We start from the raw sequence: 144,179 nt of genomic DNA, 5'->3' as shown, positions 1-144,179 counted from the left end.
TTGGAAAAAAAAACTCCACAATAGATTATTCTTGCATTCATCATAACCAATGAAAAGCACTACACAATGTAGTCAAAGACCACAGGGATGATTGATGAGCAAGTTGCAGAAAGGCCAAAGTTTGGCAGACGCTAGACATAGTGTTCATGTATTGTGATAAAACATATTGGTCCAAGGAGGATCTCCTAGGCTTCAAGAAGGCCCTCGACAAATTCAAAACCTCCATGAAGACATCCTAGGGAGCATATAATCTCACCCACTATATAGTAAGGAATATCATATTTAGTTTCTATGCCTTAAACTTAATGCTTAGCTCTTAACTAACCCTGCCTTTTATTTTTTATGAAACACATGTTATTTATTGAGTCATGATTCTTGGTTTGTGTGACAGTATGGGAGTTTGTTGATTTGGTCTACCCAACAAAAAGTTCCATCACCAAGCAAGGATTAGGTACTTAAGACATACAAGATACAATGGCTTTATAAAGTAATTTGGCATAGAACAAGAGTAGAATATGTAAAAATAATGTGCCAAAACTCAAATGTAGCCCTTGCATTACAAATGGTGAAACAAAAGAGAAGAAGCTTACGATGTGTGAATGAGAAGTTTTTACAATGGTTATCCTCTATGATGGTTTAATCTTCTTTGCCTGCATTTTATTGTCTTCATCATCCTCATTCTTTGAGGTTGTAGTTGTATACATGGTCCTGACACTATTGGAGACAATGACTCCACATGAACCCTGCCTTTATCTGTTGCAAAATCCTCTTTTTGAGTATTGATGCAAAAATCCTCTTTTTGAGTAAGGATCCCTTGTGCCATGGCATGAGCAACATATGATATGTAGTAAGGAGCCCTTAAAAGATTGGCATCCATACATGATGCTAAACACCCACAATGCAAATCTCTTGTCACTCAAAATTATTTTCTCTACATTTGCTCGAAGGGGATAGCCTCCATAAAACCTAGAAGAAACCTTCAATGCAAAAAGAGGGAGCCTTGCATCATTGGGGAAATACTTATTATGAAAAATTATAATCGATAATGACAAATATAATGTTTATCATTTACTTAAATTAATGTAATCTTTCTTTACAATAAATTGTAGGATGTAGTTGTTGGTGTTTGTATGTCATCTACCTTTGCATGATCCAATTTGCCAATGTCTTATGAAAGAGCCACATCTTTTCTATGCCATGTTGACTTGTCAGCGGCCAATGTTCTTGAGTCCCCTACATAAGTAAGAAAGTTGTCATTGTACACCAAGACTTGGTTGCAAGGATCCATTCTTAGAAAAGAAAACTAAGAACTATCATGAACCAAAAACAAGGAGAGCATCAACTAAATACTAATTGATTTTCATCATCTTCAAGCAAATATGACATCTACAACATGATTGTGCTACTTTCATCCTCATGTGCAATTGAAGCCTCATACTTTTCCACATTGACTAGGTCAAGTTTTCAATTAATGCAACTCCTTCTTCTTCAGTAGGCAATCGCCAGTCCTCATAAGCCTTGGCCTCCCTTTCAATGCTTTCGAGTATCTGCTCACTTGTAACAATGTGTCTTCAACCATAGAAGTAGCCAAGAGATACTAATATATCTTGTCCATTGTCCACCTTGATTTAGCCTCACGAAACTGCACTAGAGTAATGAGACTTTAGTCCTCAATATCTAGTGAATCCATTATATTGGCCAACCTTCTAGGTTATCAAAGGCAACTAGGGCCTAATTAAAACTCTATAGAGCAACCTCTACTCTCTCCTTCTCTACATTAAAGGGTATCATGTCATTAGTCTCTTCCACCTCTCTAATTTTAATGTTAGCTTGTCTTTTGTCCTCATCACATAATCTTTGCAAAGTTCCCTCCAAGGCATCGTCACCCCCTAGGAGATGAAAATAGCAAAGGAATGCATAGGGGGATTGCAAAAGACAACATCTCTTTGAGTTTATTGGGCAGTTATCTGTGTCCTTGTGTGCATTTTTATGTAATTTATCTAGCATCCTAGCTAGCTTTCTCTTCACAACTTTGTTGGTCCCAAAGTCATGAGAGTGTGAACATATTCATGTGCCTCTATGTTTATTGCACCACCTGAAGTCATTATTTGGTATTCCTCCATGTACACACATAGCACATTCATATAGAAATGCAAAACATTCTTAATAGACAATGGTGAAATAAACATACGGGATAACTCATGAGCATGGGAATGAGTGTGTATATTGTGGAGGAATATAAAAAGCTTCTCATTTGGGGGTCCACGTCATCCTCAAACTCAAGCTTGTACTTCATCTTGTTTCCTATTCATAAAAGAGAGAATAAGAAAAAATAGTCACTGCCAAGTGGTAAGAATTCTCTTCGTAAGAGTGAAGGGCTTCCCTTGCTTGGCAGTGACCTATGCAAGCTTCACAATACATGAATAAGCAAAAAGGGTCACTATCAAGCGATACAATCTCTCTTCGCAAAACAGAGGGGCCTTCCGTGCTTGACGGTAACCCATGTGGGTTTCACAACACATGAGAGTCGCCATCAAGCAATACAGGCTCTCTCTAGAAGTAGGGGCCATCCTTCACTTGGTGCCTAGGGGTCCACCTTATAGAATATGTAAGATATCATGTGAGTTCAAAAGAAAGGATATTATATTTAGTAAATTTTACATAATTATATTTACAAAAGGGGGTTTTAAATTACAAATTGAAAAAATTTCGTAAGCTTAGTAAAGTAAAAGGGGTCATTTTAAGATCTTATAGCATGTAAAGAAAGGGTATTTCTTAATATCCTTTGAATGCATGTTATATATATCATTTCTTATAGGTGGACTCCTCGGGACTTGGTGGTGACCATGCAGACTTCATAGCACACGAGGGTCACTTCCAAGCGGTACATGCTCTCTTTGTAAGAGGAAGGGCCCTCCCTTGCTTGTTAGTGACTTGTGCAGGCTTCACTGTACATAAGGGTCGCTACCCAACTATAAGGGCTCGCTCCACAACAGCAAGAGGCCTTCCTCGCTTGGTGGTAAACCCTGTGGGGGGGCTTCACAACACATGAGAGCTGCTACCAAGTTATACATGCTCTCTCCGTAAGTGGGGGGGGGGGTGTCCTCTCTCACTTGGTGGTATCCATGTAGGCTTCACAATACATAAGGATTGCTACCAAGCACAATATGGACTCCCTTTGCAAGAGGGGGGATCTCCCTTGTTTGTTGGTGATCTGTATAGACTTCACAATGCATGAGGGTTGCTACCAAGTGATTCTGGCTCTCTCCATAAGAGGGAGGTGCCTCCCTCACTTGGTGGTGACATGTGGAAGCTTCACAACACACGAGGGTATTTACCAAGGAATACAAGCTCTGTCTGCAAGAGAAAGGGGCCTTCCTCACTTGGTAGTGACCTTCATGGGCTTCATTACATAGGAGGGTTGCCCCATCAAGTGATATAGGGGACTATGCATGCCCTCCACAACTAGGAGGGGCTTCCTTGACTTCATAGTGGCGTTGAACCCACACCATGGTCATCATCAAAGAGCGATATGATGACTCTCTGCTTATTGGAGGCACCTCTCACTTGGTGGTGACCCATTCTAGATTTACACTACACAAGGATTAGGAACAAGCCTATCTAATGAAAAAAAGGAAGAGGCTTAACCCCAATCAATTGTGGGGAGAAAATAATCAATTTTATAACTAAAATGCCAAAAAATAGTCGATTTTCATCAAGGTGAGCCTCAATGTCAACCAATTGTGGAGCGAAGCAAGAGCTAGATAAGAGTAGACGCAAGAGAGATCAAGAGAGCCAATATGATCAAAGGAGATCGAGAGAGCACAAGTATAGTAGGAGAGAGCATCGTGCTAAAGTTCTGAACCCTAAACCCTTTTTGAGCGATCCTTGGTGGTGCAAAATACACTTGTATAGTCAGTGGTTTCTCCACGAAGTTAATGTGATTATCCCTTTTAGTCACATTGCTAGTTTGTAGGTTTTGAGATTTGGAATTAATGAAAGGGACACTTTTCTAGGCTTCTCTCTTTTTTTGTTTGTGTGTGTGGGGGGGGGGCTTGGGATTATCAACCTACAATAATTTTTATTACATTTTATTTCATGCCATGTGGCCAATCCACATGGTCTCCTACTCCTATCACATCACCATATCCTTGAAGCTCTTGGCCCTGCCTTGTGAAGACCAAGGCTTAATGTTGACTGTTATTTTTTCTATTTTTGGTATCTTTGGTATTTCTATAAACATAGCTATTAATGACATGTCTTGTTGGAGATAATGCCTATCATTTTTCACAAGTGTCATGTACACTTACATTAGATTTGTAGACATCATGAGACACCCTATACCCCCCAACAATCTCTCATGTTTATCATTTACCAGTAGGGGGTGATATTTCTCTCACCTTGACAAGGATTATTGTTTGGATCTAAGGTTCTAGATGGAGGTTTGCTACATGATGGCTTTCTCAAGTCTCCTCTATAAATTGATACCTCGGTGGCTCTAGTCTCTTAACCCCCTTTACATTTGGGACTTTTAGCAATGGATACCTTGCCTATCGCTTGCATGGAAGCCATCTAATTGCGTTGACAGTGCAAAACTCCAACCCTAGACATGTCAACCAATAGAGCAAAAGGGAGAGATGCAAAACATTATGTAGGTTTTGACAAGATAAACTCGCCAAACATTGTACAAATGATAACTTTAGATGGGATGGTGTACCTATTTCTCTTGCCTCTCAACTTTAGGCCATCTCCAAATCCAATAGGCTTGGGATGCCAATACGAGTGCAATTGATGTGCACCCCCTTAGCCCAAGCATCTCGAATTCCCCCATATGCATCCCCAATTCCCTCATCTTAGATTCCCCCATATGCATCTCAGATTTTTCCATATGTATCTTAGATTTCCCTATCCTTGATTCCCCCATAGGCACCTCGGGTTCCCTCGTATACATCTCAAATTCACCCATATATACAAGTCTAACTAATGTTATGATATGGAATGGCCATTATACTAATACCAATATCTTTTATATTTTTCAATACAAATTACTATTCACATAATTAAGAATACTTGAATTCAATAACCCCATGGGAGGAGCACTTTAAGAAATACTTTAATAATTTGGAAATAACTCATATTACTACAAAAGTGCTCGGTACTTGATCCCCAAGCCTTGAATCCATTGATGCAAAAGCACTTAATACTCGATCCCCACTTTGGGCGCATTTGGTTGTTTTCTTACTTTCACATTTGCTTGGTCCTCTATTGTAACTCGCATCCAACCAATCATCTGTTGAGCCTTCATGCCCTCCATTGGGCCCACCAAAACTACTAACATTGTGATGCATCTAGTCATCTATTGAATATTTTATACCCTCCGTTGGGAGTGTTGACACTATGAGACCACCTCCAAAAGAAGTGACTCTTTGATGGCAATACCGATTCATTTGTGACCTATTTGACTAGTAAAGCATTGTTTTGTTTTGTCATGACCTATTCACTACATGTTTGATATTCTTATCTTTGAGGTTACCCTTTGCCCAAGGGTAGTCTCTATCACTCGATGGTGACCCTCGTCCAGTGTGTCCTTGTCTTCTATGGTCACCACCAAGTGGCTCATGGCTACCCTTTGCCCAAGAGCAGTCTCTATTGCTCAATAGGGTGACCCTCGTCTAGCATCCTTGTCTTGTATGGTCACCACCACAAGTAGCTCATGGCAACTCTTTGCACAGGTGCCACCTCTTTTGCTTTCTTGGTGACCCTTGTCCAATATATGTCTTCTGTGGTCACCACCGAGCAATTTGTGGCTATCCTTTCCCCAAGGGTGGACTTTATTGCTTGGTGGTGACCCTCATCCAATGTTCTTTCCATCAAGAGTCACCATCAAGTGGCTTATGGTTACCCTTTGCCTAGGAGCAACCTCTATTGCTCAATGGTGACCCTTGTCCAATGTTGTTGTCTTCTATCGTCACCACTAAGTGGCTCATGGCAACCCTTTGCATAGGGGTAGCCTCTATTGCTCTATGGGGACCCTCGTCTAGTATCCTTGCAAGTGAGTCTACAAGGCAAAGGTATCTCCATCCAATACATTGCTCAAGTATAAGGTAAGACTCTTGGCCAAAGGATTGAAGCATGAGAAATGAATTAACTTTGATGAGATAGTCTCACTAGTATAGTCAAGATGACCGCTCTTCATATGGCTCTTACTTTGATGGCTAGATAAGATATGGAGCTAATTTAGATAGATGTAAAGACCGCCTTTTTGCATGGGGAATTACATGAGGGTATTTACATGTAGCAACCTAAGGGGTTTATTATGGAAGACAATGAGAAGTTGTTGTCTGAGTTGCATAAGAGCTTATATGGTTTGAAACAAGCTCCTAAGAAATAATATATTAAGTTCGATGCCTTTATATGGTCTAAGGGATACACTAGAAGTGAGACTAATTTCTACCTATATACGAGAAAGACTAGGGATGATAGCCTTATGGTCTTGATTCTTTATGCAAATAGTATGTTGATTACTAGGAAGTCAATCATGGATGTGGACACATTAAAGAAAAGCTTGTATGAAATCATTAACATGAAGGACTTGGGAAATGTCAGATGTTGGTAACATTCTTGATATGCACATTATGTTAGATCAAGACCAAAAGATACTCTACTCGTCTCAAAAGGAATACTTTGGGAAGGTATTGGAGATTTTAATATGGATAGACGGAAGGCTATTAGTGTTCCATTGCCTCCATATTTGAAACATAGTCAAGAAAATAGCCCCAAATTAGATGAGTAGAAGGTTGAAATGGCCAAGATTATGCCATGGTTGCTACATGTCCAAACATTGCCTATGCAGTGGATGTTGTTAGTAGGTATATGACAAACCATGGAAGAAGATTTGGGGGTTAGTTACTTGAATGGCATTAAATCTATGTGCATATACTTCAAAAGGAAGGATGCATCTATTCTTAAATATGTAGATAATGATTTCATAGGGAGTGTAAACTCTAAGAGGTCTTCTATAGCTTTTGCTTTCACATTCATAAGTGGTGCAGTCTCTTCAGTCTCTTGATTGCAACCATGTACAACTTCATCTACCACAAAGGCAGAGTATGTTACAACCACTAAGGTTTACAAGGAAGCTAATATCTTACTTATCTAGTGGGGAGACTTGGGCATTACATGAGAGGTGGCTACATTACATTGTGATAGTCAGAGTGTCATTCAGTTCTTGTAGAACCTTGTCCTTCATACAAAGACAAAGCACATTGTGGTGAAGTATCACTTCATCATGTAGGTGCTTAAGAAGAAGTGCATTGAGCTTTTCAAGTCTCTTATGAATGATAACTCTACATATTTTCTCAGGAAGAGTTTACCTTTTGAGTGCTTTGCATAGACTATAGAGTGCTGATGGGAATTGGATAATATCTTCGCTTTCTTCTTATATTTCCATAAAGGCACATTGGCCTTTAAGTGGGAGGTTGTAGGGGTAAACGGCAATGGCCTATAGCTGACATGTGAGTGCCCCTTATATAAGTACACACTGTATAGTCATGTATAAGTGAAGATAACAAAGAATAAGTGTATCATTCATTTTGTATTCTATTGTGTTCTTCTCTCTCTCAATTCTCTTGCACTCCATAACTTCTACTTGCATCCCACCATTACTTCCCCTCTCATTACACGCATCTTAACTCTTAGGAACTTACTCAAAGAGAAAAAAAAGGATAATTCAATAGGTAAAAGCTCAAGTAATATTGGTTATCTAAACCATGAAAAAAGGGACGATAGCTTAAATTCCAAGAGGACGATGCTAAAATATATTGAGTTATGAAGAAAATGATTAAATAATTTATTATGACTAATTGTTTTCTCTTAAAAGTTCATTATAAGATATTATCTTCAAAGGATCATATTCAAGGATCCTTGTTAGTATTGATTGCCACTTGTTCTTAATTATTGAAACATTTGCTAATGGATGTTCATGCATTCCAATCATGCAAGCAAATTGAGGAGTATCCAATGTTGTGCCTTCCCAAGGCCATCACAATTCCACCAATACTTTTGTGAAGTTGCAAGGAATAACTACTTAGAGCATTAGCCAAGGCCTTGATGAAGGACCAATTCACTCTTATGTCAACTAGGGAGCTAATGGGGTTTTGGTCTTAATGCCCTTGTTGCTCCTACGATGGAGATTGAAGCCTTCATGAACCCAACGCTACAATGTCAAAGGATTCCATTCTAGATAGGCATGTGAGTTCCACAGAAATAGTGTATTCTAATGATTGGGATTTTACTTTGAAGGAAGACAATTGTACAAAATTGCTTTCAATAAAATGTTTTTTGGCTTGCTATTATCTGCATGAGTAAAGGAACATGCTAAAGAACTCCATTTAAAGGATTAATTGAGAAAGTTGTTTTTATGTGTTAAACAACATGGTAGTATGCTTTGCTTAAAAAATAAATAATGCCTTAGGTGAATGCATGAAAAGTGGATGGATGCTCCCTTGATTGGAGTACCTATGGCTAGGATGAAATTGATTAGTTGCATCACGCGATAGACTAAAGTTTGGGTTACAACAATAGAACCTTGGGTCAACTTGTTCCAGGAGAAAGGAATGGTAGAGTATTAGTTCTTGAGTTAGTGGAAGTAACTCTCCAAGTGCAAGTTAATTCACATCCCAAGTTAGCACATTGGCCCCAAGGGATAGCATTTCTAAAAGTAATTTTCCTAGCATGACCTTCATAATAGGTAAACTAGATCCTAGCCATGCTTGCCATGGCACAATAGTTTGAGAAGATGATTGGTTACTTTAAGACTATCAAGGGATCTATTCTCTAGTTTGAATGGGTCCATCCCACATGATGTAAGAGAGAATTTAAAATGTTAGGTATTTATTGTTATATTGCTACACCACGTTCTAATTTTGAAGCTGATTGGTTACTTTAGGACTATCCACAGACTTGTTCTCTGGTTTGAATGGGTTCGCATCCCATGTGATGTAAGAACGAGTGCAAAAAGTTAGGAATCGAATCCTATATTGTTGAATGTGTTCTTTATCAAGAAAATATCATTTCACTCCATTTTCGTGCCTATATGTGTTTGCGAACCTTTGATTGAGGGCTGAGGCAGATGCCCGCATGGTCTAGAAAGTCCCTAAGGGGACTTTTTGTGGACATGGTTGCCAAAGTGGCTCTAAGGGGACTTTTTGTGGACATGGTTACCAAAGTGGCTCCAACTTCCACCTCCAAAGGGTAAATAGGTCACAAAACTCGCTTGAAATTTCTAAAGAAGAAGGACACACACGTTGAGAAGAGTCTTTAAATTCCCAAGGAAGAAATAGGGCACTGCAGTTTAGAACACTCTTCTAATTTGAATTGAATTGGATCGAATGGAATGTACAGCGCTGCACTAGGAGCTCAGCCTCCGCATGCCATGCCATGGAAGATGCACAAATGAGTACGAATGGTGATGGAGGGGCCGGCAAAGAGCAAGAGGGTTCGGCAAAAATGGAGGTGCAAAACAGATTTCGCTTTCCAATCTGGAAAGCGCACAGACGCAAGCTCCCTCCCGACAGTCCTTTCTTTGCGACGGGCAACCTCGAGAGAGAGTTGCTTGCTAAACAGGTGATCTACTTTCAAGCAAAAGAACATGAAAATACATGAAAATGGTGTTCTGATCCTCCGAGTCTTTATTATAGGTAATACTCGACATCAGTGAGGAAGAAAAGGTCCAAATTAAGATCCTCGAGGAGAACCAGCGCTGGTAACGTAAAGTTTCATGCTTTTTTTTTTGGGTGGCAAAGTATCTCCATTTTTGATGAAGGATTATAGTGCTGTCTGTATCCCGTGCGAACTGCATTTTATTACTCTTCGCATATTTATGAAGTTGCCACAACGTTTATGATGATGCATACAGGCTAATTTCCTGTGACTGATGGAAAACACAAGATTCTGTCCAGGCCCATATATGTTTTAATATTACATGCCTGGCTATTATGTGTGATCATTGCATAAACAGCAACATCCTCTCCTTCCATTCCCATAAGAAACTTACGTGTGGTCCAATGATCATGTGCCACTAGAAAGCCCTTCGTCCTGACCTTCCAAACAGTGTACCAAGTACCATTCTACGTAACTAAGGATTGAGAGAGAGAGAGAGAGAGAGAGAGAGAGAGAGAGAGAGAGAGAGAGAGAATGATATTTTGAACGTTCAATTGGGGATAGATTATACCAAAGCTTTTGTGTCAAGAGGTTAATCTATTCCAAAGCTTTTGGTCAGGAGGTTGTTATGATACAGCTGGTTATGGAATGAGCTTTTGATTATGTTAACTCGTCCTTTCCTTTCGTCTTCCATGACTTTTGGCTCTCAAATGACTTCTCTTATTGATACAATTAGCTCTAATGGAGTGGCACACATAATGCTTAATGGGGGGATAACTAAAGAGGTTGTTTACACTCATTCCCTTCATTAGGGATAACTAAAGAGGTTGCTTACACTTATTCCCTTCATTAGGGATGCCCCCTTATGTTAAAATATCCAGGATCTAGAACATGACTATGGGAGCTTGAAAGCATAGACTAAACTCATGATGACATTGACTAAAGACCACAACTGTTACATAAGTGAATTAGGTTTCAAGATGGAAGCTTGGACTCATAAACACAATCTTGTGTAGGACTGACAAAGACAAGACACTTAACTGAAAGTCCAAAGCATCATGACATTGTATTCATTCTATATGAAAAGTGATAGTCAAGTACAATGTTTTATAGTTGTTGGATGGCTATAGTTTTCCTCTTTGTGTATATGGAATTTAGTCTGGTTGCATGTCCTAAGCCCAAAACTGCCTTATACAAAGAGGCTACAATAGGTGTGATTGCAAATATCTCAACACCCCTCTTCAATCACAACCAGAAAGTATAAAGTGTGTAGAGGCTTTAGTGAAAGTAACATTTGTAAAGTGTGGGCACACTATGAACATGACAAAACACCAAAGGCTGTTGCAGAAAAGGCTAAGTGTGGGTACCACAAACATGATGGATATTCAGAGGTTGTAACAGGGGCCTTACAGAAGTTGTAGTACAAGGCTACATGAGGAGTTTTACAAGCTTATGATAAAAACATTTGGACTAGACATTACAAGGCTAAAAAAGTTAGTAAAAAATAGGATCAAGGATCATGAGGCCCTTGCGATTTTTAGCATTTCTTTTGACATAGATCTTTGATTCATTGTAGTTCTTCTTGTCTAGCTTCTTGTACTTGTACTTCACTTTGTTTGCCACTTCAAAGTCTTCATGATTTTTCTAATTCTTCTTTTTATTCTTGTTCTTTTGGTCCTCTTGATCTGCTTCTTTATTGACTTTGCTTGCAATAGTTATATCAGTCTTTATGTCCATGTTCCCCTCAAGCAAAGGTGTCATCGTCTTTGAGGTAGCAAAAATGTTTTCAAAATCTTCAAATAAATTCATCGATTGCTCTTCGAAACAAGTAAATTCATCCATCCTTGCAAGCGGAATAAACAAGTCTTCCATGTAGTTGAATTGAGCAACAAGAGTAATGTTACTCTTTATGAGAAGCATCTTCATAAAAGACTTGATGGTTATTCCCATGATGGAAATCAATTTCAAATAACTGAGAATAACCAGCAATGAGTTGATCTTTGTGTGTGTCAAAAGACACAAGCAATGGCAGTGAAGTATCAAAAGATACTAGTTTGAAATTTGATGTTTGTTGCTTGAGTTTGACTTGATGATCTTCAAAAACTCTTCATAGCTTTTCCTCCTTGTTGGTTTGATGGTTGAACACTTGCTGAAAACTTAAGATTAGAGTGGCCTTGGCTTGGTTTAAGTGATAGGAGAGAGAAAATGGAGGAAATATGAGCTTGGTGAAGTTTGGCTATGGCTGTCTTGTCAAAACAGGGACCAACGACTGGTAAATGAGCTCCCACAAGCTCCACAGATCAAATCTGCTTAAACCCTTTGAGATGGAGGACCCTCACTAATGGGTCTAACTCCCCCTATGAGGGTTTGTACTTGTTTTGCCCGAGTTGAGAGATCTAAGCCTTCAAACTGGTCGCTGTCAAAACTACGCCCAGATTTGGAAAAATGCAAATGCCGGGCATGGTGTGCATCAATCTCCTTGATTTTTGTGCCAAGAAGTTGCGCCTTGATCTGAAAAACAACTCTCGAGAAGAAAGCTCGAAGAGATATGGTTTGGTTGATGAGATATGGCTGCTCTAACAGAGGTAGGTAGGTGTTGTCCACAGACATAGTTATGGCAGCGACTTTGAAAAGAGGCAATGCTGAAGCTATAGTTGCCCAATCTCAATGATTGAAGTGCCAGGGAGGAGCTCTGGAAGTAGAGAAACACTTCTCTAGAAGGAATTTCAGAGAGATTTGGCCTGTGAAGAGAGATATGAAAGCTTGAAGTTGATAGGGTGCTGCTGGCTATGGCTGCCATGGAAGCTTCATCGAAGGTAGGAATGCAAATGAAGTTGGAGATAGGGTCCAGTACTCAAACTGAGCTGAGCAGAGATGGAAAGGAGCTGAGAGGAGTGAAAGGAGAGTTGGGCCATGCTCAGCTGAGCTTTGATACCATGTTAAAATACGCGAGATCTAGAGTATGGCTGTGGTGACTTGTAAGTATAGACTATACTCATGATGACATTGACTGAAGACCACAACTATTACACGAGTGAATTAGGTTCCAAGATGGAAGCTTGGACTCATAAACACAATCTTGTGTAGGACTGACAAAGACAAGACACTTAATTGAAAGTACAAAGCATTATGACATTTTATTCATTCTATATGAAAAGTGGTAGTCAAGTACAATGCTTTATAGTTGTTGGATGGCTACAGTTTTCCTCTCTGTGCATATGGGATTCAGTTTGCTTGCATGTCCTAAGCCCAGAACTGCCTCATACAAAGAGGCTACAATAGGTGTGATTGCAAATAATATCTCAACACCTTAGTCCTTTGTTGTTTGTCTTGGTGACTCATCCAATACTCTTTCTATTGGATTAAGTTGGTGAGTAATGGGGAAATCATTGTTTGGCTCTTCCTAGTGGGCTAAGCTTTTGGAACAATCTCTTACAAACGATTCATTTATGTTTCTCAAGGTTGAGAAGTCTAATTTGGTGTGTTTGGTTTGGTCTTGAGTCTCAACATCAATACATGAAGTCCATTCTCATCAATTGTATTGGCAATTCAACGGTCCATAAGTTTGCATATAGGGTCTGCTACTTCTTCCCAAGTAGCATGGCTTACACTTGAGCAAATGTTTGCTGGAAAAATGAGACACATATTTCTTTCTTGAAAAAGGAGCTTGAAAATGTGAAGATAGATGAAGGAGATGTTATGCAGGATCATCTTAACAAAATTTAAGACTTATGTGAGTAGCTGATAAATGTAAATGAGTATTATTTTGATGCTCAGATGGACTCTACTACTTTGAATTGCTTGCCACCATCTTATTTGGCCTTTCGCATGGCCTTGAATCTCACAATGAGAATTTCCTCGCGGTCACTTATCTTTCTCCAAGAATATATGTCTTCTTTGTTGAATAAAAATTTCAAGCAAAAAGGCATTGCACATCAGTATACGATTGCACATACTCCACAGCAGAATGGGGTTGCAGAAAGGAAGCATTAGTCACTCATGGAGATGGCTAGATGTATGCTGAAAGCTAAAGATTTGCCACATGGTTTTTGGGTGGAAGCAATTATGTGTGCTTGTCATGTTTTGAACAGGTGTCCTACCAAGGCATTGAAATATGTTACGCCTTTTGAGGCTTGGAACAAGCGTAAACCTTTAGCCGGCCATTGTTGTACTTTTGGGTGTCTTGCATATTCTCATATTCTCAAAATATTGAGAAAGAAGTTGGACAATAAGGTTGCATATTTGTGGGGTACAACAATGAGAGCAAAGTGTAGAGATTGCAATGATCTTGTTTCCAAGAAAGTCTTTGTCAGTAGGGATGTGATTTTTGATGAAAAATCAGAATTATCTCTTGTTGGTTTTGACACATATCAGGTTGCAAATGATGTGTTTGAAGGGTTGCTGCCTATTTCTTTCGGTGATATAGCTGGAGCTTCATTAAATGAACAAAATATTCAGCTAGCTGCTCCATTAAACAATGCAGAAATGCAGTCTATGGCTGATCTGAATATTTAGCAAGATGCTGAATTTGAGGGTCATCAAGAGCATGTACATAATTGGGAGGCTAGACAAATGCCTAGATGGTACTTGTAAACTTTTAAAAGATAGTCATTTGGATGCTCCTCTTGTTGGTCGTACTAGAAGACAAGCACGTTTGCATGATCATGCTAATGCAATGGAGTTTAATATGGCAGTATACACACTTGATGATGAGGAGCTTGATTGTTTTGAGGATGCACAATAGAGTGTGCATTGGATGGCAACAATGCAAGCTAAATTTGATTTTATCTTGAAGAATTAGATATGCAATTTAGTGACGTTGCCTGTTGAAAAGAAAGCCTTGGTACTAAATGGGTCTATAAGTTGAAAAGAAAAGCGGATGGATCTATTGATAAGTACAAAGCCAGGCTTGTGGCAAAAGGCTATGTGCAAAAGCAGGGTATTGATTATGAGGAGACATTTGCTCTTACATCTTGTATGACCACCATTAGGGTATGGTTGCTATGGCTGCTCATCATGGTTGAATTGTGCACCCGCTTGATACTAAAACTGCATTTTTACATGGGGAACCTTAGGAAGAAGTGTATGTTCAACAGTCCATGGATTTTGTAGTTGAAGGATTTGAACACTTAGTATGCAAGTTGAAAAAGGCTTTGTATGGTTTGAAGCAAGTTCCATAAGCTTGGTATTCAAAAATTGATGCCTTTTTACTCAACCAAGTATTGATTAACAACCCATCAGAGTCTACTCTTTACGTATGCAAAGAGGGGAGATCCGTGTTGGTCATTTGTCTTTATGTAGATGAATTTTGCTTAGAGGGACAGATGATGATCAGATTTCAACACTCAAGAAAAATTCGTAACAAACTTTTGAAATGTCAAATTTGGGGCCTTTGCATTACCATTTGGGCATTCAGTTTATTTATAATGCTAAAGGCATTGGATTGTCACAGTCTAGATATATTGGTAGACTCCTTGAGAGATTTGGCTTTCAGGATTGCTAGTCAGCTAGCACACTGATGGAGATTGAACTCAAGCTATCTCTGCTTGATGATAGTGATCTGTTTGACATTCATACATATGCTCCAGCAGTTGGATGTCTCATTTATTTATGCAACACAAGGCCAAATATTCAATTTGCAGTTTTAGCCTTGAGCAGATATATATACAGCCTATGCATGTCACATTGGCAAGTTGTGAAGTATGTTTTTCATTACTTGTAGGGTTCTAGGACTCTTGGATTGCCTTATGCCAAGAGGGGAATGTTGCAATTACATGCTTACACTGATTTAGCTTGGGCTGGTGATATTGATTCATGTCACTCTACAAGTGGACATTGTTTCTTTCTTGGCTGGTCTTGCATTTCTTAGCTTAATAAGAAACAATCCACTATTGCCACATTGTCGTGTAAAGCTAAATATAAGGGAGCTTTTACTACTACTGAATGTGTATAGCTGAGACGTTTGTTGGATGATCTTGATGTATTTGTCATGGAGCCTACTCCTTTGTTTACTGATAGTCAAAGTGCCATTGTAGTGGCACGGAACCCAATGTTTCATACCTGCACGAAACACATAGAGATCCACTATCACTTTGTCAATGCAAGGGATATTAGCCTTGTCTATTGTTCTACCAACAGCAATGTGGTAGAAATCTCCACCAAAGCTCTTTCTTACGACAAATTTGAAGCATTTTGCAATGCTTTGCATCACCAAACATCCTAGGTTCTTTGTAACCTGTCACATTAGCCATATATGTATAATAGCGGGCTGAATAACCAGTGTATGTAAACCTGTCAACTGGTTTTTTGACTCTCTCAGATCTCCGTTAACTGTGGCTCACTCTGAGCTTGCCTCTCATGAGGCGGTACATAATGACTCTGTCTTGCTCTAGGCGTCATAACAGATGGAGTACCCAACTTACTATCCAAACTGTTGTTGTTGGATGACTCATAACTTGCTGTAAGTGGACCTGTCACGTCCTCAAGCATATTTTTTTTTTCCTTATCCAATCTTCCCCTCACTGACATATCCATGTCAGTGGATGTAGGAGTACGACTCCGCAAGCATCCTAACCAAGGACTTATTGTAGGTGACCCATCACCTATAGGACCACTCATAGATGTACTCACTGTAGGTGTATTTTCAGCATTACGAGTGCTAGCTGATCCATGAGTAGCCACTGCAACAGGATTACCATACCACGATGCCAGCTCATCAAAAATATATTTGCTAATCAATGTCTTATGTGTAGACGGTATATAACACTTGTAAGCTTTCTGCTCTTGTGCATAACCAAGGAACACACTCTTGACAGCTTTAGGATCCAAATTTTTTCTCTTTTCATCAGGAACATGCACATATGCAATGCTGCCAAATATCTTCAAGTGTGAAATGTCAGGCTTATGACCATACAACCTCTCATATGGAGTTACATCATGAATTCCTGTTGTAGGAGTTCTATTCAGCACATAGACAGCAGTTACTACTGCTTCAGTCCAATAACCATTTGGCAAACTCTTCTCATTTAGCATAGCTCTTGCCGATTCCATTAGTATCCTATTTTTCCTTTTTGCTACACCATTTTGCTACGGTGTATAGCTGCAAGTTAACTGTCTTCTGATCCCATGTTTAGCAAGGTACTTGTCAAAGTAATTAGAGATATATTCTCCATCTCCATCTGATCTAAGACATGAAATTTTACAGCTCAACTCATTTTCAGCATGTTTCTTGAAGACCTTGAATGCATCAAACACATCATCCTTATGTTTCAGTATGTAAAGCTAAGTATACCTGTTGAAATCATCAATGAAGGATACATAGTAACGAGCACCATCAAACGAAGCATGATGAGACGGATCCCATACATCTGAATGTACCAATTGCAAGGGTCGTGAGCTATTCCATACATGTCTTATAAATGGAAACCGTGCTTGCTTTCCAAATTGACATACGTCACATACATGTTCAAAGTCATGATACTTAAACTTAGGTAGTCCAACCACAATCTCCTTCTGCTTTATAGATTTTAGCTTTTGTACATTCACATGGTCAATCCGCTTATGCCATATCTCAACATCCTGTATAGCTCCATCATCATGTGCAAACATGACTGCTTTTAATTCTAGAATTGACACATCAAGAGTAAACATTCTGTCATCTCTTTGGCCTCTAGCAATCAATTTGTAGCCATTATCATATTCTTCAACAAAGCATCCATCTTTATTAAATCTCATCTGCAGATTTTGTTTTGCCATTTGTCCTAACAAAAGATTCTTGGTTATTGTAGGTACATGTAGTACATCATGCATGCTATTTTTCTTGCTATCAGGCATCAACAACGAAACAATTCTTGTATGTTGAATGTCATGTTGGGTGTCATCCCCGGTACACACATAACCATGTGAACCTGCAACCATCTCATCAAATCATTCTCCATGGGGTATCATATGATTTGAAGCCCCTGAATCAATGTATCATCTCTCATCTCTATTCTGTCTAGATGCATTCTTAGACACATGCTGCATGGCAAATAACTTGTCACCTTGATCATTAGGAACTCCGTTAGATGAAGCATAATTTCCATGCTGTCTACCCTTGGCTTTCATGTTAGCTTGCTTCTTATGACAATATTTGGCTATATGTCCATATCTATTGCAATAATGACAATCCTTGTCTCTGTTTGATTGATCATTCGACTGCCATGAACCAGATCCACCACCTCTACCATGGGGTGATCTCCCCCTGCCTCTAAAGCCATCAACCCTGTGTATTTGTGTCATGCTAGGCATTTTGCTGATGCTGTCCATAAGTGTTTCGAGTGTCTTCTCGACCTCGAAAAGAGCCACGACCTCTGTCGCCTCTGCCACGCTGGCTAGAGTAAAGAACAGTGTCTCTGCTTTGAGACGTACTAGAACCGGTGTACTCAACCCAAGCTTAACTTCCTCATGCAGCAGTAAAGCAATTAGCTCATTCTAATCAGGGGATTTAGCTCTCACAGAAACAGATGTATCAAATGCTTTATACTCTTTGCCAAGTCCATTCAATGTCACCGCAATCATATCATCCTCAGACACTAAAGATCCAATGGTGATAAGCTTATCCGCTATGTTTTCGATCTTTGTAGTGTAGACCTGAATGCTTCTGCCATTTCTAAACATGTTATTGAATTGTTGCTTTAGCTGAATCTTTCTTGCACGTGTTACATTTTCATAATTCTTCATGAGTATGTCCCATGCATTCTTTAGAGAACTGCATCCAGTAATTTGTATAACCATAGCATCTGATATACATAAGGAAACCAATGTAACACCTTGTATGCTCTCTCAGTCCAGCAGTTTTCCTGACAATTTGCTTGTTGTAAACTGTATTCCAACAATGAAAAAACACAGTCAACTGAGCATAAACCAAGCTCAAAGCAGTTCAAAATATTCTATGGTAGTGGCAAAACATCCCAGCAACAAACTATATCCATGCAAGTATCAATGTTTGTACTGTATGCAAGTAGTAGTACCAAATACAGCTAGCCCACTGCTATAACCAGCAGTATTTTCTCTGTTAAAACAAGAATATTCAGACCTCAAAACAACCCCAAAACATCACATTGAGTTGTCACTCTATGTAGAAGTTGATACATGTGCAACCGGTCAGAATATATTGTATGTATGTCAAGTGAAGATGATAGGTATCCTTCGTGCAGATAATAACCAGTCAATACCTTGGTATAACCAGCAACAAATCAGTCGAAACTTTGGACTTTCAGCACACACAATATTCCAAAAAGCATCTACTACTCAAGTGGTCTAATCCAAGCATTTGTCAGTAGCTAATAAGCATACTTCAACCCTTTAGGTATATTGTTTCTAAATTCAGGACAGCAACCAGTTCACTGTTTCCAGCCTGCAAATAAGCTCCAAAACTGAGTACTTAACACTTCGATATCATGCTCAAATGCATGATAATAAGGGCATATACATTGTTAGGATGAAAGCCACTAGTGCCCTGGAATCACCTGCTGTTTATTGTAGTAAGCAACCAGTCTGCACAGGTCTGTGCTAAATATCTCAAAATCTGTGAGGAATTTGAAAAAACTTTCTTCTGCAAAGTTGTAGACCACGTCGAAATGGTTTGGAGTTGAAGGCCGTTTCTCCAAAAACCATTTCTGTAACAAGATATAGCTTTTGCAAAAAAACGGGCTGCAAGTATAGTCTCCTTTGATGACATTTTCTTCAGATTTGATGTCCTGATGTCAAATGGCCACTGCCAAGCCTTCAGGCTTCAGGCGTTCAAGCTCTGATACCATGTTGGAAGAGAGGGAGAGAGACAGAGTGGAGCGGAAAATGAGCCTCAGCTCATTGTTGTTGTTCTTCCATTATTTTTCCATCATACTAATTGAAAGAGACTTATACACATAGGTATGACTAACTAAGACTAACTGTGGTTGAGTCACTGACTACACTGACTTATTGAATGTTACACACGTGTACAACTGTATCTAGCTAATGTCGGTCACACACATAAAGATAGACTGACTGAAGAGTAATGGGAGCTTGATAATCTAACAAGTTTGTCTATTTCTATTCAGGGATGGGATAACATACATCTTATTCCAGATGGACGTGGTGGTGCCTATGCATCTAAGGTACTTTATGTGTAAGCTTTGGGGTATCATATTCTCTCGGTGCACAAGATTTGTGCCTTCGCCTTTTGGTTGAATTCGATGTGGATTCTTTTCGAGTTCTTGATCAAGGATCGAGACATATTTTTCTTTAGGTTATGAGAAGAATGGAGTCTACAAGTTGTGGTCTTCTTTTGCCTCGACTTCTCTTTTTCTTACCTCTCAAACTTAGTCCAAGCTTTGGCATGCTTGGTTTGGCTACCTCAATTATGATTACCTTTCGGAAGGCGTCTGAGGGCCAGTTTGTTTGAGGTTTGCCGGATATTGTGGTGAGCTAGCAGCCTTGTGTATCTTGCATCTGTGGGAAGTAGACTCGTGATGTTGTTCCCAACAAGGCTTCGAGGCGTTTTTCAGCACCCTTGGAGCTTGTTTCTACCGATCTTTGTGGACCAATGTTGACGGAGTCCCTTAGAGGGAGCTTGTATTTCATGCTAATTGTGGATGATTACAGCAGGATGACATGGGCCTATTTCTTGAAGCTGAAGTCAGAGGCTTTCTCCATATTTAAGGATTGGTTGTTCTTTGAAGAGAACCGATTGGGGTGGAAGCTGAAGACCTTATGATTAGATAAGAGCGGAGCATTTGTTTTTAATGAGTTTACTCGTTTTTGTGCAGATCATGGTATTCACCAAGAGTTTGCCAATATAAACACCTCTCAAGAGAATGGCATCTTGGAGTAGAAGAATCGCAGTGTGATCGAGATGGCCCGTACCATGATGGAGCATTGTTAGAGATGGCTGGTCTTTCAGTTGGATGTGAAGTTGGCCTTCTTGAACGGTGATTTGAAGGAGGAGATCGAGATGGCCCGTACTATGATGGAGCATCGTCAGAGATGGCGCTTGGAACGAGAAGATAGATTTGTTTCTCCGGAAGTAAAATTGGGATATCGGCGCAGTAGGGCCAATCTGCAACTTTATGTGCACACTTCCAAGGGTGGTGGTGTGTTGTTTGTTTTGTATGTTGATGACTTAATTGTTATAGGTGACTATGCCCAGAAGGTTGAAGAGATGAAGGTAACCTTATATCAGAAGTTCAAGATGATGGATTTAGGACATCTCCATTTCTTTTTGGGCCATAAGATTTATCAGACTTAGAAGGGGATTTTCATCTCTTAGTAGAGATATGTATAGGAGCTCTTGGTAACTTTTGAGATGGAGGTGAAGTGAGTGATGCGCTGCGGAGATGCAATGTCCGGCGATGAAATGTCAGGTAAAGAGCAAACACGTGAGCAACAGCAGCGAGTGAGAGCGAGAGATGCAAGATGTTCTTGGGTACAATTGGAGTGTGTACCACTTTAGGTTTTTAGATAGATATATATGAAAGTACAAGTGTGCTAAGGGTGCGTTCACACCCGTGCACATATAAAAGGCACGATGGCCCTTTATTCCTAACAACCTCCCACCTAAAGGCAATGTGCCTTAAGAGGAGAAAAGAATCAGCTAAGCCTAAGTATGTACAAAGCTGAAATACATATATCTATTCAACTCCCATCATCTGTCGGCAATGAGCAAACCGCTCTGCTGGAAGACCCTTCGTGAGAAGATCTGCAGGATTATCATCTGTATGCACTTTGACAAGCTCAATGCTCTTGCTGTCAAGTACATCTCTGATGAAGTGATACTTCACCTGTATGTGCTTCGTCTTTGCATGAAAGACGGGATTCCGTGCTAGCATGATAGCACTCTGACTATCACAATGAAGAACGGGTAACTCTGTAATGCCAAGATCTCCCACCAGACGTGAAAGCCATAAAGCCTCCTTGCGTGCCTCAGTAGCAGCCACATACTCTGCCTCTGTAGTAGACAATGCAACACACTTCTGTAGCCTGGAGATCCAAGAGACTGCTCCTCCTGTGAAGGTAAACACATACCCAGAAGTGGACTTTCTACAGTCCGCATGACCAGCATAGTCTGCATCCGTAAAGCCAACGACAAACGCCTTCTGCTTTCCAAAGCAGATGCACAAATCACTTGTGCCTTTGAGGTATCTCATAATACCTTTCACTGCTTTCCAATGCTTTTTGCCAGGGTTTGCCATATATCTGCTAACCACTCCCACTGCAAAGGCAATGTCAGGACGTGTAGCAACCATAGCATACATCAAGCTGCCAACAGCTGAAGCATATGGAATCTTGGCCATTTCAGCCTTCTCATCATCAGATGTAGGGCTGTCCTCTGCACTGAGTTTCACATATGGAGGCAATGGAACACCAATTGCTTTCCCCCCCTCCATATTGAAACGCTGCAAAACCTTAGAGACATACTCCTGTTGAGATAGAAAGAGTAATCCTTTGGACCTATCTTTGAGTATTCGCATGCCAAGAATGTGATTTGCATCACCAAGATCCTTCATGTCAAAGCTGCCATGAAGACTTTGCTTCAACGAATCCAAGGCATGAGTATCCCTGTCAGCAATCAGCATGTCATCAACATACAGAACCAAGATAATTAGGCTGCCATCTGCGGCCTTCTTGGTGTACAAGCAGTGATCCACTTGACTTCTTTGAAAACCTTGAGACTGCATAAATGTATCAAACTTATGATACCATTCTCTTGGTGCTTGCTTCAGCCCATACAAACTCTGTTTGAGCTTACATACCATCTTCTCTTTGCCTTTAGCCACAAACCCTTCAGGCTGCTGCATATATATGTCTTCATGCAGATCACCATGTAAAAATGCAGTCTTTACATCCATCTGTGTGAGCTCCATATCTTCAGGTGTAACCAAGCCCAAAATGGTTCTCAATGTAGTCATTTTGACTACAGGAGAGAAGATCTCATCAAAATCAACTCCATGTTCCTGCTTGTATCCCTTAGCAACCAATCTGGCTTTGTACTTTGGCGAGGAACCAGAAGTGACCTTCATCTTATAAACCCATTTGCATGGAAGCGTTTTCTGCCCTTTAGGCAACTGCACCAAGTCCCAAGTGCCGTTTTTCTCAAGAGATTCCATCTCTGACAGCATGGCTTTATACCATTTCTTGCTGTCCTGTCTGTCCATTGCTTCCTTGAAGCATGACGGCTCACCACAGTCAGTGATCATGACATAATCGGCCACATTATTTGCACCAGGAACGAATCTGTCGGGCTGTCTAGTAGCCCTAGACGATCTCCTAACCCAATGATCATTGTTTGCTGGCTGTTCAGCTTGCATATTATCATTTACAGCTTGCTGTCCTGGCATTTCAGCCTGCAAATCAACATTTACAGCTTGCTGTCCTGGCATTTCAGCCTGCAAATCAACATTAACAGCTTGCTGTCCTGGCTGTTCCTGCACATTTAGTGGCTCATCATTATGGGCAATGGCTGGCTGATCATTTCCAGCATCATTTTTTGCATTCGCAGGTTCATTTACAGCAGGTATTTGCTGCTGTACAGCGGGCACATTTTGCTGTCCAAAAGGTACTTCTTCCCGGAATACACAACCCTACGAACCTCCTCAGTCTTTTCGGGCTGTTTATGCATGCGACCTTCCCGGAAGATAACATCATTGCTGCGCACTGTTTTCCTTTTCACGGGATCCCACAATCTATACCCCATTTCACCCTCGTCACCATATCCTAGGAATATGCATTTACAGGACTTTGGCTCAAGTTTGCTGCGGTCTTCCTTACGAATGTGCACAAAAGCCTCGCAGCCAAACACTCGTAAATGAGCATAAGAAGGTGGCTTGCCTGACCACGCTTCCTGAGGGACCCCCCCCCCCCCCCCCCCCCCCCAAAGACCTGTTTGGTGATCGATTGATCAAGTGAACGGCTGTCATAACAGCCTCTGCCCAGAAACCATGGGGTAATGCAGCATGAGACAGCATAGTACGGACTTTATCCTGTATAGTCCTGTTCATACGCTCTGCAACTCCATTCTGGGGTGGATTATGAGGGGCAATGAGCTCCCTTTTTATCCCTTTGCTGTCACAAAATGCCTGAAAGGCCTTGGACACATATTCCCCACCATTGTCAGAGCGAAGACACTTAAGTGTCTTATTAGTCTGATTTTCAACCAATGCCAAGAAGTTTTTAAACTTGTCAAGTACTTCATCCTTGCTACGAATGGGGTAAACCCATACCTTCCGTGTAGCATCATTGACAAAGGTGACAAAGTACTTCTTCCCCCCCAAAGACAATCCTGGCATCTGACATACATCTGAATGTACTAACTCTAGAGGTGAAGATTTCAAAGAAAGAGATTTCTTATGAGATGACTGCGCATGCTTACCATAGACACAATGATCACAATGCTCAAAATTAGCATAACGGAGACAAGGCAAGTAACCCAAACGAGAAAGAACTTTCATTCCTGTTTGACTCATGTGTCCTAACCGGCCATGCCACAAAGAAACACTTGGCTGCTCGGTTACTGCGACAACATGGTCACGCACACTAGATACATGAAGAGGATACAGAGTATCACTCTTTGAACCCCTGGCAATGACTCTAGATCCTGTACTGATCTTCCATTTTCCATCGCCAAATGTGGTATGATAACCATCATTATCTAGCTGCCCAGTACTGATTAAGCTCTTCTTGAGCTCAGTGAGGTACATGACGAACATTCTGAAGAGTAAAGACAGAACCATGCTGAAACTGAAGCTGCACACTGCCAATGCCTGCAATATCACATGCTGAGTTGTCCCCGAGATGGACAACACCATGTCGACCGCCTGTATAATCGGAAAACCAATCTCTGTAAGGGGTGACATGAAAGGAGGCACCCGAATCTAAAATCCAGGTATGCATGTCATCAGCCGAATCGGCAACCAATGCATGGGCATCAAAACATGAAGACACGAAGAGTACATCGTTTCCACTGTCACTGTCCTGAGTGACTACATTCACCTCTTCGATCTTGACGCTGCTCTTCTTGGGCTGGCTCTCTTTCTTCTCTTCCTTGCTGTCCTCTGTCTTCTTGCCTTTCCCTTTCTCTTTCTTCCACTTGTAACAGTCACGTTTGAAGTGACCCTTCTTGCCACAGTGGTGGCATTCCACATTCTTGCCGCGAGACATGCTGCGACCCTTGCCATCAGATTTTCCTTTCTGCTGTGATCTGCCCCTGGTATGCAAGGCATTAGACGACTTACTTGATGCATTATTTTGCCTATTCATCTCTTCCATAAGCAAAGAGCTTTCCACGTCAGAATACATAAGCATAGCATTCGAGTTACTCAAGGCAGTCCTGAATGTATCCCAACTCTCTGGTAGAGTGCAAAGCAGAAAGGTAGCTTTAAACTCGTCATCAATGACAAACTTCAAAGCAACCAGCTGGCTGAAAATTGAGTTGAATTCACTCAGATGATTTGACATAGCAGTTCCTTCTTTCATCCGCAAATCCATAAGCTTTTTTAGCCAATACACCTTACTAGCTACACTCTTCTGAGCATACAATTCCTCCAGTCTAGTCCAAATGGCATAGGCAGTGTCCAAACCCTCTATGTTAAACAGCAGAGCATCAGAGACAGATAGCTCAATGGTCGAGCGTGCAAGCTCGTTCAACTCATCCCAGTCATCTTGTTCCACATCTGCGGGCTTTACCCCTTTGGCCTTGATCGGCTTAGCCTGCTTCTTCTGCAACAGGATATTGTAGCAGTGCTTTTGCCACACTGCAAAATTATGTGCACCCTCAAGTTTCTTGATGTGCATAAGATGGCTGCTATCGCTGCTGCCAGCCATGATTTTCAGTCCAAAATATGACCACAAATTCAGCAAATGCAGGCCCAAACTGTCAAACAAGTGACCAAGGTACAAACAAGTACCAACCAGCAATAAGTACCAGTTAAAAGCAGAAATTTCAGATCTGCAAATCAATTTTCAGAAGCACCAAATGTTGTGCTACAGCACTCCACAACTGATGACAGCTGTTCCAAGGACAAATACATCACATTACATGAGAAGCCCCAAATTTTAGCTGCAATTTCTGCTGTACATGCACCCACGGGCATAAAATTTGACCCACACGGTCAAAAGCCCCAAAGTTTTGTGCTCAAAACATCAACCATACATCTGCACTGTCTCTGACATGCATAGAGTAGACCAATTTTGCCAAAATGAAGCAATTTCAGCAAAACCCCCAAATTTTTCAAGTGTCGGGCGTCCAAATTGCATGAAATTAAACCCGCATGTACATAAAATGACCAATTTGCGCACAAATTTTGCTCAAACAGCAAAAGCCCCAAATTGCACGGGGTCCAATGTGCATCAATGTCAAGAAATTGGGTCAATTTCAGCCCAATTTTTAACATGTACATGAAAAGCCCCAAATTTCGGAGGCAAAATGTCACAAATTCCTGCAATTTCTAAGACAGAATCTCACTGTGTGTCTTGCTCGTGTCAAATCCGGACAAATCCTCAAATTTGTGGCTCAAATCTGCCCAAAACATAGAACTGTGCTTACACGCGCGAACTCCCGTCAGTGGGCAAAGGGGGCAGCTTGCAGCAAACCTTTGAAAATTAAAAAATTTTGCAAGAGAAATTTGACGAAAACTGTCCCGTAACGTGATGACTGCTGCGTTTTGACCTGCCGTCAGCTGCATGTGGCTTGGAAAGTCACGAACTGACCTGGCGTGACCTGCGTGCTGCCTGGAACTGCACGCCTGACTGCACATTGTCCAAGAACAGTGAACGAGCTGACCAGAAAATGACTGACTGACCTGCGCGCAACCTGGGAAATGTCGCCTGGCTGAAAAATGTGACTTGTGGACTGCGAGAAGCACGAACACCTTAACCGAAGCTCTGCACGGACTGCGAGAAGCGCGAACACCTTAGCCGAAGCTCTGATACCAGTTTGAAGTGAGTGATGCGCTGCGGAGATGCAATGTCCGGTGATGAAATGTCAGGTAAAGAGCAAACACGTGAGCAACAGCAGCGAGTGAGAGCGAGAGATGCAAGATGTTCTTGGGTACAATTGGAGTGTGTACCACTTTAGGTTTTTAGATAGATATATATGAAAGTACAAGTGTGCTAAGGGTGCGTTCACACCCGTGCACATATAAAAGGCACGATGGCCCTTTATTCCCAACAGGAGGATTGTCGGTTCATTTCTACTCCTATGGATTTGAACTGGAAGGCCACTTCACATCAGACTCTCCTTTGGCGGATGCTACCTGCTATTGTTAGTTGATTGGATCGTTGATTTGGCTCCTCCACACACGGGTTGATTTATGTTTTGCTGTACGTCTCTCAGCTGGGTTCATGAGTGCATCTCAAAAGGTGCATTGGCAGGCTGCTCAGATGATATTACAATTTTTGAGGGGGACCTTCGACCTCGGGATTTATTATCCAACAGGTACAGGTGCTTTCGATCTTGTCCTTACAAGTTGGAGTGATTCTGATTGGGCTGGTGATGTGGACCATAGGCGGTCTACTACAGGCTATTGTTTTACCTTGGGTGCAGGTGTTATCTCTTGGAGTAGTAAGAAGCAACCCACGGAAGCCTTATCTTTGACTGAGGCAGAGTATCGGGCCGCGTCTTCTATGACACTGTGTGGCTTCGGTGATTGTTGGAAGAGCTTGGCTGCCCCAAACTTGTCCTATCATTCTACGGTGCGACAATGAGAGTTGCATTGCTTTGGCATGGAATCCCATATTCCATGCTCAGATGAAGCACATGGAGATCTAGTACCACTTCATCAGGAAGAAGCTTTTGGATGGGACCATAGATGTGGAGTACTGTAAGACAAGGACAATCTTGCAGATTTGTTTACGAAGGTGCTTCCCTAGGTTCTACTTTCCTGACATTCTAGATCCCTCAGCCTTATACCTCGTCTAGGATTTGAGAGGGGGTGTTAGAGATTGTTATCCCCTAAACATGCATTTTCCTCAGTTAGGCTGTGTACATATGCAGTTTTTCTAGCCAAGTAGTCATTGGAGAGTGGTTCGGTGTGCGAAGCAGTGTTTCCATCTGTTAGTGCCACGTCAGCAGCTAGACACACAGGTTGCAATCGGACTGTCACATGGCAGTCCAGTCAGCCAGATTTCAGCATAGTCGGCTGCATTTAATGCAGTCAACCTAACAGTTTTTATTTTTTTTGTTTGGGCTTTTTCTTCAGGCTATAAATAGCTTGCCACTAGCACACTCTCATTCTTACAGTTGCAGATTTTAGGGCAGAGATCAGGTAGATTGTAGTAGACTTCAAGGTGTCCAGCAGGGAGACATTGTTGAGGTCAAGATACGCAGATATGTGGACTGCGCCTGTGTACATATTTGCATTCCTTTGTATTTAGTATACTTTATACAACAGATCTTCTTGTTCTTCTATCTCTTTCTCTCTCTCTTTTCTCTCCGTTTTCACCCTACTCTCTCAGTCTTGGTCCCATACTTTTGCATTGTTACACTCTGACAATTATATCATAATCCATTGTAAAGGGTAAGTCAAAAGTAAGTTAGTGCCTGGTAAGATCCTCTCCCTATTCATTTTGCCAATTTCAATCTTATTGCATTTCATAAAATGAGCTGAATGAAAATTTCAGTAGTGCACATCATATTGATTGATTAGAGTAGCATATCACTTTTATATTGATACCCCCAGTGAGAAAAAATGTGGATGCCGAGGGTCTCGATGATTCGAAGTCCATGTAGGGAGCTTGTCCTGCTGTTTTATCCCTCACACAGGTACTGCGAGTGGAGAATTGAAGATTCAAGCACTCTCAAAGACTCAAGTATCTTGAAGATCAAAATAGGGTGAAAAAGGGTTTTTTTATGACATTATAGGGAATAAATAGGTCACTATAGGTACCATTTTCATCATTGGAGTACGTGTGCAAATACTATAGGTTACCCACAGGTCCTGGTGAGCTCCCTAGAGGGTTTGGAAGCCCTTAGGCACCATCATTTTTCTCTCTAGAAATAGGATACTTACAAGTTAAAATAGGGTACAGGCTTGGAGAGTTCGGTCTTAGAGATTGGGTTACATAATTTTCTATTCTAAACCTATTATAACATATTATAGCTCATCCTAAGAGGGCATCGTTGGCTCCGTTTTGAAACAAAAAGTTGGGAAATCGGAGTTTTCTAGCTCAAGTTATAGCCAATTTTTTGATAGGGGGTATTGTAGGAATGCACTACTATGGCAGCTTATAAAGGAAAGATTAAGGCCTAGGATGAATATGTTCAGCAAATCAGAGATACCTTGCTGGAAAATACATCTCAAGAGAGTCTTCAAGAGCCTCAAATGCAAGGAGAACTTAACATGCTTAATAATACAATGTGTGAACATGAGAATAGGCATGCTCAAAGGCATATGGAGCTACTATCCAGAGTTGAACATATGTTGTTGTCTAATCATAAAGCAAAGTCTTCTATTGAGAAGTTGGGGAATTCCACTATCCAAACAAAGGCTTTGATTGACAATAGAATCCAATGTCCAAATAATGGCTTAATTTGCTCAATGGACGCATATGCAAATAGAAACTAAGGATGCTAGGGAAAAAGAACAATCAAACAATGATCCGTTAGTCCCACTTCAGCCACCCAATCAAATGGTCAAAGTCAAGAAATCATTGGATGAAGGGGCATTTCCTATAGCCAATATGAAGTAGGTGAGATTTCACAAAGGCATGATGACTATTTGGGTAATATGAACGGTGCTAATCCCTAAGCTTATGGGCTGAATCCTCAAGTGTCTAGAGGTCCTCTATCATTGAGAAGGTTCCACACTAACTCTTAGTCACCTTTTGAAAGAGTACCATCTTATTTTGGAGGTTGAATGCCTATTAATCATGATCAACCTATTTTTGGGACAACAACCTTTTTATGACAGGGAATTGAAAGACAATTATTTTGGCAAAGTACAATGGGCAATCATCTTTACCATGTGATCTAGAGGAACGGATTTTAAAATTAGAATCATATTTTGATATATTCCTTAGAACTAATGATATGAAGATCTATTTTGTCTCATTACATTTACAAGGATTTGTGCATACTTGGTGGAGATACTAAGAAAGAGAACATACTAATAGAGAGTCGGGATGCATTCAAGACACCTATGGTTGAGGTCTTTGTCTCTCTTGAAAAAGAAAAATTTGGCACGAAGATGGTATGGATTAGAGCAAAGAGGCCTAAGTGTACGGAAGTATATAAACCAATTCCTCAATCTCACCATGTATATAGAGAGTATAAGTGATGAAACTAAACTCCACAAGTATATGTATGGTTTAGAATCTTCTTTATCAGCTGATGTCATGGTGCAAAACCCCATCACTCTTTTCAAAGCCATTGAGCTTGTGGAATGTTATGGAAGAAAGTATAGAAGAGAGTTTTCATTTCAGCCTTGTTATGGATAGCCAAGGACAGTTTTAAAACAAGGACAAGTTGGGAATGTTTATGGCAGTAATCATGCACCAAGTGGAAGCTTTAAAGTGCCAACTTATCAATTATTCAATGTTTCAAGACTTCAAGGCAATTTTAGGACAGCAAACAGTCCAAGAGTGGATTTTAAACAAGGGGACAATAAGTTTAGATCTACTTTAGTCAATATTAATCCAAAGTCTATTCCTATGGACCTCTACAAAGAAAGGAAAGAAAAAGGCTGAGGTTTCAAATGTAGAGAAAAGTATACAGTTGATCATGAAACAAAGTGTTTATACAAGAATGCAAAAGCCAAGGTCCTTAGTATGTTAATCTTTGAAGAATCAGAGGATGATAATGATGAGGTAAATGTATTTGTGATCACCACTTAAAATGGAGATATTGAGAAAAAAGTTGGGTAAGAATAGTTTTATAATCTTGTTGACACATTTTCTTTTGATCCAGGTGGTAGTATTCCTTTTGATTCGGGAGGAATTCTTGATGAGCCACATGCTACCACTAATTGTTCCATCTCCATGGATGCTTGAATAGGTTCTAAGAGTCTTAATACACTTCGTATGAAGGGTAATATTTATGGAAAGGATATGTTCATCGTGATAGACAATGGTGGTACCATATAGTTTTGTGAATAAGTTAGTTGTAGATAGATTGGATTGTCTTCCCATTGATTTACAGTAGCCCATAAGATTTCAAGTAGCAAATGGTGAAGAAAAAATCAACACTCAAGGTTTCTTTATAGTTGGTTGAAAATTACGAAGCAAAAGTAAACTTGATTACTTTGGAAATGGGATCCATAGTTGTTGTACTTGGATGTGATTGGTTGATGACCTTAAGAAAGATTATTGTGAATTTCTCACATGTGTATATGGAGTTTATCTTTGATGGACAGCCTATCCATTTACAGGGAATCTCTTGTAAATTTGATTTTCAGCTTATCACCATTCAATAACTCAAGGAGTACAAGAGGCGCTCACGGGTTTTTGTCTTACACTTGAATAAAGAGGTTGAAGATTAGTCCAAAAATTCAGCAGATTACCCAGTCTTGCAAGCTCTTCTTGAGGAGTATATGGATTTGTTTGAAGTACCTACTTTATTACCTTCTAAGAGAGCAGTAGATCACCCTATGAACTTGGAGTCAAACTCAAAGCCAATTAGTAAGCCACCCTATAGATTGTCTAAGTGTGAGCATGAAAAAGTGACCAAGTAAATCAAGGAGCTTCTAGAGATAGGGTTCGTTGAACCTAGTTCTTTACATTATGCATCTCTGGTCTTGTTATTGAAGAAGAAAGATAGATCATTCAAGATGTATATTGAATACAAGGATCTAAACAAGGTCATAATGAATAACATGTATCCAATACCTAGAGTAGATGATTTGCTTGATGAGCTCAAGGGGGTTAGATTCTTTACATAGATTGATTTGAGGCCAAGGTATTATGAGATCCATATGCGAGAGGGTGATGCAATTAAGACTGCCTTTAGGATTGATCGTGGGCTATGCCATTTGCTAGTGATACCATTTGGGCTTACTAATGCTCTAGCTACTTTTCAGAGTTTGATGAATAAGATTTTGTAGCCTTTTCTCTTTTAGTTTGTCTTAGTTTTTTTTGATGACGTATTGATTTACAACAAGACTCTACCGGATTATTTATTATATATGAGAAATATTTTTGAACTCTTTGTTGAGGAGAAGTGTTTTTCCATGTAGACTTAGATGGAGTACTTGGGCCATATTGTCAGTGAAAAAGGGATATAAGTTGACCCTAAGAAGGTGCAGTGTGTTAAAGATTGGTTAATATCTACTATCACTACTTTACTTAGAGGGTTTCGTGGTTTATCGTCATTTTATCGCCGATTCATTAAGCATTATGCGACTATTGCATCTTCTTTTGTTGACATGTTGAAGAAGGAAGCTTTTTTTTGAGATGCACTTGCAGATAGTAGCTTCAACTAGTTAAAGGAACTCCTTACCTTGCTCCTATTCTAGTATGCTGAGATTTTTTGAAAGAGTTTATCATATAGTGTAATGCTAGTGGCTGCAACATAGAGGTTGTTTTGTTATAGGAGTATGGAGTTATTACCTTTGAAAGTCGCAAGCTTATTGATAAAGAAATGTTATAAATGTCTATAACCAAGAGATATCAACTATCTTATATGCGATAAACAAGTGACACCATTACTTGTGGTAGTTGATTTAGAGTTTAGGGTGATCACAGGGTACTAAAGTATTTTCTCACTTAGTCCAATTTCATTCCTAAGCAATGTAGATGGATAGCTACTTTACAAAATTATGATTTTGACATCACTCATACGAGGGGCAAAGACAATGTGATAGCTAGTTCTTTTTTCCGCATGTGGACATGTAAAATTTAAGCTATGAGTGAGCTACATAATGATTGGATTTAAGAATTACAAGAAGCCTATCTTTTAGATGATAAGCTCAACTATGTTTTTCAGAAATTACAGCAAGGTCTCATGGAGAAAAACTCACATTAAATAGCCTAATGTGGTTAAATGGCAAGATTGTTATTCCCTCTACTTCTTTTTTTATATGGAAAATTATAGAGGAGTTGCATTCTTCGCCTTTAGTTGGACATTTTGGAGTTTTTAAAACCTATGATAAGATCAACAAAAGCTTTTATTGGAAACGTTTATGGAAAGATGTTAAGGATTTTGTTATTAAGTGTATGCCTTGCCAACAGAATAAGAACAATACCCAAGCTTGGTGGTTTGTTGCAGCCACTGCCTATTCTTGAGGGCAAGTGGATGTACATTACAATGGACTTTAGTATTGATTTATCTACTACCAAAAGGGGATGGAATAGTATCTATGTGGTAGTGGATCGACTCATCAAGGTAGCCCACTTTATTCCTACAAAGTCACAACTCATTGCTTCATAGGTGGCTAATCAGTTTATGGAGCAGATCTTTAGATTACATGGATTACCATACGTGATGGTACATGACAGGGATTCAAATTTCATGAGTAACTTTTGGTAGGTAATATTCAACTCCATGGGCACTAAATTGGCTTTTTCTACAGCTTATTATTCACAAACTGATGGCTAGACAGAAAGAGTAAATAAATGGTTGGAGACATATTTTTGCTATTTTCATCATGATGTGCAACATGTTGGGATTCTTAGTTGCACTTGGTTGAGTTTGCCTATAGTAACTCCACTCATGCTAGTATTGGAGTTTTGTTCTTTGAGGCCTTGTATAGTTATAATGTGCCATTACCCATAGTCATTTTCAATGAGAAAATCAATCCTCATGGAAAATAAGAATTAAAAAGAATGCAGACCCTTGCCATGACTCACAATTATTTTCAATGAGAAAATCAATCCTCATGGAAAATAAGATTAAAAAGAATGTAGATCCTTCTTCAGATGAATCCTAGGGAGGCCCGAGTTCAGATGTAGATGTATGTAGAAGAGAAGAGGCGACCTTTAGAGTTCCAAGAAGGAGAATTAGTTTTGTTGAAAGTGTTGAAGTCTTATTACTCTACCTTGAAGGATGAATCTAGTAACAAGCTTGCTCACATGTTTGATAGACCTTATAGGAACTTGAAGCGCATTGGAGATTTGTTATATAGATTGGAACTCTTCTCTTTTACTAAGATTCATAATGTATTCCATGTTAGTCAGCTCATGCCCTTCTATGGTACTCTTGTGGATAGAGTTGATGAGCTGTCATCTATATATGAAGGTCTTATTTAGTACATCCTTGAGGCGATCATAGATCAGCGTGAGAAGAAGCTTCACTCTAGTTTTATCATTGAATATTTGATTAGATGGAAAGGTTTACCACTTGAAGAAGCTTCTTGGAGGTTTGAATTTATATTAGATGAGTTTCCCTATCTACGGGATGCATTGGTAGCTAAAGCATAACTACATTAGAGCCAGTCTTGAAGCAGATAGGGTCATGATAGTAGTCTGTTTCAAAACAGTTTTTATTTTACCAAATTTTTAGAAATATGCGACTTACATAGGGCAAAGTACTCTTCAAAAGCTACGTTTTGACACATGGTACACTTTATTTTGATACTTATACTAGAAGTTATGGCAGATTTTGTTCAACAGGGTTTGTTTTTACAACAAGCTGTCCTCTCAATTTTGAGTTTATCTCTTGAAGATTTAAAGGCTCCAAACCCTTTTGAAGACATCGGGATTGTATTTACAGCTGAGGCTTACCTTCATGTCTTCATTTCAGTCGATATATCTTCAATCTTTTATTCATTTTCATACTTTGTATAACTGAAAATAGAGTAGTACTTTGTTTCATCTATCCTTTCCGACTCTTGTAAGTTTGTTTTTGTGGGCAAAAACCTTTAGGAAGGGATGGATTGTAAGAAGTTGGGAAGAAGATATATTTTAGTGTGGAATTATTAATAATACCTTGTCACATTGACATAGGTATACAAGGGATGAGACATGTAAATTTTCACATATTTGAATATTAATACAATTACTGTCTCTTACCTCACTTTCTTGTTCACAACTTCTATGGCTTCTCTCTCTTTTTTCTTAACTTTCTAGTTTTCCTCTCTCCACATCACTATTTTCTCTTTCCTCTGCTCTTCTTTCTCTCACCTCTCAGTTCTCTCCTTGACAGTATCCTAGCCGGGGGAAGGTGTTAACATGTGAGACGATTTAACCTTGCCAACCTTAAGTTGGGAGATCTTGCTCAATGCAGTTGATCAAGGTCAACTTTTGGATATTAACAAGCAAACCTGCCGCAGGAGCAAATAAAGACTAGGTGTCCATTGCCGTTGCAGATTTTTTTGGTCAACCGTTAAGAACACGAAAGAGTCTTCAGAAACTGCTTGGCCCACAAGTTGTTATCCCAATGGCAATGTGAGACCACTGATTTCTCTATGTATAGACAAGTGCAAGAGTATGGTCAAAGTTGGATGTGGCAATAGTAGAGAGTAATGAACTTAACTGTTTTACCAAATGAGGCTGCGAGAACCACATAGTCCCCCCTTCCCCCCCTCGGCTGCTGCTCCTTTTTCTCTGACCCAATTCATCATAATGGAGGATTCAGTACCATAACTAATTGTGTAGATTAATCACTTCATTCGAGGCCCAAATCCATTACATGCATGAGTTCTACCAAATATGAGTAGTAACTAGTTGAGATGAGCAAATGCTTTTTTGACGTCAAGCTAGACCATGAATGCTTCTTAATTGGATGCCGTATCATGATTATCATGTCAGAGTGGAGCGGTGCGGAAGCGTAGGACTGAGAGAGAGAGAACGCAGAGAGAGAAGGGAGAGAAAGAGACAGTGTACACTGAAGATCTGCTGTATAAAGAATGCTGAATACAAAGATATACACGGGCGCAGTGCGCTGGACTGCGTGTCTCCACCTCGACGATGCGACCTGTTGTCCACCTCGAAGTCTGATGGGGCGGACTGTAAAGCCTCCTTCACGGAGGTGGGCTCTCGATCCTGCATAACTCGGGACATCAAACAATAATTGGAGCACACAAGCTTCGAAGAATGCGCCTGGTGCCTCTGTGACCGCCGCGGACCATCCTGCGGTCCCCACTCCTCAGGAACCCCCTCGATCCCTGAATCACGGAGTGTGTCACGGGCCCAGCGAGGAGGAGGCCGAACCTCCCCTCGTCGTTCTCCATCAGTAGAAGACTCTGGAATGTCCACCGGTGGTAACTCCTCAGAAGGATCCGGTGGAACAGTAGACTCTGTGTCAGAAACAGAATCATAATCAAACGGCACAGGCTCCAGTGGAACTGTAGAAGGAGCCAAACTCTCCCCTGGATCTCCAAGAACGGGATGCTCCTCACCCGTTGAAGAAGCCGGAACCTCCACAAACCGCACATCACGGCTAGTATATACATCCCGCTTGACGGGATCATAGAGTCGGTAGCCTTGGGACTGGGAGCTGTAGCCAACAAATACCTGTTTGCGGGAAGCCGCTTCGAATTTGTCACGGTGAGCTTTGGGAATGTGAACATAGGCATCACACCCAAAGACCCGAAAGTAAGAAACATCTGGCTTCGACCCAAAATACGCCTCAAATGGAGTCATCCCTTCCACGGCCGAAGTAGGAGATCGATTAAGAATGTGGACTGCAGTAGCCACAGCCTCGGCCCACAGAACCTGGGGGGTCTGTCGGTGCTCCATCATGGTGCGCGCCATCTCGATCACATTGCGGTTCTTCCGTTCGAGAATACCATTTTCTTGTGGAGTATTCGTATTGGCAAACTCCTGGTGAATTCCTCTATCTGCACAAAACCGAGCAAATTCATTAGAGACAAATTCACCTCCCTTATCGGATCGCAAGGTCTTTAACTTCCGGCCTGATCGGTTCTCCTCAAAGAGAAGCCAATCCTTGAAGTGCGAGAAAGCTTCTGATTTTAGTGCCAAAAAGTAGGCCCATGTCATCCTGCTATAGTCATCCACGATCAGCATGAAGTACGAGCTCGCACGCAGGGACTCATTCCTCATAGGGCCACATAGATCCGTAGATACTAACTCCATCGGTGAAGTAGACCGCCGCGAAGCGGTGTGGGGAATGGCATACCTATGCTGCTTCCCCCTTATGCAGGAGACACATGGCTGCTGGCTCACCACTATATCTGGCAACCCTCGAACAAGCTGTCCCCGTGACGCCTTCCGAAGATAGTCATAGTTCAGGTGACCAAACCTAGCATGCCATAATTCAGACTGTGACTGTGAGGTAAGAAGAAGAGTAGAGAGGGCAGTGGAAGACTTCAGTTTATAAATGCCGTTCTCCTCATATCCAGATGATAGAACCTTCCTTGATTCACGATCAAGGACTCGCACTGTAGAACTGTCAAACTCCACCAGAAGACCAAGAGAGCAAATCTTATGGACTGAAAGGAGATGGTACCCCAATCCTGGTACATGCAAAACCTCTGAGGTATGGGTGCCACCTCGTCCATCCGGAATAAGCTGCATCTTACCCCGACCTGCAATAGAAACGGAAGAGCTGTCTCCAATGAGAACCTGCCCACGCGATGGTCGCAGCTGGGCAACACCATCTGATGAAGGAGTCATGTGCCGTGAGGCACCACTATCAATAATCCACTCTCGAGATTGGGAAGCCGCCATCGCAGCATCAGAAGCATTCGGTGAAGCGTCCTCAATGACAACTAAGTGTAGAAATGCAGCTGATGAGGGTGCAGCCACCGCTCCAGAATCCTTAGTATCCTTCTTCTTGGTGTCCTTCGAGTCTTTGTCAGGGCAATCCTTCTTCCAATGGCCAGTCTTTCCACAAATATGGCATGTGGAGTCTTTGTCCTTGTCCTTGTCCTTGTCCTTCTTGGACTTGTTATCCCCCTTCTTCTTCTTTTGGTCCTTCCCCTTCTTCTGAGAGGCTTGACCTGTCAACGCCTCCGTCTTGGAAGTATTCTGTCCCTTTAACTGTTCCTCTTGGTCCAAGACCATAGGAACCAACTCTTCCCACCGAAGAGTAGACTCTCGCCCCGAAGCAATAAGGGCAGAGTAAAATGTACCGAATCGTGGCGGCAACTGGGACAAGAGTGTAATCGCCATGTCTTCGGAGGAGATCGGCTTCCCCGCATTCTGAACCTGCATCTGTAGCTGCCTTAGCTTGTTAATGTGTTCCCTTAGCGAAGAAGACTTATTGACGGACAAGGTCCGCATCTGTACCTCCAAAGAAACCCTCTTCATTAGGGTCATCCGATTGTACATTTGATCAAGCTCCAGCCATATCTCACGAGCCACCGTCAAGTGCTCGATGTGAGCGATCACGGCTGTAGTGCATGATAGAAAGAGAAAGGATCGAATCCTGGCATTCAGTTTGTCCCAATGAGACTGGGCCCTGGCCAACTCCGCACGAGCATCGGAAGAGAGTTTGGACTCATCTCTTACCGAAGGCCGGTCAATATCTTCCTGTACCAACTCCGCCAAATCATAGCACTCCAGAATGGCCAACATCATAACGCGCCAAATGCGGTAGTTGTCGTCGTCGAGCTTCTGATCTGTAGGAAGAGCCGGTAGGACAGGCACCTTCTGGTCCATAATCGCCTGGAACTCCAAGTCCATCTCTGTAGACATCTTCACCTGCAATGCCTTCTCAAACGCAAAAGCAGCCCCCTCTGACTGGGTAAACTCAGCCTGCTAAGGCTCTTCCGCGTCCCGAAGCTTCTTCACCCGCCGGAGGCGATGAAAAAGCAAAACCTGCACTTTTAGGTTGAAAACTCAAACTTTCTCCGCGTCAAACAGCAGTAAACAGCAGCAAATCCACCACCTGTACTCCTTTCCTGTGCGCCCACACTCGTTTCAGCCTTGTTTCAAGGCGCAGCCCTCCTGTCTGCCCTTAAACGCAAAAAACGCAAATTTGTGTCGCGATGGAAACTCCTCTTCAGGTTGATTCTGCGCTCAGTCAGCCCTCAAACACTGCTCTGATACCATGTCAGAGTGCAGCGGTGCGGAAGCGTAGGACTGAGAGAGACAGAACGCAGAGAGAGAAGAGAGAGAAAGAGACAGTGTACACTGAAGATCTGCTGTATAAAGAATGCTGAATACAAAGATATACACGGGCGCAGTGCGCTGGACTGCGTGTCTCCACCTCGACGATGCGACCTGCTGTCCACCTCGAAGTCTGCTGCAGTCTGCACTGTCTGCTGTTTGAAATCTGCGAACAGAGATAGAGATCTGCACGGCACCGGTTTGTAATCTGCGACAGAGAATGATCGGAGGACTGCTGAAAAACGTCAGCAATAAATAGGCGAAAAACTGCCTGGAATGGGGCTCAAAACTGGGGCGCAGCCTGGTAAAAGTGGCTGCAGGCAGTCGGACTGCCACGTGGCAGTCCGACTGCACAGTCCGACTGTGCAGCAGTGCTGCTGGTCCGACTGCTGCAGCTGGACAGGCTATGATCTCTGACATATCACCCATCTGGGCATTAAATATATTGTGTAGAATATGTCAACCTTGGGTTCTAGAAAACTGGTAGTGAATGCCGTGAACTGAGCTCATAAATTTCAAGTACTTTACTCAAGGCATTGGATACAATAACGTAGCAACCCTTTCTAGATCTTATCTGAAAATTGAGCTCTGGAAGCATTTCATCCCTTCTGCTTTTCTTCCTTTTAATTCAGCTTGACTTGATAGCCATGTGATAGTGTCTTTATAAGGGATTATCTTAAACTTTGCACTGTAAAAATAGTCACTACTTCCGTAATTCATAAGTGAGAGCACAGTTCCTTCTTATAGGTTTGATGCTTTTGTTCCACACTAACTGTTTTATTTCAAAGAGCAGCATTTATGGCAACAGTATTGGCATGTCTCTACTGTATTCATTGGGATTTGCTAACTTGAAGGACTAGAGTTGTTGCCATAGTGATTTTCAGCTTATCAAAGCTTATCTATTGGACTAATCAAGTCATACCTTTTCTTTAAAGCCTATGTGTCATTAGAACAACTCTCTTTGTTTATGCTCATATAAACTTTAAAAAAATCTTGATAGTGCTAGGAACGTTTGTGAACTCTAGATTATTTGGAGTTGGCCTATGTAAAATTGATTGAGCTTCCTTTGGATCCGTACGAATCCTTTCAATGGCAACTATATGCCATAATAAGTAATGACTTTCACTCATTAGAATTCACATTTTGGTTCATTATCTTAGACTGAATGCTTGCCTTGAGTGTTTCAATGTTTCTTTTTACTTTTAGAGTAGATTAAGATGTCATCTAGGAAATTGAGAACAAATTTTCCTACAAAAAATGTCTAAGGACATTCCCAGCAGCATCTGATCTACAAGGTACTAGAGTTGGGGATGATGTTCGTGCGTGTGTAGGTGGTTCCAGCTGCAACATGTTCTCATGGATCGGTTGGCTCCTATGTCATAAATAGTTCTAGATTTTGACATTCTTGAGTTCTCATGACTTCCTGCAAGGTGTTTAACCAAGTAGACAGTTTATTTTGTTGCAGTTCCTTGTTATTAATTAGAGTGCCATGCTGGCAGGGAAATGATATGCCCAGTTGTGGGCTGTAAAGCAAAGTTAAATGGTCTAAAAGACTTGGAGTCACACTATTTTTCTCGGCACAGTGCTACATGCTCTGTGTGTTTGCATGTTTTTCCAACAAATCGACTCTTGGACCTGCATATCTCGGAGACACATGATTCATTCTTTCAGGCTAAAGCAGCACGTGGACATCCAATGGTAAGATTGCTTCTTGTTTTCTCACATCACTTTCCTTTTTCCTTTAGCATGATTGGTCAGTTCCTGATAGTCTTTTGAAATTTCAAACATTGTTTGGATTTTGGGTTGATGATTTGGACATACAGTATAGGTGTTTGGTTGAAGGGTGTGATGCTCGGTTTCAGAATGATACATCCAGGCACCAGCATTTGGTGGACAAGCATAAGTTTCCTCCATCGTTCCGCTTTCACAAGAAAAAGCATCCTTCTCAGAAAATGAGGTGCCGTGCACGCATGCACCAGCCATCCAACCTGAAGGATGGTGTCCAGGGAGTCAAGGGGTCTGTCAAACTTGAAGAGACAAGAGAGAAAAAAGAAGATTCAGAAATAGGGATGGTGGTGGATGACTTAACATCTGCAGTGTCAAGGCTGAGTACTATGGACGAGATGCCCTCTCAAGTTAGTTTTGGGCGCAGGCATAATAGAGGCTTTACTTTCATACCAAGAACTCTCAGAGGAAGAGGAGGAAGAGCTGGCAGCAGTCAAAGGTCCACTCAGAAGCACACTGCTACATCTGGGGAGAATCCAGTCTCATCAGAAATCACATAAGAACATATCTGACACTTGGATTGTAGTCATGCGGATGCACTTTTGACCACTGCTGGGTCTGCAGTCCTAATCAGGTTTTTTGAAGCCATAAAAAATATATGTGATATATATGTTCGAACAATGCAGCTATAGCTTGTTTAAGGTAGCAGAGGACAACTGTTTGTCTTGTAAGTCAGCCCCTCTGCAAGCTGTAGTATATGGGTTGTCCAATGACAAAAATATGAGATAAACTATCTCATGGGTGATGCAGAAACTTGCTATTGCTGAGGCGTAAAAGGCTGAATCAAAATTGGGAAAATAACAACCAATAGAAACATCCCTTCAGCATACTAGCTGGATTGACTCATTAAAGGTAGACAGCTGACCTGATCAAGGGACTCCAATTTGAACACTCTTGAAGGATTTTTGATGGTACCTGTTCAAAATTCTACAATATAAGTAATAGCTCATCACTTCAATGGAAAGGTAACTTACAGAAAATTATTTGGATGCTCCACTTAATTACAGGGATACTGAGCCATGCTCAAAAGGCTGAACACATGCATGCCTTGTTTTCTACTGTGTATACACAAGCTTCATTGACATAGATGCCTATTTATCTGGTAGTAGTAACAAACTTTCAACCTGTAAGGTAGGTTGATGCTTGGCCATAACCTCGCACATGCAAGGTGAGCTTGTGTAGCTGTGTGCTCAATGTGTAGAACCTTTTTTCTTGAGCCTAGTTTATCAGCAGTTGGTCTTATGGATGCCAACTAGGGTATGTCTCGGCAAATGTGGACTTTTGACTACCAAGTTGTCTCTGTAGATAAAATTGAGTTAGGATTAAGATTGAATGGAGGCGCACACAGTCAATAGGGTATGTGTTGGCAGTTGACTTATCATTGGAGAATGCTATGCTGAAGCTGGAGGGGACAACTGAATGGTGCTTGCCCATTCATTCACTGGATGAAGACAAGTCATCTTCTACCATTGATACATTTAGTAGTAGTTTTGGATGCATTACAAGCAGAACAATATCGACAGTGAGTGACACTGCTTTACTCTTTCTTCCGTGAAGCCAAGGTTCTTGTTTTTGCACAACGCGAAGTTTGCATGTTTACCATGAAAGTAGAGACTATGTGGAGGATTTTATGACTATGCCAAAAGAGGAACAATTATCAAATGAGAGCATAGTATCATGTGTCTAAAGGTATTGAGAAGGAAGCATTCAATGTGCAGGGCATAGTTTGTTGTTCACGTTGGTAGGTCCTCTTACTGTACTTGGGTTGAGCCATGGAGACATACATGACATGAGGCATCAACATCCCAATGGAGGGACTTCTTGAAAAGGAAAAGCTGGAAAGAGGAAGCTAGCTATAAAGGTCGCTTGGTTCTCTGTCATTCATTGGGTCAAAAGGATCAGCAACAAAATGGCCAAAAGTGCTTCCCATACATGCTATTTGGGAACATATGAATGGATAGCCATGTATGGATGCTTGAGTTTCGAGAAACCAGGTTCTCTTTCTTACATCTTTTGCACATCGGGTGCATTTTTTGGTGCTGAAAGTCGACTAGTTAGAATTTGAAAAAGCATGTAAATTTGGTAGTTTTGATCCCCTTTTGGGATAAAATAGCCCAAGGTGTGGAGTATCACTCAAGTAGTGAATGTTAATGCTTGGTGCTTGGGCATAGTCCTACAAACTTGCTCATGTGTGAGACTACAAATTGAATGTTAGGCCTTGTAATACATTACATGAATTGAGCATTTGACAACTTGATAGAGAAAGACATCAAATTAGTCTGTGGCATCATGAAGGCTCAACTTCAATCCTATCTCCATAGGAGTAGCAATAGGCTTGCATTCTTTAAGACTAGATTTTATACCATGTGAATCTACTTTGTTTGACATAAAGCAATAGCCACATTACATTGCTTAAATTTGAATGTCCAATTAAAGATGCAATAGGTTCAAATTGGACATGTTAAAAGTTGAACTCAACTCATCCTTAAAATCAAGAATGTATCTCATTGGGGCCATTGAGTAGTACGCTATTCACATAAATCACAATGATCAGAGGTACATTGTTCTCATTTTTTATATGTTTTTATTACTTTTTCACAAAACCACAAGGTTGAAAAACATACACTTATGTAAATCACCATTTAGAAATGTCGTTTTGATATCCAATGGGTATACATTTCGACCATTATGGGTTGCTAATGCACAAATGCTACATATAGTTGTCATACGATAAGTAGGACCAAAGTTATCATTGAAATCAATGTTCTAATGAGTACAACCCTTTGCTACACGTTTAGCTTGATAGTGATTAGCACTACCATTTGGCTTGGTATCATTTTTGATAACAGTATAACAACAATCCAATGTTTTATATTGTACTTTTTAAAAAGATATAGGCTCATTGTCATCACGCAAGGTAGAAACAACCGATGCATAACGATCTGATGTATAATAAGTACTATGAGAGTTTGAAAGAGTACAACTTAATCAATAGTGCATCTAACTTATTGTTATATGTAATGTTTAGATCGGCTACTTTAGCACAATTGTATCTACTCCCTTATCACGAAGTGCATTGTTCATATTTGTATTAGAAATAGGCAAACTTATAGCATTATGAGAAATTTATATGGGTCTTATTTGGTGCTACATGTGATTTTGCACTATTAAAAAGAGAGAATAAAGTATCATAGATATTTTTGAGTGTATATCTATCTCTTTTGTACATGTAAGTAAAGGTTAAACATCTTTTATAAGATGATATCATGGTTGACCAAGGTACGCTTACTTTGTGGATGGTATAACTTATAATTTTTACTCTCATTATTGTACCTAATAAAAATGTATGTCATTTTTAAATTACTTTCTTGTGCTTTTGCATTGATACTAAAGAATAAGTCAAGCAACCAAAAACACCAAGTGAGCAATAGATGGTCTTTTGTAATCTATTGTTCACTTAGTGCTTTATCTAATTTCTTGTGCTTTTACATTGATACTAAAGAATAAGTCAAGTAACCAAAAACACCAAGAGAGCAATAGTGGCTTTTTGCCATGCCAAGCCTTATGCAAAGTGAGACTACAATATCTTAGTGGGACACTTGTCATGTATATAGGCTATACATAAAATAATCTCAAGTAAAAAAATAATGTGGTAAAGCTTGATCATAATCATACATTGTGTCACCTCCATGAGTGATCTATTCATCTTCTTAATTATATACTGTTTGTTGTGGTGAATGTATCACTATACATTTATGTTTTATTTTACATTCAATCAAATATACATGGAAATTCATCGATAGATACTTTTTTTCTCGATTAGAACAAAGAGTTTTTGCTTTATAGCTCAATAAATTTTCAATCATATCAACAAATAGATTGAAGCACATAAATGCTTAGGGTTTAGCTTTAAACCATATATTGATGCATGTCTAAAGTAATAATCAATTAAAGTGTAGTTGTCAATAGATGTTTGCATTAGATCACAAACATTATTGTGTATAAGCTATAATTTGTGTAAAACTTATTAAATCATCTTTTAAAAATGCACTATAATTTATTCAATACAAAGCCTTTACAAATGTGTTTTTTAAGTGTTTAAAGAGTATACAATGAAGGTATTATATTAGATTTCTATACATGCAATAGACTAGCAAAATTTAGATAACCAAGATATGCATATTAAAGTTTTGCATTGAAAATAATATGTGAATGTACAATTGCACATGTCATGTCTTTCATATATTTACAATAGTTATTGAGCTTGTATAACCTGTGATTAGTAAACCAGACACTAATCGTATCATCAATTTTCTCAGATACTTAATTATTTTCACAATCTCTCTTAACTCTCCATCTTTGTTTCTTTGCTATTTGAATCACTTAATCATTTTTTGATTGTTTACAAACAAGTTTAACCATGAGTTTCAATATCATACTTCTAATTACTGTAGTTATTTTATGACTCTTATAGATTTCCTAACATATCTAATTAATTTATGGATCTATTTAACCCTTCTCTCTCGTTCAACATTGTCAATTAGTCTAGAACTATCTCCACATACTTTGTTTGACACTTGTGCAAGTCTCTCAAATACATATCATGTGTTTGCGAAAATAGGATCAAGGGACTACACACATACACATAGAGACACACATTCACACATAGTAAACCCAAGGGATGGGGATGCACACATACCCATGTGCACACACATAAACACATATATACAAATACATCCATTCACACACAATTAATGTAAGGGATGGGGTGCTGAAAGTCCCAAGTGCATGCAAGTACACACACAAGTGCATCCACATAGACACACAAGTACATATGCAAACACTGTATTAGGTTACATATGTGCACATGTGAGTGTACAAGCTAGGAGATCTCTAATGCAAGGATTGAGGCTTAGACACCCATTATTGTTTTGAATATCATGATTTCAAATTTCTTCTATGCTATATTTGTCAATGTTTAGTGAATTATCATTTCAATTTTTCTCTCACATCAAGTTTTCACATCAAGAAAGTCTTTTCTTTTTGTTATATTGGTCAATGATTTTGAATCATGATTTCAACTTTTCATTCATAGATTACTAATTTGTTGGTGTTGATTTGTCACTTCCCGCGATGTACATTTAATGTTGAATTTTAACTTTGAAAAGTTGCAGAGTGTCCAAGTGATTGTCAATGTTTGAAAAGATGATTCAAAATAGTAAAGAGATAGATGTGTTCCCATTAGAAGACCAAACGATCAAATTTCTTAATAATCTCTACCATACAAAACTTTTAGGCATTTGCAACCTCAATCTATGCTTAAAGAGTTCAAACTTATTTAATCTAGTTGCAATTATTATTTAAATTGAGCTAAATTAAGACACTGTCCATATTCCAATTCATATTTATTGTGACTTGAAAATATTGGCCCAAGCTCACTTGAAAAACATGAACCAAAGAACTAGGAAAGCAATCTAGGACTATCTTTTTCTCAAAGTAGAACAAGTACCCCAATCTTGCTTGCTTGGTTCAATGTTTTTAAATACCTCTATAGCAAGAATGGAATCAAGCTAAAAAAAAATTCATGAGAACCGATGGATACATAAGGTACTCTCAGGTTTTTGCCCCATAAGAGAGCTATTTCGGAAGCAAGCATCTAAAAAACCCCAAGAGACTCACTTGGCAAAAGCCACCAATTTGATGACGTCCTTACTTGTAGATAATTGCCCACCAAGCTTTATCCATTTGGGCGGGCCTATTGAGAAATGGCAAAATCCTAATGGGCCCACTCAAGAAATGGATAAAGCCTTGTGGGATTACTTGCATAGGCAGTTACAATAGGTTAACATAAATATAAATGTTAGTAACATAAAACTTCAATGTTAATAACATGTTATTATAATGTAATTACAAACTCATAATCACATTATCATGATGAGAGAGAGAGAGAGAGAGAGAGAGAGAGAGAGAGAGAGAGAGAGAGAGAGAGAGAGAGAGAGAGAGAGAGAGAGAGAGAGAGAGAGAGAGAGAGAGAGAGAGAGAGAGAGAGAGAGAGAGAGAGAGAGAGAGAGAGAGAGAGAGAGGTGCATAAGAAGTTCTTGGTGGTTACTAAGCTGTCCTTATTCTTCGTTATCTTTACTTATAGATGATAGTACAATGTGTGTATGTACAAGGGCACCTACTCAGCCTTTCACCATTGTCCTTTACCACACACCATTTGCCCTTGCCAACACCCTTATCAGATGTTCCAAAGTTCTTTCACCAATAGCAACACTATACATTTAGCGAAAGTGCCATGGGATTGACACTCATCTAGAAGGGGGGCAAATGAGGTGAGAAGAGAAATGGCCTTAATGCTACTTAATACTCTTCATCTTCTTTCTCCAATTCTTGAATAGGGTCTTCTTCCATGGTCATTGATACTTGTACTTTGAGAGGTGTGGAAGATCATGTGTCCAAATCTAAGGATTGAGCTTATTTCTAGCTTGCACTCTCATAAAATATTACATCCATTGATGCAAAATATTCCTTTTTTATTAGATCATAAAGCTTGTAAGCTTTATTTACATCACCATATCTAACAAATACATAGTTTCTAGATTTATCAACAAGTTTCTTATTTTTCTCATCGAGTAGGAACAAAATATAAGCATCCAAATACATTGAGATGAGATACTTGAGGTTTGGATCCATATAAGGCTTCATATGGTGAATAATTCTTAGTACTACAGTAGGTGACCTATTCATCAAAGTAGCGAGTAGTATTTATTGCTTCAACCCAATAGCAATTGGCAAGTTTCTTATCTTTTAGCATGCATTTGGCTACCTCAAACAAAGTCATATTTTTATTCTCTACTACATCATTTTGTTGAGATGTATAGTCATATGTAAGTTGCCTTCTTAACCCATGCTTTAGGATGTATTGGTTGAATTCTTCAAATAAGAAATCTTCTCCATTATTTGATTTGAACAAATTGATTCTTCTTCCTATCATAGTCCCAACCATAGCATGAAACTACTTAAAGATGAAAAATACATGGATTTCATGAAGAATATCCAAGTATACTTGGAAAAAGCATTAGTAAAACTGGCACTATGTATGTCCACCTATTGAGGGTGTATTGTTGGGGGTAAAGGCGCCTCCGCCGTGCCGCCCCGTGTATTACTACACTAACAGTACCCGCCACTGCACACTGCAAGTGGCGGGCGCCCGTCACGTCACTTTATTCTTTATTCTTTTAGTGACAGTTTGAATAAAGGAAGGCCCGGTCACACATTGTGATTGTTGGAGTTCCCATTTCTTGTCTCTCTCTTTTCTTGCTCTTGCTCTCTCGCCATAGCTCGCGTGCAAGCTTCGATCCTTCTCACCTTTCAACTGGTATCAGAGCTTGGCATTCTCTTGCTCGAGCTCGACTCGGTGCTTCTCGACCTTCGCATCGACTCGCTTCACGCATTGGGTCTCCATCCCGGCAGCCATATCCGATCTCCCCGAGCTCCCGTCACTCCCCGGCTTCCCGAGCACCTTCCCAGCCTATTGAGGCACCTTCAAGGCATTGATACTGAGGTATTTGATCATTCTTTCACGGTTTTATTTCAGTCTACAGGTTGCAAACAGCAAGGGCAGCCATGGCTTTAAACTCTTGAAGCTTATTCCCCTCATATTGTGCCTTACACCTATCAAGGCTCAAAGAGGCTTGTCATAGGCCTTTGATAGGCCCTTCTTGAGCCCCCCATTACCCCCTTTTCAGCCCATGTGGAGCAACAGCAAGTTCAGCACCAACAGGGCAGATTGCATCATTTTTTTCCAGGCTGTGAGCACTCATCTACTTCAGCTCCACACTTGGCCATTGCTTCTTGCTCTCTACCTTGATCAAGAGGGCTATAGACTTCATGTTTGATGTCATTCAAGATTTGGGCATTGGTCTTGATCATTCGGGGCTGATTTCTTTAGATTTGGGACTATTATTTACTGTTATACAGTGCTGGAAACAGGGCAGCCACACTTGGCATTGGCATTTGATGCTTATACCCTACTCCGGTTACCTTGTTTGATGCCCATATGCGGTCTATTTCCTACCCAGATGTATTGGGGATGTATGCATTTGGTTTGACCATGATTTTGGCTTGAATTCGGGGCTGAAATTTACTGTTTAGAACAGTAAATACATGCTGGAATAACAGTGGGCTGAAGGTACTTTACATGCTTTGGCACTTACCTACCGATACCGGATGTATGCTTTGAGCTTTGGCATGATGTCTCTGACATTTGGGGACGACTTGGAGCATATGTATGAGATTATGGGATGCTTTTGAGCTTCGCATTAGCTCCATCTTCACTGGCATTTGGACCGACTTGGCATGCTCATGGACCGCCTATGCCTCATGTCTCTGCTTGACAGTTAGGCTTTTGCATTACATGCTTTGGTTCGTGACATATGCTATTTGGTTCGTGTATGCCATACCGACATTTGGAGCTTGGATTTGGATGTATTTGAGCATTCCCGGCTTACTTGATCACTGATCTTGGTTACTATTTGGATGTCATTGAGTTGACCGAGAGCTTATTTGGGCTTATGTATTGCTTCATGGTTAATACGACCGATGCTTCATGTATGTCATGCTCTCTTGGATGCGCTTGATGCATTGACAGGGTCACTTATCACTGGTGCTTTCTCTTGGGTTGTCTGAGCTTCTAAGCTCGCCTTGTACGCCTTTTGTGCCAGTGGGAGCATTTTACATGCTTGCTTGACCTTTGACAGTTGCATGCTATTGGAGCACTTACATGTATTTGGAGCAGTTTATGTCTTGAGTAGCTACATACGCATTGAGACTTTGGGATCATACTCCGATCTTTATGGATATGCATTGATGTACTCTTGGTTCACAGGATGCTTATGAGCCGAGTCTCATATTTGGATCTTTCTCTTTGAGCAGACACCTATTTGTGTCAGGTTTTGGCAGTTACAGGAACACTTTGCCTAGAGTGTCTGGGGGTGTGCCTTTCACTGGCAGATGTTATTTTGACATGCTTTGGTGTTGAGCTCATGTTCTTTTCACTGTCATTGACCTTGCTTATGTCTGTTTCATGCCGGCTTTGGACCTAGCATTGTTTGCTTGACATATGGATCCTATTTTGGGACAGTTTGCTCTCTAGATTGCATACTTGCAATTTATTACAGCAAGCAGTTATTGGTGGACTGAGGTGTACTTTTCATGCTGAAATATCCTGATTTGGTATACCGCACCTAGTACTAAGTGGGCAGCAACTTTTGGCACACTTTGCTCGCCCTTTGGACCCCGTTTTGGTCACTTTTGGGCAGTTTTTGCAGTAAAACAGCAAGCAGTTTTTGGACTGTTTGGGCATTTCCAGCCTGCATAATGGCGTCATCTTCACATGATAGTGCCATCTTTAACATTACAAAGTTGGATGGTACCAACTACTCTTATTGGAAGAGTCAAATTTGGCAGGTCTTGGTGCAGAAATCTCAGATTAAGCCACTTCGGTTGAGTGGGGAGCAGCCTGAAACTATGGACAATGACGACTGGCTTGAACTTGATGAGCTATGCAAGTCCACGATTGTATTGTCTCTCACTGAACAGGTACATTATAATGTATTTGAGGAAGCACAGAGTGCATGGGATCTATGGAATAAGATCAAGAATCTTTATGATAAGAAAAGTTCGGCGAGTCAGATGTACTGGTTGAAGCAGCTTATGGATCTGCGCATGAAGGATAATGCGACTATGTCTGCTCACTTGAGCCAGTTCCATGCTATACTGAAGAACCTGACTTCGCAGGATATCACCTTTGGAGAGGAAGTAACTCCTCTTTTCTTGCTTGGGACTTTGAATGAGTCATGGGATGTATTCCGCACTGCCCTATGTGCCTCTAGTGCTACTCTAAAATTGGCAGATGTTGAGAGTGCTCTTCTTCAGGAAGAGGTGAATCGCAAAAACTTGGATGCCTCTCGTGGTAGTCATGCTTTGACAGTTAGAGGTAGGAATGACAGGTATGACCGTGGTAATGGCCGAGGCCGTGACTCGCAGAAGGGTCGGTCTAAATCTCGCGGTGGCAAGTCGCGTAGTAAGTCGCGTGGGCGCAATGCAAATGTCACTTGTCATCATTGTGGGAAAAAGGGCCATATTAGACCACAGTGTCATGAGTTGCGCAATGAGAAGCGCAAGGATAAGGGGAAAGATAAAGTGCAGGAGAAGTCCTCTGATCGTAGCATAGTACCTACGAAGTCCAGCGTCAAGATTGAGGAAATTAATGTCACGCAGACTGAGGAGTCCGATGGTGGTGATGAATTTATACTTGCAGCTAGTTCTTCTGATGCTTCACACTTGACTGAGACACCTAGTATGTATGCACAGTGCTGGTTATTGGATTCAGGTGCGTCCTTCCATGTGACGCCTTACCGTGAGTGGTTCCACTCTTACCGCACTATATCTGGTTCAGTCCGACTTGGAGACGACAGGTCTCTTGACATTGTGGGCATGGGTGATATTCAGTTGCAGTTTTCCACTGGCAGTTCATTTTTGCTTAGGGATGTACGTCATGTACCTGTGCTTACGCGCAGTCTTATGTCTGCAGGACAGCTGGATGATGCAGGATTTCATGTATGTTTTGGGGATTCTGCCTGGAAAATTATCAAAGGCAGACTTGTGCTTGATAGAGGCGCCAAGGCTGGCAACCTCTATCCTCTTGTTGTATCTGGGTCTTCGGTAGACCATGTTTTGGCAGTGGGCTCTATCCCACATGTATCACTTTGGCATGCCCGTTTGGGGCATATGTCTTTGAAGGGAATGAAAATGTTATCTGGTTTGCAGTATCTTCCGCCTTTGGATTATGCACGTTTTGACTCGTGTGATCATTGTCTTTATGGTAAGCAGAATAGGTCTACGCATAAGAAATCGGGTAGGCCACGCATGAGTGAGCCCTTGGCATTGGTGCATTCCGATGTTTGTGGGCCTATGCCTTGCATGTCTATGGGTGGCGCGAAGTACTTTGTTACCTTCATTGATGATTTTTCTAGGAAAGTGTGGGCTTATCCCATAAAGCAGAAGTCCGATGTCTTGGCAGTTTTTCAGAGATGGCTTGCTCTTGTTGAGAACCAGACTGGGTATAGGCTGAAATGCCTTAGGACTGACAATGGGGGAGAATATGTCTCACGTGCTTTTGAGCAGTTTTGTGATGACAGGGGTATTAAGCGTCAGTTGACCGCCCCTTACACCCCACCCCAGAATGGTTTGGCTGAGCGCATGAACAGGACTATTCAGGAGCGTGTGCGCTCTATGCTTAGCCATGCAGGCCTACCCCAGAGTTTTTGGGCTGAGGCAGTTAGTACGGCAGTGCATGTCATAAACCGATCACCTTCCAGTGGATTGGATTTCCAGGTTGCAGAGGAAGTTTGGGCTGGTAAGCCACCCTCTTATGCGCATCTCCGTGTCTTTGGATGTGAGGCATTCTACCATGTGCCCAAGGACAAGAGGAGTAAATTGGATCCAAAGAGCATTAAATGCATATTCCTTGGCTATGGTGAGTCAGGAGAGATGGGCTATCGCCTATGGGATCCGCAGGCGCGGAAAATAGTATGCAGCCATGATGTCGTCTTCCATGAAGACAAGATGCATAGGCAGCCTGAGAAGGTGGTTGAGATCCGCAGAGTGATCTTTCAGGAGGAGCCTAGAGCTCCAGCACAGCCAGTAGTACAGCCTGCAGCAGTTCCTCCACAGGGCCAGGGTGTTGGACAGGCAGTTAGACAGGCAGCAGAGCCTGCGGTGAGACGGTCTGCTAGAGACAGACGTCCACCTGACAGATTTCAGCCCTCTATGCATTATGTTTTGGTTACAGATGCAGGAGAGCCTTTCACTTATGACGAGGCTATGCGCAGGGGTGACAGTCACTCCTGGGAGAGGGCTATGCAGTCTGAGATAGACTCCCTGCATAAGAATGAGACTTGGGATTTGGTTGCCTTGCCTAAGGGCAAGAAGGCTTTGCCATGCAAGTGGGTGTACAAGCTGAAAAGTACCCCTGGACACCCCAAGCCGGCATACAAGGCTAGATTGGTAGCAAAGGGTTTTAAGCAGGAACATGGTGTGGACTTTGATGAGGTCTTCTCTCCTGTGGTTAAGATGACCACCCTGCGCTTAGTCTTGGCTTTGGTTGCACAGCTTGACTTAGATCTATATCAGATGGATGTCAAGACGGCTTTTCTACATGGGGACTTGCATGATGAGATCTATATGGATCAGCCTAAGGGCTTTGCAGAACCTGGCATGGAGCACCTAGTGTGCAAGTTGAAGAAGAGCTTGTATGGCTTGAAGCAGGCACCTAGGGAATGGTATCATAAGTTTGATGCCTTTATGCAGTCACAGGGCTACAGCAGGAGTGCTATGGATCCGTGTCTTTACACGAAGAAAGCCCGTGATGGCAGTTTGCTTATCTTGGTACTCTATGTTGATGATATGCTGATAGCAGGGAAAGCTCATGATGAGCTAGATGCTCTTAAATCTCAGCTGAAGAAGAGCTTTGAGATGAAGGATTTGGGACAGGCCTCACATATACTTGGGATGCGCATTAAGCGCGATAGGCATCAGGGGCTTTTGTATCTCTCACAGCGGGAGTACATTCATAAAGTCCTTGAACGCTTCCGCATGCAGGACGTAAAGCCTATTGGCTGTCCATTACCTTCTTATGTGAAGGTATCATAGGCCGATTGTCCGCAGACAGATGAGCAGAGGGCCGAGATGGCCAAGATCCCTTATGCTTCAGCCGTGGGCAGTTTGATGTATGCCATGATAGCCACTCGTCCAGATATTGCGCATGCAGTTGGTGTTGTGGCACGCTATATGGCTACACCTGGCAACAGGCATTGGGATGCCGTGAAGGGTATCATGAGGTACCTGAAGGGCACAGCAGATATGTGTATTTGCTATGGCAGCCAGGATACACGGGTCGTGGGGTACACTGACTCCGATTATGCAGGACATGCAGATAGTAGGAAGTCCACTTCTGGCTATGTATTCACCTATGCTGGAGGGGCTGTCTCTTGGATGTCCAGGGTTCAGAAGTGTATGGCTTTGTCTACCACTGAGGCCGAGTATGTTGCAGCCACTGAGGCTTGCAAGGAGGCCATATGGTTAGGCCGTCTAGTTGCTGACCTTGGGATTGATGCTACACCTACACTGCATTCGGATTCTATGAGTGCCATTCAGTTGGCTAAGAATCCGGTCTTCCATGCGAAGACGAAACACATTGAGGTGAGGTATCACTTCATACGTGGTGTCGTGGAGGACAAGTCTGTTGATCTTGTCAAGATCTCCACTGACGAGAATCCTGCAGATCTGCTCACGAAGAGCCTCACTACTGAGCGCTTTGCCTTCCTCAGGAGGTTGATGGGCGTTGGATGATATGTCGCCTTTCCTCATCCCTTGTACCTATGTACATTTGTACTGTCTTTTCTTTTTCTTTTCTCTCTCACTAGGGCAGATTCGCCTTTAAGTGGGAGGTTGTTGGGGGTAAAGGAGCCTCCGCCGTGCCGCCCCGTGTATTACTACATTGACAGTACCCGCCACTGCACACTGCAGGTGGCGGGCGCCCGTCACGTCACTTTATTCTTTATTCTTTTAGTGACAGTTTGAATAAAGGAAGGCCCGGTCACACATTGTGACTGTTGGAGTTCCCATTTCTTGTCTCTCTCTTTTCTTGCTCTTGCTCTCCCGCCATAGCTCGCGTGCAAGCTTCGATCCTTCTCACCTTTCATGTATATGCCAATTCATATACATTTTTACGAATGAGATCAATGACTCCTTTGAATCTATTTGTACTTCTTAAGAATCTAATTCTTGATGAGTTTCCAATATAACATGCTCAAGCATCTATATCTTTTATGCAATAATTCGATAGGAAAGAGAGATTATTCTTTCATCTTGTAAGGTTGTAAATGTTGAAGGTGATCCATCAAGTTTGAAGAGTTTCCATGCTTATTTCCTTTGGCCACTACTTTATGCTGATCATTTGTGTCTTTGTTGAGGCATTATTGGCCTTCAAACTCCACTTTGAAACCTTTTTTAGTCATGGCTCCAATTGAGATGAGAGTAGGTTTTTGTTCAATGAGGGTACTAAGATAGGGTTACTAAGAGAATAGATCCATGTTATGGAATTATGAAAGTTATCGAAATTCACTATGAAAAGACACCTTAATTGTTTTCCACCCAATAGACCTTCTAATTTCCAAGAAAAAAACGACAATAAACAAAAGTATGCAAACAAAAAAGTAAAACATGAAACCACAAACCTTACTCTTTATGTAAAAAGTTAAAGTTTACTTGCCATTGATGCAAAAAACCTCATGTCATTCTCGATCGGGTTGTCGAGTTCCAACAACAATCAGACCATGATCCCAACTGCACAACATTGAGGAAGTCCTTGATTATACTCCTACTTAGACTATGGATACATTGCAAGCAATGGGTATTGACTGTGAAAGGTGAGAATGATCGAAGCTTGCTTGGAAGTAAGCTATGCGGAGAGCAAGAGCAAGAAGAGAGAGAGAGAGACACAAATGGGAACTCCAAAAGTCACAATGTGTGACCGGACCTTCCTTTATTCAAACTGTCACTAAAAGAATAAAGAATAAAGTGACGGTGATGGGCACCCGCTACCTGCAGTATGCAGTGGCAGGTACTGTCAGTGTAGTAATACACGGGCGGCTAGGCAGAGGCACCTTTACCCCCAACAACCTCCCACTTAAAGGTGAATCTGCTCCAGTGAGGAGTGAAAAGAAAAAGAAAAGACAGTACAATGTACACATGTATAACAGGATGAGAAAAAAACGTCATCTCATCCAACGCCCATTAATCTCACGAGGAAGGCAAAGCGCTCAGTAGTGCAGCGTTTCGTGAGTAGATCTGCAGGATTTTTGTCAGTGGAGATCTTGACAAGGTCAACAAACTTGTCCTCCACGACCCCACGTATAAAGTGATACCTCACCTCAATGTGTTTCGTCTTCGCATGGAAGACCGGATTCTTGGCTAGCTGAATAGCACTCATAGAATCCGAATGCAGTGTAGGTATAGTATCAATCCCAGGTCACGAATCAAACTGCTCAACCATATGGCCTCCTTACAAGCCTCAGTGGCTACAACATACTCGGCCTCAGTGGTAGAGAGGGCCGTATACTTTTGAACCCTGGACATCCAAGAAACATCACCTCCAGCATAGGTAAAGACATAGCCGGAAGTGGAATTCCTACTATCTGCATGTCCTGCATAATCAGAGTTTGTGTAGCCCACAACTCCTATATCTTGGTTGCCATAGCAAATACACATATCTGCTGTGCCCTTCAGGTATCTCATGATACCCTTTACGGCATCCCAATGCTTTTTGCCAGGTGTAGCCATATAGCGTACCACAACACCAACTGCAAAGGCAATATCTAGATGAGTGGCTATCATGGTATACGTCAAACTGCCCACGGCTAATGCATAAGGGATGGCCATCTAGGCCCTCTGCTCATCTGTCTGCAGACAATCGGCTTGTGAAACCTTCACATATGAAGGTAATGGACAGCCAATAGGCTTTACGTCCTACATGCGAAAACGCTTAAGGACTTTATGAATGTACTCCCTCTGTGAGAGGTAGAGGTGTCCCTGATGCCTGTCATGCTTAATGCGCATACCAAGAATGTGAGAGGCCTGTCCCAAATCCTTCATCTCAAAGCTCTTCTTCAGCTGAGATTTAAGAGCATCCAGCTCATCATGAGCTTTCCTTGCTATCAGCATATCATCCACATAAAGTATCAAAATAAGCAAGGAGCCATCACATGCTTTCTTCATGTAAAGACATGGATCCATAGCACTCCTGCTGTAGCCTTGTGACTGTATAAAGGCATCAAACTTATGATACCACTCCCTAGGTGCGTGCTTCAAGCCATAAAGACTTTTCTTCAACTTGCACACTAGGTGCTCCCTGCCAGGTTCTGCAAAGCCCTTAGGTTGCTCCATGTATATCTCATTATGCAAATTCCCATGCAAGAATGCAGTCTTGACATCCATCTGATACATGTCCAAGTCAAGCTGTGCGACTAAGGCCAAAACCAAGCGTAGGGTAGTCATCTTGACCACAAGAGAAAAGACTTCATCAAAGTCAACTCCATGCTTCTGTTTAAAACCCTTAGCGACAAGTCTTGCCTTATAAGCCGCCTTGGGGTTTTGAGGGGTACTTTTAAGCTTGTACACCCATTTGCATGGCAAAGTCTTCTTGCCCTGAGGTAAGGCAACCAAATCCCAAGTCATATTCTTTTGCAAGGAGTCTATCTCAGACTGCATAGCCCTCTCCAAGGCGTGATTGTCACCCCTATGCATAGCCTCATCATAGGTGAGAGGCTCTCTTGCATCTATAACCAAGACATAATGCATCGAGGGCTTAAATCTATCAGGTGGACATCTATCTCTAGTAGACCATCTCACGGCAGCAAGCTCTGCTGCTGCCTGTCCAACACCCTGGCCATGTGTACCAATTGCTGTGGCATGTTGTCCAACTAGCTGTGTAGGAGCACGTGGCTCCTCTTGGAATATAACCTTGCATATCTCTACCACCTTCTCAAGCTGCCTATGCATCTTGTCTTCATGGAAGACTACATCATGGCTGCGGATGACTTTCCACGCTTGCGGATCCTAGAGGCGGTAACCCATCTCCCCTGCATCCCCATAGACAAGGAAAATGTATTTGACACTCTTAGGATCCAACTTAGTACGCTTGTCTTTGGGCACATGGCAGAATGCCTCACATCCAAAGACACGTAGATGCGCATAAGACGGAGGTTTCCCAATCCATACCTCCTCTGCAACCTGAAAATCCAAACCACTAGAAGGTGATCTATTTATGACATGCACAATTGTATTGATTGCCTCAGCCCAAAAGCTCTGTGGTAAGCCTGCATGGCTAAGCATACTGCGTACACACTCATGGATGGTTCTATTTATCCGCTCAGCCAAACCATTTTGCGGTGGGATATAGGGGGCGGTTGACTGACGCTTAATACCCCTCTCGTCACATAGTTTCTCAAAGGCATGTGATACATGTTCTCCCCTATTGTTAGTCCTAAGGCATTTCAGCGTATGCCCAGTCCAATGCAAGCCATCTTTGAAACATAGCCAAGACATTGGACTTAAGCTTAATGGGGTAAGCCTAGACTTTACGCAAAAAATCGTCAATGAATGTCACAACATACTTTGCACCACCCATAGACTAACAGGGCATGAGCCCATAGAGATCCGAATGTACCAATGCCAAGGGCTCACTCATGCGTGTCCTACTAGACTTCTTATGTGTATTCCTAGTCTGTCTGCCATAAAGACAATGCTCACATGAATCAAAACATGCATAGTCAAGGGGCGGTAAGTATTGCAAACTAGAAAGCATTTTCATTCCCTTCAAGGACATATGGCCCAACATGCCAAAGAGATACATGTGGGATGGAACCCACTGACAAAACATGGTCAACAGAGGACCCATCAACTACAAGAGGATAGAGGTTGCCAACTTTGGCACCCCTAGCAAGCACAAGTCTGCCATGGGTGATCTTCCAGGCAAAATTCCCAAATGAAGTATGAAAGCTAGCATCATCAAGCTGGCTTGCAGACATAAGACTATGTGTAAGCGCAGGTACATGATGTACATCCTATAACAGAAAAGTACTGCCAGTAGAGAACTGCAGCCATACATCCCCAATGCCAACAATAGTAGACCTATCATCACCCAAGCGAACTGAACCAGAGACAGTGCGATAGGAGTGGAACCACTCACAGCATGGTGTAACATGAAATGAAGCACAAGAATCCAAAAGGCAGCACTGCACATACATAGAGAGAACATTAGTCAACGACGTAGCATCACAAGAACTAGCTGCAAGTATGTACTCCCCATCGGAGTCATCAATTTGCATGATATTTATCTCCTCGATTTTCACACTGGATTTCGTAGGCATAATGCTGCGATCAGAGGAATTTTTCTATACTTTGTCTTTCCCCTTCTCTTTGCGCTTCTCATTGCGCAACTCATGATACTGTGGGCATATATGACCCTTCTTGCCGCAATGATGACATGTCACATTAGCATTTCTCCCACGAGACTTGCTGTGCGACTTACCACGCGACTTAGATCTAGACTTCTGCAAGTCTCTGCCATAGCCATCCCCATGGTCATTCTTGCCATTACCATGTCAGCCTCTAACAGTCAAAGCATGCGACACACGAGAGGCATCCAAGTTCTTATGGTTGATCTCTTCCTGTAGAAGAGCACTCTCTACATCAGGCAAGTTCAAAATAGTAGCAGGAGCACATAAGGCAGTGCGGAATACATCCCATGACTCACTCAGAGTTCCAAGCAAAAACAATGAAGTAACCTCATCATTAAATGCGATACCTTGCGAAGTCAAGTTCTTGATAATAGCATGGAATTGGCTCAAATGAGTAGACATTGTCATATTCTCCTTCATGCACAGGTCCATAAGCTGCTTTAGCCAATACATCTGACTTACTGGACTTTTCTTATCATAGAGGTTCTTAATTTTATCCCAAAGCTGCCAAGCACTCTGTGCTTCCTCAACCACATTGTAATGCACATGTTCAATGAGAGACAAGATGAGGGTGGACTTGCATAACTCATCAAGCTCATCCCATTCGTTATGAGTCATAGTTTTAGGCTGCTCGCCATGCATCCTTAGTGGCTTTATCTGTGATTTTTGCACCAATACCTGCCAAACCCTACTCTTCCAATAGGCATAATTCGTACCATCAAGCTTAGTGATGTTGAAGATAGCACTTTTAGTGGAAGAAGAACCCATAATGTGGTCCAAAACAGTGCAGACAATTCAAAACTGCTTGTTCTTTTCTGCTGTAAATAGCCAAAAATACCACGAAAACCAAGGCAAAATGACCATGAACTAATAGCTAATGATGCTACCACCAAGTACCATCAAAAGTATATAAAATTAGGATGATTCAGCATGAAAATTCCACATCAGTCTATACATAACTGCTTGCTGTAATAAATTACAGCCAGGTACAATGAGAGCAAACTATAGGCAAAATCAATGCACCAAGTCAACCACTGACTGTCAAAGCATAACCAGCATTAAGCGCGCATAAATCAGCATATGATAGTCATAGAGACACCTAAGCATGTCAAACGAATCCGTTAGTAAGTCGGCACATCCCCTGTGTAATAGGGCAAAGTGTACACAACACTTGCAAGACCTGACACAAAGAGGTGTATGCTCAGGGAGTGCGAAGCCCAAATCAGCCCAAGTGCATGTATGTGGACCACGATATATCAACTATGCAACATCCAAGTGAAGAAGTTCCTAGTCTGAGAAGGCTCAAAGCTCAATAGCATAAACCACCTGCTCAATGCCTATCAAACATCCAATGATGCTCCCACTAGCACAAAAGCCGTATGGATCAGGCCAAGAAGCTCAAGAAGGGCATATGAGAGCACCAGTGACGAAAGATCCAAGACCAAACATCAATAAGACATCACGAGCATATAGGCTCTGTAGCCTTCAATCAGAGCATCCATAGATATCAATTGTATCCCAAATACGACTTTGGCAAGCCAAGAAATATCCCAAGTAAGTTTTCGGAAGCCAAATGCAAGCTAAGACAAGGCACTAGTAGCAATCGGCTCCAAACAATGTAAGTAGCATGTAGTAGTGGCATAGGCCAAGCATGCCAAGACCGGTCAGACATAGGTAACATACATGCTATATGTACATCCAAGACGGAGCATCAAATGCATTCCAAAGCCGAGGTCAAGCTCAAATGAAGATCCGGAACCAAAGACAAGCTCGATGTCATACCCTGAAGGTCAATACTTCATTGCATATCCCAAAGACATAGCTCGAAACCAATAGGCATAACCAAATTGGAGGTAAAATAACTTGCCAACCAAGGTAGCATAAATCCCAACCAACAACGAAGTGTCCGCATCCAAATCAAGGCTCAATAGCTCTCAAATAGCATATTCGGGCATAAACCATGATGACCAAGCACTAATACATCCAATAGGACACCCGAATGTCAACAAAGAGCATTATGCATAAGCCGTCCCTGATAAAATCTTGCTGCCCAAACAATGTACAACAATTAATCCCTGCATTAATCGAGCTATGGAAGCTCAAACCAAGTCCCAAAGCATCTCAAAACATTGGGCAACCATTCCCAAAGTATCTAGGCATCAAATACCAAGCCTCGAGAGCATCACATAAGTTAAGAGCATGACATTTTCTTGTTGTAAATCCACTAAGATCTATTGCAGAAAATGCTATGACCAGAATTTGACAGATCTGACATCGCCATCACATCCGGAGTTTGACAAAACCCCCAAGTTAGACTCTTACCTTGCCTAAATCGGGTTTCGGATACCCGAGATATGAGAAAAAATGGGAAATTTGAGCCAAATTTTGAAACAAGCGCAAAAAAAATGTGAGCTGACTGTGGGGTTTGCTGGTTATGTTGAGGATAAGTGGGAAAATGGGGGCATACAAGATGCTCAATGAAGCCAAGAGACACCTGCAAAGAGCCTATGAGGTCCGGGGAGAGGCGGGAGATGAAATCTTACCTCGGGGGGAAGAAGCCATGGCTGGCATTGAAGCTCCAAGCTCTAGGTCTTCAATCCAGGCTGAAGTAATGTCGGGCCAAGCTCCATGATCAAGCTCTAATCCAAAGCTCTGATACTAGTTGAAAGGTGAGAAGGATCGAAGCTTGCTTGGAAGTGAGCTATGGCGGAGAGCAAGAGCAAGAAGGGAGAGAGACATAAATGGGAACTCCAACAGTCACAATGTGTGACCGGGCCTTCCTTTATTCAAACTGTCACTAAGATAATAAAGAATAAAGTGATGGTGACGGGCACCCGCCACCTGTAGTGTGCAATGGCAGGTACTGTCAGTGTAGTAATACACGGGCGGCTAGGTAGAGGCACCTTTACCCCCAACAAACCGAAGAAAAACTAGGTATGCCTACTTCATTACATGCTTTGCCTAAGATGAAAGGTTTTCTAAAAGACCCTAATGTTACTATTCAGCATGATGATGGTAGTTCTCATGATTTGATTTCAAAAAAATTGGTTAGGAGGTTGCAACTAGAGACTAGTCCTTCATTGTAGAAGGTTAAATTTGCATTTCAATTTATTAGATATAATGGAACATGAAAAATCAAAGAGTTAAAAATTTATATGGGTACATATAAAGAAAAATGAGATTTCTTAGTTGCACCTCTTCAATCATCATCGGACATCGTTCTTGGTATATAACATAGATATCAATTTATTTTTAACATTGATTATTATATCCATCCTATCACGTTTTGAAATTGAAGGCCAAACTATCGATTTGACTAGTGATCTTGAGATTGAATTGTTCCCACCGATTAGTCACATACAAGCTAAAAGATCACTTAGAAAGCAACAAAAGGCACACATACTTTTTATGACCGAAGTAGAATCCCCTGAATCTTTTGCATTGATCCCTGCACAAAAAAAGTTCTTAGATTCGTATAAGCATTGTTTTGTGGATTGTTATCAACGTAAATTTCCACCATCTCATAAAGAGCTAGATCACAAAATAGAACTTTTTCTTGGGATAACTCCATTGTACAAAGTTTCATATAAGTCCTAGTCCTTTGCATAAAAAGCAAATACAAAGGCAAGTAACTAAATTGTTAAATAATGGTTTGATCTATCCTAGCTCTTCTTCATTTAGTGCACGTGTCCTTTTGGTTGAAAATAAAAATAAAATGTATATGATATGCATCGATTTATAGAGCCTTAAACAAAGAGACTATTAAAAATCGGTACCCTATTCCAAGAGTAGATGATTGATTGGATAGATCTAGGAGGCTCAACAAGATAGATCTCAAATTAGGATATCATCAAATTCATATGGATTTAGCTCATGTATTTAAGACTGCATTTAGGACACTATTTAGTCATTATGAATTCATTATTATGCCTTCTAGTTCGACTAATGTACCAACTGCATTAGTACATATGATATAAATAAAACTTTTATGGATTACTAAGGCTTTGTGATTGTTTTATTTGATGACATACTTGTTTTTGGTATATCCAAAGAAGAACATAAGAAACATTCTAGAATTGTGTTTAATTTACTACATAAAAATCATTTTATACGAATCCTGATAAGAGAACTCTTTCAAAATCAAATTGAGTATTTGGAACACATAGTTTCTATTGAAGGTATAACTGTAGACCCTAAGGAAATTCAAACCATCAAAGACTATCCTAACCCTAAGAGTATGCATAAAGTTAGATCTTTCCTAGGATTAGTGAGTTTTTACGGAAGTTTGTCCAAAAATTTTATTGATTAATTTGGCTTTGACCATGTTGTTGCGTAAAAACTTGTTTTTCGATGGGACCCTAGCCAACAGAAATCTTTTGACACTTTGGAACGTCTTTTGACCCATGCATCTATTGTTCAAATGCCAAGTTTTTTTAAGCCTTTCTTTCTTGTAGTTACTAATGCTGGTGGTTTAGGCAAGTATAAGTGCAATTTTGATGCATAAAAGTTATAGAATTATGGGGTTTACTAGAATTCACTATGAAAATAAGATGATTTTTAATTTATTTATTTTAATAGATTTTTTAAATTAGTCGTATAATCCATGAATTGTTGCACGAGTCCACACGTGTAACATGGGTTGCATCATGCCTAGTAAATAGATATAAGAATGCTAATATGCTTTGTGGTTGTGGTGAGTAAATTATTAGATGAACGATTACAAAATATATATTTTTCGAAAGTGCATTTTAATGTGTAGGAATTAATAATGGTTGAATGCTTCACAGTGTGAAATTATTATATTATTGTGTGCTTTTTAGCATAAATTATAGGTGCATACATGTTATTTATTTATTTGGATACAATTATTTATAAGGTCTAGAAGACTTGATTATTATTTTTGTAAACATTAGTTTAGGTTTATTAGATAGGAGTTAAAAAATATTGAAGCAAAAGCAAAGTATTAATGCAAATAAAGCAAGAGCCCAAAAAGGAGATGTTTTTCAATGTTATTTTTTAGCACAAAAGATTAATATAAATTATAGATACATGCATGATATAGTTATCTTGAGGGAATCATTGACAGCTTCCTTGTCTATCAACAAAGTTGGCTAATTTTCCCATCTAATCATCTTATTTCTTGCAATATTTCTCAAAATGTCCATATTTTGAACAAGAATGGCATTGAATTGAGTTATGATAAGCTCTATCTTTGTTTCTTTCTCTATCTCTAAAGGAATGGCCTCCTCTTCCATAAGAAAACCAAGTACCTTATTGATGTAGTTGATTGTGGCTAGGTTGGCTTAATTGGTGTCTTCCTCTTTCTCTTTAGGTGTTGAATTGTTCTCCTTATCTTAGTAAAAAGAGGGATTTATTAGTTATATTTGCTAAAATACTTGTAAAGCCTCCATTATGAGGATTCTTTATAGCTTCTTGCCTTTGATCATCATCTCTAAGAATTTGCTCCATCTCATCAAGTGAAGGTTTTTGGGTCAAAATGATGAGGCCTTCATATTTTTCCTTCAAACCATGAATGATGATTGTAGACAACTTAGTATTTGTTATTTTATCTCCCATAACAAAATAAATTGTTGATGTAGATCCTTGACAACTTTGATGAACTCTATGGCAATCTCTCCATTTCTCTTTGTGTTGGTCAATTCGACTCTTTAAACTATTTGTCTTGATGTTCTTCAAGGTCTCCTAGGATTTCTTAGGAGTTATCACATCCATTAGATGGTTGAAAGTGTCATCCTTGATGCTTAGTTTCATCATGTGGATAGCAAATATGGCCTTTAGGTCCCATTTGGCTAGTTCTTCTCTAGTAACCTCATATCTTTTTGGTTTATCCTTTGTGATCAACTCCCAAAAATCTTGGAAGAAGAGGAGTAACTCCATCTTCTCTTTTGAAATAGTATAGTTGGTACCATTGAGCTTTTCAACTCCCTCCAAATCTAGACTATGTAGGTGTCATTTTTAGTTTCAAGCAAATAATGAAGTGAATGGAGATTTTCACACAGATAAGGCTCACACTAGGCAAGATCTATGGAGCGTACTCTGATATCTTACAAATTGCATTTGGTCTTTTCCCCAATCCTTTCAAAACCTGAACCCTCTAATCAACATTGATTCAAGGATGGCCAAGACAATTGCTAACAAGCCATGGTGAGATGCAAGGATGTTTAGAGTGAGGAAAGGTCTAAAGTTATCTCAACAGAAGAGGTCAACAAAAAATACCAATTATGGGATCAAGAGGAAAGGTGGATAAATCAAGTCACGTTGAGGAAGCTTTAGACATGCCCCCTACTAAGATAGGGCCAACAAAGTTTTAGAGATTCTTGACAAACCATAAAGGAAAGATGGCCTATAAGATGAAGCTTAGAACGAATTTTCAAGAAGAGAAACTAGAATTTCTCATGCAGGTCCAAGGAAAATGGAAGGGCTCATTTTGATGCACAGACTGGATGCTGGCCGCATGCGTAGTGAATGCCACAAGGTCCCCAAGAACAAAGAACTCTACAAACCTTCATAATTTCAAGTACAAAGCCAAAGCAAATTTTCCTGACATGAGACTAAAGAGACAAATTGGGTGCAATCTCCCCCCATGCCTTTTGTGAGCATCTCACAAGGCATGTATTTATAGATTTATTTATCTTCAAGCTAAAAAATAGCTCACTTTACAAATAACATGCTTTTGCTTTTGTGTTTGCCCAAATATAAAGTAAGGCATTTGGGCGTCCAAAAGTCGGGCTTTGCTCAAATACAAATATCAAATAATGAAATATTTAACCGAGCACCTATGCGCATACAAGATAATAAATGTTTTGTCAAGCACTTTAATAAATAATCATACTTAAATAAATATTGGCGTCACGCCTTTAGTGATAAGGTGTGCACCTATAAAAAATTATAATTCTTCTAGGCATTTCGATTCACACCATCGCTTGGTGCTATCCAAACGCCACCGTCGCCTGCTCTACACATCAACTGAAGCATTCACAATTGTTAGAAAATAATTAAATAAAATCCAAAAAAGTGAATACCTAGTAGTCTTCAGCTGCAAAATAATTAAATAGGTTGGAATTCTGTCCTAACCTTAATTTAATTCGAGTGCGCACTCTAAACTCGTAAATTTCTATTAATTTAATATGTATTTTATAGAATTACCCCTTGTGAAATCACCCACGTACACATTAAATTAATTTGATGCCCGAAAAGGATAGGCATCCCCGTCAACTTCTCGCACAAGGAATCCTCCTTGTGTACAAGTCCCGACAAATAAATAGTTTTACAGAATCCACTAAAAAACCTCATGGAATCCACCATGAAATATGCCTCCTGGCATCATACCCCTGGGGTGGGATAGCAATTGTCCTCAATTGCTATTAGCTCAATGTGGAGCCAATAGTGAGGGGTAGGCACTTAGGTCACGGGCGGGCATCCATTGGGCCTCTTCAACAAGATGATTTTTAAACTTAACCAAATACCTAGAATATCTATGGGCAGTTCTACTGGTCATAAAGTCAGTGTCTAGAATAGTTTCAAGTTCAGGGGTTTCAGTGTCTTCTTCTAACAAAGAAGGGTTTTCATAGACAGGGTGGACGGGTAATTTGTCTCTAAAAGGTCGTAACAAACTGATATGAAAAATATTATGGATCTTCCAATGTTTGGGTAGTTCTAATTTAATTATTTATCTTGTGAATTATTTTGAAAGGTCTATAAAACCTAAGTGCTTATTTAACAACACGATGTTTCTCAACACTTTTAAATCTTCTCTTTTCAATGCGTAACCAAACATAATCACCAACATTGAAACTCATGGCTTGTCTTTTCTTATTAGCTTGTTTAGTGTATGATTGATGGGCTTTCGCAATCATATCTTTAACTTAAGCAAAAATAGTAGCATGCGTATTGGCAATATCATCAGTAGCTTTAACTTTATTTAACAATGATGTGACATGTGTAGGCAATCTATGTTCATAAATGATTTCAAAAGGTGCTTTATGAGTAGCTGTGTATGGTGTAGTATTGTATACAAATTGAAGTGGATGCAAATGTGTGTCCCATGTTTGTGGTTTTGAAATTGTGTATGCACGCAAAAGATCTTGAATTGTGCTATTAGTAGCTTCTGTTTGCCCATTGGTTTCAGGATGGAATGCGGATGAGAAATCAATATTAGTACCCAAATTAGCAAACAAAGTAGTCCAAAAATTATCATAAAATTTGGAATCACGATAAAAAATAATAGCTTTTGGCAAACCATGATTAGTAAAAATAGTCTTAAAAAACAATTGTGTAGCTTGAGATGCAGTTAGTGTTTCCTTGTATGATAGAAAATATGCTTATTTACTAAATTGATTTACTATCGTCCAAATCATATCATGATTAGCTTGTGTATTAGGCAAAGCAGTTATAAAATCCATGGAAATATGTTCTCATGGATGGTCAGGAATTGGTAAAGGCATTAACAAACCATATTGCTTACCATGGTGTCGCTTGACTCTTTGGCAAATTAAACACTCAGAAACAAAGTTAGAAACATTAGACTCCATTTGTGGCCAGTAAAAATCTTCAACCAATGTTCTTAAAGTGAAAATAATACCTCTATGATCTTGATATGGAGAACAATGAATTTCGTGCAGCACAAATGATCTAAATTGAACAGTGACACACAATCTTTTCTCATAAAACATAAATCCATCAGAATAAGACAAAGAATCTATTGGAATCTAGTTATTAGCGACTAATTTATTCCAATCAGCTTGAAAATTGGGCATGGTCATAGGTATCATTCATAAGAGTAAAGGAATCAAAGGATAGAACATAAATATTATGGATACTTGGTCTTCTACTCAATGCATCGGCATCAACATTTTCTCTGAAAGCAGCCCATTTAATATGGTGATCAGAAATTTGTGGATGACTAAGGAGATGTTTGATACTTTGTTGGTCAGCTTTAATCATAAATTCGGATCCCATCAGATAATGTTTCCATTGATGTAAGGATTGAACTACAGCTAACAATTCTTTATCATAGGTGGAATACTTCAACTCAAAAAGTTTAAGTTTGCAACTAGAATAGGCTATGGGATGTGAATCTTGCATGATGATAGCTCCTATTCATGATCCGCTAGCATCAGTGACTACTAGAAATAATGGTAGACTAAAATCAGGTAATTGCAAGACAGGTGCATGTGTGAAAGCATGTTTCAACGAATCAAAAGACTTTTGTTGGTTGTCAGACTATCAATACACAATACCTTTCTTAAACAATTTCGTCAAAGGCAAGGCAATCAATGAAAATTTTCTCACAATTTTCTATAAAAGCTGGCAAGGCCTAAGAAAAAACATAACTCATGCACATTTTCAGGGATTGGCCAATTCAAAATTGCCTCTATCTTTTTAGGATCAATGCGAATACCATTAGAAGGAACAATGTGACCTAAGTATTCAATTTGGGTTTGGAAAAATTCACTCTTGTCAGGGTTAGCATATAATTGATTCTCTTTCAACAATTTGAAAACTAAAGATAGATGTTCACAATGCTCATTCTCATCCTTATTGAAAACCAAAATATCATCAAAGAAAATAATCACACAATTCTGATACTTCAAAAATATACGATTCATCATACGACTGAATGTAGCTGGTGCATTGGTCAAATTGAAAGGCATAACAAGAAATTCATATAATGACCAAACTCAGTTCTAAAGGCAGTCTTAAAAATGTCAGGTGTATCCATGCGTACTTGATGATATCTAGACTTGAGATCTATCTTGCTAAAAACAATGGCCCCTTGTAGTTTATCCATGAGATCATCTACCCTAGGGATCAGATATCTATTCTTAACTATGATTTTGTTAGGGCATGATAGTCAATGTACATCTTATATGTATTATTTTTCTTCTTAACTAATAGGACAGGTACACCAAAAGGAGAACTACTGGGCCTAATGAGTCCTCGGTTCAATAGTTCCTCAACTTGTGTTTGGATTTCTTTTTGTTCCATTTGAGTGTGTCTATAAGGTGCTTTACATGATGGTTGAGAACCTGGGATTAAATCTATTTTATGGTCTTTAGGACGTGTAGATGGTAAATCAACAACAAAACAATCTTTAAATTGTGAAAGAAATTGTGCATGCCTAGGATGCATCTTATTTTCCTTAGCTTCATCTTCATTCACCCATAGTAAATATGATTCATGACCTTTTCTCAATGCACGTTTAGCCTATGTGTGACTAAGCTGTGGAAAACTATCAAGGGTGTGCAATCCATGCAATGTGATTTGGTTTCCGTTAAAATGAATTTTCATTGTAGGAACACGCCTGTGTTGTCAGTTTGTCGCGAGATAGCCCGTAGAGCCCGTTTGTTCAAGGAGCTTCGTCTTCGCACGAGATGGCAAGTGATTGAAAGCTATTGATCTAATCTCAGCTCTGATACCACTAGATTTAATATGTATTTTACGAAATCACTTGTTGTGGAATCACCCACGTGCACATTAAATTAATTTGACACCCGAAAAGGATAGACATCCCCATCAACTTCTCGCACAAGAAATCTTCCTTGTGTACAAGCCCCGGCAAATAAATAGTTTTATAGAATCCACTGAAAAACCTCATGGAATCCACCATGAAATATGCCTCCTGACATCACATTTCCACATGCCATTGTGAAGACATGCATAAGGAGACTCATCAAAGAGTGGAAATCTAGTCGAAGTAGACAATTGAATCTACTGTTATGGAGAGTAGTGGCTATGAAACTACTTTCGAAAGACAAGATTGGGAGGATGTTGGCGGTTAGTGCAACATGGTCCCCTCTATGACACTTAGAAGGAATCAATTAAGCACTTATTCTAGTCATGTAGAGAGACCATGGCACTACGGAAGAAGCTAAGGGACATGTTTAAAGAGATTGCCCTTAGTGATCTGGTGAAGATGAGAATAACAATGCTTGGAGAACAAGGGGAGCTTGATTAAGTACATGTGTTTGAACCTAAGCAATTTGAGGCCTAGAGCTTGCAATTGTAAATATTTTCAAAATTTTGCTTAAATTAGTATATTCACTACCTTATAAAACTTCTGGTTTGAGAATAAATTCTCACACCCTACACTACCTATCACTCCCATTTTTACAAGTAACTCTAAATATCATGGAGGCAGCATGAGGCTACTTAAGACCTATGTCAATTGTTCGTAGCTTTTAGGGCTGGTTTGCACCTAGCATTAGCAAGGGGAGTGAACCCCCCCTTCCACCTTGCTAATGTCGGGTTGCATCCAAGCAGGGCATGGGGGTGGGGTTGCTATAGTGCATTATTCCTACTAGCACCCCATCAAGATGAGGTGCTAACGCAACATTAGTAGGGATAACATTGTCTAAGAGCTATGATTGGTGGAGTGTTTGTTAGCAATATTCGTGGGACCAATTGAACTTGTTGTTTTTCTAGTTGCAGTAATAAATGTTGATTTTTGGCACCAATGGAATCAATCAAATTTTCTCTTTTATCTCTAGTTTTATTTGCCCTGCTGTCCCTGGGGTGACCCGGCTCTTAGGAGTCTCTATCTCTTCTTGGATTCTCATCAGATTGCCAGCTGGGCGAAGAAGATTCTCAGACTATTCTAATTTCTGGTTGCAGTTCCAAAAGACGTAAGAAACGTTGACTTTCGGACAGCGTTTGCCCCCGCGCTCGATAAACCAATTCGGACAGCGGATTCATTATCATTCAAGCTGCGCATGCTCGCAACAATTCATAGGAATCATGCAGGAGACGAGGAATGAAGTGATGAGCAACATCGATATGCAGACGGATGATCCTCGGTGCGAAGGTGAATTATATGCAGAGATTGACGATGATGATGAATACTCCCAGTACATTCGACAACACCCTCGGTTCCCTTCCTTGTCTCACCATCGCTTGTTGTCGATCCTGCAACACTGCCCCAGGCGGCGGCAGCAGCGATCATACATTCATCAGGATCCTTACCATGAGAACCAGCTGCTGATCCTCGATCGCAGTCTTATTGCATCTGCACCGCCTGATCCGGCTTCTGCCGCTGCTGAGCATGCTTCGATGTCTTCCCCGCATCATCGCCTCACAATTTCGCGCTCTTTCAATGAACACGCCTCTAGTTCGCCCCCCTCTCGATCCCCCTCTTCCCCAGTATCATCAGAAACGAACTCACGATATTCAACATGCAAAGGTTAGCTCCACACTCACCAAGAGAGAGAGAGAGAGAGAGAGAGAGAGAGAGAGAGAGAGAGAGTTGTTAACTTCCGCAAAAGGCCAATGTTGCCTATGAGACAAAACCAACGTACATCTGTGTCCAATGCCATCCCCTCACAAAGTGAAAGAAAAATGTATCCTACTATAAAGCTAACATCTAAATATCTCTAAGTCTAAAAACTGTATGTAGAAGATATGTAGCTACAACAGCTCCTCTCTAAATCTCAAGGCCAGCAGATGATCCTAACTATGATGTGGTTCAGGGTCGCTTTGCTGATGTGTTGAGGGGTGAGTCTCCTGTGCCTCACAATGATGGTTCTGATCTGGCTCTGTTGAGAGAGAGAGAGAGAGAGAGTAATTTGTTGCTAAATTAGGATGCTTGATTAAGCTTAATTTATATCCCATTTTTGCATCTTTGTCTGCAGCATGCGATGTGATCTTCTTCCCCCTTATCACCAAAGAATTGGGTGCAGCGATGCACTACTTCAATGCACACATCCGGTTACTGTTGCAGGTGCATCTGGCATCAGGCATGAAGAAAGCGATGCTGCGTCTTAAGCACAAGCAGACACGCAGCACCTTGGCTATGGTCCAAGAAGGCCAAACCTTAGTAAGCTATGCAGCCATGATCACGAGTGCATGTCACTCCATGTTACAGGCATATGACAAGGTAAGCACTTTGCAGTCAGACTATCTACTAAAAGTAGACATCCTCTGTTCTGTAAAGATGTAATGGTTCAGTGAGAGAATTATACTAAGTACAACAGTTTATTGTGCATCGCGATTCACAAGCATAGGATAATTATCCTTTGGCGAGAGTAATAGTAACCTCAACCGTGCCCTCACATTTCTTTTGTAGAAGGTGAGATTTGAGAAGGAGGCACACGGTACTCCAGTGATCAGACTGGAAACATTGGTACGTTTAATATCCATGATCCTAAAAAGAGAGATGTGTGCTAAATGCAGGGAGATCCTTATGCATAGCTTAGGGGAGTCAACCTGTTGGAGGAGTGCTTAAGTGTTTTTATGTTTAAGAGATCAAATCCTGGCATAGTTAGCCCAAAAAGCACAGGTTGACTCCAGGTCACCTTGACATTGCAAGGCCGAATGTTATCAGACAGTCCAGTCTTATTGAGTATATCTCTTTTCGTCCCACAGGCATCTTCTCCCCTAGCTTGGGGGGTGATTTCAGTGAACCAGTACATGAGCATCTGATTAGCAACACTTGAGGTTGGATGAAACCATTGATGAGATATTGGTATAGGGCTGGATGTGGCTTTCATTCACAAGGTCAAAGTGTGCATAGCTTGTATCTGAGGTGTTTGGCTTCTATCTCAGGCATGCAAAGCCCGTATTTTGGAAGATGTGTACACTAAGGGGACTCTAAGAAAGATGAATAATGTGATTGAAAGAATATATATATATTTTTCCTGATAAAATGTGGCTGATTATATTACTAAAAAAACTGATTACAACGGAGTGCTCATGCTCAACAGACTAGCTGGAGCTGATGCAAAGTCACAAATACATCATGAATACGAGCCTCTCAAGGCGGTCTGGGGGGATGGTGGCAAGAAGCCATGGAGGGGGGGTGTATCGCCATCTGGGGCTGCCTGCTTGCATCACAAAAAACAGGTCTTGGCAACCCTAGGTATGCATGAAATGACTACGGAGTTCCTGATGAGCCCTAGACTCGCCCTGCACCTGATCCTAATGGCCGTGGAGGGAGTGGATGATGGAGGTCCAGAGCTCTGCGAAGGTCGCTTGTGCTGAAAGTCTCTCTCTGCCAAAAGTCTCCTGACACCACGCCTTCTAGATATGCCATCCAATAAGACTCCCTATGATCTCCCATACCTCGGAGCGGTCTGTTGTGGTCTCCAGTACCTGACGGATGGGTAGCGCCTCCAAGCCGACCATTGCGTATGACCCTGACTCGATGATGAATATCGTGTCCTGCATCCCGGCCTCATACAGAAGGTGTCGGCCCTGGCTGACTGCCTGCCAACAGAAAGCTCCCCATGAGATATATCCAAGGCTGGGTGCTATACGACGAAGGATGCGGCATGCTCCTCTGAGTTGCGCCTCGTCACACGACCAAACGCAATGCTTTGGGGTTTCCAGAGGCTGCTGTGTGCAACGCTTACAACCTCCCTTCTGCATCTGGCAAGCCAACTTTCCACTGCCAAGCCTCCATGTGCCACCAGCCATAAGAAGTACGATACCCTCCTCGGCCTCCAGCTATCCCATAGGCGGCGCCAGAAGGTTCGTCGGAACGGCTCCGTGATGCTGTGCTCCGCCCAGTTCCTGCTACGTGACGGTGCCCAATCCATGTCCTCCTGCATCAGTACATGTCTGCCAATCCTGGCAGTGTATTCCAGGAACCTCGGTGGCTTCTTGGCAACTGCCGTGGCCAGCCATAGCCACTCTCCTGGATCCCACCTCAGCTCATCAAGTGGTCTGCCCTCCCAGATCCAAAGGCGCCACTTCCTGAGCTCCTTCCAGAAAACATAGGGGTCCAGTCGCCATGTCTTCCTCTGAAGGCCCACCACCCGAATCCTCCTCCACGAAAGGGCAACTAATCCCGCTTCTTGCTGCCCTCTGTCAAGGGCCAGACGCCCCTCTTGAATAGTGAAGAAAGTCCCTTGCGGGGTGCCGCCCACTCTACCTGCCACCTGTAGGGGGGTGCTTGCTGGTGAGAACCTAGCGGCCCATACCTCCCTGGGCTCTATCGGCACTCATATCGGGGAAGCAAGCCACTCTAGAGGTATTGCTGCGTCTATCTCCCTTTGCCTCAACTCCACTCCTCTTTGGCAACGTGATAGTTGCTGCAGCACCTCCTTGTCCGCCATCCTGTACACCTCCCACCATGTCTTGATGGTAGCCGGGCCGGCCTCCCAACCAACCCATTGGATGTGGGGGCGCTCGCCAATCTGTGCCCCTTCCTGATCTTTGACCTAGGGGTTCAAGATCACCGGCTGATAGTCTATCTCCTCCTGGCAACCTGGGGGGCTCTGGATTAGGGCCTTATGGAGGCCATGCCACACGCGGAGTAAGCTGCGTAGAAAAGGTGATCTGGGGGGGGGGTGGTTTGGGCTGACGTGAAGATCCATCTCAGGGACGGCCTCCACTCACCGCTAAGCCTCGGTCTACAATCCTGAAGACCCTCCTGCAGTAGGACCTTCTAGGTTTGCCCTCCCGGTGTGAGGCCGCGTATAACTAGCTTGCCCAAGAGGACCATACTCTGAAACTCTGGATCTATGATCCCGAGCCCTCCCTCTGACCGATGCCGTATGATGGTCGCCTATGCCACCTTGGCCCGGGAATCCGTGGAGCCGTCGGACCCGGACCAAAGGAAGTTCCACACAAGGCGGCGAAGCTACACTACGCAAGATGAGGAGAAACACCAATATGAGGTGATGTACCAGGCTGTCGCTAGGAGGACTTGGTTAACCACCAGGGCTCGGTCGGCTGGTAAGAGACGAGCTGTGCTCCAGTAGGTCAGCTTTCTTCGAATAGAATCGAGGACTGGAAGAAACTGCTGGTGGGCGGGAGTGATGTCGAGTCCTATCTGGAATCCTAGGTACTGGACAGTCTGCTCTCCGCTCACCCATCTAAATCCAAGGTGGACGCCCCACTCTGTGCTAGAGTCCGGGTCTGTGAGAAAACCAACCGACTTTCGCCAGTTGATTTTCTCTCCGGCTGCTGAATAGAACATCTCAAGAGCCAGCCTCACTCTCTCCAACATAAACTCATCGTTCTCTATGTAGAGTGTTGTATTGTTTGCATACTCTAAGTCTAGCAACTCAATCTCTTCTCTCACTAGAAGTCGGAGGCCGCGTAAACCGCTCACATGGGACCTGAGGAAGTGAGACATCACCTCTACAAAGAGTAGGAACAGGTACGGGGCTAGGGGGCAGCCCTGCCGGACCAATCTCTCCAGCCGAAACTCCTCCCTACGCCTACCACCTATGAGAACCTTGCTGGTGGCCGATCTGTAAAGTGCGGAGACCCCGCGAATCCAAGCCTGTGGGAAACCCAACCTCGCCATGGTGCCCTCTAGGAAATCCTAGTCCACCCTGTCATAAGCGTTCTCGAAATCCAAGAGTACGGCTAGTCTCTGCCCACTGTGCTGAGCCCACTCTGTCACCTCAAAGAAGGTAAATACATTGTCTAGGATGCTCCTATCCTTGACAAAGCGTGTCTGTGTGTCATGGATGATGTTTGGTAGCACGGGGCATAGTTGCCTACCAATCATCTTTGCCAATGCCTTATAGGCCACTGACAATAAGGTGATTGGTCTCCATTGGGAAAGCTCCAATCGATCTCCCCCTATGGGGAGAAGACTGATAAGGCTTGCCGAAAGGTTACCAGACCTGCTGCCTACATCGCTGTCCTCTAGCTAAGGTTATCTCTTGCTAGAAAAGGCGACTGTAGTGGTCAGTGGTAATCTTCATCACCTCGTCTGGGCTAGAGCAAGTCCTCCCATATTGATCTTGGAGGCTGCGTATCTGCTCTCCTGAGGTGCGAGGCTAGTGCACCTGGAAGAACTCCCTGCACATCGTATCCCCCTTCCGCGCCTAGAAAGCTGCTGAGGAGTGGAAAGAGAACTCTGAGCGCCTGTCCTCTAGGCCCGCAATGGCTGCTCGCGCTCGCACCTCTTGTGCGTGGAGGGTGGGATCCCCTGGTGCCTCCTATAGTAATCTCTGCGTGGTTGCAAGGTCCCGCCGGAGTGCTCTCTTCTCTTCCCAACTTTGCTGCCTGGCCTGTATGGCTGCCTCTTGGCAGATTCTGCTCGATTCGGCTAGGACCTCTGTAACGTCCTTTGCGATCCAATCCCTCCTGTCCCATTCCCTAGTCCAAAGTTGCTCTATCTGTCTCGTCACATCCTCCCTCCTATAGATCGAGTCAGGGATCTAATAGGATCGTGTGTCTAGGACAGATGCTGGGGGGTCTAGTGTTAGGAGAACCGGGTAGTGATCGGACAACGTAGTTCTCGCCAACTGCTTGATTTGGCCTCCACGAGAGCTTCCCCACTCTTCCACATAAAATCTGTCCAACTGCTCTAGCAGGACTCCACCTAGCTGCCTGTATCCCCAGGAGAAGTCCAACGACCTCTCCCTCCTGTGGAAGGTAGGGTCTCTCCAGACATTGTGTGCACCTACTGCCAGTAGAAATACCTCCCATGCCTTCTGCTCCTCCCTGGCCATGCTCTGGTAGTTTCTACCTGTGCCCTATTGGTCCGCCAACGCCTCTAGGTTGTTAAAGTCTCCTCCAAGGATTTAGGAGTCCACCTTTGGGAGTCCCTCCGCGATCTCCACCCAGAACCTGCTGCATGCCCTAACCTCCGTAGGGGCATAGACATTGAGGACTCCCAGGCACAAGTTCCCAATGTCCAGTTTGATCCATAAAACCCTCCCTGCCATTATCGTCCCGTGGTCTTGTACACAGGTGGTGAGGCTTGGGCCGATAGAGGTGCATACGTCTCCACTCCTGCCGTGGGCACCTATGGAGTGCTCCCAGTAAGTGCAGGAGCTGCTCGGGAGTATCTTTCCTACCCGCTGGGCATAGGTGGGCGTAAGCTTGTGCTCCTGTAGAAGTAGGATGTCGATCCGTCTGGCAAGGGCAGACTGGAGCTCCTGCCGAATAATCAACTTTCTAGAACCACGTGTCCCACTGTAGTGGAGACTGTTCACATTCCATGATGCAAGGTGTAAGCTCATGGGGAAACCTATGACTGACCGAATAGGCATCTATTCTGTGTGGAAGCTGCTGAGATGAGGAGGAGAAACTATGAGGCATGGAAGTGTGCTTTGCCGTAGGTTTGGATGGAGAACTCCAATCCCCCATGGTGGCCCTCGGTCGGATCATAGGGGTGATAGATGCTCTAGGTGGTACTATCAATAGGTCAATCAGCCATGGTGAGAGTCGTGACTCTGTGCATTGGTAGAAATGGGCCGCTTGTGAGCCAGGGGCCACTCGATCACATCCCGCGGAGCTTTCCATTGTGGAGGGGCTTGAAAGATGATGTTTGAAGTGCGGGACCTCAGCACCAGTCCACCAGTTAATGTCCATCATGCAGCCAGGCCACTGCTGCGCGAACAGTGCTAGTCCTTCATCTCCCATCCACTGGGAGATGTGGTCCTCCACCTGACTCTTTAACTCCTCCTCTATCTGTGTCGTCGTCCAAACCCCTGAGTGGGAGGACTGAAAGAAGAAGGCGTAGTTTGGTCCATCCGGTGGTGCTAGTAGATGGACCTTGCCCCTCCTTGACTTGCGAACCACGAAGATCCCCACCTCTAGAGGTAGTGGGAACTCTGCACGCACCGCAATTCTTAGGCAGGACCATGGGCCACTGCAGAAGAACTCCTGTGGCAACAACTATGCCTATCTTGGGAAAGTGTGACAGATGGCAGGGGCAGATGAGCTGGTGGTTGTGTGGGAGGGGGAGAACTGCTGGTGCGAGGAGGATGTAGGCGTGTGTGGCTCATCACCTCCTGTGGGAGGAGAGGGGGTGGTTGTGGGGGGGATCACCAGAACTGGGGGCGGATCGGGTGATGGTTGGAGGTGCATGGCGGGTGGGAGAGGGGGCTGGTGGTCCTGGAAGGGGGGGGCGTGGGCTCGGGTCAGTGGGTGTGGGGGGTGTGGGCTCTCCGGTGCGGTAGTCTGTGGCGCGGGTGGTGGACGTGGGGGGTTGCGGCCATGCTGGGTGGGGCGGGCAGGGGGGGCTGCGGAGTGCTCTACCGAGGGGGTGTTGCTCGCCTTCCTACTCCCTGCTGACGAGGCTGTGTTTGTGGAGTTGACTGTGGGTCCCCCTGCCCTCTCCCTCTCTGTTGTCTTTGGACCCATGTGAAGCCGTCATCATCCACCTGTGGGCCTGTCGACGGAGCTGCCTTGGCTCTGAAGCACGTACAGTCTGCTGCCCGATGCCCAAAGTCATAGAAGCGCAGGCACTGCCCTGGTTGCCCGGTCACAATGACCTGCTGCCTAAAAGAGTGACCTCCAGCCTCTATCTCTAGGAACTTGGGTATACTCTTTGTGTCTTTCACGGCCACCTGTACCTTGGGGACTCCTGCAGTTGTCACAGCATCCGCGAAGGAGGCAGGGAGAACTATGCCGAAGAGCCGACCAAAGTCCTCCACTAACTGGCAGTACTCTACCGCCAGTTCGAGAAAAGGTAAAGTAACTGGGTGTTAGAGAAAATTGTTGTGGAGCTCAAATGACTCCACTGTGAAGCCGCTGTACCAGGGGACCATGTGAATGACCCCCTTTGTGGAGGGATAGGGCGAGCTCTCCACTAACTCCCGAGCTGCGTCTGCAGAGGTGAGACGAACCATGAAGATCCCACGGCCCATGAGGACTGCCTCCATGATCTGTGCTGTGCCAATGCACAGCGTGGAGTGGAGCCAATCTTGAAGTTGGGCCCTGGCTGGAGAGTGTCCTACTACCGGGCCAAAAATCGCTGTTTCTTTAAGCTATAGCTCAATGGCGCGGACGGCCAAGAGCTGTTCCTCACAAAGGACAACGCGCAAGGTGTTTGACTGGAGGGCACTAGTAGAATGCACCAGCGTCTGACCAGAGGTTTCCATTGTGCTTCCCTATTGAGAACCTACCAAACACACTGCTGTACTGCCGGAGGAGGGGGAGTTGCTGCAAATGGAGGGAGCAACCAGGGGAGGGGGGGAGGGGGCAAGGGCGATGGCGAGGGGAGGGATTGGATTGTGTTTTTTGATGCCGGTAGAGGCGCCGGGCACCACGGATGACGGCATGTAGGTAGGTGGCCACAGGGTGGAAGAGATGGGAGAGAACGCGGGAGAGGTAGCAGGCCTGGGGGGGGGGGGGGGGGAACCAAGCGTGTGGCCAGTACCAGGGCGTGTTATCAGGGCGAGGGGGAGGCGCGAGAGCGGGGGGGATGTACCAGGCGGGGGGGGGGCGCAGGCACAACGTGATGGCGGGGGTCACAGGGCGGGGGGGCAGCGTGATGGCGATGGCGAGGAGGGGGAAGTGTGATGTGGTGGCAAGGAGGGGAGGCGCAATGTTGACGACGAGTAGGGGGGGGGGCAGTGCGATAGTGAGGAGGCGGCGCAGTTTGACGGGGCACGGGGGCGAGGGCAGCGGCACGTTGGTAGGGAGCACGACGAATGAAACTCCTATGTGATTGGAAGAATAGGCAGAACAAAAAATCAAAACTGAAGGTGCAAATCATTACTTAATGGTGAGACTGAATGAAAAAGCTTGGGCTGGCGACAGTGAGAAGAAAAGGAAGTTGAATAATAATGAATGGAACAAGAGATTTACTGGAGCATGATGCTTTGGTTATGGTAAGAAGGGATATAGTGCATGCTTATCATAGACAGAAAGGCTAATGACAGATTCAAAGGCTCTTGCCTGTGCTGCCATTAGTGAAGAGAAGTCCAAAGGTACAGTGAAACAGAAATTTGGAACAACATCAACTTAAGGAAAAGTTGGAGATAGGAAGCATTTTACTTGATTGACACAAGGGATTCACATAATTTTATCCCTGTTGAGTTGGCTAATAAGTTGGGTATCACACCCAGTCAGTTGAGGACCACAAATGAGTTATGATACTACTTTTGAGGGGATACAAACTAATGCAAGGCCATTGTTATACAGGCTGAAGTTTAGTATTCAGGAGGGTCCATCGATAAGATGGGATTTTTAGTTAGACTTTTGAAGACATGGGTTGTGCTGTTGGGAATGCCTTGGTACTATGATTTGCAGCCTGTTTATGATTATCAGCTCAAACCAGTCACCTTACCCAGCATATTCGTGCTCAAGGGAGACTATCCTCCTTGTGTCTCACATTTAAGTAAAGAGGCAAATGAAGAGATCTGCTTTTTCTTGCTCGGTAAGTGATGAAAATGATCATGTGAATTCTCCTGTGGAAGTGAACTCTAATAAGCTGTATGCACAAACTATTAGTTTTTGAATCAGTATTGCTGATTGTTCTTGATGGAGTTCCTAGAGATTGCCTCCTAAAGGGTTTCAGGTTTTAAAGTGATCTCATCCTGGATACCTCACTGCCTAATAGGTCTTATTATAGAGTCAGCCTACAACCAGAGGAAATCATGGCATGGCTTATGTCCTTTTAGTTATGGTGAAAAATAAAGATGGCAGCTACTGCTAGTTTAGTACATATCATGGGCTTTAGGCACTGTGTTTACCCTTCAATTGGGTACCCAGGAGAAGCAGCTGGGTGGCCCATTTTAGTATGCATCACGGGCTTTAGACATTGTGTTTACCCTTCAGTTGGGTTCCTGGTAGAGGCAGCTGGGCGGCCCATTTTAAGGTTTCTTCAGTTGTCTCGTGTCTTGTCCCAAGGCTTTTAGGGTTTCTTCCTGTTATCTCATGTCTCATCCTGAAGTTTCTACATATGCTCCACTCCTCTCTCAGTTGTTGTATAACATCATCTTGCATCCTTGGAGAGAGGAAGATTGGAGGTGTGCTACTGGTTATCGTTGTGCCAGTGCCCTATTGGTATTGTAATGCTTATCTCATGCTTCATCTTACAGCCACCATTGCCTATTCATTCTGAGTTTCTTGTGTTCATGTGTTCTTTCTTTATGTCAGTGTTTACACTTTCTCTTTCATGCTTCCAATCATCTGTGCATTCTCACAAGGTATCAAACTGTTAGAGATCAGATCAGGGCAGCAGGGCAGGCCTGGTGCAGTCGGACTGCCACGTGGCAGTCCGACCTGCAGCAGCCAGTCGGCTGCATTTAATGCAGCCGCCTGGCTATTTCTGGCGCCCTCTTTTGCCCCGTTTCTCGGCTATTTATATCTGGCACTTTCAGCAGTCTGGTACACTTCTCTGCTCGCAGATTACAGACCGGTGACAAGCGCAGATTCCGTCTCTGTTCGCAGATTTCAGACAGCAGACAGTGCAGACTGCAGCGGACTTCGAGGTGGACAGCAGGTTGCATCGTCGAGGTGGAGACACGCAGTCCAGCGCACTGCGCCCGTGTATATATCTGCATATCTTTGTATTCAGCATTCTTTATACAGCAGATCTTCATTGTCCACTGTCTCTTTCTCTCTCTTCTCTCTCTGCGTTCTCTCTCTCTCAGTCCTACGCTTCCGCACCGCTGCACTCTGACATGGTATTAGAGCAGTGTTTGAGGGCTGACTGAGCGCAGAATCAACCTGAAGAGGAGTTTCCATCGCGACACAAATGTGCGTTTTTTGCGTGTAAGGGCAGACAGGAGGGCTGCGCCTTGGAACAAGGCTGAAACGAGTGTGGGCGCACAGGAAAGGAGTACAGGTGGTGGATTTGCTGCTGTTTACTGCTGTTTGACGTGGAGGAAGTTTGAGTTTTCAGCCTACAAGTGCAGGTTTTGCTTTTTCATCGCCTCCGGCGGGTGAAGAAGGTTCAGGACGCGGAAGAGCCTTAGCAGGTTGAGTTTTCCCAGTCAGAGGGGGCTGCTTTTGCGTTTGTAAAGGCATTGCAGGTGAAGATGTCTATAGAGATTGACTTGGAGTTCCAGGCGATTATGGACCGGAAGGTGCCTGTCTTACCGGCTCTTCCTACAGATCAGAAGCTCGACGGCGACAACTACCGCATTTGGCGCGTCATGATGTTGGCCATTCTTGAGTCCTATGATTTGGCGGAGTTGGTACAGGAGGAGATTGACCGGCCCTCGGTAAGAGATGAGTCCAAACTCTGTTCCGATGCTCGTGCGGAGTTGGCCAAGGCCCAGTCTCATTGGGACAAACTGAATGCCAGGATTCGATCCTTTCTCTTTCTATCATGCACTACAGCCGTGATCGCTCACATCGAGCACTTGACGGTGGCTCGGGAGATATGGCTGGAGCTTGATCAGATGTACAATCGGATGACCCTAATGAAGCAGGTTTCTTTGGAGGTACAGATGCGGACCTTGTCCGTAAATAAGTCTTCTTCGCTACGGGAGCACATTAACAAGCTAAGGCAGCTACAGATGCAGGTTCAGAATGCGGGGAAGCCGATTTCCTCCGAAGACATGGCGATCACACTATTGTCCCAGTTGCCGCCACGATTCGGTACATTTTACTCTGCCCTTATTGCTTCGGGGCGAGAGTCTACTCTTCGGTGGGAAGAGTTGGTTCCTATGGTCTTGGACCAAGAGGAACAGTTAAAGGGACAGAATGCTTCCAAGTCGGAGGCGCTGACAGGTCAAGCCTCTTAGAAGAAGGGGAAGGACCAAAAGAAGAAGAAGGGGGATAACAAGTCCAAGAAGGACAAGGACAAGGACAAGGACAAAGACTCCACATGCCATATTTGTAGAAAGACTGGCCATTGGAAGAAGGATTGCCCTGACAAAGACACGAAGGACACCGAGAAGAAGGACACCAAGGATTCTGGAGCGGTGGCTGCACCCTTATCAGCTGCATTTCTTCATCTAGCTGTCATTGAGGACGCTTCACCGAATGCTTCTGATGCTGCGATGACGGCTCCCCAGGCTCGAGAGTGGATTGTTGATAGTGGTGCCTCACGGCACATGACTCCTTCATCAGATGGTGTTGCCCAGTTGCGACCCTCGCGTGGGCAGATTCTCATTGGAGACAGCTCTTCAGTTTCTGTTGCAGGTCGGGGTAAGATGCAGCTTATTCCGGATGGACGACGTGGTACCCATACCTCAGAGGTTTTGCATGTACCAGGATTAGGGTACCATCTCCTTTCAGTTCATAAGATTTGCTCCCTTGGTCTCTTGGTGGAGTTTGACAGTACTACCGTGCGAGTCCTTGATCGTGGATCGAGGAAGGTTCTCTCATCCGGATATGAGGAGAACGGCATTTACAAACTGAAGTCTTCCACCGCCCTCTCTACTCTTCTTCTTACCTCTCAGTCACAGTCAGAGTTATGGCATGCTCGGTCTGGTCACCTGAACTATGACTATCTTCGGAGGGCGTCACGTGGACAGCTTGTTCGAGGGTTGCCGGATATAGTGGTGAGCCAACAGCCATGTGTCTCCTGCATACGGGGGAAGCAGCATAGGGATGCCATTCCCCACACAACTGTGAGAGTGCGCAGCGAAAGAAGAACACGAACACAGAGGAGAGGAGAGAGGAAGCAGAGAATGAAGGAAGAAAGTCTGCACTGACTGAGATGAATGCTGAATACACTGGAATGGACAGAACAGTCCCTGCACGCAGCCCGGAGCGTTAGTGAGGGAACCAGGACAGACTGGAGACAGAGGCAGCACCAATGCCGGAGACGGAGACGGAGGGAGCAGTGCTGAACCTGCAGAGCATGAATGCTGGACTGACTGGGGGGGCAGCTATAAATAGCCCCCAGCCAGAAAACTGGCCGACCAGCTAAACTGGCCGACCTGGCCAGATCTGGCCGACTATGGCCAGATCTGGTCCGACTGCCCAAAATAATGGGCAGTCACCCCAAAAACAGCCCAGATCTGGGCTGTAAAATGCCCAAGGCTGCATGCTGACTAAAGCAGCCTAGAAACACACTGATAGAGCTCCTCTGTCTCCTGTCAGACTCTGACAGGAGCTCACAACTAGGAGATGACAGACTGAGACTAAATAAGAGCAGGCTAACACCCCCTCTCAACTCCTGGGAGAGTCTGAAGACCCAAGAACCGCATGTGATGAAGCAAAGAAGCCTGAGGCAAAGGCTTCGTAAAGAGATCAGCTGCATTGGCCGCCATAGGACAATAGACCACCACCAGCTCCGAATCCACGATCCGCTCTCGAACATAGTGATACTGAACCTCAATGTGCTTCGTACGAGCATGAAACACCGGGTTCTTGGCCAGAGCAAGAGCACTCTGGTTATCCACACGCAGCTCCGTAGGTCCGGTCTGGGAAAAGCCAATCTCCGCGAGTAAGCGACAGAGCCAAACTGCCTCCATAGCGGTCGAACATAGGGCCCGATACTCAGCCTCTGTAGAAGAAAGTGCCACAGTAGGCTGCTTCTTGCTGCTCCAAGAGACAGCACCAGATCCAAGGGTGAAAGCATAACCTGTAGTGGATCGTTGTGAATCCACATCACCTGCCCAATCAGAATCACTCCATCCAGAAAGGGTAATCCCATCTCCATACATGATCCCAAAGGATCGAGTCCCCTGCAAATAGCGAAGAACCCGCAAGGCCGCCTGCCAGTGATCCTGGGTAGGAGTCTGCATAAAGGAAGACAATAAAGCCACCACAAAGGAGATATCCGGCCGAGTGTGAAGTGGCCAGATAAGAGAGCCGACAAGGCACCTGTAACGGGTGGGATCGGTAAGAGGAACTCCAGCTGTCAAAAGCTTGGACTCAGGGTCCATAGGGCATGAGATAGGCCGACACTCAGCCATATCAAACTCCGAAAGAAGCTCGGAGATGTACCTGTGCTGCGAGATAAAAATGCCCTGTGCCATCTGATAGATCTCCAGACCTAGAAAGAAGTGAAGGATCCCTAGATCCGTCATGTCAAACTCCTGCTGTAAAATGGACCGTGTATGCTCCACCTGCTGAGTGTCGCTCCCTGTAATGATAAGATCATCCACATACAAGATGAGGAACATCGAAAGAGAATCCACAACCTGTAAGTAGAGGTTGGGATCATAAGCGGAGCGCGCAAAGCCACTCTGTAGAAAGAAGCGGTCAATCCGCTGGTACCAAGCATGAGGAGCCTGCTTGAGGCCATAAAGAGCCTTCCGCAGCCTGTAGACATGATCCTCCTTCCCCTGCACAAGAAAACCAGGAGGCTGTGAAACATAAATCTCCTCCTCAAGAACAGAAAAGCAGACTTGACGTCCATCTGATAGACAGGCCAACGGTGGTGAGCAGCAAGAGCCAAAAGCACTCGGATGGTGGACATCCTAGCTGTAGGAGCAAAAGTCTCAAAGTAATCCAACCCTGCACGCTGGGCAAAACCCTTGGCAACAAGCCTAGCTTTGTGCTTGTCCAAGGAGCCATCTGCAAGATATTTGGTCTTAAAGACCCATTTCACACCAATCACCTTCCGTTTCGCGGGACGCGGTACAAGCTCCCACGTATGGTTTCGCTCGATGGAGTCAAGCTCGGCCTGCATAGCCTGTCTCCAAATATCCTGTGCAAGAGCCTCCTCAACAGTGGAAGGCTCGGAATCCTGAAGAATCTGTGACATAAGAGCATAGTTCACACATAGTGAACTGTCCCGCTGGGCCTGTAAACGGGCTGATCGACGAGGACCTGTAGAAGAAGCAGGAAAGTGAGTAACACCTGAATCCTGCATGAGCCGGCGATACCATAAAGGAATCCTGAGAGACTCCTTCTGTGAGGGAGACCGGGGGGGTCTCCGGAACCTGTAAAGCACCCGAATCGGAGAGGGACTCCCCCTCACCGAGTGAAGGTAAATCCTCCGCATCTGAAGAAGGCTGTATATCCTATGAAGATCCCGAAGTGGCGGTAGAAGAGCTCGTAGAAGACGAAGACACATCCACCAAAGGGGAAAGGGAAGCCAAAGGAGGAGGAATAGGGGGGGTGCTAAGGGTGATCCTGGAAGGAAGTGAAGGGAGAGAAGGTGGGGGGGGGTCCGTCGATGATGAAGAAACATCGGAAATAGAACCATCAATCGGATCCTCAGAGGCCGAAGCCTCATCAAAGATCACATCCCTGCTCACCTCAACCTGCCGCGTCGTCGGGTCGTAGAGCCGATATCCCTTCGTGGTCGTACTATAACCAACGAAGATAAGCTTTCTCGACTTAGAGTCGAACTTCGTCTTCCTCTTCTTCTTGTCCACATGGACAAAAGCATCGCACCCAAAGATGCAAAAATGGGACACGGAAGGCTTCTTTCCAAAGAAAGCCTCATATGGAGTCATATCCTGTAAGGCCGAAGTCGGAGAGCGGTTGCGTATATGCACCGCTGTAGCCACCGCCTCACCCCAAAGGAAATGAGGAAGACTCCTATGCTCCAGCATAGATCGGGCCATCTCAATCATGGTCCGATTCGCACGCTCCACCACACCATTCTCTGATGGTGTGTTCGGATGGGAATACTCCACCCGAATTCCATGATCCCTGCAAAACTGAGAGAAAAGGTGAGAAGTGAACTCTCCACCGTGATCAGCTCGAACACCACGGACTTTGGAAGTTGTTTGGGTCTCCACAAACACCTGCCACTCACAGAAACGGGAGTACGCCTCGCTCTTGTACTCCAAGAAATAAGGCCACACATAACGACTAAAGTCGTCCACAATCAGCATCAAATACTTGGCCTTCCCAAGGGAGGCCGTGCCCATAGGTCCGCAAAGGTTGGTATGAACCAACTCAAGCGGAGAAGTAGCCCTCCTAGAAGCAACCTGCGGGTGAGGCTGCCTGTGCTGCTTGCCCCTCAAGCAGCTAGGGCACAAAGTGTGAAGAGGAGGGAAATCAGGAAGTCCCTCCACCATCTTCCTCCGAGAAGCCCGGCGAAGAGAATCGAGGTTCAAATGACCATACCGAGCATGCCAGAGCAGCCCAAGCTCATGGGAAGTCCGCGCAGCCAAGGCTGTGAGCGTATAAAGCCCACCCTCCTGTGTACCTGTCCAAAGAGCATCACCTGTAGAAGCATCCTCCACTGTGACTGCATCCTGAGTAAAAATGACTCGGGTACCTAACTGAGTAAGACTATGCACAGATAATAGGTTAAAACCCAAATCAGGCACATAGAGAACTTTGGCGGAGGAAGACCGCCTGTCAGAAAACATAGGTAAAGTCCCCACTCCATGAACAGGAACTGTAGAATTGTCACCGATGGTAACTGTACCCCCTCTGGAACGAAGATCCTGAAGCCAATCCTGACGAAAGGTCATATGCGAAGATGCTCCACTGTCGACGAGCCAAGGCTTCTCCTGTGTGGTAGAAGCTAGGGCAGTGTCTTCCTCAACAAAGAGATGCACAAATGCAGATTCTGTTGTGGCTGGGGCCGCCTTCGAGTCCTTCTCCTTAGGCTTCAAATGGGGATACTTCTGCCAACACTTCTCCTCGGGATGAGTGCCCTTCCCACAATGGGGACACTTGGGCTTCTTCTCCTTCGCATCCTTCTTGTCTTCCTCCTTCTTGTCCTTGGCCTTCTCCTTCTTTTGTTTCTTTTTCTTGCCACCACCTGTGCCAGCCGTAAATGCCTTGGTGGAGCCACTGGCTCCCACCTCTTTGAGTCGCTCGTCATGCTCCAAGACAAGCGGGGAAAGCTCCTCCCATAGCAGAGTTTCACGGGTTCTCGTAGTGATGAGGCTGGTGTAGAAGACATCATATCGGGGTGATGGCAGCTGAGTCAACAGAATCATCGCCATATCCTCAGACGATATCAGACGACCAAGAGAGGCTAGCTCGCCTCGCATATCCTCCATCTTCGTGATGTGCTCCTTCATGGAAGAAGAACCATCAAGACTGAGCATCCGCAACTTCTTCTCCAGGGAAATCTTGTGGGCAAATGTCTTGTGCTGATACAAAGACGCAAGCTTTGTCCATACTTCCGCTGCGGTCTTTAACCTGTGAACATGTACAAGAACAGAATCATGGAGACTCATAAAAAGAAAGGAACGGGCTCGAGAGTTGAGCCTATCCCATAAGGCTGCACGGTCCATAGAGGTGCCATCGGACGAATCCACGGGGGGTCGGTCGATGGGCGAAGAAACAAGCTCCCATAGATCAAAGGTATCAAGGATGCAAGCCACCTTGCATGACCATAGGGAATAGTTGGAACCATCCAACTTGTCTTCCTTCGGAAAGGAAGGGAGAATCGGCACCTGGATAGAGGGAATCAAGGAAGGCATCCGCACAGTTGATGCAGTCTTCACTGAAGAAACCTTCGCAGTAGATGGAACCCTCTGAGATTCATGGACTGAAGAAGGACGAGTGCGAGGAGGGTCTTCCCGATGACGAACTTCACGATAGTCCCGCCTCCGCTCAGAGGAATGATGAGAAAGAAGCTCATCCTCTGAGTCTTCAAAGCCTGAAAACTGGTAAGACATCTTCCAATCTGCAAAATACCAAAGAAAGTTGTGCCGCTGACGAAATAGGACCAACAGTGTGGTCACCAACCACCAAGATGCAGGCAGAGAGTGCCTACAACCACCTGGATCTGCAAAACGCAAATAGATCTGATGTCGAACCTAGAATCGAGACCACCAGCACCGGGAACTAGCCCAGACAGAGGTCGCCTGCAGGAAAGGAGCAGCCTGGGGTAGAAGCGACCTGCAGAGCAGCAAAACGCAAGCTGTAGGAGGGTCGCCCTGCAGTAGAAGAGGTCGCCTGGCAGCAAACGCAGGGTTGTTGCGTCACTGGATGACGTGGCAGCCCCTGTGTACAGCAAACGCAGGCTGTACAGCCTTCTGATGCAGTTGCCTGGCTGGAAAAGACCTGTTGGCAGCCGCCTGAAGCAATCTCCTGGCTGTTGTGGAACTGTGGGCAGCAGCAGTAAGGTATTTCTCTCGTCCTCCGTGCTCTCAATCAGGCGATGATACCATGTGAGAGTGCGCAGCGAAAGAAAAACACGAACATAGAGGAGAGGAGAGAGGAAGCAGAGAATGAAGGAAGAAAATCTGCACTGACTGAGATGAATGCTGAATACACTGGAATGGACAGAACAGTCCCTGCACGCAGCCCGGAGCGTCAGTGAGGGAACCAGGACAGACTGGAGACAGAGGCAGCACCAATGCCGGAGACGGAGACGGAGGGAGCAGTGCTGAACCTGCAGAGCATGAATGCTGGACTGACTGGGGGGGCAGCTATAAATAGCCCCCAGCCAGAAAACTGGCCGACCAGCTAAACTGGCCGACCTGGCCAGATCTGGCCGACTATGGCCAGATCTGGTCCGACTGACCAGAACTGGTCCGACTGACCAGAACTGGTCCGACTGACCAGAACTGGTCCAACTGCCCAAAATAATGGGCAGTCACCCCAAAAACAGCCCAGATCTGGGCTGTAAAATGCCCAAGGCTGCATGCTGACTAAAGCAGCCTAGAAACACACTGACAGAGCTCCTCTGTCTCCTGTCAGACTCTGACAGGAGCTCACAACCAGGAGATGACAGACTGAGACTAAATAAGAGCAGGCTAACAACAACTTCACGGCGGTCTACTTCACCGATGGAGCTAGTATCTACGGATCTCTGTGGCCCTATGAGGAATGAGTCCCTGCGTGGGAGCTCGTACTTCATGCTGATCGTGGATGACTACAGCAGGATGACATGGGCCTACTTTTTGGCACTAAAGTCAGAAGCTTTCTCGCACTTCAAGGATTGGCTTCTCTTTGAGGAGAACCGATCAGGCCGGAAGTTGAAGACCTTGCGATCCGACAAGGGAGGTGAATTTGTGTCTAATGAGTTTGCTCGGTTTTGTGCAGATAAAGGAATTCACCAGGAGTTTGCCAATACCAACACTCCTCAAGAAAATGGTATTCTTGAACGGAAGAACCGCAGTGTGATCGAGATGGCGTGTACCATGATGGAGCACCGACAGACCCCTCAGGTTCTGTGGGCCGAGGCTGTGGCTACTGCAGTCCACATCCTTAATCGATCCCCTACTTCGGCCGTGGAAGGGATGACCCCATTTGAGGCTTATTTTGGGACGAAGCCAGATGTTTCTTACTTTCGGGTCTTTGGGTGTGATGCCTATGTTCACATTCCCAAGGCTCACCGTGATAAATTTGAAGCAGCTTCCCGAAAACAAGTATTTGTTGGCTACAGCTCCCAGTCCCAAGGCTACCGACTGTATGATCCCGTCAAGCGGGATGTGTACACTAGCCGTGATGTGCGGGGACCATAAGTTAAGAATAGAGTTTAAAAAGCTGGTTTTCTTAAAATAGACATGGTGAATCCATTTTTAAAATATCTCACGATAGAAAGTCAATCTTTAAAAATGGTCCGCTTGGTTATAAAAAATGACGAGATCTACAACTTTATTCTTGGACTTTTTTCCATCCGAGCAACGCACAGAGGGATATTCCAAAATTGGTGCTACAGCGTAGGTCCTGGAACAACCACATCTTGCATGAAGATCAGCCTTTCCAATCTTGGCACTTAAGTCTTTCTCCAAGAAGAGAAGCTCTTGGAGCCTATAAAAGGGAGGCTCTCTTTGGGTGTGGAAAAGGTGAAGAAAGTATCACTTTGCATGTATGCAAGAGGAGGAGAGAAGGCGGTTTGAGTCTCACAAAGTGATGTGGAAACTTTGCTGAAATCAAGCACCAAGAAGAGAGCCCTACACATATTGTGTAGGAGAGAAGAAGAGAAATCAAGAAAATCAAAGGAGCCAACGTCCGAGTTGTGCAAGTGCTTGCCGGTTGTATACCGTGCAAGGATTTGTGTAAGTTCAAGCTCGCCAACCCTTGAGTTGTGCATGTGCTACAGAAGCTCTGCTGAAATCAAGCTCCAAAAGGAGGAAGTCATCTCCCTCAACAACCAACTACTCCCCTGATTACTCAAGTTCCTCTTCCTCCTCATCATCTTCTAGTTCCTACTCTCTTGGTTCTAAGTCTCGTGCAATCCGCAAACGGACAAAGAGGGACCATAAGAGGAGCAAGCTTAAGAAGACCAAGATTTTCAAGTCTGGGGATAAGGACATAAAGTTTGACTCTTACTCTGGTAAGAGAGATCCTTCTAAGGCGTTAGCCTTTGTCAGGCAGTTTGAAGTTGTTTTTTCTGATGGTAATTTCTTAGAAAAGTCCAAGCTCAGGCATGTAAGCATGTACTTGAAAGACACCCCTAGTAATTGGTGGTTGGCTCTCATTTTGGAGAGAAGGAAACCTATGACTTGGGAAAAGTTCAAGAAGAAGTTTTATGCTTAGTTTTTGCCTCGTGATTTTGAGAATGATATCAAGAAGGAGTGGGATTGGCTAGGCTAGAAAGAGCATGAGAAGGTCACTAGTTATGTAGACAAGTTTTAGTCTACTCTTCTCAAGGTTACTCCTTTCATGGAGGTCAGCGATGAAGAGAAGAAAATGAAGTTTGAAGTTGGTCTACTTCCTCATTTACAAAGAACCATGAAGGTGTATCCACATGAAACCTTATCCCGCATGATGGAGTCTGCCATCATAGCTAAAAGTTTGCATACACGTGGTACATCTCGAAAGTTGGAGATGAGTTCTTATAGAGCTAGACAAGAGCAGCTCTATGATCAACCAAGAGATAGGACTAATTGAAGAAGACCTACCTCTATCAATGACCAATATTCAAAGTCAGAGGGTAATAAGAAGAAGCGCAAATATCTCTCACCCTCTGAGATGCAAAAGTACAAAGAGGAAGGAAGGTGCTTTCTTTGTGGTGAGTTAGGGCATATGAAGCTTGATTGTCCTAACAAAAGGAAGGAAGAAAATGTAATTAAAGATCCTCCTCTGCCATCCTCAAATTCTATTCCGGATGTGCAAGCTAACACTCATTCAAATGAGAAGAAGAGACAACTCTTAAAGGGTTGGGGGACACTTAACAATCAACAAGTTTTGATACTCTTTGATCCAGGGTCTGCAGATAATTTTGTGTCAGCAGATAATGTTGAAAGGCTATAAATTCCATCGGATCGATTGGAAATACGAATTGGATCAGGTTCGGCATTTGAAGGACTTACAGCCAATTCTACTTCTATCCAAGGGAAGTTGAATCTTAGAATTGTGGATTACTGCGACCAAGAATATTTTCTACTTGCACCCATGGGTAATTGTGATATTATCTTAGGTATGCCTTGGCATTACAAGATTAGACCTCTTTCCAATTTTGTTAAGAAGACCCTTGCATTTCAATTCAAGGGTTGAAACATAGTATGCATTGTTGATGCTGGAGATTGGCTTGTGCCAATGGTTAGTTATGTTAGCACTTCTAAAGAAATGAAGAAAGCTATTTTTGCGTACATGATTTTTGTGAGAGAGTCAAAAGAAGCTAATAATTCAAGGACACTTGATGCCTCTAATGAACACACAATATCAACTAAAGCTTCTAAGTCTCGGACTTTAAAAGAACCCCTCTCTTTAATTGATCAAGCCAGACATGATTTTGTTAAATAATATGAAGATTGTTTTGGTGATTTACTCCTAGGAGAGTTACCTCCTAAGCGCTTGAAGGATCACAACAAGATCACAATTAAGAATCGTTTTCCTATCCCAAGGATAGATGATATCTTGGATAAGTTGCAAGGGGCTAGTATCTTTAGTCGCATTGATCTCAAGAGCGGCTATCACCAGATACGGATAGCACCTGAAGATGTTCATAAGACAGCTTTTCGTACAACGTTTGGACTATACGAGTTCTTAGTCATGCCATTTGGTTTGACTAATGCACCTGCCATATTCAATTGAATGATGGAGAGAATTTTCAGACCTCACTCAAAGTTCACAGGTGTCTTCTTTGATGACATTCTAATATTTTCACGGTCTGAAGAAGAGCATAGAAAACATCTATCTATTGTTTTTCAAGAGCTTTGTAAGCATAGACTACAGGTCAATGCTAAGAAGAGTGAATTTTTTCTTTCAGAAATTCATTACTTGGGCCATATTGTTTATTACAATCTGGTGAGAATGGATCCTGAGAAGATTCGAGCCATTGTTGAATGGCCTACACCTACTTTTGTACATGAAGTTAGAAGTTTCTCGGGCCTATGTTCATACTACAGGAGGTTCATTCGAGGTTTTGCGTATATTGCTTCTCCTCTACATGACCTTACTAAGAAGTGAATACCTTTCGCCGGGGATTAAGGCAACTACAAGCCTTTGAAAGAATTAAGTTTCTTGTGACTCAAGAACCAGTTCTCATAGTTCCGGATCTTCAAAAACCTTTTGAAGTTCACTGCGATACTTCTTGGGATTGCATTGGAGCTGTGCTTAACCAAGAGCATCATGTAGTAGCATTTGAGAGCCGATGCCTCAAGGATCAAGAGCTACATGCTCTAGTATATGAGAAAGAGCTTATGGCGGTGGTACATGCTCTTCAAGTATAGAAACATATTTACTTGGTGCAAATTTTGTTATTAAAACAGATCACCAAAGTCTAAGATACTTCTTCACTCAGAAGCAGCTCTCAAAGAAACAGATGCGTTGGGCAAATTTCTTATCTATGTTTCACTTTCAAATCCTTCACACATTTGAAGCTAAGAATGTGGTAGCAGATGCTCTATCACGGTGACCTCGAGTGAATGTAATCACAACTGTAAACACATGCATCTCCATATGCTGGACATAGGGGTATTCTACCCACTACTCAAGCATTGGAAAGATATTTCTTTTGGCCTACTCTTAGAGCTGACATTGAAAGATATGTCCGTGAGTGCAAGATATGCCAAAAAGTAAAGTATGACATGTATACTGAAGCCATTACCTTTTCCTAATGAGCCTTGGGAAAGTATAGCCATGGACTTTATCATGGAGCTTCCTTGCATACAAGCAAGCAACGATGCAAGCTGGACTATCATTGATTTGCATACAAGCAAGCAACGATGCAAGCTGGACTATCATTGATAGATTCAGTAAGCAAGCACACTTTATACTTGTGCGAAATATAATTAAAGACGATCATATGGCTAAGCTATTCATTGCTCATATTTTCAAGTACCACGGTATGCCTAAGTCCATTATAAGTGATCGAGATCCCTGCATGACGAGCCTCTTTTGGCAAGCTCTCTTCGAGAACCTCGGGACTCGGTTAAAGTTTTCATTCTCTTATTATCCTCAAACGGATGGGCAGAGTGAAATTGCTAATTCTACCGTTCTGGACCTTTTGAAATCCTACGTCTCTGATAATAAAAAAGAATGGGAAAAGTATTTGCCTTTGGTAGAGTTTGCATACAATAACATGGTGCACTCTTGTATTGTAGATGAGTTTGTCAGAGACATTGATACAGTTTCACTCAAGTAAAAGTTGCTATCCAAAGGACACAAGAGAAGCATAAATGCGAAGCTGATAAGCATCGTTGTAAGTTAGATCTCAAGTTGGGACAGTGTGTTCTTCTTAAGTTTAAGAAGTCTCGCTTGAAGAAGCAGAAAGGTCAAAAGGGTAAAGTGGTTAAGCTTTCTAATCGCTATTATGGCCCTTTTAAAATAACAGATAAGATAAAGGATGTGACTTTTTGTTTGGATCTACTAAGTCATTGGAACATTCATAATGCTTTTCATATAAGTTTGCTACGTCCCTATATTGGAGAACCTCCAATGGAACCAATCAAGGAAGATATACCTGACATAGAAGAAATAGAAGAGTTCCTTGTGCTTGAGAGAATTTTACACCATTAGGACAATACTCTAAGGTCAGGTAAGGTATTACGGAAGTATTTGGTTAAGTTTAAGAATTATCCCCCATTGGACGCTCAATTTATGACTGAGAGAGAATTACAAGACTTTCTAGATCTTCTTAAGGACTATGTATCCCCTCTACACTTGAGTCAATTGTTTAAAAGCCAGAGGGATGTAACTAAATTGATTGCTTATTACGCATTCTCTATTTAGTAAATTTATATCAATAAATTAATGACTCACTTTTCTTTAAGTGTTGATGATGATCTAGTATGGCCATGAGACCATTTAGAGACTAGTATTCCTAGTGCATCACTTAATGGGGTGATCAGAGCACTGTGACGGGGATATTTGGTACATGCAGTACAAGTTATGAAGGGGAAAGGAATTGTCTGTCAATTGTAAGAGTGTATACAAGAACCAAGGAGTCACACATAAATGAAGATGGATTGAGTTCTAAGAAGAGGAAGTGCATTAGCATTATGTATATGTATTTATGTGTGCATCTGGGGACTCCTGGGAACGTTTACTTGTGTGTAATGAGCATTGCATTCATTTCGGGTCATCCTCTCCCTTACAGGTTAAGGTTTAAGGTATTTTCTCTCTTAATGAAGTAAGGAGAGAAGTAATTCTTTCACTAAGAAAAATGAGAGAGGTTATTCTCTCACTAAGAAAGATGAGAGCCGTGATTCTCTGGAAGTGAGGAGAGAAGTGATTTTCTCTTTCTAAGGTCTAAGATGACACAAGCTTTTGTGTGGAAGTCAATCTTAAGGTTGAGGCCCAAGGCAATCTAATGAACTCTCCTTATCTATGGCTCAAGGTGGTTGCATGGACCATAAGTTAAGAATAGAGTTTAAAAAGCTGGTTTTCTTAAAATAGACATGGTGAATCCATTTTTAAAATATATCGCGATAGAAAGCTGATCTTTAAAAATGGCTTGCATGGGTTATCAGAAACGGCGAGATCTACAACTTTTGTGTTGGATGTTTTTCCATCCAAGCAACACATAGAGGGATATTCCAAAATTGGTGCTGCAGAGTAGGTCCTCGAACAACCACATCTTGCATGGAGATCAATCTTTCCAATCTTGGTACTCAAGTCTCTCTCCAAGAAGAGAAGCTCTTGGAGCCTATAAAAGGGAGACTCTCCTTGGGTGTGGAGGAGGTGAAGAAAGTATCACTTTGCATGCATGCAAGAGGAAGAGAGAAGGCGGTTCGAGTCTCACAAAGTGCTGCGGAAGCTCTGCTGAAATCAAGCACCAAGAAAAGAGCCCTACACCTATTGTGTAGGAGAGAGGAAGAGAAATCAAGAAGATCAAAGGAGCCAACTTCCGAGTTGTGCAAGTGCTCGCCGGTTGTATACCATGTAAGGATCTGTGTAAGTTCAAGCTCACCAATCCTCAAGTTGTGCAAGTACTATGGAAGCTTTACTGAAATCAAGCTCCAAGAGGAGAACCCTACACATATTGTGTAGGAGAGACTCAAGAAGGATCAAAGGTACCAACTTCCAAGTTGTGCAAGTGTTAGCCGGTTGTATATCGTGCAAGGAACCGTGATCTTGTTCCCAAGATCTACAAGTTTAGAACTGGTTTATGTGTAACGGAGGAGCTTGCTCCAAGAGCAAGCACTCCTAGGATGATGAAACCATGAAAGGAATGGTGCGCATCCCTACGTCTCTAGCCCAGGGAGAACCAATGCAATCTGCAAGTTAGCCCTATACTAAAAGACAAAACCTTGCAAAAGAGATGAGAATTTGCAAACACAGAGGTTAGTGGAGAGATGCTTCAAAGGAAAAGTGAATAGAAAGAAAATCTAACTCAAAATAAATGCAATGAATGTGTATGTGTGTAAGTAAATGCAGCGGAAGACAAAAAAATGGAAAAACTAAGAATAATAAATCCTATGGGCCCGACTCTAAGAGTGCAAAAAATGAATGCTAGACTGACCTAGGGTATCCGAAAGGACCTAGAGGCATGCGAGTCGAAGAAGGTGGCTACCATCGCGTATGTCCAGTAGCAGGGCTCTGCCAAGGGAACGCCTGACGAGGTGGAGAGGAAGGTGAGATGGATGTATGAAGTGCAACGGGATCGGAACTTGTAGATCAATCAGCGAATCCCTAAGGGGTAGTGAAAGAGATGGACCGTTGAGGCTATACTCGAGCCACATGTTCAACAACGGCAACAACGGGTGCTGAAGGAGCAGATGAAGCAGGAGCGGAGGGTGTAGCCCCACTGGACTGTGCAGTTGCAGCGGTCTGCTAAGGCTTTTTAGGTGGAAGACCCTAGGCCTTGGAGCAACACTCCTCGTCCACATGACCTGCTCTCTGGCAATGTGTGCGAAACCGGTTTTTCTTAGGGAGTTGTTGTCAGATAGGTCTAGATTCTTTGGTTTCATCTGAGGAAGAGGAGTCACCCTTTGATTGGCTTGCCTTCGCATCTAGCGAGTTCTTGCCACTAGTGGTTGTCCCTCCCGAAGAAGAGGCAAACAACCCCCTCTGCTCTGAATAAGGCTGTGATGAGGATTTTTTATGGACTTGATCATACAGCCTCGCGTAAGGCAAGAACTGGCCTCAAACTCGTAGAAGGTGGGCAATCTAGGTTGGGAGATGATGTGTTGAATGAAATTGAAGTACTTGTCGGGCAACTTATTCAAGAAGAATGTAACCCGATCGTCATCTGACTTTGGAGAGCCAGTAGTGGCGAACTCCTCGGCAAGTAACCACCTATATTCAGCTAGCTTGACTTTCAAATCATCCCCTTCCTTAATAGAGAGCTCTTGAAGCTCAAAGTCGAGATTGATGCATTGAGTACAATCACGAGCCACATAGCGGTTGAGAAGGTGACTCCAGCGCTTTGACGCGAGCGGGAAGTGTTGCAACTGAGAGTGAAACTCAAGAAGCAATCCATGCATCAGGTCAACATTGGCTGTGGCATTGCGGGCTCTCCATTGATGGATGTAATCAAGGTGAGCTAGTTGAGGGTCCGGCATAGGCTCTAGACCAATGACGAGGTCCCAAAGACCCCGAGACTCAAGCACTTGTTGCATGAAATTAGACCAAGTGGTGAAATTTGACCCGTTAAAACGTGTCTTATCCGTGAAGGCATTCTTGGCCATTGCAACAGGAGTGGTAGTGCTCAGAGATGGATAGTGTGAAAAAATTTAGTATGGGTAGGATGGGGGAGTGGAGTACATTTGGGAACGGTCCCTAGAGTGCCCACCAAGCATGCGTGTAGTGTTGCAAGGTGGTTCCATAGGTAGGGATGGGTTGACTAAGCATAGGCATGGTAGCCACATGAGGAACCCAAGGAAGTGGGATGGGAACACGGTGAGCAGAAGATGGGAATCCTTGCGTAGGTGTAACCTAAGGAGAGTGTGAAGACACACCATAAGTTGAGGATGGAAACCCTTGCATATGAGTGGTTATGGGAGATGTGAAGCTGGGGATAGTGAGGGGGATGCCCATCACAGTCGTCCCAGGAGTTATGGGTGTGCTCATGTGTTGAAAGGTGAGAGGCACTGTGTTAAAGGGTGGCATTTCCCCTAACGAAGTACCATGGTACAAAGAGGTAGAGAATGGGGTGGAGAAGGAAAAGGTGCTAGGAGCGGAGATGGAAGATCCAACCCCTAGGGTGTGTGATGCATATGTGGAGTGTAATCCAAGGTTTTGGAAAGATGATGAGAGGTGTGATATAGAAGAGGGTGGGATGGGAGGGAAGTGAGAAGTGTATGTGATATGCTCAAATGAAACAAAAGCTGCAGATGTACCTGAATTTTGTCTGCTTTTGAACCCCCTCTATTAAAGTTCACATACACAAAGCCATCTGGATCTTGTACCTCAAAAGAAGAAACATGCAAGGGTTTTGATTCATGCAACACAAAAGAATTGTGCAAACTTGACATTGGACTTGGTTGAGATGATGAAGATGGATTGCCAGACGTTCCAAATACCGTATGTCCTCCATGATCGGAGAGGTGGCTAGCCTCACCAACCGGTCCGGATGTGGTAGCAAAACTTGTAGGAGGGGTGTAAACATTACCATACTTCTTGCGATAGTACTCCTCAAAGTCCTCCTCTGTCATGTTAGTGAAATCTGGTGAAGGTGGAGTGTCGTCCTCCTCACCAAGTCCATAATGCCGTCTTAAGGCCTCCAATGATGGAGAAGCCTAATAAGACATCATAGGAACTGGAGAAGAAGGTGTCTGGGACAGAGGGCAAAACTCAAACCCTAAATGCAAAACTCAAAACTCAAACATAAACAAAAGAAGGGAGAGAGAACACAACTCTGAAGTGAATGAATGCTGTAAATGAATGTAAGAGTGTACAATGTGCTCAAGGGCAGAGCAATGTAGGAGTGTGATGCCCACCAAAGACGGATCCCAAGTCTGTGACCACCAGTTGGAGTGTAGGAGTGTTGAATAGTGAATGGCAGCAGGCTGGTCACCAAAACGCAGCAGTCTGGAGGCTGGAAACTGTGCACAGTTTGCTGGAAACAGCAGGCTGAAACAGTGTCTGAGAGTGTCAGGGTCTGCAATGCTGAAAATGCAGGCTGGCTGACCCTGGAGATGATTGATAGCAGGCTGAACAGCAGTCCGGGATAGTCTGGAGCAATTGCCAGTAGCTGAGAGTTGTCGCTTATAGCAATGGACAGGCTGAAGATAATGTGGCTGTAGTCGATGATGGCTGGACAGTAGATGGAGGCGGGTTGCAGACTGGAAACTGGGCACCAACAGCAGCAGAAGGTGTGTGGGCTGGTGTAACCTGCAAACAAGGATAATGGCAGGGTGTCCACTAAACTCTCTCGAACCGCTCCCCGTTTTAGGGTTTCCCTTGAACTCTCTCGAACCGCTCCCTGTTTTAGGGTTTTACTCTAATAGAGCATTTTTAGTGTGTTTTGGGTTGTTTAAGAGGCTAATCAGCAAGTAATGCATATTTCAGCTCAACAATAGTCTCCATGGGAATGCTGGGTGTCAAGATCTCTTGCCTAGTCAGAATCAGTGTACCCTTGCAAGCATAAATCATGACCATAAGTTAGTCCATAATTATAGGTACACCATAAATATCTTACAAGCAATCCAATGAGACATTCTAGATGCATTAAAATATTGACGAAGCAAACTAATTGAGAATGCAAGATTTTGTCTAGTACGAATCAACCAAAGTAATTTTCCTATAAGAGAACAATAGGTATGAGCATTAAAAGGTTGACCTGAGATATCCTTGTGTAGATGGATAGTGGGATCTAGAGATGTGGTCACCGGCCGTGTTTAGTCAGTGCAATATTGTCCCACCAGCTATAGGGCATACTTCTGCTATGACAGAAAGATACTTCCTTTGGATCTAACAATCTCATCCCCAAGAAATAAGATAACAAATCTAAGTCTGTCATCTTGAATGTAGAGCAAAGCTGTGCCTTAGTTTCTGCTATAGCTGTAGAATCTGAATCAGTGAATAATAGATCATCAATATATAGTAGGATATAGCTGACCCTTGCGCTAGTAGTGCGCATGTATAGAGTGGGATCATAGGGGGTAGAATGGTATCCATGAGTTCATAAGAACTCGCCCATGCTATGGTACCAAGACCTCGGTGCTTGCTTTAGCCCATAAAGAGCTTTTCACAAACGAAATACTTGGCTAGGCCGATCAAGTAGAAGAAAAGCTAGGAGGCTGATTCACATAGACTTCCTTTGCTAAATAAATGTTTAAAAAGGCACTTTTGACGTCCATTTGATAGATCGGCTAACCATGGTGAGCGAGAGCACAATCAACAGACGAAATGATGTCAACCGAGTAGTAGGTACGAAGGTTTTACCATAGTCAATGTTGTGCTTTTGCTTGAAACCTTGCACTATAAGGCGAGCCTTGTATTTGTCTAAAGTACCATTAGTCTTTAGCTTAGTCTTAAAAATCCACTTCGTCTTGATAATCGGCTTGTGACAAGGACGATCCATCAATGCCTAAGTCCCATTGCAATCAATACCATCCAAATCCTTCTTCATGGCCTGATGCCATAGAGGGTCCTAAAGAACCTCTTGTCCGGCTTAGAATGTGCAATATAATCAGCTATAAACAATGTTGCATATGAAGTATGAGGGGCAAGCCGAGCAAACCTTCTAGGGCCCTCCAAAGTGAAATCCGGTGGAAGGTTCCCCGAATCCCACATAGTCTATTGGCACTAGTGAGGTAATGGGTCTTGTGGAGGACGCATGGGAGTTGAAGTATTTGCACGAAGGTCAGGAGCGGGTAGTAGACGTGTCTCAATAGGCATGATCTCAAATGATGTGAGCAAAGGTGAGGATGAAAAGTCTAGTGCAGAGGAGTGTACTACATTCCTCTCATCAAAGATGACATTCCTCCTAAGGATCATCTTGTTCATTCGAGGATCGAACAAATGATAGGCTTTCAATTCTGAAGAATAGCCCATAAAAATCAATAGATTAGCTCGAGGGGTGAGCTTTGAGAACAATATAGAGCGTGCCATATTCATGACTGTTCGGTTTCTACGCTCTACGACTCCATTCAGTATAGGAAAGTTTGTAGAGGTAAGCTAGTGTGCAATGTCCTGATCGTGAAGAAACTCACAAAACTTGTGGGATGTAAACTCGCCACCAAAATTGCTCTTCATAGTATCCATATGATGACCAATCTACCAACAGTATCCCAAGCATTGAAATAAGTGAAAGCATTGGAGTCGTGCTTGAGGAAGTATACCCACATGTATCAAGAAAAATCATCCATGATAAAAAAAATACATTGCACCATTTAGGCAGTAGTGGATGTGAGGCCACAAAAATCTACATGAATAAGCCTAAGGAGTTCTGCAGCACAAGTGATAGACTGCTGAGGAAAGGGTGTACGATACTGCTTACCTAGCTAACATGCATTACAAACCTCTTAAGATAGTTATAGGTGTGGAAGGCCCTCAACCATCCTCTAACATGACAACTCATAAAGACAATCATAGTTAAGATATCGTAAGTGAAAATACCAAAGATGCTCAAAGTCCATGGGTGTTGGCGGTAAAGGTGCCTCCGCCTAGCCGCCTGTGTATTACTACACTGAGAGTACCCGCCATTGCACACTGCAGGTGGCGGGCGCCCGTCACAGTCACTTATTCTTTATTCTTTTAGTGACTGTTTGAATAAAGGAAGGCCCGGCCACACATTGTGGTTGTTGGAGTTCCCACTTTTGAGTCTCTCTCTCTCTTGGCTCTTGCTCTCCATCTGCCATAGCTCTCACTGCCAAGCTTCTTCCTCTTGGGTTCCACTTCCCTTTCAATGGGCTCTCGTATGGTGGCCAAAGCCTAAAAGCGATGAAACTTCGAATCATCAGTAGTCGGCTCAGTAAAAAAGTGGGTCATGTGGTAAAGGCCATTAGGCTGTGCCTTGCCACGAGCAATCATTAAACTAGTTTGAGAGTCTAGGACCTTGATTGTGGTCGCTTTGCTAGCCCCAATTGGCAAAGCTATTGAACAGATAACAAGTTTACCCCAAGTTGGGGGACATGATAGACATCATCTAGTGAAGCAAGATCTGGACCCAAGTCAGTGGAAAAACTAACATGACCTTGGGCTTGAATCTTGATTGAGGAGTTGTTTCCTATGCACACACTCCCATGGCTGTAGGGGCTCGAGAAATGAAAATGTTTGCTCAAGGAGTCATGTGATGGGTAGATTCATTGTCCACAAGCCAAATAGGTATTGATGTGCTCGGTTGTGATGAGTGGGCTTGTGCAGACACCTCATCAGAAGGCAACTTGCAGATGTAAACAAAACTTGCATCAGATGTCTCTAAAGAGACGATGTGGGCCTGAGAAGACCAGTCAGAGAAACTTGTGGAGTTGTGGAGTTGAGTTGTTCACCGATTGTGATGATTGACATGTGGCAGTGTGGGTTTGGCCTTGCCAGTGCCCTTACTGAGGGTTGCTACCACTTTGCTTTCCCTATCGGGGGTCATCTAATTGGGGTGTGGGGGTTTGATTCTTGGATTTTGGTTGTGTGTCTTTTGCCTTAGATCGACACTCATCGTCATAATGGTGAGCCTTTTGACAATGTTGACAATATCTATTCTTCTTAGGTACATTCTGCTATCCAGGTTTAAGTGTAGATTGATTAGTTCCTTGGGATTCACTAGCTCTGTTGTGATTTTGATTTTGATTTGAGTTTGAGTTTTGTGTGCCCTTGCCTTGTTGCCCCCTTTGCGAAGATGCAACAAGAGTCCTCTCTATTGAGGATGTGTTATGAAATTGATTGAACAACTATACGTAGCACAACAATTGACACTCAAACTCATAAAATGTGGACATGTGAGGCTGATCATGTTGCACAAAATGGATATATTTTTGTGGCAGCTTGTTAAGGAACAGGGTAACCTGATCGTCAGAGGACTTAGGAGTCCTAGTGGTTGGGAACTCGGCGAGGAGACATCAATACTTAGTCAACTTGACTTTCAAGTCATCCTTGTCTGTGATTTTGAAATTTTGGAGCTTATGATCCAGGTTGATGCGACGGGTTCTATCCCAAGCCGCATAGCAGCCAATCAAGTGTGTCGATGCTAAGTTGAAATGTTGAAGGTGAGAGCGAAACTCAGGCAACAAGCCTTGCATAAGCTTGACAATAGTGGAGGTGTTATGAGCCTTCCATGAGCGGACGACCTCGTATGGAATATGGGTGGAATCAGGTTGGGGTTTCAACACCTATACTAAATCCCATAGGTTCTGAAAGTCTAAGATAGGCCTCATAAAATTTGACTAAGTGTAGTTTGACCCATTGAAACAAGTCTTGTTATTGATAAGATGGTAGTGGTGGGAATGGGTAAAAAGGAGGGGATAAAGATGGATAGAGAAAAATAGGCTGCTGATGGCCAATGAGAGCCAATTGCTGCAAGGGTACCAAAATGGACATAGGGCCATATGATATTGTAGATGAAGGTGGAGGCACTGGGACATGATAGCCTTGTTCAAAATTTGGTTGGGGCACAACATAATGATTAGATGGTCCACTAGGTAATGCCATTGAGGCAAACTGTGATACCAAATGATCCACACTCTAGTATGTCTAGGATACACTCCCAGAGGGATAACTCGAAAGTGTGTGTGTGGGAGGTCGAGTCTCTATCATTGGTACACCACCTAGAAACAAGTATGTAGAGGTCCTAAAGGTTGTGTCTAAATGTGTAGAACCCCCTGGTGTGTATGGTGGTGGATAATGTGGTGCACTTAATGGAAGCAAAAAGGAAGGTGCAACAGAAGATGAGGGAGGGATATGTAGAAGCCCAAATGGATTTGTGATGGATGTTGTTGTGGAAACCTTATAGGTTCCTTTTGTCTCTTAAATGCATTAGATGAAGATGCACCTACTCCATATTGACATGAGAAATAAAATTATTTGAAGGAAAAGGAAGGGACGGAATACTTATAAGGTCTTCTTTTAGCTTCTTACCTAGTTTTGAGTTCATAAAGTACTGTCTTCCTCATTACTCACAAACCAAAGCTTGTTTTGAAGAGTCCCTTCTTGATGAGCATCTCTTGATCCAACAGAAACATAGAATTAATCGGCATAGAATCTGAAATAGTAGGGTTTGTATTTGACATTGGAGAAAAGGAGGACTATGGAAGTGATGTGTAATCCAAGCCAAGTTCCACTTGGGGATGGCTGGTCACTACAGATCCCAAAGGTCCTGCAAGATTATTAGTTCTGTGCATTGAATCTAAAGGAGAAAACTCAAGCTTATCTTCAACCTCTTGTTGAGCCCTATGCAGAAGCATAAGATCATACTCAGCAGTAGAAATTTGATGTGGTCTGTGGGCTCTGTGGCAGTCCGATAGTTCTCCGTCCATGTCAGATTGGGCAGTAGCAAGCTGAGAGGCCCACTCTTGATCGTTTCTATCCATGTTTGGTTGTGGAGATTGGAGTTGTGTTGTAAATGTATTCGAAGTCATCTTACCATTCTGTTGTTCCTGGTTTCGTGAATGAGCTTTCCGATCAAAGGCCAAGGTTTCTCAAAGAGTATCTAGCTTTGATACCATGTGAAGAAATACTCTAAATGCAGAAAACACACAACCAATTGTATGGCAAAGCACAAATTGATAAACACAGAACAGAGTTAGGGTAACTCAGAGATAGTGAACACAATGAATAATAAAGTGAATGAATAATGAACATACAATGCTCATGTAGCAAACATACTATGTAGTGAATATTAAATCTCGAACTGTCGTATCTCTCGGATCATGGTAGAGGTTATGAGTTGTAGAGTGTATCGTACTTTAAACGGATCCCAAATCACAACAAAGGCAGCCTTTGTGTGTTGAACACTAGCAAACATAGCCAAGGAAGGCTGGATCTGATGTAGACGACAGTGCAAGAGAGAGAGACTAAAAACGCAAGTACTTGAGAAAAGAGAAAATCTGAATGACAACTGTTAGGCGCAAATGCAATAGATAGAGGTGAGAGAATGTCGGGGTGGCAACTAGAAATTGAAAAAGTAGCATTCGGAGGAGAGAGAAGATTAGGGTGACAATTCCAGGCTGATGGCGATAGCACTAGATGTTGACGTCAACATCAAATGCAGCATCAAACTATAGGCAACAACTCCAGGGTATCAGGCGACAGTTGCAAATTGTAGGCAAAGGTTGGAATCAGGCGCTAGATGGTAGCAAATGGTTGGGGGAAGCTCTGATAGCAATGTCCTCCGTGAACGGGGTGTGGGCAGTAGAGATACGGCTTCTGAAACTTGCAAAAACGAGAGTAAGGGAGAGTGGTGGGCTGCATGCCTATTTATAGAAAGTTTGGGGCACACAAATTAGGGTTTTGCATGTGGGACACAGTAACTCTCTAGGATTGCATTTCTTTTAAAATAAGAGGTTTTCTTCGTTAATTAAGTGTGTTTTGGGGCTGTTTTAAGTTAGACTAATGCATTTTTAGCTCAACAGGTGGTGATTGAGGGAATGTTGCTATGAAGGGAGGGAATAGCTGGTGGTGTGCTTGAAGATAAAAAAGCAGCAGAGGCGGAGGTGGCAGAAACAGCACGTGGGGGGACCAGTTGGGGGGGGCGGGGTAACCATGGAAGGTGGAAAGGAGACAGGGGCTGCAAGCAGGGAGGCAGTGGAGGGAGGTAGAGGCATCAAAAGTAGTCCACCACTGTAGTGTATTATTCTTTAAGAAGGTTGCTGCCTTTCACAATTTTTGTATCCTCTACCATTGCTACTCCACCTTCATTATAATCTTTTTCCTCTTGGTATTAAATTATCATAAATGGCATCACTGGTGGTAGCATACCAGCATTGCACTTGCGGTACCCATTGTAGGGTTAATAGGATCAGCCCCCATTCCTTGCATACCAAATTTCCCTACAAGGCCTCCCATCTATGAGCAACCTTGGCTGCATGCCAATTTTTCCATGTTGCATACCACCGAATACGTTCCCTTGCAAACCTTGCATCCAAGGCTGGAAGCCAGCACCATAGTTCCCTTGCATGCAAAGCTACCTGGAGCATTACCAACCATAGCTTTGAACACACCAAGGATAATGAATCCTCATCACTATCATCATGAATCATGATCCCAATGTGGCATCTTTCTCATTTTTTCTCTCTCTCTACTGGTTACTGATTCCAGCACCAAAGATGACCACAAGCTCACCTCCTTAGAGAAGATGGTGATATCCTGGCAATGGAACCATGCTGGCTTGTAGACTTAACTATAGGGTAGTGAACATTACTTTCCCATATGCACATGGACTCATCTGCATACTAGGAGCTAGAATGCTCCTACTCGGGAACCAAGAGACTAGTCCCAAAGTTGGCACCCCTTGTGGCATTTTTAAATCCTTTTAAACTGTGCTACATAGATCCAGGTATCCAGCAATGGATTAGGGACTACAAGGCGGATTGATAGTGACGAGCACTCATCAAGATGCCAAGCAATACTCACTACTATAAACTCTAATTCCTGCTGTGACAAATCATCTCTCAATCAGCCAATGATCTCAATCAGCTCTTCAGGCATTCGAGCTTTGCCTATCAGCACTCTCCTGAGTTGCTTTCACCAACCATAGCAATTTTGTGCAACAAATCTGTCCCAGAAGCACTCTTAACATGTGCATACATGTAAATCCCTGCTCTTCACTGCCTTAATGGTGATTGCATGTGTAAATAACTTGGCATCCATTGCCTTTCACTATGATACCACAGCATGCAATCGTGTACACAGCTCAAATCATCCCAGATCTCAATGCTTCCCAAGCATGCATGATGCTTTTCTGGCCAATGTTGTCACCAAAAACAATGCCCAACTTCTGTGGACCCCAAATCAATGATAAATATGATAGCTAGAGCCATTCCAGATGGAGGAATGGCTATTCACAGCCAGCACAGTGCTGATCCTCTCTTCCTATTGCTTAGAAATGGCTCATTCTCATCAAATTTACAAAAACCAGTCCTCTTAACCAGCCATGGCTTCTCCAAATTTACATGCAGAGAATGAGAGAGATGGAGTGTGATATGGAAAGATCTTTCTAACAGCCACCCTTTGTTTTAGCATTATTTAAAGAAATTTGCGAGTGCCCAAACTTTTAAAAGGTTTGTCCAAACATTATATTTCAAAGAAACTATGGCCTAAAGTTAGAAATTCAGCCATATTGCCCAAACTTCGGCCTTGATTTAAAAGTTTAAATTAACCTTAGGCAATGAAACTTTCAATGAGCATTTCAGGTCTCACATTTAACCTTTGCATTGACTTAAGAAGTAAACGAATGTTGTTGTCCTGCTAATGGCCTAGTCCACATCTGACACTACCCATGCACGGTCCTAAGCACCCAAATCTCTATGAGTAAATTCACGCGCTTGTGACAGTAGCCATAAATAAACACAGCAACTATAAAATGAGGAAGGAAACCCTGATTGAAGTGTATAAAAGCTCATAGATAAGGAGCCAGCTGTCCAAATGGCCGTGAAGGCCTTTACCAAGATTGTAGCTCAAAAAACTGATCTCCTTCCATTTTTCAATATAATCCTAAACCTAGTCCATATTATGGCTAAATGATCATTTGCCACCATTCGATGGTCCCAATGATGAAACTAACTTTGCAACACTTACTTTACTTTTCAGGCCAAAACGTTGCAAATTATAACTAATTTCTTTTTGAGACACAATTGACAATGATTTATTAGACATTTTGACTTGAGTTACGTTATGCATTTGCTTTCTACAGGTTCATACATCATGTGAGGGGATGAACTTCAGAGCATGGCTTGTTCGCACACACATGGAGTTGGTTCAGTCCCCTTGGCTTGTTGAGCTTTTAGCACTGTATTTCAACTTGACATCAGAAGGCAACAATTTGCCTGAAATATGCGAAGGATGTGCTTGTAACTTGGAGAATGACAAGTTAATCCTCTCTTGCACACCGCATCAGTCACTCAAGCTGGAAATAGAAGTGATGTGTCCCATTTGTCTGGTAAGTACCTTTGGAGGTTATTAAGGCTTTGGGTGGAAATGCATTTCACAACACAACATGGACAGTGAGACATCACGTCAGGCTATTAAAGCATAGACTAGACTGCAGGTTGTGTGGCTAAGAGACTTTTCTATTTTCCAGACACGTCTCTTGTTTACACCCAGAGCTCTCTCCATGCCAAATTTTCTTACATTGAAATTCTGTCAGTTTTGTGCACCCTGAAGGCTCCATGTGTTTGGGCAGGAAACTCTATTTGAACCAGTAGCACTAAGCTGCAGCCATATATTCTGCTTCAGTTGTGCTTGTGCAGCAGCAGGTGTCCCTGTCTTCCAGGGCCTACGGAAAGCTAAACGAACGGCCAAATGCCCTCTCTGCAGGGAGGTTTGTGGAACCTGTAAATTGCTCCTGTGGGAAATTCATTCTTCTGTTGTTTGCAAGGTGAGATGGCATACACTGATGGAAGTTCACATTGTACAGGTGGGAGCTTTCACTGATGCAGTTCGGTTGACAGAATTACATCTGCTGGTGAGGACAAGGTATAGTTAATAGTATCTCCATGTGAGTTATTATGTGAAAGGATTATCCTTTGGCTTTATCTGGCCATGTGTCAGAGGCACTTATATGCTTCTCGGAATAAAGTATCCCAAGCCAAAATGCAAAATACAAAGCAACCCTGTAAGGGACTTCCATATCACAAAATATGTAACTAGGGGAACTGATCATGCTGCAGATGTAAAGAGTACTGGAAGACTCGATTACTTAAAGAACGCAAAGAACGAATGCAGCAGATAAAGGAGCATTGGAGCTACAGGCCAGAGGATGTGGGCTCATCACCGTTTAACTTTGGTGTTAATTAGTTAAGAGTTTTTCGAGAGTGGGTCTTACAAGCAAGAAGTGTTGGTTTCTCTGGAGGTTCGATGTCTCTGATTCAATCATGGAAATCACACAGATCTGTGGCATCTGTTGTGCATACTACTGAAGAAACTATCCTTTGTGTAAAAGCCATTCAGACAGTGTAAATTATACTCTGCAACAGCATGCGATCTTGCTTGTGAATGTACTTTAGCGGACTCGATTAGGGGCACTCTTGAACTGAGCCGAGTCCTTAACAATAAGGTTTTGTAATTTAAGGTTTCTTGTGACATCGTTTCTATCGTAATGGACAAAATTATCTTGTGAATTCCATAAAATTTGAAATTAGTGTTGCTTCCTAGGACATATGCCTTACAAAGGTATGATGGTGGAATGGTGATCCTTCTCAGAACAATGGGGTAAGATCTTGCTCAGGTGTCACTCATCAATTTGCTAAAGAGTGTCACATTATTAGTTTACAAGTGTACCACTACCTCGAGAAACCCCCCAAACTGTAATTTTGAATTGCATAAACTATTCTAGAAATAAAAAGTTTAATATTAGGTGCATTGAATTCCGTTGATGTTCCCTATATTCTCATATATTTAGAATTGTAAAAACAAGGCAAAATGTGAAATTGTCTCCAAAGATGCATCTTTCTCGTAAGGTGTTCTATAGTTGGCCCGCTTAACCTTGTATAATTTTCCTTGCACACTCCTCCCTTGCCACCTACCCCTTTGTTTCTTGTGCAAGCAAATCTCACGATTTCAAGCATAGAGAAGCAAATCTCATTTGATATTGTTTATGAGTGAAGCCCTTCTTAATTGCAATTTTTTTAAAAAGAGTCCTTGCTTTTTAGAAAGAGTGAAATCCTTTATTTTCTAAACAAAATGAGCTTGTTCCTTGCAGAGAGGTTGAAGGTGACCTCTTTCTTTTTTTGGAATAAGGTTGTGATTGTCATCACACACACACACACACACACATGTTTTATTAGTTGACCATGTCGTTTAATGCTTACTCTTGTATTTTATGTTTCTCGCTGTCGTAAAGTTCACGCCAGGGCTGCAGAACACGAGGTTCAAGAAATAGCAAGGAAAGAAACTAACAAGAAGAGAACGAAGTTTTGATGCCAAAGTTCACTATATTCTATATCAAGTGAGTTACATGAGGACCATGTTCAGAAAAAGCTGTACATATCCAGCTTTACATTCAGATGTTCGAGTTCAGTTTTGCCAATAATAGATATCGCCTGCCTATAAGAGCTCAACAACTTCGAAATGGTCAGTAAACCCTTTCAGCTTCAAGCATCCTTTCCTCTATTAGCCTTTTGTTATAGAGATCATTCCATTTCTGAGAGAGAATAGGCAGGCACTGATCAAGACCAAGTGTTTAAATGCATCCAAATTGAGGTCAACGAATAGGAACAAGACCTGTCTGCACCTTAACTTCTGAATGCTGGATAATACATATATGGCAAAAATTCTGTACAGAATAAACAGCTGTTTCCCATCTCGAAATGCAACCGTAGTTGATTTTAGAAACAGCACCAGTGACAAATTGTTTACAACATGGGAAGAAAACTAGACATCCTTACTGCAGAGCAATCAGGCTGTGAGAGTTGACACAGTAACAAGGGTGTCAACTATGTGGAGAGCGTTTCCATCCATGCCAGAATTGGAAAGGATCAAAATGTCTCAGATAGGAATGGATTTGCTTCAAGTCTCATTACATCCAGGAAATTGAATGTTCTCAACATCCTGGGGATGAATTTCAGCGTCTGTACACTCTCGAAGACAGCAAGTCCGTCTATTCGTCCATCCTTTGCTGACGATCGCCTCTGCCCCTTCTATGATCGCAGCATCTTCTCCTTCTTCGTTCTGCGTTGTCTCTTGCCAACTATCCTTCATCTTCACAGCTTTCACGTTCCATCTGTGTTCTGTCCTTTTGCTTCATCTTCATAGTTTACCTCCCAGTTCCACGTTGTTCGTCATCCTTAGAGACAATACCATCAACGTCTTCTATGTCGTCTGCATCAGTCGAGAGCTCTTATCATGTTCAATGATTGCAAGAGCTTGACGAATTGGATTGTCCCCAAACTCCATGTCCAGCACACCTCGAGACGACAGAAATCATGAGAAGAAGGCGAATGTCGTTCTGAGACAGGATTGATGCGTTCAACATTGCCATTCTTCTTGAATTTGATAGAAAGGGAATCAAGCTCGTGTTTGAGGCCGTCAAGAGTACAGTCTGGTTCAGGCTCGTCAAGCTGCTCACGACCGGCACCCTTTTATGTCAGACTGAATCTGCGTTTTCCCATCGCCGATTGACAGATGACATCCGTTCTTTCACAATTTTGAATTTGATAGATATGCAGCCTCCCATCTCTCAAGGAGCTATGAAAGAACGCTGGCTGCATTCGCCTTTGCACAGCAGATCGTTGAGACGTGCACGCCTCGGCAATGTCTGATCAATGCTGTCAGAAGGAACATGATTGTCCTCTGCAGACTCGTCTGGAAGGGAGGCGCTCTGACATCTTTCCAGATTGACCTTCCATGCCTGGTTTTCTCCTTCGTCTCTCCATACCGCTTTTCTTTTTGAGCTCCTTCTTTTTCCCGCTTTTTTCGGGTTCTTAGCTTCTTTTATCGGTTTGATATTCCTGGACAAGTCTCAGAATATCTTTTGCTATTCTATCCTCTTGTCTCTCTCTGAGACAGTGCAGAAAGCCAAGTCCCCCGCATTTGGTATTACCAAAGCAACCTTTAAACTCACTCCATGAAGTGATGTTCCTATGCCACATCCAAGGATCCCACCAGAAAACTGCCCAGAATATACCAAGGAGCATCAAGCTAAGGGAACATCCCTACACTTGCAAACCCTATTGTCACTGCTGGGTTGACATGTGCTCCAGATATGTGCCCAAATGAAAAGATGACAACGATAATGCCAAATGCTGCACACTCAGCATACATATCCACCACAGCAGTCCCAAACAGAATATCACTTTGCAACCAACCTAGTCTGACAATTGCTTCATGAACTTGTTGACTCTTAGCAAGTGCTCCTATGTCAACACATGCTTTCAAGGCGTAGATAAATGAGACTGCATTGGGAGAGTGACCCTCAGATTGCATCTTATCAAATATCTTTAACACCTTTTCACCTGGTCCATGCTGTGCATACCCAGAAGGGAACCCATTCAGCTCTCCTTGAGCTTTTCCCATTGCACATGATATTCCTGAATTTACACCTTTGTCTTCATAGCTTAAATGTCAGCTTCTATAAAGCTTCCTTTGATTCCACGGTATCCTGCACTTTTCTTTGAGTTCATCATTAAAATTATCAGCTTGATAATGTCCTTTGGCATCAGTTTTTCTTATTTTTCTAATACACACACACACCATGCTTCCAAACAAATCATACACATGCACTAAGGAAATATGTACATTGGATGCAGATTATCGAAATGCATCACACACACAATGAATCACACGCAGAAAATAACACAAATGCACAACAAAAGAAATGGAGGTGTATACGACTCGGATGCGCAGCAACACGACATCCACCCCCTCTAAACCTGCGCATCCTCCGGATGTGCCAACTATCCAGGATCATTCAAATCCACAAACAGGTCAAGTCCATCATCTATTTCTAGTAGACCTGTTTCTCCATCAGCTTCATCATCTATGTTCTCTGTTTCTTCTGCTTGTCTTTCTTCTACCTGCTCTTCTTTTGTCAATGCTTCAAGTGCATATTCTTCATCTTCTCTTCTCTTGAAAATCTTGACTCGTTTTCCAGCAATAGGCACCCTCAATACTGTTCCATCTAATTCAGCCAGCTCATAGGTACCATTGTCAAAAACCTGCTTCACTTCATACGGTCCAAACCATCTTTGAACCATTTTTCTTATGCTACTATGCTGATTTTCTAGACTACTGTCGTAGACTAGAACCCAATCTCCTTCTTTTATGGCTCTAGGCCTCAAGCGATGCCTTAAATCAAACCTGTCCTTATTTCTGAGACGGGCTGCCTTCAAACGATCAACTGCTAGCTGCACATCTTCTGTCCTTCTCTCTAATTGACGAATCCGAAGAGCTAGAAGCTCTTCCCTTGATAAATTCTCATGCCACGGAAGAACACTCCAAGTGAGAGCACAAATTTCTGTAGGCATGACAGGTTTTTACCCATACATCAACTCTGCAGGCATGTATCCAATAGTCACACTATGTGTAGAGGGATCAGCCCACAACGCAAAAGGTAGTAATCTCGGCCTATCCCTTTTGCCAATGCTTTAACTATTGGCGGATGTCCTCTTTCACTCTTGCCATTTCCCTCTAGATTATAGGCAGTAGTAAGAGCCAATTTAATCCCAAGCCGTGAGAAGAATTCTCTAGCTTCATCTGCATCTAGCTCTCCACGATCAGCTGTAATCTTGCCTATACATCCATACCTGCAAAATATTTATTCCAACAAGAATTTACATACTGTAGTGGTGGTCTTTGTCCGCAAAGATCTGCCTTCAACATAGTTTGTAAGATCCTCCCTAGCCAAGACAAGATATCTCATCTGCCAAAGTCCCACTGGCAAAGTAACCAAGTCTACCACCCACTTATAATGCATACATAGTGGATAAGTCGGATGCAACTCATCACGATGTCGCACTAAAGAGTAAAGCTGGCAGTCCCTGCAAGTCTCCACAAAATGAGAAACATCTTTATACATCCCTTTCCACCAGTATCTTTCTTTAATTTTCTCATAGGTAGCCCACACACCTCTATGTCCAGCCCATGAGCTCTCATGAAACTCTCGCATAATCTGTATCTGCATCGCTACATCACAAATTACTCTCAAGGGCAAGCCTCCTCTCTTCTTTGGATGCTTCCAAAGAAAACCATCTTTCAAGAAATACCCATAAGCCTTCCTTCTAATTTTCTTGAATTCATCATCTGTCCAATCAGCTCTTCGAGTCAATGAACTTAGATACTGTCCAATTTGCAGCCACTCGTCAACATAAAGTTCTTCAATAAAGGCTTCAACAGTAGATACATGACAATCATGAACAAGGGCAGAAGCAGCTAACTCTGTCTCATCATCTTCTGCAAGCATTGACTCCTCATCCTCATATCTCGCTCTAGATAGCATGTCAGCAACTGGATTGTCTTTCCCTGCTATGTGTCGAAATTCTGGATTCAATGATTTGATATAGGCAATCCACCGAAGCATCGCTATATCTGGAGTCGAGCAACTAGTAATCATGCCAAGCAAAGGCAAACAATCTGTTTCCACAATAACTGAAGCTCCAATAAAATACCCTTTGTCACACTTCAGTGCAGTGACTACTCCCCACAACTCTCTTTTGATCTGCGGATATCTCCTCTGTCGCTCATTAAGAACTTTAGCTCCAAAGCGGATAGCATACCTATTTCCATCAGCATCATCCTGTCCCACAGCCCAACCTATGCCAATAGGGCTAGTATCAACTGTCAACATGATCGGCCGTCCACACTGATAATCCGCCTTGGGTAGAGTAGGAGCTGATTGCAACAGCTTCTTGAGCTTACGCATGGCTTTTGAATGCTTCTCATCCCAATGAAATTTCTGCCTCTTTCGAAGCAGCTGATAGAGAACATCTGCTATATGAGCAAAATGAGGAATCCAAATCATGTAAAATACACAAGCTCCTACAAACCTCCGCACCTCTGAAGTAGTCGAGCAATACTCTGCAATCCTGTTTATGGCATCCACCTTTACAGGAGAAGGCTTTCTGCCATAATATCCAACCATATGCCCAACTATGATGACTTCATTAACAGCAAAGATAGATTTCAGCCCTGAAAGTGTCAAATTTACCTCCTCTAATCGTGTCAATATTTGCTCACAAGCAATCAAGTGGTCAGCCACAAACTGTCTACATCCACGCAAATCAAGACTTTCATTCTTTTCTTCTTCTGCACAACCCTTAATAGGCACATCATCTAGAAAAGGCATGGTATACTGCGGAATATAGTCTCGTAGAACTCTATGCATAGCATTCATCATATGAGCAACTGAGTTTGTGGCACCTTGAGGCAAGGTACACATCCTCACAAGACCAATAGGTGTCCGCATAGTAGTAATATCCCTGCTTTCCAAGGCAAGCTGAAACTGATCATAACCTGAATACAAGTCACCTAGAGAATAGATGGCTCGTCCTGCAAAAGCCTCAGCAAATTCATCCACAACTGGACCTGTTCCCACATTCCTGATTGTCACTTTGTTCACGGGCTGCATATCCTGAATAAATCTCAAAGTACCATTCTTCTTTGGTACAGTAAACCACCTGTTAGAATAGGGTGCAGAAGAGGGTTCCAAAATCCCCATTTTAATCTTCTCATTCAGCAACTCTATTAGCTTTGGCAAGTGTGCTTTAGGCACAGGTATAGGACGTATATTCCATGGTACATGAGGAACAGTGAAGATGACCATGGGTGCAACCAATTCGGGACTAATGCAGCCAATTTCATGTGGAAAGAAAGCAAATGCCTTACCATGACGTCCAAGCATCTCTCTAAAACATTCTTTTTCCACTGGAAGCAAGAATTCATCGTTTCCAATCTTCAATTCTGCAAGAGTTTCAGCTGTAAACTTATGTCCAATATTTGCAGGGTCCCTCAACATAGGCTGCTTCATAGCTTTTTCAATCTGTTCATCACTATCAGAAGGAAGCGGGCCTGCAACCGGCTTAACCTTCTTATCAACTGTTTTATATTTTGTGTCAACCTTGGCATCATTCAAGCACTCTTTTCTTTGCTGCAATTTCTGCAAATTTTCAGCAACTTTCAACTCTGTTGGCTAAAAAATTTCAGCCTTTCGCTCTATGGACTGCATGGGTGCAGCCTGAAACTCTGTATGCAGAAATTTTTCTGCATTCAACTCTGTTGGCTGAATGGATTCAGCCCTCGGCTCTATGGACTGCATAGATGCATCCTGAAACTCTGTATACAGAAATTTTTCTGCATTCAACTCTGTTGGCTGAATGGATTCAGCCCTCTGCAATTCTGTTAGCTGATCAAGATCAGCCATAAATTCAGTTTGCTGAGTTTTCTCAGCCTCTAACTCTGTTTTCAGCATAAAACCAGAAATTTCCTGAAACATATCCAAGGTTTGTACAGGTATGATCTTTGAACCCTTACATACATCAGTTTTCAGCATTGCTCTCATCTCAAACAATGTATCTGCATAAGACATCCCTTCATACAATCCATCTACATACTCTTCTGCTTGCAAAATACCTGCATTCTTCAACTCTTTCTCCTTACGACCAATGTACTGCCTGGCAGCTCTAGGCAAATCTGAAATTTTCTGATAACTCACTGAACTATCTGAAGAAAAACCAACAAAATTATTGGAGAAAGACTGGCTGCCAGGAGGCGAGATCTCCTCTTTTCTCCGCTCCGTACCACTGGCGTCTCGCAAGACAGCGGTACCTAATGAAAATCCAACTCCTTTGCAGGTAGTGGTGCCTCACGCAAGGAGTCCCTGTTTCTCGGATGATTTACCCCAACAGTCATAAACTGAACAGCTCGCATACCATCTTTACTGCGTATCCGCGCATAAGCTGACCCGTCATCCATCACTTTCGTTTCCATTCTTGCTTCTGTAATGAAAGGCTGACCAATAATAATCGGATAAGAGCATGAATCCTGAACAAAGCAATGATAATCCTCTTCAACATTACCAATAGAAATTCTGATACTCGGACAAGCAACATACATATCACCAGAAGTATTATTGGTGGCTCTCATGCGCCAGCCATGCTCTGCATCCATAGGCCACTTGCCACTCTCATAAATACCTCGAGCAATAAGATTAATCTCAGAACCATGATCAACTAAAGCGACCAATGGAATTTGTTTCTCTCCAATCCTTACCACTGTCTCAGTGGTCGCTCTAGCCCAATGACTTCGTGAAAAATGGCTGCGAGGAATGAGAATAGGGGTCTCATCATCTTCATACTGCATAGGCTGCACTATTTTCTCCAATTGCGGATTAACAGAAGCATTCTCAACCATCACTGCATCATCATGCTCTTCCCCAAGAGCTCCATGCCACAATCCCTGTAAAGCAGGTCCTTCCATCGCATGTCGTTTCCTCTGCAAAAGATCCTGCATCTGATCCTGTATTTCTCTTCTAGCAATCCCAAGAGCCTCCCCAACAGTAAAAGTAACTTCACTATTCAAAATTCTTTCATGAAAAATCTTACTCATATCCGTCTGCATTTCAAGATCTGACAAAAGCTTGAATCCTGGCTCTTTTCTTGGTTGCCTCTTTTCTTTCAACTTGTCTCCCATTGGTTGATCAGAACCTGTTTGAGCTGGAGAATTTGACATAGGTGGAGCTGTAACAGGTGGTGAAACAAAGTCACCCCCTCTAGTCTTTTTGGAGGAGCTAGGACCCTCCTCATCTCTTCTTCTCTTTTCCTCAACCATGGCATCTAAACCCTGCGTTTTAGCCATATAAGCAAAAATAGAATACCTGTCAACAGGAGAATCCCATCCTGTTTCTCCTCGGATGCTAGACCCCACACAAGTCATAGTAGATGCCTGAACTTTCCCTCTTCTCGCTATCTCCAAGGCAAAGGACCATAAAGCAGAGTCTCCATCAGATTTCTGCTCAAGCTGGACTCCAAAAGCTGAAGCATCTCCTCTAACACTCACATAAGCTGATCGCGCAGCCATATCATCAACAAGCTTCTTCATACCTCCCTTACCAAAGTTCGTGTCAAGAGGAGCGCCAGTCTCTGTCAGCCATATCTTCCCATCTTGTCCCCAGAACACTACATTCTTCTTACGTGCTTCCTGAAAAGCATCACAATCTCTGCAGTGTTGGTGCTCTGTACTATCACACCAAATACATCGTTGCCCTTTTCTTTGACCAACTGGAAAAGCAGTCATTGGAGCAGGTGCTACAGCAGGTACTGACATAAGTTGCTTCTTTAACTTACCAACTTCAGCTTTGACTGCTTCAATCGTCAAATCCGCCAAGCCTTTAATAACATCATCTACAGATAAGGGCACTGGAGCAGCAGGAACTGGTGGATTCACAGCAGGAGGAGTAGGCTTAGGCAAAGAAGTTGCAGCAGGGGTAGAAGAAGAAGTCTCCAAGGATTTTTCAGGAACTGATCCTGTATTACGATGCAATCTTACTCTCCTGCACTGCTTCTTAACAAGAGCATTCACAGCATCAATGACATGTCTCCACTCAGTCTTTAAACCTGAATCAGTAGCTTGATCTTCCAAAAGATCATCCAACTTTTCCTGTAAATCAGCATCTACAGCTTGTAAAAATAACTCCACTTTCTGCATCTCCAAAGCTTGCTGTTCAGTCCCATCCAACTGATCATAACGGCTTTCAAACTCTTGCAGAAGAGCGGTAACAGAAAGTCCCTTATTAGGCATAGAAACCCATGCTAAAAAATTCCTGCGATTCATAAGACATGTATCCTCCAGGAAATATTCATCTTTTAATGCCTTTTTAAATTCAGCCCAACCTGCATGTGCCTCTTGAATTTCTGCAATTCGACCTTCAAGAGCGCGCACCACGATCCGCAAGAAGTAGCGGCTCCAAACATCTTGAGAAACCCCAAAAAACTTCATCTTTTCTTTATACAAATGCAGGTAAGTTAACACTTGCTGGCCATTAAACTGCTTCATCTCCTGTTGGACAGCTTTCAAGGCATCCATAGCATCACTGTCTCGTTTTGCATGAGCTTGCTGCAGCATATACATGGTAAATGACTGAAACAGGTTCTTCATGACATTATCTTCTGTCATCTCTTCTTGCGAGTCTCCCATCTTGCTGAAAAGTGACGCAGCACTTTCACGTCGGGTTCACCAGAAATGTCGTAAAGTTCACGCCAGGGCTGCAGAACACGAGGTTCAAGAAATAGCAAGGAAAGAAACTAACAAGAAGAGAACGAAGTTTTGATGCCAAAGTTCACTATATTCTATATCAAGTGAGTTACATGAGGACCATGTTCAGAAAAAGCTGTACATATCCAGCTTTACATTCAGATGTTCGAGTTCAGTTTTGCCAATAATAGATATCGCCTGCCTATAAGAGCTCAACAACTTCGAAATGGTCAGTAAACCCTTTCAGCTTCAAGCATCCTTTCCTCTATTAGCCTTTTGTTATAGAGATCATTCCATTTCTGAGAGAGAATAGGCAGGCACTGATCAAGACCAAGTGTTTAAATGCATCCAAATTGAGGTCAACGAATAGGAACAAGACCTGTCTGCACCTTAACTTCTGAATGCTGGATAATACATATATGGCAAAAATTCTGTACAGAATAAACAGCTGTTTCCCATCTCGAAATGCAACCGTAGTTGATTTTAGAAACAGCACCAGTGACAAATTGTTTACAACATGGGAAGAAAACTAGACATCCTTACTGCAGAGCAATCAGGCTGTGAGAGTTGACACAGTAACAAGGGTGTCAACTATGTGGAGAGCGTTTCCATCCATGCCAGAATTGGAAAGGATCAAAATGTCTCAGATAGGAATGGATTTGCTTCAAGTCTCATTACATCCAGGAAATTGAATGTTCTCAACATCCTGGGGATGAATTTCAGCGTCTGTACACTCTCGAAGACAGCAAGTCCGTCTATTCGTCCATCCTTTGCTGACGATCGCCTCTGCCCCTTCTATGATCGCAGCATCTTCTCCTTCTTCGTTCTGCGTTGTCTCTTGCCAACTATCCTTCATCTTCACAGCTTTCACGTTCCATCTGTGTTCTGTCCTTTTGCTTCATCTTCATAGTTTACCTCCCAGTTCCACGTTGTTCGTCATCCTTAGAGACAATACCATCAACGTCTTCTATGTCGTCTGCATCAGTCGAGAGCTCTTATCATGTTCAATGATTGCAAGAGCTTGACGAATTGGATTGTCCCCAAACTCCATGTCCAGCACACCTCGAGACGACAGAAATCATGAGAAGAAGGCGAATGTCGTTCTGAGACAGGATTGATGCGTTCAACATTGCCATTCTTCTTGAATTTGATAGAAAGGGAATCAAGCTCGTGTTTGAGGCCGTCAAGAGTACAGTCTGGTTCAGGCTCGTCAAGCTGCTCACGACCGGCACCCTTTTATGTCAGACTGAATCTGCGTTTTCCCATCGCCGATTGACAGATGACATCCGTTCTTTCACAATTTTGAATTTGATAGATATGCAGCCTCCCATCTCTCAAGGAGCTATGAAAGAACGCTGGCTGCATTCGCCTTTGCACAGCAGATCGTTGAGACGTGCACGCCTCGGCAATGTCTGATCAATGCTGTCAGAAGGAACATGATTGTCCTCTGCAGACTCGTCTGGAAGGGAGGCGCTCTGACATCTTTCCAGATTGACCTTCCATGCCTGGTTTTCTCCTTCGTCTCTCCATACCGCTTTTCTTTCTGAGCTCCTTCTTTTTCCCGCTTTTTTCGGGTTCTTAGCTTCTTTTATCGGTTTGATATTCCTGGACAAGTCTCAGAATATCTTTTGCTATTCTATCCTCTTGTCTCTCTCTGAGACAGTGCAGAAAGCCAAGTCCCCCGCATTTGGTATTACCAAAGCAACCTTTAAACTCACTCCATGAAGTGATGTTCCTATGCCACATCCAAGGATCCCACCAGCAAACTGCCCAGAATATACCAAGGAGCATCAAGCTAAGGGAACTTCCCTACACTTGCAAACCCTATTGTCACTGCTGGGTTGACATGTGCTCCAGATATGTGCCCAAATGAAAAGATGACAACGATAATGCCAAATGCTGCACACTCAGCATACATATCCACCACAGCAGTCCCAAACAGAATATCACTTTGCAACCAACCTAGTCTGACAATTGCTTCATGAACTTGTTGACTCTTAGCAAGTGCTCCTATGTCAACACATGCTTTCAAGGCGTAGATAAATGAGACTGCATTGGGAGAGTGACCCTCAGATTGCATCTTATCAAATATCTTTAACACCTCTTCACTTGGTCCATGCTGTGCATACCCAGAAGGGAACCCATTCAGCTCTCCTTGAGCTTTTCCCATTGCACATGATATTCCTGAATTTACACCTTTGTCTTCATAGCTTAAATGTCAGCTTCTATAAAGCTTCCTTTGATTCCACGGTATCCTGCACTTTTCTTCGAGTTCATCATTAAAATTATCAGCTTGATAATGTCCTTTGGCATCAGTTTTTCTTATTTTTCTAATACACACACACACCATGCTTCCAAACAAATCATACACATGCACTAAGGAAATATGCACATTGGATGCAGATTATCAAAATGCATCACACACACAATGAATCACACGCAGAAAATAACACAAATGCACAACAAAAGAAATGGAGGTGTATACGACTCGGATGCGCAGCAACACGACATCCACCCCCTCTAAACCTGCGCATCCTCCGGATGTCCCAACTATCCAGGATCATTCAAATCCACAAACAGGTCAAGTCCATCATCTATTTCTAGTAGACCTGTTTCTCCATCAGCTTCATCATCTATGTTCTCTGTTTCTTCTGCTTGTCTTTCTTCTACCTGCTCTTCTTTTGTCAATGCTTCAAGTGCATATTCTTCATCTTCTCTTCTCTTGAAAATCTTGACTCGTTTTTCAGCAATAGGCACCCTCAATACTGTTCCATCTAATTCAGCCAGCTCATAGGTACCATTGTCAAAAACCTGCTTCACTTTATACGGTCCAAACCATCTTTGAACCATTTTTCTCATGCTACTATGCTGATTTTCTAGACTACTGTCGTAGACTAGAACCCAATCTCCTTCTTTTATGGCTCTAGGCCTCAAGCGATGCCTTAAATCAAACCTGTCCTTATTTCTGAGACGGGCTGCCTTCAAACGATCAACTGCTAGCTGCACATCTTCTGTCCTTCTCTCTAATTGACGAATCCGAAGAGCTAGAAGCTCTTTCCTTGATAAATTCTCATGCCACGGAAGAACACTCCAAGTGAGAGCACAAATTTCTGTAGGCATGACAGGTTTTTGCCTATACATCAACTCTGCAGGCATGTATCCAATAGTCACACTATGTGTAGAGCGATCAGCCCACAACGCAAAAGGTAGTAATCTCGGCCAATCCCCAATCCGACCTCTACAAGCTTTTGCCAATGCTTTAACTATTGGCGGATGTCCTCTTTCACTCTTGCCATTTCCCTCTAGATTATAGGCAGTAGTAAGAGCCAATTTAATCCCAAGCCGTGAGAAGAATTCTCTAGCTTCATCTGCATCTAGCTCTCCACGATCAGCTGTAATCTTGCCTATACATCCATACCTGCAAAATATTTATTCCAACAAGAATTTACATACTGTAGTGGTGGTCTTTGTCCGCAAAGATCTGCCTTCAACATAGTTTGTAAGATCCTCCCTAGCCAAGACAAGATATCTCATCTGCCAAAGTCCCACTGGCAAAGTAACCAAGTCTACCACCCACTTATAATGCATACATAGTGGATAAGTCGGATGCAACTCATCACGATGTCGCACTAAAGAGTAAAGCTGGCAGTCCCTGCAAGTCTCCACAAAATGAGAAACATCTTTATACATCCCTTTCCACCAGTATCTTTCTTTAATTTTCTCATAGGTAGCCCACACACCTCTATGTCCAGCCCATGAGCTCTCATGAAACTCTCGCATAATCTGTATCTGCATCGCTACATCACAAATTACTCTCAAGGGCAAGCCTCCTCTCTTCTTTGGATGCTTCCAAAGAAAACCATCTTTCAAGAAATACCCATAAGCCTTCCTTCTAATTTTCTTGAATTCATCATCTGTCCAATCAGCTCTTCGAGTCAATGAACTTAGATACTGTCCAATTTGCAGCCACTCGTCAACATAAAGTTCTTCAATAAAGGCTTCAACAGTAGATACATGACAATCATGAACAAGGGCAGAAGCAGCTAACTCTGTCTCATCATCTTCTGCAAGCATTGACTCCTCATCCTCATATCTCGCTCTAGATAGCATGTCAGCAACTGGATTGTCTTTCCCTGCTATGTGTCGAAATTCTGGATTCAATGATTTGATATAGGCAATCCACCGAAGCATCGCTATATCTGGAGTCGAGCAACTAGTAATCATGCCAAGCAAAGGCAAACAATCTGTTTCCACAATAACTGAAGCTCCAATAAAATACCCTTTGTCACACTTCAGTGCAGTGACTACTCCCCACAACTCTCTTTTGATCTGCGGATATCTCCTCTGTCGCTCATTAAGAACTTTAGCTCCAAAGCGGATAGCATACCTATTTCCATCAGCATCATCCTGTCCCACAGCCCAACCTATGCCAATAGGGCTAGTATCAACTGTCAACATGATCGGCCGTCCACACTGATAATCCGCCTTGGGTAGAGTAGGAGCTGATTGCAACAGCTTCTTGAGCTTACGCATGGCTTTTGAATGCTTCTCATCCCAATGAAATTTCTGCCTCTTTCGAAGCAGCTGATAGAGAACATCTGCTATATGAGCAAAATGAGGAATCCAAATCATGTAAAATACACAAGCTCCTACAAACCTCCGCACCTCTGAAGTAGTCGAGCAATACTCTGCAATCCTGTTTATGGCATCCACCTTTACAGGAGAAGGCTTTCTGCCATAATATCCAACCATATGCCCAACTATGATGACTTCATTAACAGCAAAGATAGATTTCAGCCCTGAAAGTGTCAAATTTACCTCCTCTAATCGTGTCAATATTTGCTCACAAGCAATCAAGTGGTCAGCCACAAACTGTCTACATCCACGCAAATCAAGACTTTCATTCTTTTCTTCTTCTGCACAACCCTTAATAGGCACATCATCTAGAAAAGGCATGGTATACTGCGGAATATAGTCTCGTAGAACTCTATGCATAGCATTCATCATATGAGCAACTGAGTTTGTGGCACCTTGAGGCAAGGTACACATCCTCACAAGACCAATAGGTGTCCGCATAGTAGTAATATCCCTGCTTTCCAAGGCAAGCTGAAACTGATCATAACCTGAATACAAGTCACCTAGAGAATAGATGGCTCGTCCTGCAAAAGCCTCAGCAAATTCATCCACAACTGGACCTGTTCCCACATTCCTGATTGTCACTTTGTTCACGGGCTGCATATCCTGAATAAATCTCAAAGTACCATTCTTCTTTGGTACAGTAAACCACCTGTTAGAATAGGGTGCAGAAGAGGGTTCCAAAATCCCCATTTTAATCTTCTCATTCAGCAACTCTATTAGCTTTGGCAAGTGTGCTTTAGGCACAGGTATAGGACGTATATTCCATGGTACATGAGGAACAGTGAAGATGACCATGGGTGCAACCAATTCGGGACTAATGCAGCCAATTTCATGTGGAAAGAAAGCAAATGCCTTACCATGACGTCCAAGCATCTCTCTAAAACATTCTTTTTCCACTGGAAGCAAGAATTCATCGTTTCCAATCTTCAATTCTGCAAGAGTTTCAGCTGTAAACTTATGTCCAATATTTGCAGGGTCCCTCAACATAGGCTGCTTCATAGCTTTTTCAATCTGTTCATCACTATCAGAAGGAAGCGGGCCTGCAACCGGCTTAACCTTCTTATCAACTGTTTTATATTTTGTGTCAACCTTGGCATCATTCAAGCACTCTTTTCTTTGCTGCAATTTCTGCAAATTTTCAGCAACTTTCAACTCTGTTGGCTAAAAAATTTCAGCCTTTCGCTCTATGGACTGCATGGGTGCAGCCTGAAACTCTGTATGCAGAAATTTTTCTGCATTCAACTCTGTTGGCTGAATGGATTCAGCCCTCGGCTCTATGGACTGCATAGATGCATCCTGAAACTCTGTATACAGAAATTTTTCTGCATTCAACTCTGTTGGCTGAATGGATTCAGCCCTCTGCAATTCTGTTAGCTGATCAAGATCAGCCATAAATTCAGTTTGCTGAGTTTTCTCAGCCTCTAACTCTGTTTTCAGCATAAAACCAGAAATTTCCTGAAACATATCCAAGGTTTGTACAGGTATGATCTTTGAACCCTTACATACATCAGTTTTCAGCATTGCTCTCATCTCAAACAATGTATCTGCATAAGACATCCCTTCATACAATCCATCTACATACTCTTCTGCTTGCAAAATACCTGCATTCTTCAACTCTTTCTCCTTACGACCAATGTACTGCCTGGCAGCTCTAGGCAAATCTGAAATTTTCTGATAACTCACTGAACTATCTGAAGAAAAACCAACAAAATTATTGGAGAAAGACTGGCTGCCAGGAGGCGAGATCTCCTCTTTTCTCCGCTCCGTACCACTGGCGTCTCGCAAGACAGCGGTACCTAATGAAAATCCAACTCCTTTGCAGGTAGTGGTGCCTCACGCAAGGAGTCCCTGTTTCTCGGATGATTTACCCCAACAGTCATAAACTGAACAGCTCGCATACCATCTTTACTGCGTATCCGCGCATAAGCTGACCCGTCATCCATCACTTTCGTTTCCATTCTTGCTTCTGTAATGAAAGGCTGACCAATAATAATCGGATAAGAGCATGAATCCTGAACAAAGCAATGATAATCCTCTTCAACATTACCAATAGAAATTCTGATACTCGGACAAGCAACATACATATCACCAGAAGTATTATTGGTGGCTCTCATGCGCCAGCCATGCTCTGCATCCATAGGCCACTTGCCACTCTCATAAATACCTCGAGCAATAAGATTAATCTCAGAACCATGATCAACTAAAGCGACCAATGGAATTTGTTTCTCTCCAATCCTTACCACTGTCTCAGTGGTCGCTCTAGCCCAATGACTTCGTGAAAAATGGCTGCGAGGAATGAGAATAGGGGTCTCATCATCTTCATACTGCATAGGCTGCACTATTTTCTCCAATTGCGGATTAACAGAAGCATTCTCAACCATCACTGCATCATCATGCTCTTCCCCAAGAGCTCCATGCCACAATCCCTGTAAAGCAGGTCCTTCCATCGCATGTCGTTTCCTCCGCAAAAGATCCTGCATCTGATCCTGTATTTCTCTTCTAGCAATCCCAAGAGCCTCCCCAACAGTAAAAGTAACTTCACTATTCAAAATTCTTTCATGAAAAATCTTACTCATATCCGTCTGCATTTCAAGATCTGACAAAAGCTTGAATCCTGGCTCTTTTCTTGATTGCCTCTTTTCTTTCAACTTGTCTCCCATTGGTTGATCAGAACCTGTTTGAGCTGGAGAATTTGACATAGGTGGAGCTGTAACAGGTGGTGAAACAAAGTCACCCCCTCTAGTCTTTTTGGAGGAGCTAGGACCCTCCTCATCTCTTCTTCTCTTTTCCTCAACCATGGCATCTAAACCCTGCGTTTTAGCCATATAAGCAAAAATAGAATACCTGTCAACAGGAGAATCCCATCCTGTTTCTCCTCGGATGCTAGACCCCACACAAGTCATAGTAGATGCCTGAACTTTCCCTCTTCTCGCTATCTCCAAGGCAAAGGACCATAAAGCAGAGTCTCCATCAGATTTCTGCTCAAGCTGGACTCCAAAAGCTGAAGCATCTCCTCTAACACTCACATAAGCTGATCGCGCAGCCATATCATCAACAAGCTTCTTCATACCTCCCTTACCAAAGTTCGTGTCAAGAGGAGCGCCAGTCTCTGTCAGCCATATCTTCCTATCTTGTCCCCAGAACACTACATTCTTCTTACGTGCTTCCTGAAAAGCATCACAATCTCTGCAGTGTTGGTGCTCTGTACTATCACACCAAATACATCGTTGCCCTTTTCTTTGACCAACTGGAAAAGCAGTCACTGGAGCAGGTGCTACAGCAGGTACTGACATAAGTTGCTTCTTTAACTTACCAACTTCAGCTTTGACTGCTTCAATCGTCAAATCCGCCAAGCCTTTAATAACATCATCTACAGATAAGGGCACTGGAGCAGCAGGAACTGGTGGATTCACAGCAGGAGGAGTAGGCTTAGGCAAAGAAGTTGCAGCAGGGGTAGAAGAAGAAGTCTCCAAGGATTTTTCAGGAACTGATCCTGTATTACGATGCAATCTTACTCTCCTGCACTGCTTCTTAACAAGAGCATTCACAGCATCAATGACATGTCTCCACTCAGTCTTTAAACCTGAATCAGTAGCTTGATCTTCCAAAAGATCATCCAACTTTTCCTGTAAATCAGCATCTACAGCTTGTAAAAATAACTCCACTTTCTGCATCTCCAAAGCTTGCTGTTCAGTCCCATCCAACTGATCATAACGGCTTTCAAACTCTTGCAGAAGAGCGGTAACAGAAAGTCCCTTATTAGGCATAGAAACCCATGCTAAAAAATTCCTGCGATTCATAAGACATGTATCCTCCAGGAAATATTCATCTTTTAATGCCTTTTTAAATTCAGCCCAACTTGCATGTGCCTCTTGAATTTCTGCAATTCGACCTTCAAGAGCGCGCACCACGATCCGCAAGAAGTAGCGGCTCCAAACATCTTGAGAAACCCCAAAAAACTTCATCTTTTCTTTATACAAATGCAGGTAAGTTAATACTTGCTGGCCATTAAACTGCTTCATCTCCTGTTGGACAGCTTTCAAGGCATCCATAGCATCACTGTCTCGTTTTGCATGAGCTTGCTGCAGCATATACATGGTAAATGACTGAAACAGGTTCTTCATGACATTATCTTCTGTCATCTCTTCTTGCGAGTCTCCCATCTTGCTGAAAAGTGACGCAGCACTTTCACGTCGGGTTCACCAGAAATGTCGTAAAGTTCACGCCAGGGCTGCAGAACACGAGGTTCAAGAAATAGCAAGGAAAGAAACTAACAAGAAGAGAACGAAGTTTTGATGCCAAAGTTCACTATATTCTATATCAAGTGAGTTACATGAGGACCATGTTCAGAAAAAGCTGTACATATCCAGCTTTACATTCAGATGTTCGAGTTCAGTTTTGCCAATAATAGATATCGCCTGCCTATAAGAGCTCAACAACTTCGAAATGGTCAGTAAACCCTTTCAGCTTCAAGCATCCTTTCCTCTATTAGCCTTTTGTTATAGATATCATTCCATTTCTGAGAGAGAATAGGCAGGCACTGATCAAGACCAAGTGTTTAAATGCATCCAAATTGAGGTCAACGAATAGGAACAAGACCTGTCTGCACCTTAACTTCTGAATGCTGGATAATACATATATGGCAAAAATTCTGTACAGAATAAACAGCTGTTTCCCATCTCGAAATGCAACCGTAGTTGATTTTAGAAACAGCACCAGTGACAAATTGTTTACAACATGGGAAGAAAACTAGACATCCTTACTGCAGAGCAATCAGGCTGTGAGAGTTGACACAGTAACAAGGGTGTCAACTATGTGGAGAGCGTTTCCATCCATGCCAGAATTGGAAAGGATCAAAATGTCTCAGATAGGAATGGATTTGCTTCAAGTCTCATTACATCCAGGAAATTGAATGTTCTCAACATCCTGGGGATGAATTTCAGCGTCTGTACACTCTCGAAGACAGCAAGTCCGTCTATTCGTCCATCCTTTGCTGACGATCGCCTCTGCCCCTTCTATGATCGCAGCATCTTCTCCTTCTTCGTTCTGCGTTGTCTCTTGCCAACTATCCTTCATCTTCACAGCTTTCACGTTCCATCTGTGTTCTGTCCTTTTGCTTCATCTTCATAGTTTACCTCCCAGTTCCACGTTGTTCGTCATCCTTAGAGACAATACCATCAACGTCTTCTATGTCGTCTGCATCAGTCGAGAGCTCTTATCATGTTCAATGATTGCAAGAGCTTGACGAATTGGATTGTCCCCAAACTCCATGTCCAGCACACCTCGAGACGACAGAAATCATGAGAAGAAGGCGAATGTCGTTCTGAGACAGGATTGATGCGTTCAACATTGCCATTCTTCTTGAATTTGATAGAAAGGGAATCAAGCTCGTGTTTGAGGCCGTCAAGAGTACAGTCTGGTTCAGGCTCGTCAAGCTGCTCACGACCGGCACCCTTTTATGTCAGACTGAATCTGCGTTTTCCCATCGCCGATTGACAGATGACATCCGTTCTTTCACAATTTTGAATTTGATAGATATGCAGCCTCCCATCTCTCAAGGAGCTATGAAAGAACGCTGGCTGCATTCGCCTTTGCACAGCAGATCGTTGAGACGTGCACGCCTCGGCAATGTCTGATCAATGCTGTCAGAAGGAACATGATTGTCCTCTGCAGACTCGTCTGGAAGGGAGGCGCTCTGACATCTTTCCAGATTGACCTTCCATGCCTGGTTTTCTCCTTCGTCTCTCCATACCGCTTTTCTTTCTGAGCTCCTTCTTTTTCCCGCTTTTTTCGGGTTCTTAGCTTCTTTTATCGGTTTGATATTCCTGGACAAGTCTCAGAATATCTTTTGCTATTCTATCCTCTTGTCTCTCTCTGAGACAGTGCAGAAAGCCAAGTCCCCCGCATTTGGTATTACCAAAGCAACCTTTAAACTCACTCCATGAAGTGATGTTCCTATGCCACATCCAAGGATCCCACCAGCAAACTGCCCAGAATATACCAAGGAGCATCAAGCTAAGGGAACATCCCTACACTTGCAAACCCTATTGTCACTGCTGGGTTGACATGTGCTCCAGATATGTGCCCAAATGAAAAGATGACAACGATAATGCCAAATGCTGCACACTCAGCATACATATCCACCACAGCAGTCCCAAACAGAATATCACTTTGCAACCAACCTAGTCTGACAATTGCTTCATGAACTTGTTGACTCTTAGCAAGTGCTCCTATGTCAACACATGCTTTCAAGGCGTAGATAAATGAGACTGCATTGGGAGAGTGACCCTCAGATTGCATCTTATCAAATATCTTTAACACCTCTTCACCTGGTCCATGCTGTGCATACCCAGAAGGGAACCCATTCAGCTCTCCTTGAGCTTTTCCCATTGCACATGATATTCCTGAATTTACACCTTTGTCTTCATAGCTTAAATGTCAGCTTCTATAAAGCTTCCTTTGATTCCACGGTATCCTGCACTTTTCTTCGAGTTCATCATTAAAATTATCAGCTTGATAATGTCCTTTGGCATCAGTTTTTCTTATTTTTCTAATACACACACACACCATGCTTCCAAACAAATCATACACATGCACTAAGGAAATATGTACATTGGATGCAGATTATCGAAATGCATCACACACACAATGAATCACACGCAGAAAATAACACAAATGCACAACAAAAGAAATGGAGGTGTATACGACTCGGATGCACAGCAACACGACATCCACCCCCTCTAAACCTGCGCATCCTCCGGATGTCCCAACTATCCAGGATCATTCAAATCCACAAACAGGTCAAGTCCATCATCTATTTCTAGTAGACCTGTTTCTCCATCAGCTTCATCATCTATGTTCTCTGTTTCTTCTGCTTGTCTTTCTTCTACCTGCTCTTCTTTTGTCAATGCTTCAAGTGCATATTCTTCATCTTCTCTTCTCTTGAAAATCTTGACTCGTTTTCCAGCAATAGGCACCCTCAATACTGTTCCATCTAATTTAGCCAGCTCATAGGTACCATTGTCAAAAACCTGCTTCACTTTATACGGTCCAAACCATCTTTGAACCATTTTTCTCATGCTACTATGCTGATTTTCTAGACTACTGTCGTAGACTAGAACCCAATCTCCTTCTTTTATGGCTCTAGGCCTCAAGCGATGCCTTAAATCAAACCTGTCCTTATTTCTGAGACGGGCTGCCTTCAAACGATCAACTGCTAGCTGCACATCTTCTGTCCTTCTCTCTAATTGACGAATCCGAAGAGCTAGAAGCTCTTTCCTTGATAAATTCTCATGCCACGGAAGAACACTCCAAGTGAGAGCACAAATTTCTGTAGGCATGACAGGTTTTTGCCCATACATCAACTCTGCAGGCATGTATCCAATAGTCACACTATGTGTAGAGCGATCAGCCCACAACGCAAAAGGTAGTAATCTCGGCCAATCCCCAATCCGACCTCTACAAGCTTTTGCCAATGCTTTAACTATTGGCGGATGTCCTCTTTCACTCTTGCCATTTCCCTCTAGATTATAGGCAGTAGTAAGAGCCAATTTAATCCCAAGCCGTGAGAAGAATTCTCTAGCTTCATCTGCATCTAGCTCTCCACGATCAGCTGTAATCTTGCCTATACATCCATACCTGCAAAATATTTATTCCAACAAGAATTTACATACTGTAGTGGTGGTCTTTGTCCGCAAAGATCTGCCTTCAACATAGTTTGTAAGATCCTCCCTAGCCAAGACAAGATATCTCATCTGCCAAAGTCCCACTGGCAAAGTAACCAAGTCTACCACCCACTTATAATGCATACATAGTGGATAAGTCGGATGCAACTCATCACGATGTCGCACTAAAGAGTAAAGCTGGCAGTCCCTGCAAGTCTCCACAAAATGAGAAACATCTTTATACATCCCTTTCCACCAGTATCTTTCTTTAATTTTCTCATAGGTAGCCCACACACCTCTATGTCCAGCCCATGAGCTCTCATGAAACTCTCGCATAATCTGTATCTGCATCGCTACATCACAAATTACTCTCAAGGGCAAGCCTCCTCTCTTCTTTGGATGCTTCCAAAGAAAACCATCTTTCAAGAAATACCCATAAGCCTTCCTTCTAATTTTCTTGAATTCATCATCTGTCCAATCAGCTCTTCGAGTCAATGAACTTAGATACTGTCCAATTTGCAGCCACTCGTCAACATAAAGTTCTTCAATAAAGGCTTCAACAGTAGATACATGACAATCATGAACAAGGGCAGAAGCAGCTAACTCTGTCTCATCATCTTCTGCAAGCATTGACTCCTCATCCTCATATCTCGCTCTAGATAGCATGTCAGCAACTGGATTGTCTTTCCCTGCTATGTGTCGAAATTCTGGATTCAATGATTTGATATAGGCAATCCACCGAAGCATCGCTATATCTGGAGTCGAGCAACTAGTAATCATGCCAAGCAAAGGCAAACAATCTGTTTCCACAATAACTGAAGCTCCAATAAAATACCCTTTGTCACACTTCAGTGCAGTGACTACTCCCCACAACTCTCTTTTGATCTGCGGATATCTCCTCTGTCGCTCATTAAGAACTTTAGCTCCAAAGCGGATAGCATACCTATTTCCATCAGCATCATCCTGTCCCACAGCCCAACCTATGCCAATAGGGCTAGTATCAACTGTCAACATGATCGGCCGTCCACACTGATAATCCGCCTTGGGTAGAGTAGGAGCTGATTGCAACAGCTTCTTGAGCTTACGCATGGCTTTTGAATGCTTCTCATCCCAATGAAATTTCTGCCTCTTTCGAAGCAGCTGATAGAGAACATCTGCTATATGAGCAAAATGAGGAATCCAAATCATGTAAAATACACAAGCTCCTACAAACCTCCGCACCTCTGAAGTAGTCGAGCAATACTCTGCAATCCTGTTTATGGCATCCACCTTTACAGGAGAAGGCTTTCTGCCATAATATCCAACCATATGCCCAACTATGATGACTTCATTAACAGCAAAGATAGATTTCAGCCCTGAAAGTGTCAAATTTACCTCCTCTAATCGTGTCAATATTTGCTCACAAGCAATCAAGTGGTCAGCCACAAACTGTCTACATCCACGCAAATCAAGACTTTCATTCTTTTCTTCTTCTGCACAACCCTTAATAGGCACATCATCTAGAAAAGGCATGGTATACTGCGGAATATAGTCTCGTAGAACTCTATGCATAGCATTCATCATATGAGCAACTGAGTTTGTGGCACCTTGAGGCAAGGTACACATCCTCACAAGACCAATAGGTGTCCGCATAGTAGTAATATCCCTGCTTTCCAAGGCAAGCTGAAACTGATCATAACCTGAATACAAGTCACCTAGAGAATAGATGGCTCGTCCTGCAAAAGCCTCAGCAAATTCATCCACAACTGGACCTGTTCCCACATTCCTGATTGTCACTTTGTTCACGGGCTGCATATCCTGAATAAATCTCAAAGTACCATTCTTCTTTGGTACAGTAAACCACCTGTTAGAATAGGGTGCAGAAGAGGGTTCCAAAATCCCCATTTTAATCTTCTCATTCAGCAACTCTATTAGCTTTGGCAAGTGTGCTTTAGGCACAGGTATAGGACGTATATTCCATGGTACATGAGGAACAGTGAAGATGACCATGGGTGCAACCAATTCGGGACTAATGCAGCCAATTTCATGTGGAAAGAAAGCAAATGCCTTACCATGACGTCCAAGCATCTCTCTAAAACATTCTTTTTCCACTGGAAGCAAGAATTCATCGTTTCCAATCTTCAATTCTGCAAGAGTTTCAGCTGTAAACTTATGTCCAATATTTGCAGGGTCCCTCAACATAGGCTGCTTCATAGCTTTTTCAATCTGTTCATCACTATCAGAAGGAAGCGGGCCTGCAACCGGCTTAACCTTCTTATCAACTGTTTTATATTTTGTGTCAACCTTGGCATCATTCAAGCACTCTTTTCTTTGCTGCAATTTCTGCAAATTTTCAGCAACTTTCAACTCTGTTGGCTAAAAAATTTCAGCCTTTCGCTCTATGGACTGCATGGGTGCAGCCTGAAACTCTGTATGCAGAAATTTTTCTGCATTCAACTCTGTTGGCTGAATGGATTCAGCCCTCGGCTCTATGGACTGCATAGATGCATCCTGAAACTCTGTATACAGAAATTTTTATGCATTCAACTCTGTTGGCTGAATGGATTCAGCCCTCTGCAATTCTGTTAGCTGATCAAGATCAGCCATAAATTCAGTTTGCTGAGTTTTCTCAGCCTCGAACTCTGTTTTCAGCATAAAACCAGAAATTTCCTGAAACATATCCAAGGTTTGTACAGGTATGATCTTTGAACCCTTACATACATCAGTTTTCAGCATTGCTCTCATCTCAAACAATGTATCTGCATAAGACATCCCTTCATACAATCCATCTACATACTCTTCTGCTTGCAAAATACCTGCATTCTTCAACTCTTTCTCCTTACGACCAATGTACTGCCTGGCAGCTCTAGGCAAATCTGAAATTTTCTGATAACGCACTGAACTATCTGAAGAAAAACCAACAAAATTATTGGAGAAAGACTGGCTGCCAGGAGGCGAGATCTCCTCTTTTCTCCGCTCCGTACCACTGGCGTCTCGCAAGACAGCGGTACCTAATGAAAATCCAACTCCTTTGCAGGTAGTGGTGCCTCACGCAAGGAGTCCCTGTTTCTCGGATGATTTACTCCAACAGTCATAAACTGAACAGCTCGCATACCATCTTTACTGCGTATCCGCGTATAAGCTGACCCGTCATCCATCACTTTCGTTTCCATTCTTGCTTCTGTAATGAAAGGCTGACCAATAATAATCGGATAAGAGCATGAATCCTGAACAAAGCAATGATAATCCTCTTCAACATTACCAATAGAAATTCTGATACTCGGACAAGCAACATACATATCACCAGAAGTATTATTGGTGGCTCTCATGCGCCAGCCATGCTCTGCATCCATAGGCCACTTGCCACTCTCATAAATACCTCGAGCAATAAGATTAATCTCAGAACCATGATCAACTAAAGCGACCAATGGAATTTGTTTCTCTCCAATCCTTACCACTGTCTCAGTGGTCGCTCTAGCCCAATGACTTCGTGAAAAATGGCTGCGAGGAATGAGAATAGGGGTCTCATCATCTTCATACTGCATAGGCTGCACTATTTTCTCCAATTGCGGATTAACAGAAGCATTCTCAACCATCACTGCATCATCATGCTCTTCCCCAAGAGCTCCATGCCACAATCCCTGTAAAGCAGGTCCTTCCATCGCATGTCGTTTCCTCCGCAAAAGATCCTGCATCTGATCCTGTATTTCTCTTCTAGCAATCCCAAGAGCCTCCCCAACAGTAAAAGTAACTTCACTATTCAAAATTCTTTCATGAAAAATCTTACTCATATCCGTCTGCATTTCAAGATCTGACAAAAGCTTGAATCCTGGCTCTTTTCTTGGTTGCCTCTTTTCTTTCAACTTGTCTCCCATTGGTTGATCAGAACCTGTTTGAGCTGGAGAATTTGACATAGGTGGAGCTGTAACAGGTGGTGAAACAAAGTCACCCCCTCTAGTCTTTTTGGAGGAGCTAGGACCCTCCTCATCTCTTCTTCTCTTTTCCTCAACCATGGCATCTAAACCCTGCGTTTTAGCCATATAAGCAAAAATAGAATACCTGTCAACAGGAGAATCCCATCCTGTTTCTCCTCGGATGCTAGACCCCACACAAGTCATAGTAGATGCCTGAACTTTCCCTCTTCTCGCTATCTCCAAGGCAAAGGACCATAAAGCAGAGTCTCCATCAGATTTCTGCTCAAGCTGGACTCCAAAAGCTGAAGCATCTCCTCTAACACTCACATAAGCTGATCGCGCAGCCATATCATCAACAAGCTTCTTCATACCTCCCTTACCAAAGTTCGTGTCAAGAGGAGCGCCAGTCTCTGTCAGCCATATCTTCCCATCTTGTCCCCAGAACACTACATTCTTCTTACGTGCTTCCTGAAAAGCATCACAATCTCTGCAGTGTTGGTGCTCTGTACTATCACACCAAATACATCGTTGCCCTTTTCTTTGACCAACTGGAAAAGCAGTCACTGGAGCAGGTGCTACAGCAGGTACTGACATAAGTTGCTTCTTTAACTTACCAACTTCAGCTTTGACTGCTTCAATCGTCAAATCCGCCAAGCCTTTAATAACATCATCTACAGATAAGGGCACTGGAGCAGCAGGAACTGGTGGATTCACAGCAGGAGGAGTAGGCTTAGGCAAAGAAGTTGCAGCAGGGGTAGAAGAAGAAGTCTCCAAGGATTTTTCAGGAACTGATCCTGTATTACGATGCAATCTTACTCTCCTGCACTGCTTCTTAACAAGAGCATTCACAGCATCAATGACATGTCTCCACTCAGTCTTTAAACCTGAATCAGTAGCTTGATCTTCCAAAAGATCATCCAACTTTTCCTGTAAATCAGCATCTACAGCTTGTAAAAATAACTCCACTTTCTGCATCTCCAAAGCTTGCTGTTCAGTCCCATCCAACTGATCATAACGGCTTTCAAACTCTTGCAGAAGAGCGGTAACAGAAAGTCCCTTATTAGGCATAGAAACCCATGCTAAAAAATTCCTGCGATTCATAAGACATGTATCCTCCAGGAAATATTCATCTTTTAATGCCTTTTTAAATTCAGCCCAACTTGCATGTGCCTCTTGAATTTCTGCAATTCGACCTTCAAGAGCGCGCACCACGATCCGCAAGAAGTAGCGGCTCCAAACATCTTGAGAAACCCCAAAAAACTTCATCTTTTCTTTATACAAATGCAGGTAAGTTAACACTTGCTGGCCATTAAACTGCTTCATCTCCTGTTGGACAGCTTTCAAGGCATCCATAGCATCACTGTCTCGTTTTGCATGAGCTTGCTGCAGCATATACATGGTAAATGACTGAAACAGGTTCTTCATGACATTATCTTCTGTCATCTCTTCTTGCGAGTCTCCCATCTTGCTGAAAAGTGACGCAGCACTTTCACGTCGGGTTCACCAGAAATGTCGTAAAGTTCACGCCAGGGCTGCAGAACACGAGGTTCAAGAAATAGCAAGGAAAGAAACTAACAAGAAGAGAACGAAGTTTTGATGCCAAAGTTCACTATATTCTATATCAAGTGAGTTACATGAGGACCATGTTCAGAAAAAGCTGTACATATCCAGCTTTACATTCAGATGTTCGAGTTCAGTTTTGCCAATAATAGATATCGCCTGCCTATAAGAGCTCAACAACTTCGAAATGGTCAGTAAACCCTTTCAGCTTCAAGCATCCTTTCCTCTATTAGCCTTTTGTTATAGATATCATTCCATTTCTGAGAGAGAATAGGCAGGCACTGATCAAGACCAAGTGTTTAAATGCATCCAAATTGAGGTCAACGAATAGGAACAAGACCTGTCTGCACCTTAACTTCTGAATGCTGGATAATACATATATGGCAAAAATTCTGTACAGAATAAACAGCTGTTTCCCATCTCGAAATGCAACCGTAGTTGATTTTAGAAACAGCACCAGTGACAAATTGTTTACAACATGGGAAGAAAACTAGACATCCTTACTGCAGAGCAATCAGGCTGTGAGAGTTGACACAGTAACAAGGGTGTCAACTATGTGGAGAGCGTTTCCATCCATGCCAGAATTGGAAAGGATCAAAATGTCTCAGATAGGAATGGATTTGCTTCAAGTCTCATTACATCCAGGAAATTGAATGTTCTCAACATCCTGGGGATGAATTTCAGCGTCTGTACACTCTCGAAGACAGCAAGTCCGTCTATTCGTCCATCCTTTGCTGACGATCGCCTCTGCCCCTTCTATGATCGCAGCATCTTCTCCTTCTTCGTTCTGCGTTGTCTCTTGCCAACTATCCTTCATCTTCACAGCTTTCACGTTCCATCTGTGTTCTGTCCTTTTGCTTCATCTTCATAGTTTACCTCCCAGTTCCACGTTGTTCGTCATCCTTAGAGACAATACCATCAACGTCTTCTATGTCGTCTGCATCAGTCGAGAGCTCTTATCATGTTCAATGATTGCAAGAGCTTGACGAATTGGATTGTCCCCAAACTCCATGTCCAGCACACCTCGAGACGACAGAAATCATGAGAAGAAGGCGAATGTCGTTCTGAGACAGGATTGATGCGTTCAACATTGCCATTCTTCTTGAATTTGATAGAAAGGGAATCAAGCTCGTGTTTGAGGCCGTCAAGAGTACAGTCTGGTTCAGGCTCGTCAAGCTGCTCACGACCGGCACCCTTTTATGTCAGACTGAATCTGCGTTTTCCCATCGCCGATTGACAGATGACATCCGTTCTTTCACAATTTTGAATTTGATAGATATGCAGCCTCCCATCTCTCAAGGAGCTATGAAAGAACGCTGGCTGCATTCGCCTTTGCACAGCAGATCGTTGAGACGTGCACGCCTCGGCAATGTCTGATCAATGCTGTCAGAAGGAACATGATTGTCCTCTGCAGACTCGTCTGGAAGGGAGGCGCTCTGACATCTTTCCAGATTGACCTTCCATGCCTGGTTTTCTCCTTCGTCTCTCCATACCGCTTTTCTTTCTGAGCTCCTTCTTTTTCCCGCTTTTTTCGGGTTCTTAGCTTCTTTTATCGGTTTGATATTCCTGGACAAGTCTCAGAATATCTTTTGCTATTCTATCCTCTTGTCTCTCTCTGAGACAGTGCAGAAAGCCAAGTCCCCCGCATTTGGTATTACCAAAGCAACCTTTAAACTCACTCCATGAAGTGATGTTCCTATGCCACATCCAAGGATCCCACCAGCAAACTGCCCAGAATATACCAAGGAGCATCAAGCTAAGGGAACTTTCCTACACTTGCAAACCCTATTGTCACTGCTGGGTTGACATGTGCTCCAGATTTGTGCCCAAATGAAAAGATGACAACGATAATGCCAAATGCTGCACACTCAGCATACATATCCACCACAGCAGTCCCAAACAGAATATCACTTTGCAACCAACCTAGTCTGACAATTGCTTCATGAACTTGTTGACTCTTAGCAAGTGCTCCTATGTCAACACATGCTTTCAAGGCGTAGATAAATGAGACTGCATTGGGAGAGTGACCCTCAGATTGCATCTTATCAAATATCTTTAACACCTCTTCACCTGGTCCATGCTGTGCATACCCAGAAGGGAACCCATTCAGCTCTCCTTGAGCTTTTCCCATTGCACATGATATTCCTAAATTTACACCTTTGTCTTCATAGCTTAAATGTCAGCTTTTATAAAGCTTCCTTTGATTCCACGGTATCCTGCACTTTTCTTCGAGTTCATCATTAAAATTATCAGCTTGATAATGTCCTTTGGCATCAGTTTTTCTTATTTTTCTAATACACACACACACCATGCTTCCAAACAAATCATACACATGCACTAAGGAAATATGTACATTGGATGCAGATTATCGAAATGCATCACACACACAATGAATCACACGCAGAAAATAACACAAATGCACAACAAAAGAAATGGAGGTGTATACGACTCGGATGCGTAGCAACACGACATCGCAGTTAATAGAATTACTCTTATGGAAAAAAGAGAGGTTTACCCACCTTGTATATAGTATGAATTATGTGCTCTCTTTGGTTTTGTTTTGGCTACATTCACCAACCTCTTTCATGGTTTCTCGCAGTTAATAGAATTACTCTTATGGAAAAAAGAGAGGTTTACCCACCTTGTATATAGTATGAATTATGTGCTCTCTTTGGTTTTGTTTTGGCTACATTCACCAACCTCTTTCATGAAGTCCTTGACTTGGGGCATCCATCGATTGGCCATATGTCCCTCCACCTTATTTAACAAATCTCTTTTTAGATCATAACTTTAATTTAGCTCCTAGAGGCAAGTTTCCTCTTCTTCCTCATCCCACAAGTCTCTTTTTCAACAACTTGCTTTTTCCACTGTCTGTAAGTGTTCTCTTCTTCTTTCCTCTTTGTCTTCATCCTCTTAATTGGAGCTATTGTATTTTTATCCTCTTCTCTCCTCTCTATATTTATCCTCTTTAGTAGAGCTACTCAAACTTTATGCCTATTAGGCTCAGTGCTTTTTCCTTTATCTTTCTCCTTTATCCCATTGGTTCCTACCTCCTGGCTTATCTCTATGGCATAGTCATTCCTTCTATTTGGGATGACATTGGGTATATGTCTCCTCTTTTAGGAAAATATGGGTGATTGGGGCTTAGAGATCCACTTTGTTGTGCGATTTTCACATGATATTTGTTCTTCTCTTACTCATAATTGCATTGTATCTTGACCATTACCATTATTACCCTATGTTCAAGGAGCTCCTTAATGGATGAGAGTGGAGGTTTTAGAAGCCTTGCAAATAGAGACAATCAACATTGAAGGTAGGGGTTTAAAGCTTGTAGTAGATGAGTGTCGAAATCTAAATCAGGAGTATGTGGAAAAGTATTGAATACAAGCAAGGGGAGGCAATAGATCCTTAGAGTAGAGCCATGCTTAGGTTTATTGACTTCTGTAAGTGTGCAGAGTAGCTAGTTCTTTAAGTGTGACAGTGTTATCATTGACATAGGACTTCGAAGGCCCATTAGTGAAGCATTTTGTAATATTATGGACAGTTGACAGAGTACCTCCATCTCATCCTAGGTTACTTTGTTGCCTTGTAATTACTTTGAGATAGCCTCGATCGTATCCATAATTGAAGGTTCTTCTGTTTGTAACTACCATTTCCACCCCATGTTCTCCAATCTCTTCTCCTCCTAGGTTACTCCATTGTCTTGTAACTACTTTGAAATAGCCTCCATCTTATCCATCATTGAAGGTTCTTCTCTTTGTGGGAAAGGTTCTTTAGTAGGAACAATAGGTTGCAACATAGTAAAAAATTACGGGGTTGTTCCAGATTCAAGTATCCTAGCTTGATCATCTTCCACTCTTTCTCACTCGCAATCTTCTCATATGTATCAAGCTTTTTCAAAATTACCCCTTAAGATGGAGTGGGTGAAAGGTGAGAAGGATCGAAGCTTGCTTAAAGGAGCTATGGCGGGAGAGCAAGAGTAAAAAGGAGAGAGACACAAAATGGGAACTCCAACAGCCACAATGTGTGACCGGGCCTTCCTTTATTCAAACTGTCACTAAAAGAATAAAGAATAATGAATAAAGTGACGGTGACGGGCGGCTAGGTAGAGGTGCCTTTACCCCCAACAACCTTCCACTTAAAGATGAATCTGCCCCAGTGAGGAATGAAAAGAAAAAGAAAAGATAGTACAATGTACATATGTACAACAGGATGAGGAAAACGTCATCTCATCCAAGACCCATCAATCTCCTAAGGAAGGCAAAGCACTCAGTAGTGAGGCTTTTCGTGAGTAGATCTGCAAGATTTTCGTCAGTGGAGATCTTGACAAGGTCAACAGACTTGTCCTCCATGACCCCACGTATGAAGTGATACCTCACCTCAATGTGTTTCGTCTTCGCATAGAAGACCGGATTCTTGGCTAGCTGAATAGCACTCATAGAATTTGAATGCATTGTAGGTATAGAAGCAATCCCAAGGTCATGAACCAAATGGCCCAACCATATGGCCTCCTTGTAAGCCTCATGTTAAAAATATTGAGGATACATGCTAAGGAGGATCACTGATGAGAAAATAGACAATCATAATGAGACATAAACATCGATAAAGAAGAACAACTGATATTATCCAAGCATAATGTAAGTACAATTGATGAGAATGACTGATAGAATGAGTGTGGGGATGAGTGCCTTTTATAGGCTTACAGTAGGTGGTATTGGTAGGTGAGGAAAGGTGGAAAGTGACTGTGGTATTCACCAATTGTGGTTTTAATAAACCATACATACATGACCTAGTTTAAGGCTTTATTTGCAATGTGTTTGTTTGCCTTGTTTGTTCCTTACAAAGAGGCTATGGTGGATGTAATTGCACATTTCTCAACACCCCTCCTCAATCACAACCAAGAAAAGACACTGAGTATATAGAGGCTGTCTTGAGTAGAACCTTGCTAAGTGTAGACATGGAAAGAACCAACCATACAAAGCTAGAGGCTGTTACAAGGCCTCACTAAGTGTGTAGAGGCTACAGTGTGTAGAGGTTACATGAGGAGTATAGGAGCTTATGGTGGGAACATTAGGCAAGTCCACATTTTAAACTTAAAAAAAGTCTATCAGAAAATGAGCTACAAAAGAGGGAGTAGTGAGTCCTATCCTTTTGTTCTTGGGGTTCTTCTTCTTCTTCTTCTTCTTCATTGTTGTCTTCATCTTCTTTGAATGTAGCAAGATATGCTCTTTGAGACCTTTTCTTAGTCTAGCAAAATTTCTCAATATGCCCAGTTTTCTTACAAAAGTCATAGACTATGCTCTTCTTCCCTTTCACATAGAGGAGTTGTTGGTCTCCTCTTGGGATGCTAGTTTCTCCCTTGCTCTTGATCTTCTTTTCCTCTTACAGGAGAGAAGCTTTGATATCCACAAGCTTCAGCTTTGGCATGTTGATTAATGTGGTAGACACATTATCAAACTCGGGTGGAAGACTCTTGAGAAGCACTCCAATGCAAATGTCTTCATCCATCTTCAAGTTGATTCCTACAAGTTGTGTTAATAAGTTTTCCATATAATTCAAATGAGTTGCAAGTCAATTATTACTTTGCATGTCAAGCCTAAAAAATTCAATCAGTAAGCCATATTTGGAGGATTTTGAATGAGCTCCAAACAGGGTTTCTAATCGATCCCATGTCGCGTAGAGGTTTCACCATCATCAACATGATGAATGTAGTTGTCATCTAGTTCTTGATAATATCTTGAGCCTTATCATCATTTTTATCCCATATGACTGAAAGTGCAGCTTCCCTTGGTTTCTTCTCTTGACCACTTGTGATTGACCACAAGCCTTTCTTCATCAGGATTAGTTTGATCCTAGTTTGCCATGTATGAAATCCGACACTGTTGAATCGGCATGAGGGTGAATCTTTTCCCATTTGTTGGTAGGAGTAGCAACAAACAAGTGAGATAGTCCAGTAGAAGAGTTGAATTTGAGTGTGTCAAAGGACACAAGAGGATTAGTGTTAATCAACACTAGATAGTATCAAGAGATACTATGTAGTTGAAGCACTTTGATGTTGATCTTGATGTTGAATCTTCTTCTTGCTGATTTGAAGTGGTAGATTAGTTGAGAACTCAGTGTTGTAGCAGGTCAGAGAGTTAGTGACATTATTGAGCCAAAGGAAGTAGAAAAATGAAGTAAAATTTGAGCTTTGAGATTAATGGCTATGGTTGTTCGCTTTAGGGTTTTGACATGCGATTGATTTTTTTTACTGATTGCAGCATGTACATGTGATTATATTGCAAGAGATTTGATGGGGAGGTAGATTAGATAGTAGGCTTCAAAAGCCCCATGGAAATCTTCAATAACATACACGCATGGACTGCACAGGCTGTACGAATGGACTGTAGGTGTGAACATGCAATGATTGGGAAACCACGCAATGTTGGAGAGGAGAGCCACCAATGTCACACTATAAAGTGATAGGAAGGAGCGCCCTGAGTCAAGGAAGAGTTCCCTAGAAGAAAGCCCAAGCTGAAATGGCCTGGTTTGAGAGATTCAAGCCCTCCACTGAAGGTGGGTAGCTATGGAGGTAGGTGAGAGATTCATGGGAAAGTGGAGGGAGCAAAAAATTCAAACTAGAATAACTCAATCGGTGGCCTAATAACTCATTAACTTGAAACCCACTCTGATATCATGTTAAAAATATTGAGGATGCATGCTAAGGAGGATCACTGATGAGCAAATAGACAATCATAATGAGACATAAACATCGATAAAGAAGAACAATTGATATTATCCAAGCATAATGCAAGTATAACTGATGAGAATGACTGACAGAATGAGTGTGGGGATGAGTGCCTTTTATAGGCTTACAGTAGGTGGTATTAGTAGGTGAGAAAAGGTTGAAAGTGATTATGGTATTCACCAACTGTGGTTTTAATAAACCATGCATACATGACCTAGTTTAAGGATTTATTTGCAATGTGTTTCTTTGCCTTGTTTGTTACTTACACAGAGGCTATGGTGGATATGATTGCACATTTCTCAAAACCTTAGTGGCTGCAACATACTCAGCCTCAGTGGTAGAGAGAGTCGTACACTTCTAAACCCTAGACATCCAAGAGACAACACCTCCAGCATAGGTGAATACATAGCCAGAAGTGGACTTCATACTATCTACATGTCTTGCATAATCGGAGTCTGTGTACCCCACAACCCCTGTATCCTAGCTACCATAGCAAATACACATATATGTTGTGCCTTTTAGGTATCTCATGATACCCTTTACGACATCCCAATGTTTCTTGCTAGGTGTAGCAATATAGAGTGCCACAACACATACTGCAAAGGCAATATCTAGACCACTGGCTATCATGACATACATTAAACTACCCAGGGTTGATGCATAAGGGATCTTGGCCATATCGACCCTCTGCTCATCTATCTATGGACAATTAACCTATGAAACCTTCACATAAGAAGGTAATGGACAACCAATAGGCTTCACGTCTTGCAAGCGAAAACACTCAAGGACTTTATGAATGTACTCCCTCTGTGAGAGGTAGAGTAGTCCCTGATGCCTGTTGCGCTTAATGCACATATCAAGAATATGAGAGGCCTATCTCAAATCCTTCATCTCAAAGCTCTTCTTCAGCTGAGATTTAAGAGCATCCAGCTCATCATGAGTTTTCTTTGCTATCATCATATCATCCACATAAAGTACCAAAATAAGCAATAAGCCATCACGGGCTGTCTTCTTGTAAAGACACGGATCCATAGCGCTCTTGCTTTAGCCCTATGACTTCATAAAGGCATCAAATTTATGATACTACTCCCTAGGTGCCTGCTTCAAGCCATAAAGGCTTTCTTCAACTTGCACACTAGGTGTTCCCTACTAGGTTTTGCAAAGCCCTTAGGTTGCTCCATGTATATCTCATCATGCAAATCCCAAAGCAAGAATGCAGTCTTGACATCCATCTGATACATATCTAAGTCAAACTGTGTGACTAAGGCCAAAACCAAGCGTAGGGTGGTCACCTTGACTATAGGGAAAAAGAATTCATCAAAGTTAACTCCATGCTCCTGTTTAAAACCCTTAGCAATAAGTCTTGCCTTATAAGCCGACTTGGGGTGCCCAGGGGTACTTTTCAACTTGTATACCCATTTGTGTGGCAAAGCCTTCTTGCCATTAGGCAATGCAACCAAATCCCAAGTCATATTCTTATGTAGGGAGTATTGCATAACCCTCTCCCAGGAGTGACTCTCACCCGGACATCTAGCTCTAGTAGACCATCTCATTACACGCTCTGCTACATGTCTAGCATCCTGTCCAACACCGTGGCCATGTGTACCAATTGGTACTGCTG

General features: G+C 42.7%; 2 protein-coding genes across 3 annotated transcripts; both read left to right on the top strand.

Moving 5' to 3' along the window:
* Positions 1 to 9,302: 9,302 nt before the first annotated feature.
* LOC148037301 (nucleic acid binding / zinc ion binding protein) lies at positions 9,303 to 41,100 on the top strand. Of its 2 annotated transcripts, none has more exons than XM_087676218.1 (4): positions 9,303 to 9,624; positions 9,699 to 9,763; positions 40,119 to 40,317; positions 40,482 to 41,100. In XM_087676218.1, exons 1-4 carry the CDS (start codon positions 9,439 to 9,441, stop codon positions 40,902 to 40,904), a joined length of 873 nt encoding a protein of 290 aa, XP_087532344.1. In that variant the 5' UTR covers positions 9,303 to 9,438; the 3' UTR covers positions 40,905 to 41,100. The 2 variants fall into 2 exon arrangements, with proteins under 2 accessions (XP_087532344.1, XP_087532343.1); XM_087676217.1 differs by having other exon boundaries at positions 9,307 to 9,624; positions 40,443 to 41,100.
* Positions 41,101 to 70,119: 29,019 nt separating this feature from the next.
* Positions 70,120 to 108,476, top strand: LOC148037300 (putative E3 ubiquitin-protein ligase BAH1-like 1). The gene is made up of 6 exons (XM_087676216.1): positions 70,120 to 70,686; positions 71,135 to 71,379; positions 107,089 to 107,334; positions 107,578 to 107,715; positions 107,812 to 107,870; positions 108,065 to 108,476. Exons 1-6 carry the CDS (start codon positions 70,245 to 70,247, stop codon positions 108,189 to 108,191), a joined length of 1,257 nt encoding a protein of 418 aa, XP_087532342.1. The 5' UTR covers positions 70,120 to 70,244; the 3' UTR covers positions 108,192 to 108,476.
* Positions 108,477 to 144,179: the final 35,703 nt, after the last annotated feature.

Source organism: Lygodium microphyllum, chromosome 4 (assembly GCF_053477565.2).
Source record: "Lygodium microphyllum isolate KBCC chromosome 4, Lygodium_microphyllum_v1.1.10, whole genome shotgun sequence".
Classification (NCBI taxonomy): domain Eukaryota; kingdom Viridiplantae; phylum Streptophyta; class Polypodiopsida; order Schizaeales; family Lygodiaceae; genus Lygodium; species Lygodium microphyllum.
This window is presented reverse-complemented; position numbering and strand designations above follow the sequence as displayed.

Excerpts from the sequence above, each read along its gene's own strand:
- LOC148037300 (XM_087676216.1), top strand. The coding sequence starts at position 70,245 with ATGCAGGAGACGAGGAATGAAGTGATGAGCAACATCGATATGCAGACG. Across the intron at positions 70,687-71,134 it reads ACGATATTCAACATGCAAAG|CATGCGATGTGATCTTCTTC; the intron begins GTTAGCTCCACA and ends CTTTGTCTGCAG. Across the intron at positions 107,716-107,811 it reads AATGCCCTCTCTGCAGGGAG|GTGGGAGCTTTCACTGATGC; the intron begins GTTTGTGGAACC and ends CACATTGTACAG.
- LOC148037301 (XM_087676217.1), top strand. The coding sequence starts at position 9,439 with ATGGAAGATGCACAAATGAGTACGAATGGTGATGGAGGGGCCGGCAAA. Across the intron at positions 9,625-9,698 it reads GAGAGTTGCTTGCTAAACAG|GTAATACTCGACATCAGTGA; the intron begins GTGATCTACTTT and ends TCTTTATTATAG. Across the intron at positions 40,318-40,442 it reads CAGCACGTGGACATCCAATG|TATAGGTGTTTGGTTGAAGG; the intron begins GTAAGATTGCTT and ends TTGGACATACAG.